Source organism: Acartia tonsa, chromosome 3, assembly GCF_053477335.1.
Source record: "Acartia tonsa isolate MP-2025a chromosome 3, ASM5347733v1, whole genome shotgun sequence".
NCBI lineage: Eukaryota > Metazoa > Arthropoda > Copepoda > Calanoida > Acartiidae > Acartia > Acartia tonsa.
Window position 1 is genome coordinate 28,057,251 of NC_137262.1, and position 110,823 is coordinate 28,168,073.

At 32.6% G+C, this 110,823-nt stretch overlaps 7 protein-coding genes and 3 long non-coding RNA genes across 15 annotated transcripts; 6 read left to right on the top strand and 4 right to left on the bottom strand.

The window, feature by feature from the left end:
* Positions 1-5,841: 5,841 nt before the first annotated feature.
* Positions 5,842-14,047, bottom strand: LOC145314813 (trichoplein keratin filament-binding protein-like). The gene is made up of 15 exons (XM_080154895.1): positions 13,895-14,047; positions 13,345-13,413; positions 12,717-12,808; positions 12,086-12,170; positions 11,729-11,883; positions 10,762-10,850; positions 10,351-10,426; positions 9,839-9,963; positions 9,369-9,454; positions 8,850-8,962; positions 8,158-8,221; positions 7,225-7,378; positions 6,602-6,765; positions 6,106-6,250; positions 5,842-5,979 (listed from the first exon to the last, which is right to left on the bottom strand). The coding sequence occupies exons 1-14, from the start codon at positions 14,045-14,047 to the stop codon at positions 6,215-6,217; spliced, it is 1,461 nt and encodes a 486-aa protein (XP_080011021.1). The 3' UTR covers positions 5,842-5,979; positions 6,106-6,214.
* A 2,199-nt stretch (positions 14,048-16,246) lies between these two features.
* On the bottom strand, positions 16,247-22,517 carry LOC145313813 (uncharacterized). 2 transcript variants are annotated; one of them, XM_080153430.1, is made up of 10 exons: positions 21,952-22,517; positions 21,506-21,756; positions 21,317-21,406; positions 20,804-20,943; positions 19,829-19,957; positions 19,243-19,355; positions 18,857-18,940; positions 18,239-18,380; positions 17,163-17,254; positions 16,247-16,797 (listed from the first exon to the last, which is right to left on the bottom strand). In XM_080153430.1, exons 1-10 carry the CDS (start codon positions 22,236-22,238, stop codon positions 16,653-16,655), a joined length of 1,473 nt encoding a protein of 490 aa, XP_080009556.1. In that variant the 5' UTR covers positions 22,239-22,517; the 3' UTR covers positions 16,247-16,652. The 2 variants fall into 2 exon arrangements, with proteins under 2 accessions (XP_080009556.1, XP_080009557.1); XM_080153431.1 differs by lacking the exons at positions 16,247-16,797; positions 17,163-17,254 and adding an exon at positions 17,746-17,912.
* Positions 22,503-27,494, bottom strand: LOC145314815 (PMS1 protein homolog 1-like). The gene is made up of 10 exons (XM_080154896.1): positions 27,398-27,494; positions 26,867-26,953; positions 26,358-26,459; positions 26,087-26,169; positions 25,651-25,735; positions 25,056-25,130; positions 23,927-24,066; positions 23,535-23,670; positions 23,172-23,374; positions 22,503-22,827 (listed from the first exon to the last, which is right to left on the bottom strand). The coding sequence occupies exons 1-10, from the start codon at positions 27,449-27,451 to the stop codon at positions 22,503-22,505; spliced, it is 1,290 nt and encodes a 429-aa protein (XP_080011022.1). The 5' UTR covers positions 27,452-27,494.
* IntS8 (integrator complex subunit 8) lies at positions 27,458-50,288 on the bottom strand. The gene is made up of 27 exons (XM_080153432.1): positions 50,156-50,288; positions 49,928-49,991; positions 49,725-49,805; positions 49,425-49,530; positions 49,167-49,248; positions 49,003-49,066; positions 48,817-48,891; positions 48,379-48,537; positions 47,685-47,838; positions 47,306-47,379; positions 46,894-47,031; positions 46,576-46,663; positions 46,144-46,383; positions 45,623-45,748; positions 44,110-44,262; positions 43,738-43,887; positions 43,071-43,188; positions 42,438-42,586; positions 41,974-42,063; positions 41,491-41,589; positions 41,026-41,103; positions 40,560-40,609; positions 40,358-40,426; positions 40,078-40,147; positions 39,682-39,795; positions 28,077-28,183; positions 27,458-27,917 (listed from the first exon to the last, which is right to left on the bottom strand). The coding sequence occupies exons 1-27, from the start codon at positions 50,217-50,219 to the stop codon at positions 27,758-27,760; spliced, it is 2,922 nt and encodes a 973-aa protein (XP_080009558.1). The 5' UTR covers positions 50,220-50,288; the 3' UTR covers positions 27,458-27,757.
* Positions 28,614-29,702, top strand: LOC145313816 (uncharacterized). Of its 3 annotated transcripts, XR_013877497.1 has the most exons (6): positions 28,614-28,736; positions 28,824-28,909; positions 28,996-29,053; positions 29,136-29,196; positions 29,334-29,397; positions 29,551-29,702. It is a non-coding gene; the product is annotated as an uncharacterized LOC145313816 (long non-coding RNA). The 3 variants fall into 3 exon arrangements; XR_013877496.1 differs by having other exon boundaries at positions 28,614-28,909; XR_013877495.1 differs by having other exon boundaries at positions 28,614-29,053.
* LOC145313815 (uncharacterized) lies at positions 37,578-39,531 on the top strand. 3 transcript variants are annotated; one of them, XR_013877494.1, is made up of 6 exons: positions 37,581-38,458; positions 38,546-38,631; positions 38,718-38,775; positions 38,858-38,918; positions 39,056-39,119; positions 39,273-39,451. It is a non-coding gene; the product is annotated as an uncharacterized LOC145313815 (long non-coding RNA). The 3 variants fall into 3 exon arrangements; XR_013877493.1 differs by having other exon boundaries at positions 37,579-38,631; positions 39,273-39,452; XR_013877492.1 differs by having other exon boundaries at positions 37,578-38,775; positions 39,273-39,531.
* Positions 50,289-51,326: 1,038 nt separating the features above from the next.
* LOC145314816 (condensin-2 complex subunit D3-L-like) lies at positions 51,327-79,503 on the top strand. The gene is made up of 41 exons (XM_080154897.1): positions 51,327-51,424; positions 55,538-55,647; positions 55,993-56,043; positions 56,206-56,252; positions 56,509-56,619; positions 57,117-57,249; positions 58,818-58,896; positions 59,268-59,342; positions 59,718-59,832; positions 60,130-60,267; positions 60,393-60,467; positions 61,290-61,428; positions 61,968-62,027; positions 62,330-62,433; positions 63,047-63,178; positions 63,620-63,686; positions 63,976-64,099; positions 64,430-64,511; positions 64,675-64,777; positions 65,817-65,883; positions 66,150-66,268; positions 66,666-66,746; positions 66,836-67,364; positions 68,415-68,529; positions 68,980-69,077; positions 69,406-69,528; positions 69,809-69,973; positions 70,330-70,470; positions 70,740-70,852; positions 71,240-71,329; positions 71,837-71,927; positions 72,272-72,427; positions 72,862-72,951; positions 75,864-75,923; positions 76,241-76,350; positions 76,800-76,901; positions 77,161-77,288; positions 77,655-77,766; positions 77,947-78,171; positions 78,785-78,927; positions 79,370-79,503. Exons 1-41 carry the CDS (start codon positions 51,347-51,349, stop codon positions 79,501-79,503), a joined length of 4,815 nt encoding a protein of 1,604 aa, XP_080011023.1. The 5' UTR covers positions 51,327-51,346.
* Positions 79,504-80,273: 770 nt separating this feature from the next.
* Positions 80,274-84,098, top strand: LOC145314817 (uncharacterized). The gene is made up of 5 exons (XM_080154898.1): positions 80,274-80,470; positions 80,834-80,901; positions 81,152-81,411; positions 82,355-82,497; positions 83,166-84,098. Exons 1-5 carry the CDS (start codon positions 80,274-80,276, stop codon positions 83,368-83,370), a joined length of 873 nt encoding a protein of 290 aa, XP_080011024.1. The 3' UTR covers positions 83,371-84,098.
* A 1,803-nt stretch (positions 84,099-85,901) lies between these two features.
* Positions 85,902-87,672, top strand: LOC145315179 (uncharacterized). Its single transcript, XR_013877971.1, has 2 exons — positions 85,902-86,040; positions 86,428-87,672. It is a non-coding gene; the product is annotated as an uncharacterized LOC145315179 (long non-coding RNA).
* Positions 87,673-100,150: 12,478 nt separating this feature from the next.
* Positions 100,151-105,602, top strand: LOC145315180 (neo-calmodulin-like). The gene is made up of 9 exons (XM_080155221.1): positions 100,151-100,247; positions 100,708-100,767; positions 102,097-102,148; positions 102,555-102,580; positions 103,692-103,761; positions 104,158-104,229; positions 104,533-104,566; positions 104,776-104,852; positions 105,441-105,602. The coding sequence occupies exons 1-9, from the start codon at positions 100,168-100,170 to the stop codon at positions 105,519-105,521; spliced, it is 552 nt and encodes a 183-aa protein (XP_080011347.1). The 5' UTR covers positions 100,151-100,167; the 3' UTR covers positions 105,522-105,602.
* Positions 105,603-110,823: the final 5,221 nt, after the last annotated feature.

Genomic DNA, 110,823 nt, shown 5'->3' on the forward strand with positions numbered 1-110,823 from the left:
TTATGCGAGCACAATCTATACGTTCTACCGCCAGCAGACTTTAAAGTTCTTAGATTTTTGGAGATAATATTGTTACCAGGAACATTTCACCGTGAACTGCACTAGATCCAAATTACCTTTTAGATTCAAGTTAGTAACAATTATTGCTGCGCTATTGTATATATGTATTTATTATTTTATCAAATTTACTAAGTCATCTCTTACCTGTAAAAAGTAAATCAAAATCAAATTACCATTTTGTTAGAGCTTTAATATTAATCTTTAAAAAATGCAATAAATGTAAATATTTGAAATGGTTTTAGCCAGAATTAAATTCTAGACAGCCAAATAATACTTTATATGTAAAATTAATTTGTAATTGGTCATGTTTTTAAATAATATTACATTAATAATAATTATGTATTTAATATTTATAATGTTGAATAAAGATTTAAAAAAAGTTTTTTCTTCTTCATGTAGTTGAAAAAAAGAAAATTGAACAAAAATGGAAAACTCCTTGGTTCATTTATTGAGGCGGATTTAAGTGGGACACTAGCCATATACAGCCCCTGAAATAGTTATAACCTTTCCATGACATAAGAATAGCTACGCAGTAAAAAAAAAGAACAGTAACGGTTTAGCAGTTAGCGAGATCCGTCGGTACAATTCGGCACAAATATACATAAGAATAGACGTACAGAAATTAATAAGGATCAACTGCAGTTGACGGTAAAATATTCCTGGTAACGAATATTTCCAAAAATCTATGAATTTTAAAGGCTGCATGCTGCCAAACGGCTGAACGTACAGATCATGCCCGCACACCGTTTTAAACGGCATAAGAAGCCCTACAAATAATCTGGAATAGCCAAGATCCAATGATGCACAGGGAAAGCTTCACTGAAGAAAAAACGCGTAAAATATGTCTTTTTCGCGCATTTCTCTGCACTGCGAGATAATTGTGCATTATTGATTTATGGCTATTCCAGATTATTTGTAGGCCTTCGTATGCCACTTAAAACGATGTGCGGGTATGATCTGTACGTTCAGCAGTTTGGCAGCTAGCAGCCTTTAAAATTAATAAATTTTTGGAAATATTCATTACAAGGAATACTTTACCGTGAACTGCAGTTCATAGACGTCCAAGGTTTTTTTATGGGGGGGGGGTAAAAAATTTTAAGGGGGGGGAGTAATTCGTATTTGGGGGGGGGTAAAATGGCGAAATTTTTTTTACCCCCCCCCCCCCCCCCATAGAGAAAAAAATAAAAGAGAGGAATCGAAGCAACTAGAAGACGAAAATAGGCAGTAGGCCTAGAGGCCTACTCAGCGCTGTTGCCGCGCTAAAATTTATTGCTATTCCACTACTTTTCAAATGGGAGGATTAAAAATTATTAAAAAATATTTTTTTACTTTTTACTATTTCCATATTTAGGGCAAGAATATTAGATTAGATATTTTCGTTTTAATTAAAAGTTACATAGAATTTTATTTTTATTTGAAAAAATTTGTTCATGAAAGATGAATCCTTCTATTTCTAAAAAGGGGGAAATTTTTTTCATAATGAACATTCAGCTGATTCTGACCGCCCACGTCTGTTTGCTAAATATCGCTTTTCTTTTTATTCACATTATTATTTATGATTGACTTACAAAAAGCCCTGGGCGGCTTTTGATTTTCGTCTGCTTCTAAATTTAGGGATGGGGAAGTAGTATTTTACCAAGAAAAGGGGGTGAGTATTCATCCTCTTATCCTTTTTCCTTATGCCCCCCCCCAAAAATTTTTACCCCGGGGGTAAAATTAGATTGGGGGGGTAATTACCCCCCCTGAAGTCTGTTGGGGGGTTAAATTTAGTTTACCCCCCCCAAAATTTACCCCCGGGGTAAAATTTTTGGGGGGGGTAATTTAAATTTTATTAAATATTTAGTATTAAAAATGCGCGCGAAGCGCGCAAAAAAATTTTTTATTAGAGATTTTTTATTTTGAGGGGGGTATTTACCCCCCCAAAATTGTTTTGGGGGGGGCCCACAGTGAGCCCAGGAATCCAACTTTGTGGAAAAAATTATTTATGCCCAAAAATCGAACTTTAGAAAATCAATTATTTTAGAATTCCATGTTGATATTCATCATATTAGGGAGGTTTGCCATTTTAAATTAATGAAAAATATAAAAATTAAAGTTTTTATGGCCTTCTGAAGTTGTTACCCTGGAATTCATGAAATTTAGATACAAAAATCTCCCAAAAAAATGATTTTTAAATTTTTTTTTGTTTTACTTACCATTTAATCAAATATTAACTTAGGACGTAATGTAATACCATTTTAGAAACGTCGTGCAATTATCTAACGCTGGATAACAAGAAACTAGATAGTTTTGTATAAAAAACCTCTTAAATTCATATTAAAGAAAGTTGGTGAAAATGCAACAAAAGAGCACGTTGAATATTTTTTTACGGTCTGATTCAAATACCTTGATCTTTTTAGCAACGAGGTGAAAACTTTTAGGATTAAGTTCTAGCATTATTTAGGCAATATATAAGAGGATCCCGTTGGTCTTATTAACTTTCACTTAGTTGCTTAGCCTCTATATATATTTTTGTAAAGGTCATACGCAACCTTATTAAGCTAAATTTAGTGTAGGAATAATCTTTATATAAAAGAAACAGAATATGTGTGTGTACCAAAGGATCTTGCTAATCACTGAACCGATATGGTTCTCCTTTAAATAGGTTCACATAAGTCCTGGAAAGGTTAATAACTATTTTGGAGGAGGGTACTACCACCCTCAAAAGAGAAATCGCCCCCCCCACCCAAAAAAAAAAAATATAGGATATGTAAATATGCAAGTTTTTTTTTTCTTTTTAAAAATAATTCTACCATCTAGCCAGCAGCTAGCCTGCCATTCCCTTTTTCCTGCCCCCTTTGGTTATACTCCATAGGCAAGATTCAACTCTTAATTTTAAACAAAATCCGCCAGCAATCAAATTGATCAACTTTAAATTTAGTAAGAAGATCTTATTTTTTTGTGGAAAATGAGACAGCCAGCCGGGCCGAAGACAAAGAATTATGGGGGAAGGGGGGGGGGGGGGGCGGATAATTTGCGGGGGAGGGAGGCAGCCCAGACCAGCCTAAATTTTCACAAAATAAATAAATAAATTAGTTCATCTATTTTAAGCTAGTTAAATCATTTAATTTTAAATTAGGGAAAAATTTGTCAAAGTATCAAAATTTAACATTTTTTTGAGGGGGGGGGGGAGAGATGTTTCCCCCCCCCCTCGTCGCCCCTGGGGATGAGGGGGGAGGGGACTTTTAGGTTATAGGAATTTATCTTATATATATCAAAGTACATTTTGTAGAAATAGATTTTAAAATAAGCGAATTAGAAGAAAAATATCTTATTTTTTCACTTTTGGGGGTGAGTTTCAACCCTTTTCCAGTAGCCCCAGTGGGGGTTTAGGGTAAATTTTGTATTTTTAATACAGAGTACTCTAAATACCTTTCAATTAAAAAAAAAAGAATTGAATTTGATGGAATAATGAGAAAGTTAGGATAAGAATTATAAATATTATACATTTTGAGGGGGATATCTTGGCCACCCAATCGTCTTGGGAGGGGGGAAGGGGGTAATTTTGTTGATTCTGTACAAGATACTATAAAAACCTTACAATTAAAAAAAAATTGTTCGATTTGGTTGAAAAATAAGGAAGTTATTAGTTTTTTCCACAAAATTGGATTCCTGGGCTCACTGTGGGGGGGGGGGGGTAAATAACACCTCCTAAATGGTTGGGGGTGCCTACGGCACCCCCAGGGTAGGGGTAAATTTTAAATGAGGGGGGTAAAATGAAAAAAATTTTGGGGGTCAAAATCGTTTGGGGGGGGGCAATCGCCCCATTACCCCCCCCCCCCCCCCTTGGACGTCTATGCTGCAGTTGATCCATAAATAATACCTAAAGCAATAATTACTTTTATTAAATGATCATATGATATTACTACACATGATAACAATATACCTAATCAACAAAATTTAGAGAATAAGAAATAAATACATAAATTTATTCACACAGATGGAAATAACAAAATTTTATCAACAATTAAAGAAAGAAGGTGTATCAACTATTTTTTTATAGCTAGCCGGTTCTTTTAGTAAGTAGTAGATGTAAAATTTTTCATAGAATTCAGATATGCAATCGGTTTTTTTGTAGACCTCTTATTTTTTAAGTAATTTAAGTTTAAAAAAAAAAATTAAGTCGATTTTAAGGTACTAAAATGCAACAAAAAAAAAGAAAGAAAATGGTCATTATGAACAAAAATAGTAAGATCTTTAATTTGACACCTTACTTTTTCAATTCTGTCAGGTAATTATTGAAAAAATCGATTTTTTTAAACCCACGAGAATAAAAACTTTGAACTTACTTTTATTATTTCACAGGTAAAAAAATATGGGTTCATATATACCTTTAGAATCAGAAAAATATTACGAATCCATTGTAAGCAAAATTGAAAAAAAAAGTTTACAATATAGTATATAAACTACAATAAAAGGAATTATATGAAAATATCATATTATATTGTACAGGCAACGTCTTAATTCTTGAATTGAGTATAAAAATGGGAAGGGGGTAAAGAGGGGGTAAAAAAGGGAAGACGATAGTGTTGCCTGAACAAAAAATATAATTGGCCACTTGTTTATTTTTTTACTTTTTTTCAATTTTGCTTACAATGGATTCGTAATATTTTTCTGATTCTAAAGGTATATATGAACCCATGTTTTTTATGTCTGTTTGAGAAAATATTTAGGTCTAAAGTTTTTATTAAACCGAGGTTAAAAAATAGATTTTTTCAATAATTACTCAACAGAATTTTAAAAGTAAGGTGTCAAATTAAAGATCTTACTATTTTTGTTCTTACTGGCCATTTTCTTCTTTTATTTTGTTGCGTTTTAGTACCTTAAAACCGACTTAATTATTTTTTTAAAAAACTTAAATTACTTAAAAAATAAGAGGTCTACAAAAAAACCGATTGCATATCTGAATTCTATGAAAAATTTTACATCTACTACTTACTAAAAGAACCGGCTAGCTATAAAAAAAAAGTTGATACACCTTCTTTACAATTAAAAATACAATATTCTATAAACACGAAATAAGTTATTAATGAGATCAGTATTATTGAAAGCGTATTTTTGAAAATTTATAAATACTTTCATAAAAATAAAGTATTCTATATTATTTCATAGGTAGGTAATATTTCTTCAATTCTATTCTTGAAAAAGAAAAGAAAGAGAAATTATAAAAAAAGTAGATTTACATTTTTCCACTTTTACTAAAAAACTAAAAGCGTCAAAGTAAAAAAAAAATTAAATTTAACCAAAATGTTAAATGATATCGCAGTTTTGAGATCAATGTTACTATTGGATGGCATAGATTAGTTGGTGAGAGGTAGAAAACAAAACTCTTAGCAGTAGGATACATATTTCAAATTTAAGTTAAATAATCGATATAATAATATTGTAGTTATATATCGCATCGTATTATAGACAGCTTTTTGCGGATAGTTAAATGAAAAGAAAAAAAATAAAATTTTGTGAAAAATTGTCTGTAATACGAAGATTAGTTCAGTGATTTATTATTTTAATATCAAACAAGATTATTTTTCATGGAAGTTTATGTCTTTTAAAATAAAAAGAGAATACTGTCATTTTGTGTGCAGACATACAAACCCTATAGAACCACGCCACGATAAGTGTGACAGATAGACAGACAGACAAACCTTTGGGAGAACTTTGTTTTGGAGATCCTTAGATCCACACAAATGACGAGAAAAAATAATGTGTTTTGTAATAGATGGATAAAATAAAAAACTAAGGTATTGTGAAACTTTTAGTCAAAAAGGCTTAAAAATTTATTAAAAGATGATATGCAATTTTAATTAGAATGTTATATGCATTTTGTCCATGCAAATGACTAATTACTGACATTTAATACTATTTTTACAGGAGCTTGATCTTTAAATCATTTTAGTGGTGATTTAAATCGGGGCGCGCCAAAATTTCAGCCAATCACAGCGCTTCATTTTCAAAATGCAGCGCTGTGATTGGCTGAAATTTTGGCGCGCCCCCGATCTAAATCACCACTAAAATGATTTAAAGATCAAGCTAGGGTGTAGGTACAAAATATAATAGGAATGTACGTATCAGAATAAACTATACAAGTACTGAAAGCCAGATCTAGAACGAATGTTTAATAAAACCATCGAACTTTTCTTCGTCGAAAATCCTGAAATATATAAAAACGTTATTTAAATAAGTTAACATTAAAATTAAACATTTAAAGAATGGTACCTTATGATAATAAAACAAAAACATAATAAAGGACATCAAGTTATTGTTAACAAGGACGTCCAGGCTATGTATTTGGTGGGATTAGGGAGGGAGGGGGTGTTTAAAACACAGATATTGGGAGTAAAATAGCAATAAAACAAAAGCGAGAAGCGGCATAATTTTTTTGAGTGGTTTCAAAGGTTTGGGGGATGGGGCTCTAAAAAGTTTGGCGTCAAATTAAAAAAAGTAATTGGACCAGAAGAACAGGCAGTAAAACTTATTGTAGAACCTCTAAGCAAAATCATACCTGAAGAGGAGGTTCTTGGCCCTGGTGCTGGTCCACCTGTATGGACTGATTTAAATATCTGGCCAGCTTCACCTCTTCTCTGATCTCCTCCTGTCTCTGTGCACTCTCCTCTGCCTGTTCCAGAAATCGTACCTGGCGCTTTTTCTCTTCAGAGAGTCTTACTCCTAAAACATTCATTTTTAAGATTTAAAAACCAACTTAGAAAAAACCATAAAGTACTATAAATAATACTAGCGGCTTCGCCTCTAACATCTTTCAACAGTAGAGAAGAAAGCATAATATAAATTTAATTATCTGAAAACTTATATCTATAAATAAAATAGAATAAAACTACCTTTGGACATATGTGAAGCTTATCTGAAATGGAGAACTTAATCGGTTCAGAAGTTATCAAAATCTTAAGCTACTACTTTATATACTAAGAAGATAAGAAATACAATTTTAAACTCCAAATCTTAAGATTTTAGTACATTAGCAATAATTGTAATTAGATGGGTCAAAGTCTTACTATTTTGTTATATCGTGGATATTATAGCATCACCCACATTTATATTTAGATTTAACGCGGCTTCTGCCAAGAAATGACCCAAAACTGCACTTTTTAATTAAAAAGTTCAATGTACCTTCATCGAAGCCTTTAACTAAGTCTTCTCTTTTCTTAACTTTCTTAGTTTCTTCCTGTTGGATGAACTGTTCCAGCTCCTTTATCCTGGCGGCCACTTCATTCCTCTCTATGGCTCCTTTCTTCTCTGCTTCCTGTGCGGATATCACACGATCCTGAAACGTGTACAATATAATTAGAAATCTTCATGATAAAATAAAACTTTAATTAGATAGATATATATCTATTCTAAACTCGGTAATACGTTACAAGTGGCTGGTAATCTATTTCAAAATATTAATGCCCAATATTAACGAGTTTAGTTTCTTAAAAATAATAACATTTCTGTCTGTTTTGTTTGTTGATAGTTTCATTTCAACACTAGCACTGTGTTTTGTACCATTAAATTTCCCAGATGATAAAATAGATTAAGTTGAGCCTTTTCAATGCCATTTTAAGGTTAATACTCTAGGAGAAAACAATATAAAAAACGCAACGTGCTTATTTGTATAAGAAACTATGGCTTATTATTCAAGCAATACCCAATTTGTAACTATCTAAATAAAAAAGATTGGTATTTTCATGTGAAATATTGTTATTTACTTTCAACAAAAAATAAACAAAATAATTAATCCTTATAATTTTCTTGACATTTTAATTTGGTAGTTAAGTTGTAATTAAATTTTGATAATGTACATTTTTTATACTGTAAAATATTATTATTTTATTATACCGATGTTATTGAAATATGACGTATTTATAACCATACTTAATTATGATTACTAGTAAAATAAGATAAATAATAATGGCATGACGAAACAATCTTAAAGCAAAGCAAAAGAATCAAGTGTTAAACTTTATTAACTATATTTATTTTTAACAAAACATCAGAATTATGTGGCAGGTGAAATGTTATTAAAGAGAAGCAATACTATCAATGGTTAAATAAACTGACCTGTATTTGTTTATTCCAAGCATCGGAAACTTCTTCCATGAGTCGTTTTCGTGCCCTGTCTTCTCTAAATATAAACATGGTAATTAGCGAAAATCCTGATGTGTCTATCAATGATTTTACTTAATTGTGAAATTAAAACTTAAACAGCTTATTTATCAACCATTCATTTTTTTATGTCTTCATTTACAAAATACTAAAAGCAATAATAATATTACTGCTGCTTTTCAAACGCCACTTCCCCCATTGTTCCTTAGATATAATATAAGGTGCATTCAATAAAATAACAATTAACACTTTAATTGCGCAATTTTCTATGAATATTAGTAGCACATGTTTCATTTCCCCATACTCTACACAACTGACATAGAAGCAGAAATGATCCATTCAAGGTTCGAATCTGTTGCCACATCAATTTGTGTGTGTTTCTTTTACCCTCAGGTATTTCTGTCCGTGATCTACACAGGGGACCAAATGGATAAGACAATGGCCGATAAATTGTCACTCAACTTTATGAACCAACTAATCAAAATTCAATAAGTGTCCCCTAAGTTGTCAAGGCAACAAATATGAAACGTAATTATAAAACTTTAGGGACTAGTGTAAAAAACAGCCCATTTCACCACCCTTCCTGAATCTACCTGATCATGAATCTAAACATCTGAAACGGAAATGTTTATTATCCATATAACTACCTGTCCCACACTTCTTGTTGTTTCTTCCACATTTTCTCCGCCTCCTCAGCAAATAAAAGATCCATCTCCTGTCTCCGCCTTTTCTCCTCATTTTTCTGGTGTTCCAGAATCTCCTGAAATATTTAAGAATTGCAAAAATAAAAACCTTAAATTCTATTTGATTTATGATCTTATTGTCATTAATGCTCTAAGTCGCACCTCGTGCTAGTGTAAAGAATATTCGGGTATAGTCCCTTTCGTGGCAACGCCTCTTAAGGAGCGTTTCGTCGTATTTTCACAGTATCTTTTAATAGGTTAGGTTAGATGATTGCCCCGCAGGGTTAGATCCCCCGCATGGGCTAGAAATAGGGGAAAAGTAACTGTAAAAATACGATGAAACGCCCCTTAAGAGGCCTTGCCACGAAAGGAACTATACCCGAAAAAAGGAATAACGTAAAATATTGAAACCATTTTACTTCATTGCATTGCTCTCAGTAACCCTCTACGATGATGAAAATTGCCAATAACAACTAACCATACCTGCATCCATTTGACTTCTTTCAAGCATTTTTCTTTCTCCCTACGCTCCCAAGAGTCTTGAATCTCAACCAGTCTTAACATCTTATCTAAATCAAAGATTTTACGTATCTTTTTATGTTAATTACGGTCATATTAAGTTTTTACCAACATATAACAGCAGAGAATGTATAGACTTCTGAGCAATATTTATTTTCAAAAGATTTACTTATTAAAAGTGTAAATTAAAGTACATTCATATTGTACATCTCCAATGACGATAAACAAAATTGCCATTATGTACAATTAGAGGTTTAAAAGATTGGACACTCAACTAAATGAACCGACCAATGAAATTTAATAAAAGTCCCTAAAGTTACTGAGCCAACGAATAAGAAAACGTTAATATAAAACTTTGTGGACTAGTGCAATGAAAAACCCAACATCCCCTCCTTTCCTGAATTAAATTGAACATGGAAATTTAATACATTTACCTATTCTCTTCCTGTCTTCTTGCAGGTTTGCTTCAACGGCTTCCGCTCTGGCTCTTAGTTGTAAGGCATGTTGGTTCTTTTGGAAATTCTTTATCTCTCGAATCTCTTCCTTTTTAACAACTTTCCTGCAAATATTATCGTATTACATAAAGTTTTTACTGTGCGCGATTTGAGGGAAGCTTCACATAGGTCCCGGGATGGCTTTAGTATTTTTTTTAGATTTAAGTCTTGGGGTAGTTATTATTCTGCGCAGTAACTAGCTCTTGAATAAATAGGTATAGGTATCAAAATTGGCAAGGCGAATATTGGCGTACAATATGTACAGGCATACTTTATGGGTGAGTTGTGAGCACTTGCTCGCAGTTACAGGTTCAACCAACAGAAATTCCTTACCGTTAACTTTATGTATCTTATTCTTATACATTATAGATTTTGGACAAAAAAAATATAGTTTTTCATTCACTATGCAAATCGAATTATACGATACTTTTTAAATTCAAGTAAAGTAATACTTGCTGTCTTCTCTCATTTTCTCTGCTTGTCTTTGTAATTCCTCTTCTTCAGCCCTCCTTCTTTCTAGCTCCATACCTTGAATTTTTGAAAAGTTATTTTTCAACTTACTAAATAATTAAATGGGATAATGATTTCTCAAACAGTGCTTATTAGGCAATTTTAAAGCCCCCTTCCCTATTTTTAAATCAATTAAAAAGAGGAGGGGCGGGGGGGGGGGGTGAGCTTTAACAAGGTACTTTGTCTTTGTGTGAAAAAGCCAAAAATATGTATAATATAAGAAGAGGCCTTAAAAAAATATTTTTTTTTCCTGTTTAGGTAAAGATTTTAAATATTTGAAAAAATTACCACTTTTTAAAACAGTTATTGCTTACAAAAACTCTTAAGGTTTTGCATAAAAAAAATTATTTTACCTTCCCTCTCCCTCATTCTAAGTTGCTCTAATTGTGAGTCCAACTCTCTTCTCCATTCCTCCAGTCTAGCACGCCTCTCTTCCTCTGCCCTATAATTATAATACGGTTTTTTATCGCATCGTATAATAGAAAGCTTTCCGCAGATATTAAAATAAAAAATTTTATGATTAAAAGAACAGTTTTGTTAGCCGCTTGAGGCCGAAGGCCCGGACTAACCAAACTGGTATTAATTTTATGATTTTTTAGTATAGCTAAGAACCGGTTCTAATCCACTGTATAGTAATCGGTTTCGAAGACAAACTGAAAAAAAATACATTGTAAAAAATCTTCCAAAATTACTAAAAGTCCTACTTATCTTCATGCAAAAAAATAAACATTTTTTTTATAGAGAAGAGTAAAGTAATATGTTTATTTACTTTACACAATGACCTTTTAGGAAGTATACAACATCCTGAAAAAATGCAAATTGTACATTTTCACTAATAAAATACTCAATATTTATTTTATTGCCTAATGGTGATATTTAATATTGATCTTAGCAATAAAATTTTACAGTATAGAATTATAAAAAGTAAATGATTAAAGATAAGAATTGTAATTATTGATTATTATTTCCTTTAAATAAAGCACTTTCTTACAGACTAGCTCTAGGAGCATTTGGAGGAAGGGGGGGGGGGGAATCGATACTTAACATTGAATTTAAACTTTAAAGTGAAAAAATAAGAATTTTTTTAGGGGGGTGATTTTTCTTGGGAGGGTGAAGGTACCCTCTATATAATATTTATAAACTTTCACTTGCCCCTTAAAGACAACCATATCGGTTGAACGGTTAGCAAAACTCTTCGCTACAAACAAAGACATCAAGTTACTATAATATAATGATTTAAAAAGTAAAGATTGAAAAGTGTTATAAAACTTTGGGTACCATAATTTAAACTCTTATGTGCTCTCCCTGCCAAAAAATTACCTAATAGCTGCTTCCTCTTCCTCCATCCTCCTTCTTTCTCTCTCCCTCTCCATTTCTTCCTCCTCCCTTCTCTTTCTCTCCTCCAGCTCTTTCCTCTCTTTGATTTGAATCTCCAGATATTTCTGGGCCAGTCTCTCATTCCTCGCGGATTCAACCTAATTTACAATCATAGATAGAATACACGTTTTATGGCAAGGTAAAAATTGTCGTCAATTTCGATTTCTAACATTGACATCTTTTATTGGTCAGTTCTTTCATCAAGAAGGAAAGGGGGGGATGTGGTAAAGGGGGTGGATGGGGAGGGTCGTTATTTTAACCTCTATTTTAAAGGAGAAATTGAAAGACTAATTCATTTACCTGTCTAATTTGAGGGTTATTAATTTTCCAATGTTGTAGCATTCTTAGCTCCGCTTCTTTGCGCTGTTCTTCCTCTTTCTCTTTTCTATAAAAAAAACATAATGAGATAAATAATATTTTTAAAAGGCCGCAATTAAAGTATACAATATATCAAAAATAAAGTTGCAGTTTTTAAAGAAGAAATCTTTTTGTACATATTGCTATCAATTCTCGATAGGTTTCTAAAAATTGTTGTTCCTTAGAAAGTGCAGGTATAAAATTGGCCAGTATATGAATACATATATTTTTTCGTAAAGAAGCAATCCTATTCCTAGGTTATTCAGGCCATAAACAAAAGTTTTACCGTACACTTGGATAATAAATGAGAGTAAGTTACTCAATTTTAAAAGGGGAGGGGGGGGGGGGGGGGTTAATGCAACCATCTCGTAATCAATGCGCAAATGGCACTTAGAAATCGAATTTCAGGATGAAATTTTGAATGAGCAATTTTTGATTTTTATTTTAGTATTTATGGAAAATTGTCTGTAATACAATGATGTACATTTTTAAGTATGGCTGAGAACCGGTTTTTATCCTACGGATATTTGTCGGTTTCGAGGCCATAATGAAACTGCCCTTATATTCTGTTTACCTGAACATTTCTCTAATTTCTCTTAGATCTTTAATATCCTGAGTTTCTCTTGGTAATAGTTTTAGCTCCGCCTCCCATTGCAACTTTTCATTCTAGTTACACAGATTATCATTATTTACCTAGGTTTAACAATAAATGTAGGAATAAGTCTAGATGTATAACCCAGACACACACCTGGTTCTAGTGGTGGGGACTTTTTTGTCTAACAAATTAATTGCTTTCTGGTTTTCTTAGAGCCTTGGCTGTGTTAATATTTCCGACGCTATTGATTGATATTCAAAGACATAAATAAAAGTCGGCACACGGTCCCTACCCCTTGATCATACAGTTATTTAACAACTCTCCCTCTATTCTTTTACTCTAACGGTTTTTTAACAACAACAATTTTTTTTACAAGTAAACAGAAAAGGTACTGTAACATAATATTTGTATAGCAAGATGGTACCTAAGATATTTTAAGGATCTCGGAAATTGCCAATTCTAATGGGTTACGCTTTCCAGCTTTTTTTGGGGGGTTTAGGCTATTACTCGTAGGTTCTAGGGGCGAAGCAATGAGCAATACAAAATCTTTAAACATATCAAGAAAATGTAGGTCATTTCTGGTCCAATGTTTATTTGATAATCTTTCCTCTAGTAAATTTCTGAGTCTATTTCTTCTGTGTTCCAGGTCTTCTCTACGCTTTGTCTCTTCGTCTTTCTGAAATAAATAGAAGATAATTTAGAAAATGTTTCTTTTTTTGTTGAACCGCCAAGAAAATGAAAAAATAGAATTCTGATAGGTTGAAACTTTTACATGTTAAAGACTATAAATCCTTAATAATATATCAACTTCTACCATATCATATTTTGATTAGGGTTGGGCCGAATATCCGGCCGAATTCCGGTCATTTTAAATATCCGGCCGGATATCCGGTCATTTTAAATATCCGGCCGGATATAAAAACTATCCGGTTACATGATATCCGGCAGCTTTTTGACGCCGGATATCCGGAAATTTGCCGAATATCGAACGTCGGCCAGATATCCGGCCGAAACCGGATATCCGGGTTTATAAATCAGCCGGATATCTGGTATCCGGTATCCGGCAAAAAAAGTATCCGGCCCAACCCTAATTTTGATTTCCAACTTTTCTTGATGCTATTCTAAATCACTTTAAAATTACAAACAAGAATTCCTACCTTGTAAAAAGCGTCTAAACTGGTCCGTTTAGATTGTTCCGACACCAGCTCATTAAACTTTGCATTCTGTTTCTCCACCCTGTCATAATATTTACATGTCCCGTTCCAATATTCCAGTCTGTCTCTTTCCTCATTTCTGATAAGACATAACATACATTTTTAGTTTACCAAATAACGAAATTGGGAATTTGGCATTAAATATTAAGCACGATTATCTTATTTAGAATTGAATAGATTAACTGAAAGGTGACTAGGTATCTATGTACATAAACCCCGAACAAACATATTATGCAAATCTGAATTTTCAAAATAGCAGCTTTATTATTCATTAAGGATGATTTTACAATAAATATGAAATTTAGATGCCTCTTTTGGTTACAAAATTCCACTGTTATTTTTTAATTAATCAGCACCAATAAAGCACAAGATCTCAAAAACAGCATTTGGGGGTAATACTGGTGAACAAATATATTATGCAAATCCAAAACAAAGCAACAAAAAAAGGTTTTTTGGCACTTTTCTCCTCTTTTAAAGATTGATTATGATAAAATAATAATTTTTTAAGGGATTTATGCATTAATTATTATGAAATATAGTATAAGGTAGAAATTAATGATTTTTCTAAATAAGAAATGATTGAAAAAAATAAATTCGATCCCTATCACTTTAGAAGACAGCTGCTGACCCCCAGTCTTATGGATGAACCTAAATACATGTTAAAGATAAAAATTACCCTGAAAATTATACAAAAATGTTTTTTGGTGTGTTGAAAAAATCTATTTTAAAATCTTGATTTTGAGGATGATGACCTTTAAGATGCCCCTATTGGTGGTGATGGTGAGCCAAATGTTATCAAAGTGCATGTCCATGATGACAACTTATATATTAAACTATGATCCAATTTTTGTAGTTATAGCATCCTCCAGCCCAGCATTATTAAAAAAGAAAAGAATTGCAATTTTATTTGCTTCAATTCATAAGGTGAATACTGTAGTTTTTAGAAGATGGTTATATTTCTTGTCGGAAGGCTCCATTGGAGGCTGCTATAACTACAAAAAATGGTACATAGGTTAATAGACAAGTTGTTGTAATGGCATGTACTTAGATAACTTTTGGCTCACCATCACCACCAACAGGAGCATCTGAAAGGTCATCATCCTCAAAATAAAGATTTTAAAATGAATTTTTTTAACACATAAAAAAACATTTTTGTATACTTTTCAGGGTAATTTTTATCTTTAACATGTATTTAGGTTCATCCATAAGACTGGGGGTCAGCAGCTGTCTTCTAAAGTGATAGGGATCGAATTTATTTTTTTCAATCATTTCTTATTTAGAAAAATCATTAATTTCTACCTTATACTATATTTCATAATAATTAATGCATAAATCCCTTAAAAAAATATTGTTTTATCATAATCAATCTTTAAAAGAGGAGAAAAGTGCCAAAAAACCTTTTTTTTGTTGCTTTGTTTTGGATTTGCATAATATATTTGTTCACCAGTATTGCCCCCAAATGCTGTTTTAGAGATCTTGTGCTTTATTGGTGCTGATTAATTAAAAAATAACAGTGGAATTTTGTAACCAAAAGAGGCATCTACATTTCATATTTATTGTAAAATCATCCTAAATGAATAATAAAGCTGCTATTTTGAAAATTCAGATTTGCATAATATGTTTGTTCGGGGTTTAATTTGAAAAATGAAGTGGTAAATAATTTCATAAGTGAATTAAAATAAATGTCTTTCCTTTTGCGGAGTAAATGTTGCTCCATATAGTCTTTTTGTGTTCTCGGTACAAATACCTAAAAATTAATAACTTATTTGTAAAATATCATATTTTGTAGAGAAATCCACGCAAATGTGTATCAAAATTTAACCCATAACGTTTTTATCATTTATGTCAAATGATTTAATTAGGTCTAAAGAACATAAATTATAATTAAGAGTTTTATTGTTTTATTATGCTTTCAGTAAATCGTAAGTATAAATAATAATTAACTAACTGACTATATTAATAGTTATTTACCGCATCATATTATAGACAGGTTTCCGCGGATATTAAAATGAAAAATTATAAGATTAAACCAGTTTTGTTAGCGCCGAGAGGCTGAACGGTAGGGCAACAAAACTGTTATTAATTTTATGATTTTTATTGTAATAATCGTAGAAAAATGTCTGTAGTTAATACGATGCTAAACATGATTTTCAGTTTAGCTAAAAACTGGTTCTAAACTATCGGATATTAATAATCGGTTTCGATGTTATAGTTGAAAACCTTACCTGTCTCCGAGGAGTATTTGTAGAATAAACTCTATTTGATAATACCATTTTTATATCTTTTATATACAAATCTGAAAAAGTAATAAAAAATTGATTAGCTTGTTTCATATCTGAGTAGGTATCACAGTTACTTAATTGTTTTTTGTGTGTTAACAAGTAGTCCGTTCACGTTTATATAAACCAGTAATATCACTATGTAAAGTCAGGTCAGCATTATAGGGCTAAGAACCCAGGAAGGAAGGGGAAAGCATGTGCTGTTTATATTACTAATCCTCAAAGTTTTATAACAATGTTTTCTTATTCGTTAACTTAACTTTTGTGACTTTTATTAATATTTGTTGTATCACTCAACTGAATTACAAAACGTTTCAACCACTATTTAATCTACTGAATGGGTAATTTTATGTTTAATGATTGGAGATAAACATACATTTATAGGCCATTATCTTATCCCTTTACATCTCTGCTAGAAATATTTAAACATCAGAGTTGATTTCTTTAAGACATGTACTGACAGGCTTCAGATGTGGACACTCCGTAACAGCTTGACTGTGTTGGTAGATCATCAAGTCTCGAAGTTCTGTTCTGGTAAAGTTGTGTCCAGATTCGGACAATATTTTCCTAGAAAAAGATTAAATTGTTAAAAATGGAAGAAGGGGCATTTCTGATTAATATTACAAATGTGATTTAAAATAGAAAAAAAAACATTTTGGGAAGTGTATTTACTCACGGACGAAGGGGACATTAGAACTTAAGTAATACGGGTACTTAAAGTTTCATAATTACGTTCTTTCATTCGTTTGGTTTAAACTTTGGGTACTTTAACTATATCATGACTGTTAGTACTAACCAGCACTGTCCATGTCAAATGATTTTAATGAAAGTGTAATTTTATCTACCAATTTATCCTTTTGTCTTTCCTTTAAGATTTATGGAATTTAATTTACAAAATTAACACTACCTACCCAAGAAATGATAAATGTTACCTAGTTCTTCCAAGAAGGTGAGATCTGACTCTTGATGGTCTAGTCTTGGCTACACTATCCTCTGAACAGTTCCCAACAAGATCCAATGTTTCCTAAATAAATAATATGAAGGTGAGATCTGACTCTTGATGGTCTAGTCTTGGCTACACTATCCTCTGAACAGTTCCCAACAAGATCCAATGTTTCCTAAATAAATAATATGAAGGTGAGATCTGACTCTTGATGGTCTAGTCTTGGCTACACTATCCTCTGAACAGTTCCCAACAAGATCCAATGTTTCCTAAATAAATAATATGAAGGTGAGATCTGACTCTTGATGGTCTAGTCTTGGCTACACTATCCTCTGAACAGTTCCCAACAAGATCCAATGTTTCCTAAATAAATAATATGAAGGTGAGATCTGACTCTTGATGGTCTAGTCTTGGCTACACTATCCTCTGAACAGTTCCCAACAAGATCCAATGTTTCCTAAATAAATAATATGAAGGTGAGATCTGACTCTTGATGGTCTAGTCTTGGCTACACTATCCTCTGAACAGTTACCAACAAGATCCAATGTTTCCTAAATAAATAATATGAAGGTGAGATCTGACTCTTGATGGTCTAGTCTTGGCTACACTATCCTCTGAACAGTTACCAACAAGATCCAATGTTTCCTAAATAAATAATATGAAGGTGAGATCTGACTCTTGATGGTCTAGTCTTGGCTACACTATCCTCTGAACAGTTACCAACAAGATCCAATGTTTCCTTGAAAAATAAGCATGAATTCCATGAAAAAAATTATCTAAACAAGTAAGTTTATTTTGTCCAATCCAATCTCTTTATAATCCAAAAAGAATTTAATTTTAAGGAAATAGATAAATGTATATTTTTTTTTAAAAAGCAAACCTTGTTAGGTAAAACCATTCCTTATATCTTAAGTCAGTTTATATATGATATTACACTTAATGCTATAGATAAAGATATATATCAAATTATTTGTACAATGAAAACAAGTAAAAACTGAAAACAAGATCTTAATCCTTAATACTAGATTATATTTCTTTGTAATATGAGAATAAATAGCCACAAACCTGTAAGTCAGCTAGGCCATAGTACTGAATATCAGTGTTTCTTCCCTCCAGCTTAACATTCATACTGTCACCAGACCCATACATCACAAGATCGAATCCATTGAAGGTCAATCGACGGTCTGTAATTCGTGCTGGACATTGTCTAAAACAATGAAGGTCCGTTACTACCAACAGGAATTTAGATGATAAAATTTCGCGGGTCAAGTCATAATGTACTTGAACGTGGAGCTTGATAGCCCTAGTGGCTATACAAAAGTGTCTCAGTCTACTCCATGACTACTTAGGTCCAAACCCTAAGAGACTATGGCTAATCAATCAAACAATCAATTTAGGTAAATAATGGCTGCAGTACTAATAATTAACCGTCCCTTGTAGTATCCATTATAATATACATTGGAGTTTCAGTATTCAAATGGGACAAAAAAGAACTAGAAAAATAGTTTAAAACCATCCCAAGACTTAAATATGAATATTATGAAATAGCCTATTAAACCGATCATGGGACCCATGTGAACCTTACCTAAAATAGAGAACCTAATCAGTTCATTAGTTATTGAGATCTTAAGACAAAAAACATTGCTACTTTATGTAATAGAATATAGCACATAACTTTTTTACCTGGTATTTACATATATAGACAACAAGGTGGAAGATTGTTTTTGTTTCAAAGGTCCTGGATGTACAACAATTGGCTCTGCCATTCTAAAACGTTTTCATTGATAAAGCATTAAAAATAAATAAAATATGCCTCTATCCTTCTATACAGTATTTATGCCTATTTACAGCTTAGAGATGCAGTCTTCTTTTTTATTCAGTGGTGATTTCTCTTGGGAGGGTGGTGGTACCCTCCCTCAAATTGTTGTAAACCTTACCATCTTACCAAGGCCTATAAAAATCTATATTGTAAAGGAGGACCATACCTTTTTAGCGGTTAGTGAGATCCTTTAGTATACACATTACACAGACAGGCATCTTGTTACTTTATTATAAGGATTTATGGCTACCTTTCAAATGGAAGGGGAAATGAGGCAATAAGACGGTCATAAATCATTCGTTCTTTGATTCTCAGCGGAAACATGGCATGCACCTCTTCATTGCTTGTTGTTAACCATATGGACTAAATATTTATTTGTGTATTAAGATCTTAGAAACAGTTTATTGTTTATATTTGAATGATTAAGAGAAAAGATATTGATAGGAAAATAATATTTTTTTTATATTTAAAAGGCTTTAAACAAGGTCGTCCAATCAAAGGGTTAGGTTGTCTAAATAAATCTAACATAACATCTGGTGATCCAAATTGAAAGATTGATAGGTATTAACAAGAAATAAGAAAAAATTAACTATGACAAACGATATATTACTACTTGGATGTTGCACAAGATTTTCATGTACTCTGTTGATGCTCGCAGCTTGCTAAAATAACGATACGGAAACCCCCATTCACCCCCTTTACACAATCCCCTCCCCTCCTAAAGGTACCTAAAGGATGAACGACCTGACAAATAAAAAAGGTCCATAAAACAAGCTAAATTGATGACAAATTTTCCCTTGTCAATATATCCATGTAAATCGATTACTATAACCTACCCCAAGTCTCTCATTGATAGCTCCAATAATCCCATCCTCAATAGTTTCTTCAGTTTCAACTTGCATTTTAATTCTATCAATGTTGAATGTTGTTTCAATGGTCTTGATTTTAGGCTTCAGGGTTAGCTCCTTAATTAATATATCAATTACTAGAGGCTTTATCCCTAACATCTAGTGGATCTGTTGTAAACCAACCTGGACCCTACGTGAAGCTTCTAAAAAATTAAGAAATCAATAGACAAAAAAACACACTACTTTAAATGGTACACCGACAAACGTCCTAATGCGACAATTCTTCCATTTTTTTAAAGAAAATTCTTCCAAAAATTATGTACCTACTAACAGTGAAACAATGTAAAAATCCAATCCAATATGGCGATAAAAAAATACACAGGGACGAAATTCAATACCGAAATTTATTTCTTGAATAACTTTGTCCACAGGGAGAAATTTAAAAATTCGTCTGACAGTTTTCCCAAAGTCTGTGTTGGCTACCCAACGACATGGTTTCGAACAACCTTGCATTAAGAAAATTTTTTTATGAGGTTTTACTTAAGAGATGTCGTATTATGAGGTTTGTTGCATTAGGACGTTTGTCGCATTTTGAGGTTTAGGACGTTTGTCGCATTAGGAGGTTTGTCGGTGTACCCTTTAAATAAAAATTACGAGACAAAAAAATATGGAAAGGAAATAAGTCTAAGATTTAAAAATATACTTTCCTTTGTCGTTTACTACAATCTGAACTTTTCTAAATTATTGTCCTAATTTAATATTTATAGATAAAACAAATTCTAAAAGTATGTCTTTACAGAAGAACTAAGTTCCCACTGTGTACCTAACTAATTAAATTATTGTTGGAAATGTACAATAATCAACCTTCCTTTTACTATAAGATAAGTTTTTTGTTTATTAAGGCTGCATTTCCTATGATATAAAAGCACTTAATTTATTAGTTTTTTTTTTAAAGCAAGATACCTTTTTCTTTTTAGCCGCCTGTTCAATAAACATATCAATCTTGGGTGTGGTTTCATCCAGCTTTCTTTTCTTTGACTGGGAGCCTGTTTTACCTAGGGGAGTGTCAGGTGCTTGGGGTAGATGCAGTCGTCCGTCTGCTCCTGTGTAATAGTTTACGTTTGTACATACCACATAGAGATCAAATACATAGAAAACCAAAAAATAGGGAAAATTGTAAAACGTGATTATAAGATAGAAACAGTTAAGAAATAAACTTAACTTTAACTTAGAAATATTTTTTTTTACCATAACTCAAAAGTGAACGGTTATTTAATAAATGATAATTCAACCTTAAATTATTTATGTGTGTGCATAATTCTGCCTTTAGTATATCTTTTATTAAAGAGACTATTAACAGCTTAACAATTATTTTATATTTTTCATTTAAACAATTATGAAGATAAAGCTGCCCTGGAAAATCTAGCCAATTATGTGCTCAATAAAAACTACCTATAGGATTAGAAAGAATGTTACCTATTCTTGGAGAATCTTCAGTGATTTTAGTGGTTTGTTGAACTAGTTGTATTGGTTCTAACCTATTACCATATTTTCCAATAATCTGACCTATAATACAATACTTTCTTATTTTAATTTCCTGTATCAATTTTACTTGTATTTTAACTTTGTACTTTAAAAAATTAAAGTAATTTTGTTTAATAATACCTTTAGCCCATGCATTTCGATCTACAACTGTTTCTACATTTTCATGATTATTTTCTTTCTCCTCAATATTAAAATCAGAATCTTCTTCGACATAACTTTGGTTGTTGTGTTTATTTTCTTTATTTTCAGATAAGCTCTCATCTTCACATTCAAATTGAATGAAAGAATTGTTGGCATATGGCTTTTCAGAGTTGATTTGTTCGTCTAAATCTTCTTCAGGTAAGACTTCAGTAAAATCTCCATCTTTTAGCCTACAAAATTTAAATTCAAAATTCAAGAAAGAAACAACGAAGAGTGAAAAAAAAATAGGAGTATAAAAATGTAAATTTATAATGCTCAAAAATCATTATTCTACTAACAAACAACCAAAATAACAGACTTGCTAACCTGACTAAATTATTAAAAAAAAAAGATTTTTTAAAGTACAACAAATATTTATTGTCTACCTGTTAAGATATACAGCGTCGCGCCCTGGCAATTCTGGGTCTACAAACATTTCCGCTCTTAATACTGGACTCCGTGACCTAACAGGTGACGCAATATTGTCTGATCTGTCTTCATCCTGATTTTCTGTAACCCTTTCTTCATCATGTTTGGCGCGAAAAAAGTTTAAGCTTGACTGAACTGTTTTCTTAACCTCATTTTTAGCAGGACGTGCAAAAAATTGAGAAAATGTATTCATTGTATCTTCTTCTTTTTCATTGGTTGGCGCATTTTGTGATTGGCCAATCATAGTGAAACATGATCTATCTTCAGAAGTTTCTTTCGGCAGTGTAGGTGAGATATCTAATGGATTAGAGGGACAATATTGCAAGAAATTTTTGTTTTTAAAAGAAAAAAAAGTCTACATTTGACTTTATCAAAATCTATGTGAAAAATTATTTTGATTCAGAGCTAAATATAAAAATATCTTTCCTATAAGAATTGCAAATTTAAGAAAAAGATAATTTCAAAAACTAATTTTTTGTTTCGATTTGGAGTGAAATGCTGTGATTAATTATAGAAAATTTGTCCCCTTTCCTGGCGAAAATAAAGATTTAGATTCTTGTAACTCTTCTGTAATATCTTTCATTTTGTTAGTAATTTCTTCATTGCTGTTTGATTCTGCATCCTTAACATAATTTGTAGCAGTGTCATTTTGAGCATTATTATCTTTTTCATATTCAAAATGCCCAGTGTCTGGTTCCTTCAGTTTATCATCGCCTTCTTTGTATTTGTTCTTGAGAAATTGGTCAGTCTTCTCCATAAGATCATTTAAACAGCCTAAACTTATTTTTTGTTTGTTTGGTTCAAGGTTTGCATCAAGGCTTTGTCTTTGACTCCTTAAAGTATTTAAATACATTTATATGATAATAGAGTGTACCAAAAAGTTAATGTAATTCCTTTTTCCTCACTGCATAGATTCTAAAGCTACTAAAGGATAAGACAATACCGATAAATTGATTTACATCCCAAATGATGATACAAAAAATTACCCCTTTTGTAGATTACAATTAGCGGTTGAATGTTTGTACACTTAACCTAATGAACCAACCAATCACAATTCGATTAAGTCCTCAAAGTTGTTAAGCCAACAAATAAGAAAACGTTATCATAAAACTTTAAGGGACTAGTGCAATTAACAGCTAAATGTCCCCTCCCTACCTGCATTCAAACAGTTTCTTACCTTCCAACAATAATTGAAACAACAGCAACAGGATTTTTCTCCACCTCTAAGCCCGCAGCCTCGCTGAAAGCTGACCGTAACACTTTTTCAACCTGTTTTAGTTCAACAGGTCGTTTGTTGACAAATGTAAAGGTCTTCTCAGTGTTAGTTCTGCCATATTCTGTCGACATCCCAAGGGTTTTCTTTGGCACCATCATGTATACCTTGACAAGGACAATTTTAATACTTAAAATGTATCCTTAATTTTCAATTGATATAAATAATTTTTCTAACAATCTACCTATAGCATAATAAAAGAATATGTAATACAATAAGATATCAAATGCTATGATTTAGTCTAAAGTACATTAATTGAAATCTTACCAAAATCTGATCATTAGAAGACTCATAATTCTCCAGAGAAATTTCCTCCACCTCGCAAGTGCTCGGATCAAAGACGAAGTAGTATTCCACCATTCCAGTTTTACAACTATGACCCAATACAGCTACACTGCTCTTACTGAAAAAGGAATCAAGTTTTTATACAAAAAGTAGCACAGCAACAAAAACCTTACACTGTTTTTGGATTTTTAGTATTTCCTATGAACTTTTAAAAAGAGAATCTTTTACACAACATAAATGGCGAGCCAAAATTTAGACAAAACTATTATTCAAGTAAGTAAATGTGGTCATTGTTTAGAAAATTATTTACAATGAAAATATCTGGCCTGTTTTTACAACATATATGAAATACATCAATTTCAAGATTTGTTTACCTTATATTATCACATGGAATCTTGCCGAAGATATTAACTTTATTATGGAACAGACTGAATCTAACTGATGGATTAATTATGGAAAAGCTTTGCACCAACTTCTCAACTTTTCTCATTTCTTCTTTTCTTCGTGAATGATCCTAAAATAAGGAATTTTTGTTTCATTAAAAAATCCACATAGTTATTATAAAATCAAAGATAAAAACAAATAAAAAGATATAACACCTTAGGAAAAACTTAAATATCCTCAACTTTTTCCCTTGCAGGTGAAAAATGAGGACACATTAAGTTCTGGATCCAGGGAGAGGGATATATTGTATATTTTCATACCAAGTTGAATTGTTTTACTTCCAACCCTCTCTGCTACTTTCCAAAATTTTAATAGTAAATAGGTCAATAGGTATATTCGTATCTCGAATTTCTTTTTGGAATTATGGAAAAAAAACACCTCTGTCTCTGTCTGTATTAGATTACAATTGATAAATGATAGGTTGAAATCAAAATATTCCGCTAATCTCAAACCACATTAAAAAAATTCAAGCAGGCAATGAAAAATATTCAAACAAATTAAGTCACTTATTTCTAAAATCAATAAAAACACTAACTCTAGCTGTGTAAAACTAAAATTTATAAATTCCAAAGAAGCCATAAATATGCAATTAACAAAGTAGTAAGCTGGCAAAAACACACGGTAAATCAATAAAGGAACACATACGACTGAGAAAAAAAGGATATTGCTTACCTAATATATCTAATGTAAATTCTCTCTTAGTAAATATTCGGTAAATTATCTCTTACCCTTTCTTCAAGTATTAGGAATAAATGTAGACTTTAACTTTTTGGGAGATTTTTCTATTACTAAAATGAGGTTGTGGGAAAAGTCAACCTTCCCCCATTTTCAATTTTAGTTTTAAAAAGAAAAGAACAATAATTCTTTTGAGGACTGATTTTTTATTTTTTTCTTGGGGTGATTTCTCTTGAGAGGGTGGTGGAACCTTCTCCCAAAATAATTATAAACCTTCCCGAGAACCATATCGGTACAGCAGTTAACGAGATCCTTTGTTACAGACATAGAAACACACACACAAATAGACAACCTTTTACTATCATAATATGATTAAAACCTTACCTTATAAAAGTTCTTTCTAACTGGAAGATTATAAAACAACTCTGTCGCAGTCACAATTGTTCCATTTTGTCCAGCCTTAAATTCAAAATTATATAAATCAACAAAAAATGGATGATAACATCCAAGAAGCGAAGCTTGAAGAAGTAGACGGTAGGACAAACAAACATAAACAGTTGTAGAGTGTCACAACTTAATACCTAAACAGAATTTAGATTTTTTAGCCAATTACCTAATTATAATACGATATTCTTAAATAAGAATATAATAATAATTTATTCAACAATGGATTGCATTTTTATACATTCTTAAGTAAAAGGATTAGCACTAATCAGCTTTACATAACAATATCGATCTACAATTTAAGATTAATTTTATTACTTTTTGATTATACGTATTTTTCCATAAAATATATCAAATTTAGCTCTTTTAGAAAAGTAACAGGATGACTATGTGTCTGTCTGTTTGTACCAACGAATCTCTCTTAAACTCAAAATATGGTTCTCTGTAGCAGGAAAGCTTCTCATATGACCTGGGAAAGTTTATAACTATTTTAGGGGAGGATACCACCACCCTCACAAGAGAAATTTTTGTTAACCTGTGATTCAATATTTTGAACGGTGTAGTCTGGTCCAAACGTAAAGGTTGAAGCTACCAAATCATTTCCAGTTTTTGTTCGGATTCTAATAAATATATTAATATTAATTTCCAGTTCCATACAACCAATTCTCAGTCATAATGAAAAATCATGTATAGCAAGGTATTAATTAGGTTGCTAACATGGACCTTAATTAATGGTCAGTTAGTCATCCAGTAGGAAGGGAAGGTATAATGAGTCGATAGAAGGCTCGTTAATTTAGTCAGCTACAAGTTTAACTTTATAAGATTACAAGATAATCTGGTGTAAGATCCATGTAATAATAAATCCATTATTTGCCTCTGTAAATGCAATCAAAATCACAGTACCAACTGCGGTCCCACTGCCGCCGCAGTGTGTAATTTTTTAAATTGTTAACATAAATCCTAAATCTTACTTTAATTTAGCAACAGAGCAAAGGGCTGCCAAAGCCTCCCCTCTGAAACCATAACTGTCCACCATTACTAAATCGCTGAACTCCCTGTTAAACAAAATCCATTATATTAACACATTTTGAGATAAAAGTTGTCACTTTTGTTAAGGTTTGTCTGGTTTAACTGAATAGTATTATATAAGGGACAAGGGTCATCTAAAAAACATGACTATCTCAAAATTTTTATAGTAATTGTTTTGTCAATGTGCACAGTTAAATAAAGATGAACCATGTTCCTGATTTTTGATGTTGTATGTGGTTGTACCATACTTGGAACCTGTGTTTTATCAACTCCATGACCGTTGTCTTTTACTTCAAGCTTGGTAAAGCCAAAATCCTAAAGCACAACATTTCAAGCATAAACTACTTAAGAATAGTATTTTATTGCACCGTATTATAGACAGCTTTCCGCGGGTATTAAAATAAAAAAATATAAGATTAAAACCAAAGCCCGGGATAACAAAACTGGTATTTTTATGATATTATTTTAATATTCGTGGGAACTTGTCTATTAAACGATGCTATACATGATTTTCAGTATGTCGGAGAACCGGTTGTAATACAGCGGATATTAATCGGTTTCGAAGCCACACTGGAAAGTGTTTATTTTTAGAAAGGTTAATATCTATATAAGAATAACTGTGACGTGTAAGACTTATATAAGATTGAAATGTAATATAGCACTACGAGTTATTTTTAACATATTAGGTATATCTTTTTATCTGCTAATAATCAAATATTTACCTCCAGTCTAATTTCAATAGAGGTAGCGCCTGCATCCAAACTGTTCTCTATTAACTCTTTAACTGCTCCACTAACTGATGAGATTACCTGAAATTTCAAGAAAAGCATTATTAAAAATTGATTGATTTATTAGCCAGTAGCCACAGTTTTTATTCAAATAAAATATAAAAGTGCTACTTTAAATTTTAAAAATAATAAAAACACGAAAGAAACATGAAAGAAAACAAAAATGATCATTGATCATGCATGACATAGCTCCCTTGAAACAGACATTCAAAGCAGTATTGAAATATATATTTACTAGCGCATACGCCACTAGAAACCATTGAGGTGTAGGAGAGAAAGACTCTCACTTCATTTCTAGCATATATTTAATGGGGGAGGATGAGGGTAGAGAAATGGTATATAGACAACCACTTTGTAATGTGAAGCTCAGCAAAGTTCAGTTTAGTGGTGTGAGCGAGATCTTATTGATCATGTCAAAAATCTTATTACTTTATATGATAGGATTAAAAAAAAATATATTGTTACCTGTCCAGATTTTAACAAGGTTACAGTACCCTGCGGTAACTCTGATATGGACATTCTAAGTCTGAAAATAAAATAAATGCTTTTAGAACCGGTAAAAACAGTAAATAAGATGAATCAGAAGGATTTAGTTCGATAATAGTTTTTTAATGCATTGTTTTATAGACACCTTTCCGCGGATATAAAAATTAAAAATTATAATTAAACCAGTTTTGTGATTTTTATTTTACTATCCGTAGAATATTGGCTGTAATACGATGCAATACAAGTTATTTCAGTATGGCAAAGAACCTGTTCTAATCCAGCGGATATTAATCGGTATCGAAGCCATACTGAATTAATCCCTTGATCCAGGTATCTGAATTATGCGGGAATTGGAAATAGCTGAGCGGCCAGAGAGCGGAAGAAGATGGATTTTCTGATGTTAGCCGCGGCCCTCTTGATCTCAATCTCGTTGTTTGTGTTGAGCTCCAGCTGCATGATGCAGGAGAGCACGTGTCTGCGTCGTGCTACCTCACCACGTCTGCAATGAGATAAAAAGTTAGAAATTTTACCCTTAAATTATAAAGCCCCACAGTCTTTCATATTAAATTGTAGCCAAAAATTAAAAAGACTTATCTCAGGCAAATGAAAAATCTGTCTAATGTTATCTGATATTTTTATATGTATACATAATACCAACCTTGTATGAAGACTCATAGAGAACTCAAGAATGGACATATCCCAAATACAAGAGAACAGGGCATCTGCCGCGTCAGCGGTTTCTCTGTCTTCTAAGTATTTGAACACCTTGATAAAATAACAAGATTAATTATTAAATATTAAAATCAAATGCATGACAAAATATTTCTAATAGGGACAATTATGTTCATTAGCATTGCAAAAGAATATTAGCATAAAGAAGTACATTTAACCAGGTATAAGGTATAACCAACAAGTAAATTAAATCTTAAATAATATTTGGGGGGCAAATGGAGAGGTCGTAAATTTTACGATATGTTGCCCCCCAACGACAGCTGAAAAACACGCATAGGTTTCGTGATTTTTTCCCGAATTAATTTCGTGTGCTGGCTAAGCCACAAACCTAAAAATTCAATGTTAAGGAAAGAAAACGAGTACCCCTCCTGGTCAACTATTCATCTGTACCTGTAATCCTGCCTGTACCATGAAGATGTTATAGTAAAATTATTTTATATATTTTCTTTCTTTGTTTAAATTACAAAAAATATTAAGCAAAATTTTAAAACTTATCAAACCATTTCAGAAAGATAATTCAATTTTTAACTCCGTGTAGCCACCTCATGTTCCATAGCTGGCTCAAGACCAAGGAGGAAAATGAAAAGTAAGCTTTCTTATAAAAAAATGTAATACAAAAATTCCTTAATTTTTAATTCAATTGATCAATTATCAAATTTTGTTATTAATTTAGAATGTGACTGCCATATGAAAGATTGTGTAGCTGCATTAAATTAATCTATCTTATTGCAAGAAGTGCTTGGTTGCATAAGAATCAAGGTAACTACCTATAGTACCTACCTAAAAGAACATTTATAAACTTTTTAATAATTTGTTACTGTGTCCTTAAAGAAATCAATATTTAGACTACAAGCTGTGTACCTGAAAAGCTGGTCAAATAATTGTTAACTGTGTACCTATTAGGTAATAATCAAACAAAAATGTATTTTTTTATCATTAATTTTATATCATTAAAATCTTAGCCTAAACATATTATTCAATTTAGATGTTTGTTGTGCTGTACCTGATATTTTATGTTGGCATAGCAGCCTTCTTACCCTTCTCTGGTAAATATTTAATAAAGAAAAATTCAAATTCAAATACCCAGAGATAGTTAAATTTTAATAAAAAAGAAAAGAAAAAATATTTAATTTTTAAAAAAAATTCTTTTTTTTTTATAACTGCATGCTCTTTTCCTTTTTAGTCATTACGAGCGCAGTGTGTTTGAGTAAAATTACCAACCCAGGCAACTTAATATACCCCCAGAGGTAAATTTATTATTGTATATGTATTTTATGTTTTAAGCTCCAAGTTTATTCCATAGTGTAATACTTTACAAACTTATTTTATCATCTATTCTTCTAAAATTTTATATTTTAATTTTTATATTATCCTTTTGCAAAACATAAATTCTTTTTTAGTTTTGTGAAAGCATAGCTGAGATGTTCTTCTTCTATTTCAAAGTTAAAATGCTGTCCACAGACTATGTCAACCATGCCTGTTCCTTGTCCATCGGAGCTGCCTGCTGAAGCAGGGCGGATGCAACCCTCCTACAAATTCCCAGGTTGCACATTCACAAAACTGAGGACTGCGGATCTACAAAACTGAAGACTGACGTCCTGAATTCAACAACGTCAAAAATTGGATCCTACGTCCCTAGATAAACAACTGGACGAGAAGCAGCAGGCCAAACGCTGCCAGAAAGGGTTTGGTAAGCCCTAGCCGCAGAAAATCCGTGAGGATCTCTGCCGCAGGATTCAGCTTCGCGGCTGTTTCCAACTCAAACATAAACTTTCACTGCATTAAAATATATTATTATATTGCTCGTATTATTATTGACAGAGAAGGACAGACTAGCCTCGGCGGGAGGCAAGACAGACTCAGGCCATAAAAGCGCCGCCCGCGGATTCGCTAGCCCCACCCAACAGAGGTGGTGCCACTTGTTATTCGGCAGTGCTAATGTCATGCCAATAAACTTAAGAAGGCTGTCGTAAGACCAACGCAATTAATATCCCGCCACTGGTGCTTGTTTACTGGCCCAGTATTGAGTAGGCCCGATTATTCAGCCAATGAAAATTACGCAGAAAGAAGTAGAGGCTTTAGGTCCGCCTGTCACACTTCCACCTCGCCGCCGTCCAGCGCCACCTTATACAATACCTCGAACCAACAGAGTTGTGCACAGCCCGCCTGGAATTACTGGCGGCAGTCGTATCCCTCGTACCCCCCCTACACAAAGGTGGTCAACGGACGTACAGCCACCTTCAGGGCCCAGGTCTGGCTTCACAGGTATAAGGGGTAGTTTCGAACACAGCACAACATCTCCCGGCAGACGTGTAAGCTTTTCCGGGGAACCGCCGCAGCCGTCACCGTCTCTAGCTGGCATAGAACCAATTCTACCAGCCCAGCAACCAATAACAAGCAGTGAGACCGGACCAAGCACGCCGTTTTCGCCGTACAGGGACGCAGTTATTGACGAGGCAGGTGCAACACCAATTACTCGCAGCTGCCACCGATTATTAGAAGAGTTGGACTTAGATTACAACCCTAACTCAACTACAGCACAAACCCACACTGTATCTGTTTTCTACCCTGCTGAAACAAACAACGTTGCAGAGATGGCGCAGCGGCTGCAGGATGCTAAGATAAGTGTTGTGGAGATGAAACTAATGGTTGAAGACTTCGAGCCAGCTGTTGGGTCTCCAGGTACACACTCTGTGGAAAGGCTAGAGGCTATTCTAAAACAGCTTGATGATGCTGCTGCCACCCTACGTTCAGCCCGAGCCGTCTTTGATGTGTATGAAGGCAATGATGGTACTGTCCAAGCCCGCAATGATGCTGCCAGGGATACACACAACCGCGTTCGTACTATGATAACTGGATTAACAGCACACCTAGCAACCCGCCGTAATGAGCAAGGTAACGATGCACAAAACCAGCCACAGAACACAGCTGCTGCAGCTGCCCCCCGCCTGAACAATGCCCAGATAAATGCAAAGAACAGACGGGTTGAAAATGCAGTCACAACACTAATCCCAAGAGCTACTGATTTGGAGTCAGAGTTGTATGCAATCACAGACAGCAACCTGACCTCTGACAGCCAGCTGCCAGATCTGATGAACCGGCTAAAGGAGTCAACAACCCGCAGTTGTGATGTCATCAAGAAATTGGAGATTGCCATCAAGGATGCAACTGACTTGGATAAGGATGATGAAGCTACACAGCTGCACAATGCACAAACAAGTTTGGAAGCTGAACTTGAGGCTGCCAAGGCACAGGTAGAGGATCAGCAGATCATCTTTGGTTTCAAGGCCCTCTGCTCAACTAGTGAACACCGCGCCAAAAGTGTCACAAAGCCCCTGTTTGATGGAACCACTGGTTTAGACATGTTCTCATTTCAGCGTGAATTCAAGGCTTATATTGGCAGTATTCCTGGATTGACAGAGGCTGAGCGGCTGAAAATATTGATTGATCAATGTCTCCAGGGTACACCTCAGACTATATGCTGCCAAGAAACATCTATTGACAGCTGTTGGAAGAAGCTGTTGACCCGATTTGGTTCTGTACCTGACATCTACAACAAGTTCCTAGATGAGCTGGATGATGTTGGACGCCAGCCATGGAAGGAACCATCACAGCAACTGGACTGGCTGTACAAAGTACAAGCTGTGCTTCTGAAGATGAAGAAGTTTGCTGCAGAGATGGATCCTAGCTGGGGTGCAGAGGAGGAGCTCTACAGATTGAATCTGCACAGAAAAGTTAGAGACATGTGTGTGAAGGCCAAATCAGATGAATTGCTGAAAAGATACATCTGCAATGCAAACAAGGTTGGTATACAGAACAGTGGCAAATGTTTTGGTATCCTGCTGGACTTCTTGGAGGAGGAGATCAACCTGAAGGCCTTCGAAGTCAGTGAGTACAATGCCACCAACGGCAACAAGAGTAAACGTACCGCCGCAGCACCACCTGACCGCCAACGACGACGCCCGGACAAAGAGAAGGAGAAAGAGGTGATATTAGCAGCTGACAAGAACAAAGGTTATGAAAAAAATACACCTGCACGTACAGACTCACGGCCCCTCACCAAGCCATTAGAGCAGAAGGGCCCAGGTACAAAACCTGCAACAAGAGAATGTACTCTCTGCTCAGCTAGCCATACTCATCTGTATATGTGCCCCAAATATATCAAGTCCAGGGTCAAGGAAAGGATGAAGGCTGCAACCATGTCCAAGAGCTGTATGAGGTGCCTGCGCATGGATGCAGGGTTTGACAGTGCAGACATGGATGGGTGGTGGTCCCAACATGCAAATGACTGCAGAACAGATCATTTCTGTAACATTGGTAAGTGTGCACGCAGCCGCCACCGAGCACAGCGACACATCCTATGCTGCCCGCTGCACATTGATGAAAACAAGAAGCGGCTTGACAACTTCAGGAAGGCCGTAGGAGAACCACTACCTGACGGGGACCTGCTGTTCAACATGGCAAGTCATGCAGAGAGTCTGTTCAAAGCTGATAGTGACGCACAGCTGCCGCCTGATGTTCACCCTGATGTTGAATCCCCCTCAATTTTTATGTTGCAAGAGTTGGAAGCGGACAGTGGAGCACCCCTGCTCCTGTTCTATGACTCGGGCTGCTCAAGTGCCTGTATCAGCACAAGAGGTGCAAAACATTTGGATGGTGTAGAGGTAAGGCCTGGACCAACTTACCTGAATGTTGCTGGTGGCCAGACCATCAGACTTGACCATGGTGACGTCATGGTATATCTCAAGCTTGCAGAGCCACATGAAGGTAAATACAGAAGAGCTGCCATCACAGGTATGATGATGAATGATGTCACCACCTCCTTTCCTGTATGGGACCTTGATGAACCTTACAGAGAGATTCAAAACAGCTACCATGGTAAGGCTGAGCTGCCTACTGTCCCTAGAAGTGTTGGCGGCGGCCAGGTAGATATTCTGCTAGGATCCAAGTATACATGGTTGTTCCCAAAGCTTGTGTTTACACTGCCAAGTGGTTTAAGTCTCTACAAGAGTATGTTTGCAAGTAAACATGGTCATAGAGGTGTACTTGGAGGTCCCCATGAAGCATGGCAACATGCTGGTGCTGCTATCCAACAGCTGGGTGCCTTTGCTTACCTGTGTAATGAAGTTAAAATGTATCAGGCTTTTACGGATACAAGGATGCTGGATGGATGGATGATTGAGAAAGGCCCAGTGGAAGATGACAGACAGGATGACTGTCCCTTTGATGATATGAAGGGAGACGCTTATCAAGCTAAGGTAGTTGAGCGCAGATACTTTGACCTGGAAAATGTTGGATCTGAAGCCCCTTACAGATGTGTTAAGTGCCGTGGCTGCCCTATATGTAAAAAAGGCGCTACTCTTGAGCACCAGAGTCTGAAGGAAGAGCGGGAGGACCAAATAATACAGCAGTCAGTGAGATTCCTACCAGAGCAACAGCGTGTTGAAGCAGACCTACCCTTTGTCATTGACCCTGAAGAAAATTTAGGCCAGAATCGTCACATTGCCATGGCAATCCTACAGAGCCAGATGAGAAAGCTACGTCAACAGCCAGAGCAAAAACAGGAGGTATTAAAGAGTCACAATAAACTAGCTGACAATGGGTACAGCTGCCGGATAGACGAGCTACCTGATGATATCAAGAAGGAGGTTGAGTCAAGTGAAACCTACTACTACCTGCCATGGAGGACAGTAACCAAGGAAGGGTCGTTGAGCACACCTACCAGATGCGTCTTTGATGCCAGCAGCGGCACACGCACAGGCAAGTCGCTGAACGATACACTTGCTAAAGGCAGCAATCGTCTTGAAAAGCTGCTCCACCTGCTTATAAATTTCCGTGCAGGACCACATGCCTTTGCCACAGATATCAAGATGGCATACAACAATGTAGCATTGACGCCTAAATGTTACAAATGGCACCGCTACCTATGGTATCCTGACTGCAATCCTGACCTGGAGGTTGAAGAAAGAGTCATGAAGACGTTGATCTATGGTGTAGTGAGCAGTGGTAATCAGACAACAGAAGCAATACAGCAGGTAGCCGAATATTGTGAAGCAAAGTTTCCTGAACACAAGGCTGGCACTGATGTCCTAAAGGAGCACACCTATGTTGATGATTCCTCTGAGTCATCTGATTCTGTTGAAGAAAGGGCTGTACAGGTTGGAGGTCTTAATTTTGCACTAAGCCTGGCAAAAATGCAAGTCAAGTCATATGTCCTGTCAGGTGAGAAGCCAGATGAGTCTGTTTCAGCAGATGGCAAGTCAGTAGGTATGCTAGGCTACAGATGGTTACCTGAGGAAGATGCCTTAACCTTGGAACCAAAACCGTTGTACTTTGGCAAGACCCGCCGGGGCAAGCGGCCAGAACCAGTGGAAGGTGATGTACGAGCTGCACTGGAGAGGAATTTCACCAAAAGAACACTCTTAAGCAAGATGGCTGCCAATTATGACCCGATTGGACTTGCAACACCAATCACAGCTCAATTCAAGCGTGACTATAGTGTGATTACTGGACTTGGAACTGATTGGGATGATGGATTGCCTGCAAGCTACTTAGATACCTGGGTAAGCCATCTGAACACAATGCAACAGCTGCCAGAAGTCAAATTTCCACGAGCAGCCGCTAATTCAGGCAAGGTTGATCTTCTTGTGTCCACTGATGCTAGCAAGGATCTTGCTGTTGCCTGTGCACATGCACGCTATACCGCCTCTGATGGATCCATTCAGGTCAGGTTAGTTGCAGCAAAATCCAAAATAGTGACTGGACTGACCATACCAAGGGCAGAGCTGCGAGCAGCCGTGCTTGGCGCCACGCTGAGCCGTTCAGTCATCAACAATTTTAAAAACAAGATTGAGAATGTGTATTTCTTCTCTGACAGCACCATTGTCCTGTTCTGGTTGAACAGTGACACCAGACCAATGAGCATTGGTGTAAGAAACAATGTGGTGGAAGTGTTAAGGTTCTCGGACAAAGCTCAGTGGAGACATGTGGAGTCCGCCAACAATTTAGCAGATACTGGAACCCGACCTGGCACAACTACCTCAGACATTGATGAGAACTCCAGCTGGCAAAATGGGATGCCATGGATGCGGCTCCCTAAATCAGACTGGCCGGCAAGAAGTGTGGAAGAGATCAAGTTATCTGGAGAGGAAGCAGCTGCAGCAAAAGCTGAGATCAAGACAGCTATGACAGCACTTGCTTTGGAAGACACCATTGCAACCAGGTACAAGTTCTCTAAGTACATTCTTGATCCGGTAAAGTATGGCTGGCGCAAATCAGTCAGATACCTGGCAATACTTCGTAGATTTGTTGTCTGGTTGGCCGCCAGAAATAGTAACAAGTTGATCTCAAACTATATACCTGGTGTAACTGTGATCACAGATGGTCTGACAACAGATGAAATTTCAGCGGCTGAAAATTATTATTTCCGTCTGGGTACAGCCGAAGCAACACAGTTTTGTAAGCCCAAGGACCTTGAGGGAGCACAAGAAATTGACAAGATCCTGCACTATACAGGCAGATTAGTTGACAGTGATGACATCCATGATCCAGGTAAAATCTTTGCTGATCTGAGCCCTGTATCCTTCTGTAAACCGATTCTGGACCGTTATTCGCCAATATCATATGCAATCATGACATATGTACATCAAGAAAAGGTACACCACCGGAATGTCAACCAGACCTTGTTGTACAGCAGAACCATGGCCTACATTGTGAAGGGGAGAGACTTGGCGAAGGAGGTGCGTGAGAAGTGCATGACCTGTAGGAGAAGAGTTGCAAAAAAGGTTCAGGTAGAAATGGGCAAAATACATGAAAGCCGGACGACTGTGGCGCCGCCATTTTACAACTGCCAAATTGACATTTGTGGCCCCTTTGACGCCCATTGCGAACACAATCACCGTGCAAAGGTCAAAGTTTGGTGCTTAGTAATTAAGGATCCAGCTACAGCTGCAGTTGCTGCACACGTCATGACAATGTACAACACAGATGCGTTCCTGACAGCTTTTATGAGATTCTGCTATCTACACTGTGTCCCAAACAAGGTCTATATTGATGCTGGCAGCCAGCTGAAGCGCGGCTGCAAGGAAATGGAGATTAGTGTTGGCGATATCACACGAACTCTTGACAGCAAATATCAGGTTGGTGTTGAACATGATGTTGCCCCCACTGGGGCACATCATTATCAAGGATGTGTTGAGCGGAGTATTGGAGAGATCAAGCGCCTGTTTCATATCACCTTCGATGGATTAAAACTGGATATCCTAAACTATGAATCTGCATTTGCTTATGTTTGCAGCGAGTTAAACAACATGCCACTGTGTCTAGCCGGACGGGCGGAGTCATTAGACAGCATTGATCTGATCACACCTGCGCGGCTGATGCACGGTCGAGCTAGCAACTGCATTCTGATGACACCCTGCACCATCTCCAAGCCGACCCGGATGTTGAAGCAGTTGGAAGCAGTCTACAATGGTTGGTGGAAGGTATGGTATAATCAGCGGCTGACCGACTACATACCAAGAGGCCGGAATCATGGGACAACTGTCAGACAGCCAATCATAGGAGACGTCATTATTTTCACCAAGGTTGAAGGAGAAAGGTTTGCAAATAACAGAGCATTCAAGCTTGGTATCATCACTGAAGTGTTTCCTTCCAAGGATGGTCATGTCAGAGCAGTTGAAGTTTCATACAGAAATTCATCAGAAGCTGTTACAAGAACAACCAGGAGAGCCGTGAAGCATATAGCTGTTATCCTCCCGGAGGACGAGTTAATGCTGACAGAGATCCTGGAGAAAGCTGCAGCTAGAGCCGATGCGATGTTCATCTACAACCAGCCGACCCTACCCATCAACATCGAGTACATAGAAGTGGTGGACACGTGCGGAAGCCAGTGACAAATGTCACAAATCACCCGCACACACACACAGGTTTTATTAGTAAAAACATTATTTGCATAAATAAACATTATATATTTGTGTTCATTACTAAAACCTATCTGAAAAATATCTTTCTTATCCAAACTATCTGAAAAATATCTATCTTTCCCAAAGTTTTATAATACGAAAAAAAAAAACTCTACAAAGTTCGTTAAAAAAAAAAAAAAAAATAATCTTGTGAAAAATATTACCAAAGCAAATTGAAAAATATTTTATCAAGTATAATTAAAGTCCCTGTGAAAAGTTTGAACAACAATAAGGCTTTCAAAAATCGCGTTTTTTTGTCTTTCATAATTCCTTATTGACATAAAAGAAATTTTTGTGAAAAGAAAAATAAACAATAGGGCGACGTTTTTTTTATTATTATTCAAATAATTTGGAAAATACCAAGTTTGCATACAAATCCGCTAAAAACAATACAAATATCAATTTTAAAAAATAAAGTGATAAATACAAATGGAAAAAAATCCGCCGGGTCTAAGTATGCTTTCTAAAAAAGTGAAAAAAAAAGTCGTTCTCGTTCTAATAACAACAAATTAAATAGCCGAACGCTATTGGTGATAAAAATAGCGAAATAAAACCATAAAATTATTATTTTTTCCATAATAATCCCGGAAAATAATTAAATTATCGTAAAATAATTATACGTGAATGTCGTCGTTGATCGTAGACGCGCGAATGCCGCGTTCAATTATGCAGTATGTAAACAAATATTTTAGTTGCAACTATACAGTGAAACATTAAACAGTTAATTACTTGAAATATGTTTAAATGCTTTTTATCAATATAGTGATGCTTTTTATCAAATTTTATAGTATATTGCCTCGAATTAAAGTGAATATTAATCGTTTGTTTTATTTTTATAAGCTTTTACCAAATACTTAAAGATTTTATTATAGTTTTTATCATTTTATGCCATAGTTATTTTATGAGCCGATAAATGTTTTAAAATAAACTTGTTATAAATAAAATTAAAATTGTATTATGGTCGAATTTGGATGATGGCCGTAAACTGTCACATCTAGACATTGCCCATACTAGTCTTGGAGCTTTCGATGGAGGAGTGCCGTTTTCATTTTTCTGCCCGGGAGTGTGCTGGCTAAGCCACAAACCTAAAAATTCAATGTTAAGGAAAGAAAACGAGTACCCCTCCTGGTCAACTATTCATCTGTACCTGTAATCCTGCCTGTACCATGAAGATGTTATAGTAAAATTATTTTATATATTTTCTTTCTTTCTGTTTAAATTACAAAAAATATTAAGCAAAATTTTAAAACTTATCAAACCATTTCAGAAAGATAATTCAATTTTTAACTCCGTGTAGCCACCTCATGTTCCATAGCTGGCTCAAGACCAAGGAGGAAAATGAAAAGTAAGCTTTCTTATAAAAAAATGTAATACAAAAATTCCTTAATTTTTAATTCAATTGATCAATTATCAAATTTTGTTATTAATTTAGAATGTGACTGCCATATGAAAGATTGTGTAGCTGCATTAAATTAATCTATCTTATTGCAAGAAGTGCTTGGTTGCATAAGAATCAAGGTAACTACCTATAGTACCTACCTAAAAGAACATTTATAAACTTTTTAATAATTTGTTACTGTGTCCTTAAAGAAATCAATATTTAGACTACAAGCTGTGTACCTGAAAAGCTGGTCAAATAATTGTTAACTGTGTACCTATTAGGTAATAATCAAACAAAAATGTATTTTTTTATCATTAATTTTATATCATTAAAATCTTAGCCTAAACATATTATTCAATTTAGATGTTTGTTGTGCTGTACCTGATATTTTATGTTGGCATAGCAGCCTTCTTACCCTTCTCTGGTAAATATTTAATAAAGAAAAATTCAAATTCAAATACCCAGAGATAGTTAAATTTTAATAAAAAAGAAAAGAAAAAATATTTAATTTTTAAAAAAAATTCTTTTTTTTTTATAACTGCATGCTCTTTTCCTTTTTAGTCATTACGAGCGCAGTGTGTTTGAGTAAAATTACCAACCCAGGCAACTTAATATACCCCCAGAGGTAAATTTATTATTGTATATGTATTTTATGTTTTAAGCTCCAAGTTTATTCCATAGTGTAATACTTTACAAACTTATTTTATCATCTATTCTTCTAAAATTTTATATTTTAATTTTTATATTATCCTTTTGCAAAACATAAATTCTTTTTTAGTTTTGTGAAAGCATAGCTGAGATGTTCTTCTTCTATTTCAAAGTTAAAATGCTGTCCACAGACTATGTCAACCATGCCTGTTCCTTGTCCATCGGAGCTGCCTGCTGAAGCAGGGCGGATGCAACCCTCCTACAAATTCCCAGGTTGCACATTTCGTTAGTAGTATAGCTTGACATTTAACTTCAATTCTAAAATCTAAAATTAAATTAAATGAATAGATATATTGTTAAAGTAAAAATTAGTCAAGTAATAGCATATTTTTGTGTACTATAATCAAATCATGCATAAGCAAGCAAATTCTACACATATTGCTCTTGAAAATTTACTCTAATCTTGATTGTTCTATTAAATATAGATATGCATGCAACATTGTATATACTTTTTGTCAACAACTTAATCCTATTCCTACCTGGGCATAATTGGGTTCCAAACAGAACTGACTGAGCACAACTGCCTGGGTCAACCTTCCCATTTCAGAACAACATCTGATCATCCTGTTCACATATGCATCTGGCAATATACCCTAGACAAGAAATTATTTTTTTTAAACTAAAAGGATTTGGATTATTCTATAAAGTAATAAAAACTTATTCTGATATCTGATGGAATACCTTTTTTTTATACCTAACTAAACTAAAACTAAAACAAAAAAATTTCAGTTAAGCAGCTTTCAATGAAAAAAAAACTAAAATTCTTACATATAATATACTGGTTTAGTTCAGTCATCAAAATTACAATAAAAAAGCTTATTTCTCTAATTATAAGCTATAAATGGAATGGGTTAGCATATTTAAAGAGATTGAACCTGTTCAATAGGATGATCAAAGAAATCAGTTTTGATAGCAACAGCCTCCACATACAAAGCCAGGGCAGACCTGAAATATTAACTTGCTATTGACTTTTCTTCCATTAACAAATATATTGATTTTTAATTAAATTTCAAACTCGGAAATCTTTTTAAGTAAGAAATCTATAAATAAAGTAGAAAGGATTTTTGTTTGACGCACAAGATCTTAAAAATTGTTTGTACTGTCAAGGGAAGACAAACAAGAAGTTTATATATATGAATTAAATTAAAATCTAACCTGTAGTTACTATTGGCAAAGTTGAGGTCTGCATAAGTTAGAATGATGTGAGAATCCTTAGGGAACTTCCTAAACAAACAAAATATGATTTTCTATATATTAAAGTTAGAATCTTAAGTAGGTAGATAAATTTATTTTTATTAATAGAAAAAAAATTTAAAACACAAATGTCTATTTGTTTCAATATATATATATCAAATACCTTATATAAGAATGAAGAATCGGCTGTAAGAAACTCTCAACCAGTCCAACCTTTATAAACATTATTTCATTTAAACTTTTTAAAAAATAAACACTCATCAGTAAATTAGAACTAAATAATTGTGTAACTATCTATTTAATTCAGAGATCGCAAGGGATAAAGTAAAGTGATAAATCTAATTGCTGTACATCCAAAATGATCATAAACAAATTACCCCTTTACAGATTGAAATGAATGATTGAAAATTTGGTCACTACTAGTTTGATAAACCAATCAAAATTCAATTAAGGTATCCTTCAAGTTTTTAGCCGACGAATAAGATAACGTGGTTATAAAAACTTGGGTTTAATGTCTGCAAATTATCTAATTGACTAATTTTGAATGTTGCATTTACCATCCAAATGGGGAATTCAACACGTCTTTATAGGTGTATGCTGTATAATAATGTTCCGTATCTGTTTCGTACCTGGATAGCTGTATTGGCAGACAGACCAGTTGGCCACAGCGTAGCATACACAGATACTAGTTCTGTACTGGGGTCGTCCTAAACATTTATTGATGTTATCATTCTAATAAAGCTGAATCAAAAGTGAAACAAGGATAAAATATTAAGCTTGGTATTTTTTAGTAGCGAAGCTACCGATAATTAAATTTTTCTGTCTATCTGTCCGTAACGCTATGGAAGAAATGTCGATTTCTCGGCTGCTATTCAAGATAGACAGCTGAAATTTTTGGTGATGGTTCCCTTTACAAATGAGCATTCAGAAAATAATTACTTAGTTCGTCTGTCTGTCTTTTTAAGACAAAGATACTTAATTTTATAAAGGTTGAAAGATTCTATCGTATATTCTCTCATTCTTCTTTATTATACAACTGCTCTATAACTTAGATCCTTAGTTTTTTGAAAAGTGCAATAGTGAATTCTATTTACCTTAGCCACGTTGTAGAGGGAGGACAAAAGAGAAAGGACCAGCAAAGCAAGTTCCAGGTTTGATACACGCTCAAGAAATCTTTGCATTTGATTTCTTTCCTAAAAATTGTAAATACCCTTATATAAAAGTAACAGGATGTCTATCTGTCTGTTCTGAAGGATATCGTTATAATCTGAACCTATATGGTCCTTCTTTACAGTGAAGTTTCCTAAAGGTACAGCTATTTGGGGAAGGGTATCTCTACCCTTCAAAGAAAAAAAATCCCCCATCCCCAAATTTTTTTTCTTTTTAAACTAAAACTTCCTTTCAGCGTCTAAGGGCGTAGCACTTGGGTTTTAAATTTCAATATAAGAAAATACAAATTGATTAGGTATACCTCATTAAAAAAAACTTGATTGCATAGCTATTTTTTCTACTAATGAAAGAAAACTGCCAAATTTTTTTGCCAAAATTTCCATACTAATATTTTATAACAGATTTACCTTCATTGGGTCATTTTGACCCATATCCTTGCGCTTGTTACCGGATGGTGTCATGAAAGGAAGAACTGATTCCCAAACATCACGTGCAAACTAAATATCATTGGATTCTTAGTTGACTAACTATCTAACTATGTTACTATCTTAAAATCTAATCACTTAGTAACCATCTAAAAATATTTCCGTAGGTATTTAGCAAACACTGAGTGAGTATACTACTTGGCTATTCCTAGGGATCATAAGAAATAAGACAATGGATGATAAATTAATATACATCCAAAAATTACCCTTTCTGTTGATATAAGGATGTCGTTGAAAAGTTTTTACACCACTAATTTGAAATCATGACATGAAAGGTTTTAAACCAACGAATAAGATTACGCAATTATAAAACTTTGCGTATCTTCCATGGCTATTCCTATTATCTTTTAAACATTAAAAAAGTCAACAACAAAAGTTACGATTACCTTTTTCATGAGAATAGCATTATTTGACTTAATATTAAGCATAAGAGCATTCATATCCCTTGTCATCGCGGCCAGGGGTCCATTTGGCAGCTGACTCTGCGAAATAGATTCCCAGTCACCACTGTGTAGCAGGATATTTAAACACAATTCTGAAAACAAAGAAAATTACTTCAAGGACAATGAACAAAAATTAATCTTATTCTAGTTGCTTCGCCACAAGCCTTTAGGAAGGTCATGAAAATCGCCTAAAACCATCCTAAGACATTTATAAAGCTTTTCTGTAAAGTACAACCTAATCTGACCATCAATTTAAGAGATTTTAAATTTCATACAAAAAAAACGGGTATTGTCCCTTTCGTGACATCGCCCCTTAAAAGGGCGTTTATTTTATATAGCCCCTTCAAAGGGTGATGTCATCATTAAATAAACGCCCCTAAGAGGTGATGTCACGAATGGAACTATACCCAAAGAACCTTACTTCTTTAAATAATAGGATGTGAAAAGCAGCCTTTCATAGCTTGTAATTATTAAGATTTAAGAGAAATGAAAGGTTGTAGAATTAGATGACCTTAAGCCTTCTTTCTCTTCATGTTTTACTTTGCCACTTACGATCTTAAGAACTAGTGAAGGTACCTTGTAGAAGGTTGATATCATTATCTCCTCTAGCCAGAGTTGTATGTGCCTGGGCCTGTATTTCTGGAGAATATTCTTGATATCCAACAAAGTCTCCTGCCTCTAGCTTCTCATTCTCCTTAATAAATCATAAATATGTTGTTCGTATATGACAAGGTTACAATATTTTCGATGAGCAATTTCCAGCAGATTTCTACAGGAAGTTTTTTGTAGTGAAGCTACTCTATATTATACTTTTTCTGTCCAGCAGTCAGTGACATGGGGCAATATAATTTGTTTGGGTACTATTGAACATAGACAACTAAAATTTTCAGTTAAGATTCTTATGACATATAAGCATCTAGTCTAGGTATACAATGTGTATGTCATTTTGTCTCTAATAAACCCTATTTTAAAAAGGTTTCATGATTTGCATATTCTCTATCTTTCCTTTGTTATGACAACTGAACATCTGCACACTTTGTCCGTTTGTCCATTCCATGAATTTTTTTGTGATCTGCTACTTATGAATGTTGTCATCATTGTTTTTCTTAAAAGGCTAGAAGCAAAGTAAATAGCATCATTTAGATTAAAATTTTGTAAACAAAAAAGATAACTTAAACTTTTCATTACCCCGCTAATTTCAAAATCAAATACCTATAGGTATCATCATAAGATTTTTACCTACCTTTAAGATATTAATACAGAATTTCTCCGAAGGAAGAATATTCGTCAAATTCTGGATACTTTTATCCATACTTGTAGTGAGGCTGGATATTAATTGAGTCAGGATGTTTGTAGCTTCGTCCCAACGACCCATCTTTTTCAACTGGTTTACCTAAAAAAAAACAATTTAGGTGGACTTTTTAGAAGCATAACCTTGATGGATTGGCAGGCAAAATGGTAGCTGGTGCGAAGTTTGATAGCCTGTTTGAAACAAAAAAATGTATGAATAACATGTTTTTGTAAGGCCTTAAAATTTTCTCTTTTCATTGTTTCAATCAAAATGAACAGCATTTAAACGAAAAACAACCAATTAAGTTTGATATGTTAGAAGTACCTTTGACAACATGATAATAATTTCATCCAGGTTCTTAATGTTCATTGATCTATTGATAATTTTTCCAGAGTAATGATCCTCCATATGCCATCTTTGAGATATCTGGGAGGCGGATGGTCCGATGTTAGCTGCCAGTCCGCTTAGCATAGGAACCTTTAAATAGTAATATTGAAAAATAATAACTCAAACACGTAAAATGTTTTCTTTTAAAGTACATAAGAAATTTTTTTTACATTTATCCTAGGTAAATCATGTTTATGTAAAAAAGGCCGTGACTTTATCTACATTCAAGAAGAGACTTGATAGTCATATTCAGACTTTGGCCTAGATATTCAGAATTGGGTTCTTATGAGTATACAAACAATAAACAATAATCTCTAAAAGTACATGAAAGAATAAAAAATGGGTACTGTTTGAAAGTAGAAAAATGATAAAAGATATAAGGTGATAACAGAGAAAAATGTTGTAAAACATAATCAATGTAAATTTTACTTTGTATTTATTAAAGGGGGGGGGGGGAGGGGGAATGTGGTGACTAGTGCCACGACATACCCTTAGTTTTAGAGATAATTGGGTAAAATCTTTTGGACTGGGTCACTAATTACTCCAAGTTTTGGTATCTTTCAAAAAAACGGTGGAAGGACCAAAGCTCCCGCCGTTCACCGCCATTTTCCGCCGCCGCAAAAAAATTATTGCATTTCTCGCCGAATTAGGCAATTTGGAATCATTTGAGACCATGTTATTTTTTATATAAAATTTTCCCCTTACAAGCAACCCTGCGGCGGAAAATAGCGGTGGGCGGCGGGAGCGGTGGTACCGCCGCCATTTTTTATTCAGTGCCTCTCCTGTGCTTTTAAGATATTGAAAAAAATTTTTTAGGTAGGTCATTAAAAAATATTTAAATAAAAAATGGCGGCGGTACCGCCGCTCCCGCCGTCCACCGCCGTTTTCCGCAGCCAAAAAAAATTTAGACCATGTTATTTTTTCAAAAAATTTTCCCCTTACAAGCAATCCTGCGGCGGAAAATAGCGGTGGACGGCGGGAGCGGCGGTACCGCCGCTATTTTTTATTCAAATATTTTTTACTGACCTACCTAAAAAAAAAAATTTTTCAATATCGTAAAAGCACAGGAGAGGCACTGAATTTAAGATATACCTTGAGAAACGAGAATTTGAAAAAAATGACTAGGGTTGCTTGTAAGGGGAAAATTTAAAAAAAAATGGCGGCGGCAAAAAATGGCGATGAACGGCGGAAGCGGCGGTCCCGCCGCCGTTTTTTTTGGAAAGATACCAAAACTTGGGGTAATTATTAATTAGTGACCCAGCCCAAAAGATTTTACCCAATTATCTCTAAAACTAAGGGAGTAGCACCTAAAATAAAATTGCCCCCCCCCCCCCTCCTTTATTTGGAATGTTTTTATTCATCTAGGTTTATTTCTTAAAAAATCTGACGAGGCATTTATGCTTTTTAGGAAAGCTTCCCTATTTAAACACATATAAATAAATATAGTTACCTGAAATGTTGCAAGAAGCTGAACAGCCGCATTGTATTTACAAATCTTCTTCAGGTTAAAAGTCTCGCTTAAAGAAGGATTTGTCTTAAGACTGATAGGATCAACTTCCAGACACGACAGGCTTACCTGAATGAAATTGCATCTTGAGTAATGGTAGGTATGTATTTGAAAAAAATATTTATCTGTGGATATCATTCTTACTTAAGAAAATGATCACTTTTTATCAGTGAAACTGCTCCTCAACTTTGTGGAATGTCCTTTCAATAGTGCCTCTTTAAAGTTAATCTTTTGTTTTTATTCAAACTAGCGGGTACGCCCCTGACATCTAGGGATGTTTTCAATTAGAAAAAAAAAGATAGAAACCTGCCCGAGACTTATATAAAGCTTTTTTGAAATGGAGAACGCGCTTAAATAAGTGGTGAGAAAAACACAAAAAATACAGTTCAGTAGATATTTAAATCTTAAGCTTTAGACAGAAAACCTTACTACTTTATATACAAGAATAGGTTAATTAAATTCACCTGATCCTTGAAGCTGGCCACCAGAGTGTGATTAACCGGCAGCACATTAAAGAAAACCAGGCGTTGTATCAGATTCTTGATCAACCTTTTATCCCTACTGGTGCCATGGCATTGTATCTTTAATATTTGCTGTTGAAGGATCAGTAATCCAGGGGCGCCCAAATTCTGTAGCTGTTCAATATTTCTGCCTGTTAGGGGGAGGCCTTTCAGGATTCTTCGCACCAGAGAATATATTTGTAGTCCTGCATTACAAAAGATATAGGGATATGTTGTTATAGCTATTAATTTTGCGGATTTTTTACTTCTTCTTCACATTAAATCGTACATAGTTTGTTTTTAATATAATTTAATGTAACTATGAATTTGTCGAGCAAAGATTTTTTATTACAACAGCATGTCAAATCGTCTCCATTTAATATCCATATATATATTTCCTGTAACAAGATTAGATTTATCTCCAGTTATGGGCCGCTCCTCTGGACGCCCGTTTCTTGTTCCGTACTGAGAACTTGTATCGTACCTGAAATATTTCACATTCTGATTGTAAATTTTTTGTAATATCTACTCTTTTAACAGAGAATGTTAAAAAATGTTAGAAATAAATTTTAAATAAGAGAGAGTAATTCTCGTTTTTCTCTTTATGTCAGGTCAGGTTATATTGGGCAAAGGGTAGCCCCGCAGGTATACAACCTAAAGGATTTAGCTCAAACAAAAATTGGAGGGGAAGGTGCTTTAGTGCTTTTTTTTTACCTGCGAAGAATTTCCAGCTCAGCTGAGTCAAGCTCCACTTCAGAGATGTTAAAATGCAGAGTATCAGCATCCAAGGATTTAAGAATCTGATCTGCAGCCTCGGGACTTTCATCCAACTTTTGGACACTTTCAATAAACCTTTAAAATACATGGTTTAATGTTATTAAGTAACAGATTGTTTGTCTATCTGTCCATAAATGTGCAATTATGAAACGCTCAGGCCATAAATTCCCTCATCATAGGATCTCACCTTTTTTAAGTTCAAACTTTTAAAAAGACACTAATAGTTGTACCTACAAAATTTGTAAGAGGACTAAAAAGTTAGTCGTCCAATCATTTACCTATTACTAATAAGAAATAAAGTAGTAAAAAAGGATAAAAAAAAAGATGAAAAGTTAAGAAGTATACTTACAAAATGTTGTGAGGTTTGTTTTGAGTAGGTGCAGAAAGTCCAAGACAAAGTAAATATCCATTTAGCTTTTCTTGCTGAAATTTACAAACAAGGATTAATGAGCTTTAAACATAAAAAAATGTTAAAAATTGGACCATATGAGACTAGCAATTGCAGTTTATGTACTTTAGTTCTTGAAGTGGATTTATGGCAGGTAAAATCAATAAAATGCTAAATATCACATGTGTGATATAAGCAACAAAGTTTATAGGTAAACATTAAATAAGAACTTTGACTTATAGAGAGGTGTAGAACAAAAACAAGGCATATGAAGAAGCGCTACGTAAAGTATCTTAAAATAGATGATTAATAAAAAAGGGAAAATAGAATTAAAGCTTACATTGATATCTGAGAGAGGAAAGTTGGAGAGATTGGAAGAATATTTGAAATAAAGATTGAAACACTCTGTCGACTCTACGTATTCCTCGTTGAAGAAAAATAAACTGCCAAGATCGTAGGCAATCAAACTTAGCACTGAATCTGTCTCGCAAGGCCTGCAAAAAAAGGAATAAATAATTTATTTGTTTATGGTTGTGACGAAATTATAGTTGTTAAAATTCTAAAGAAGTGATTTCATAAGGCAAGGATTTTAATGATTTCAACTTAATGGAACATTGGAACAATAATCCCACAAAAGATATGAAGAAAATAAAATTTAAAAATTTGAACCAAAACATGTTCTGATCATTAAAGTGATTTTAAGGTCAACTCCAAATTACAGAGACTAAATGAATCTCATTTTATTAAAGCTGTCACATTCCTATTAATAAATATATTTTACAACTTCACAGATTTGTAGTTGAAAGGCTTCATATTTACAAATGCAGTTTCTTTCATCAAATATATTCATGACCTAATCGTTTTAAGTTGAACTATATACTAACTATATATAATTCTACGTAATTTAATTTAAATAAATTTAAAAGCAAGGAATTCATATACCTTTTAAGATAATAAACATATTGATATGATTAATATTTAAGCGAAGGTTTCGTATATACCTACCAACTCTGAGTAAGTATATAAAAACTTACTTTAAATTAACCCACTCTGTTGCTGTGAACCTCTGCATAAGACTGTTGAACGTCCTTGTTGAAGGGACAGCCGCAGGTCCAATTCCTGAGCTGAGCACTAGCTGCAGGAAGCGCACTGAGGTTGGGTACATTGCCATCACAAAGTTGTTGGTTTGATCTCTGTATAAGTAAATTATGTTATTTCATATATCTGTAATTTTGTAAGATGTCATTTTGTTTTAATTCTAATTATTTTTCATGCGTTATTTCAGATGAATCCGTAAATAGTCAGTTGAAATTTAAATCTATAAATTCAAGATCATGTCGTGATATTAAAACAAATAAGACTTATTGTAAATATATACAACAAAAATTTTGCTAGAAATGGTATTATTTAGAAGATATTTCAACAAAGAATTTTTGTTTATAAACTAACGTAGCTAAAAATTAATTACTGACCTGTAAATCAAAGCTGGATCTCTTTTAACACCGGGTACCATAACATTTGAGGCTCTGTCTATCCTCTGAGGAGTTCTAAAATTGAATAGGTATTTTAAAGGAACATCAGCACTTAATGATAAAATAATAACCACACTCCAAAATCTTTAATGATAACAATTTTCTGTAATTATTATGCATAAGTACCTGCATTGCATATAGGATCTGAGTACCCAGCGATGGAACATAATTAAGCTGTGTAGACAGGGCCCTGAGACAAGATTGATCAGAAGTATTTTAATTTTAGAAATTTAATATATTAACTATTTACAGATTAATACTACGTAAATTAAAATAAAAAAAATCAATACCAGGATCTTTAAGTTCTGCAATATTTAGCTGGGTATGTGTTCCAACCTTGCTCAAATCCATTCCAGGAAGCAATGGTTGCATCTAAAAAAGTACAGTTAGCAAAATTTCGAACATATGTCATGATCCTATCCAAAAAATAATATTATTTTGATGTTTTGTTTTGTTTTCAAAGCACAAAAAAGTTTTTTTTTTCTAAATAATCAGGCAAGCCACATAAGAACAAATCCACGAAAAAAAACAGCATAAAAATGTCTAACCTGAATATAACACTGAAGTACATACAGAAGCAGAGGTGGAGGTAATAATTTCTCCAAAGTTCCAAGCTTCCAATCCATACTGGCAGCTAACTGCAGGCAGAGTCCTCTTTAAAAAAATATCCAATTAAACATGATTCACGGGTAAGAAATTGGTTTTTATTTAGAAAATCTGAAATTAGATGTACATAGGTATTTATATTTAACAGTAATAAAGTAGCAATTGTTTTCTCTCCAGGATTAGGTTACAATTTCCTTTAGAATAAAGGCGCAGTCGCTACTTTTACAAAAAGTCATGTTTACCTCATAACTGGGACCTTTTTCTCCTTAGTTTCACAAAACCAGAGCTCATACGGAGTATCAGAGAAAAAGCCCTGATTTTGACTGAAAAAAATAAAATATAAATATATTTGATTTATACATTTCATACGAAAATTTACTTTTCGATTTGAAGATAAGTTGTACGTTGTTAAAAATATTAACAATATTAAATTAGTTATAAATACCTGTTCAGTAGGTTGATAAGCAACTCTTTCATAAGAAAATGCTGGTCCTCATTGCTTATAGTTCCTAAATTAAAATTGTGAATGTGTATTTGGAAACCCCATCAGGCCCGAAAACGTTCGAACCCCGCAAAAAAATTAGGCAAAAGAAATTAAACTACCATTCCCCTAATATTATTTATAAAACTGCGGGCCGCGAGGGAGAAGCATATTTTTCTTCAATAATTTTACCTTCATCTAGTTGTTGAACTAAAAGTTCTGGGTTTAAAATATAATCAAACCAATGCACACTCATCTTGACTCTAAAAATATATCAAATATGTATATAAAATAATAGATTTTGCTTTAAATAAGCCGGTCTATCTTTAATTAAAAATAATTCAGAAAATACAGACTTAACACTTAAAAAGCATTATTTAAAATAATTTTTATAAATGCATCTACAACCGAAAAACATAATCTAATGTAAGAATTAATTTTTTTTCATATTTGTTTACAATTCAAAATATTATTGTTGATGGAATTTGCGCATTTGCCGCGTAATTCTTTATAAACAGCGATACCAAATTTACTTTTCAATTTGATTCCTTTTTATTTAATAGTCAATCTGGACGACAATGTAAATCTTATATTTTATTTTTCAATTACATAAAGACAGAATATAAATTATGATTTTTCATAAAGTAGTTGATTTGTCATAATACCCCTTGGGCCCGGGCTTTATTTGGTAAAGTATAGTTTGGTATTTCAAACTTTTTGAAGCAACTTTAAAAAAAAAAATAATTATATTTACGATCTTATCTTGTTGGAGAACATTTTCTTGTTTTTCATACGCAAATTATCAAAAAAAAAGTCATTTAACTATATAATTAATATTCATCAGAATTAGGGCACACGATGTATTCTAGCTTTTTTGTGATATTTCAAATAATATGCATTCATATTTCATTACATTTTGTATAATATCTTTTTAGCTTGATGCCTATTGTCATGTTTTTTCAATTAATTTTGTTGTTCGATTTGAAATTAATTATTTTTGTATTTAATTTTGAAGTTGGCGTCTCTTTGCGCAATTTAAAAAGAACACCGCGTAGCTTTATAAACATTTGTAAATAAGAACAAGAAGGCGCTAAAATATTTTTTCTTTAAAGAAAAAAGTATAAACATGAATTTCTATACACAAAAAAAACATTATTAATACACTAACCAAAGTCAAGCAACTTTTAAAGTCGTTACACATGATAGTTTAAGAAAGGTACATGAATTTCATTTTAAAATGAAATTTTTTTTAATATATTCCTCACATTAATAGTCCTTAATGAAAATAATATATAACTAGCTGGAACATGCACTAAAATTTGTTGAAATGCATTTTATGATTGGAACCACTCGATTTCTTTGCACTTTAAATTTCAGAACAAAATGACGACTCTAAAGGATAGATTGATACAAAATTGTTTGGAGTTAATAAATTCTTTAGATTTGCACAAATTAGACCAGGTAGGCTTTTTTATTCTAAACATGAGAAATATTCTGGCTGTAAAGTGTCAATTTTCTTATTTTTAATTTTATTTTAGATTAAGGTAGGTATTTTATTCCCTATCACATTTCTAAGCCCACTTTTCTTACAGAGTACGTATGCTCATGCCTATATTTTATTATTAAGAAATATTTTGTTATATCTTATGTATAAAAACTCGAAGTCTCATTTTTGGACCTCAAAAAGTTGAGGCCAACTATACTGATAACTCTGTAATATTAAATGCTTGCTGATATAATATTAACTAGCCTACAGCTCACGTTGTTCGCTGGTCTGTAATGCTCTTGAGAATATTAAATATCCGTACTGGAAAGGTAGAAGGCTAATGCAATTATTAAGGTATAAAATCTGATCAGTTAAGAATTTGTAGGGGGCCCGATCTTTCAGGGTTTAGACAAAAGACTTATTTTATGTTTGCTGACCAATGCACCTCTACTCTAAGAATAATATTGTCTGTCGGTCTATCGGTAATGCTCTTAAATAATTTTTCCAGCTTTTATCAAAGATCTTTTTTGTGTAAAGATTCACTATGCATCATTACTTTATATGTCTGTATGTTGTGCACCCTTTTTGCTTTTATTTGCTTTGCCTTTTGTTTTTTTTTAAATTCAAGAGCTTCTATAGTTATGGACAGTCCCCATGAAAACACTTCTGATATACTCTCCTTAAGACTACCTGTTCAGGGATACATCAATTACTAAAATCAGTCAATAAATAAGGAAATTATGCCCCAAAACATGAATATCTCGTAATAAGGTTTCCCCTCTGGCATACTGGATTTACTTGATTTACCTCACTCAACTTTCTGGCGTGTTGTACAGTGAAAAAACTACCCCCCCCCCCCCCCCTTATTTTTGATTTTCTTCAAAATTAAGGGGGGGTGAAGTCTTTGCCTTGCCGTGCTTTTTTCCTCCTTGCCGTTTTCCAGACATTAAAAAACTACCCCCCCCTTATTTTTGATTTTTGTCAAAACTAAGTGGGGGGGGGGGGGGGAGGTTTTCGGTGCTCCAGTCTACCACATGTAAGCAAGTACCCAATTTATCGTCCTCGAAGGGTTGAAATGTTTAGTTTAATATCTGACCACATTACGGGAGTGTCGCATGAATCATTTCATTTTAAAACTAAGTTTTCTTAGATTTACTATATTATAAATTTAAGTTTTCTGTTTTATGAATAGAAATCAAATACTTCAATGTTATTTAAATAGCAACATGAATTAAAAAACTGAATTTATGATGCTAAAAGTAGAATAATGGGTCTTAACGTTCTGGTCAATGTTAATTTAATACGGATTATTGGAGCACTATGAGTTTTATACACCATAAGCTTGAAAGATTCGAGCTCGATTACAGACGTTTATTTCCTATATAGATCTGTCATGGATCTTGATGCAATTCCGCAGGCCGTTTTGTACATGTTAAAAATTGGAAGATTTCATCAAATAAATATAATCGCAAATATACTTAGTAAATGATAAATATGTAAATGTTTTGGTCAAAAGTTTGGGGGAAATATCGACATGCATGATAGTTTTTCATGCATCTTTCATTATTATATTTTCAGGGTGACCACCATGTACGTTATGTTCAATATGTTCATATTGAACACCACTTTTAGGTTTTTTGGTACGTTTTTGTTCGTTATTGATTTTTGTGTACAATATGAACATTTCAGCATACGTTATTGTACGTTTTTCTATAATGTATGATTAGTATTAGTAATCATTAATGTATTTGTATTTCATAAAAACTACAAAAAAAATTCTCCGCGCTTCGCGCGCAATTTTACCAATTTATCCTGGGATTTATGAAGTCACAGTGAAGCTTTCTTAAAATAAAGTAACTCAACTCAATCAAGCATTTCAGTAAATATAAAAAAAAATCCTCTAAACCAATCACAAGCCTTATCAGGACATATGCGAAGTTAAACTTTAAAAGAGTATAATATTTGTTCATGAATTAGCAAGATTATTTTTAGTTGATATTTATGTTTTCTTGTACTTATAGGAAATGAGATACTACTTTCTATAATACAAAGTAGAACGATGTCTGTCTATCTATCGTCTTTCTTAAGCTTAAGATCTTGGTAACCGCTGAACCAATTGGGTTCTCTTCAGGTAATAGTCTTCTATAGGATGCGGAAGGAGTAACACGCACCATGTGTCGTGCTCTAACCGCTACACGCGCTATATGTGTCAATATTCTTTGTTATATGTACGATAACAAAATCTTCTCAGTTTTCCGATAGATGCTTTGAAGAAAATGTTGGTAATCGACCACAGACGATTTCTGCCATAACTGGAGAAGAAGAAACAGTATTTTTTTCTGTCTGCCTGAATCTATTTTTCCTGCTTCATCGATTCAAGATTTTTTTTTGAGATCCTTTGTTACTTTCTTGAAACATTGTTTGGTAATATAACACCAAGCCAAGCCAAGTTAACCGGCCAGATGTCCACCTCCTCACCAACCTCCCCCCACCCACACTTCCATCACCCCTTCTATACACCTGTGTTAATCATGTGCTTTTCCCGCGCGCCTGGAATTGTTTGTTATCCAATTATAATCTATATAGGGTGTGAAAAAGGGAAATGTTACCCTTTTATTCTGTTGGAGACTCCCCCAAAAATGGGGTACCCGTTACCTGCCTGTGCCAAGGAGCAGGGATCACTTATTGTGAATTTTAAGAAATCTTTGGCAAGAACCTTTGTAGTCTTTTTATTTTAAGACTGCCTTACAATTTTGACTTTTCCTCAATTTTGTAAGTCCCCAAAAGAGCCCAGTAAGCTGAAACTGGAAACCCACCAACACCATTAACCTACTCCTGCCCAAAATGCTTGCTATCAATCAAACCAATCAACTCTAACAAACTGAAACTTAAACATCAAACCAAATGAAACATTAATATTTTAATTGTGTAGTTAGTTTAATATGTTAGTTATTAATATTTTATCACTTTTTTCATATTTTACTTATTATTTCATGTATGATTTTTTTCTGTAAAACGAATAAATCATTTCAAATACAAACAAACAACTCTTCAGGTAATATACCTACTGGTCCTGTTGTGGTTTTAGGCAAAGAATCCCCCCCTCCAAAAAAAAATTCTTTTTCTTTTTGTAAAATATAACAAGTGAGGTGGAGAAACTCTCTTTAAAAAAACAACTTTACAAAACCTCTTTTGGCGATGCCCCTAGAGGCTAGGAGCGAAGATGCTGGAATATTTTTAATCGTACCTAAATAAATGAATATAAACCTCATTATTAGTTGGTACTATTTACATGATTAAATTGGGGTAATTTTTTTTAGGGGAGGTAATTAAGGGGGGGTAGTTAACACCCAAAGCAGATTTCAGGGGGGTAGAAAAAATTTCCGGCGCGCTTCGCGCGCCATTTAAAGATTTAATATAATTTATATAAAAATATACATAGAATATGATGTTGATATTTTATAGTAAAAGGGTTTTTTCCTTAATTTGAATCCAAAAGTTGACAGACAGACAAACATCCTGTTACTTTAGTATAAGGACTAGTGGAAAGACATCGTTCTACTTTGTATTATAGATATACTAGCGGCTTCGCCCCTAGCCTCTAGGGGCTTTGCCCCAAGAGGTTTTATCAAGAGGTGTTATTTAGATTTATAAAGAAAAAGTAAAAAAAATTTGGGGGAGGAAATTTTTTTTTTGGGAGGGGGGGGGGGTGGTGGGGTTGTCGAACTTTCCTTTTTTTATTTCAGTTTTAAAAAGAAATTTGTTTTGGGGGGGTATTTCTCATTTTTGGGGTTGGGGGTGTCCCACCCCCCAAGAAAATAGCTTAAAACCATTCCAGGACCAGTAGGTATATTTCCTGAAGCGTAGGGTCCAATCGGTTCAGTGGTTACTGAGATCTTAAGCTTCAGACAGACAGACATTGTACTTCTTTGTATTATAGTTGTATATGTGTTTTATGGTACGTTATTGTACGTTATTTTTTCATAAAATGTACGTTATTATGTTCATTGTAATTTTTTTGTAGTACGTTATTTTCAATATTAATATCAAAAAGGCGGTGGTCGCTCTGTATTTTCACCTATGTTTAGGAATGGATAAATCAAACTTCAGACAATGAGTACACAGAAAAATTTGACCTACCCCTTCATTATCAAGACGACGTTTTAGAAGATATTGATATAAATAAAATATTTTTAAAGTAAGTTAGTTTTTATATTTCCAATAAGATCGATTTTCATGTATATAACAATAATCTGAAGTACAAAGTATTATTATATAGTAGAAAGTTTTTTGTGTGTCATTTATGATCTCGCTAACAACATATTACTGATTGCTTTTTCCTATTTAGGAAAGCTTAATCTAAGCCCTGATTTGGTTAAAGGTTTTTTTTGGCCCTCTGTTCCCCTTCAGATACAAGAGCCCTTAGAAAATTGTGGCTAGGATAGAAGAAGATTGAAGCACAATGCAATGAAAATAAAAACATCTCTATTATTATTAGATAACTATTATTTAGAATTTACTTCAGATTGATTATAATATTTAGATTGACACAATCTGCCAGAGAATTCCTACAGTGCGAAGATGAAGTCTTATCAGGAACTTTAAACATCATTTAAGATATCAATTAATTAGAAACTATATTTTTTGAGATTACGAGCAGGTACCTACCTGTTAAAATACCTAAGGGTTTTTTTTTAAACAAAACTTTTTATCTTTAATAAATTGGATGATGGAATTACTGTATAGATTCTCCCGAAGAAAGTATGGCGATTAATCAAAAGTCATTTTGGTCTCACCTTTCAGGTATGTAGTCAGTGGCGTGCATGAAGGATTGGGGGGGGGGGGTGGTGTTGTGTGAGAGTATCACCCATCAAGGCTTATCCATCATATGGCTAACAGCTGTGCGTGTAGATTTTAGACCTAAAATTAGATTAACTGTTTATTATCCAGTTTTATATGTTTAATGATTGAAGTCGGAGAAGTAACCTAATTTAACATAAAATCTCTTTCCATAGATCGTGTATTGACTCTTCTAATCAAAATATCTTTCTTTGTTCAGAACAAGGAGTAAAGAATGTGAACCTCATAGCCCTAATATCCTACTTCATTCACTCTGGCCTGGAGATAGCATCTTCTTGTAATAACATTATCACATCTTTAATTTCATCAGGTGATAAAACAAAAACAAAACCATTTACAAGTGTATTTTTTTTGTACCTAAGTATATTAATTCTGCATTTTAACTTGTAATAATACCTTCTATTCAAATTGTTTTATTCAAGTAATAGTTCTAAATAGATCATCGAACATATGTTTAGAGAAGCCAAAACATCATACACTTGTGATAGGATGTGAAACTCTAACGCCCAGTATAGAATATTATGTTAAGTACATCCAACAGACAACCAACTTTTTGATTGCACGACCTTTATCTGGAAGTTCTGACTGTGCTTGGTAATCAGTTGCGCCTGTTTAAAAGCCAAGGCATTCTCATACTCTTACAATTGTTGTCATGTGCTAAAAATAGCAGCTGTAACGCAAAATTTAACGTCTTTAGTATGATGCGGCGTGAACTAGACTCGAACCTTTCAACAAGTAGGCACACTATAATTTACGCTTATACTGCAGGTTTAATGTAAAGTTATGGTGTATCAATAATTATTTTAGGTTTATATTTCTCCCTGGTTGCACTGCCTGGAAGTGGACCTTACAAAATATTCCACCCGATTTTGTATGCAAAAGCGTTAGACACCTTGGGCATGGTAAAGAAACTACCTATGCTTCAATACAATTCCAAAAGGTGAATTATATTTTATATAGATTGTACTTGGCGTTTTATCTTTGATTTGATTTAAATAAAGAGATTTAAAGAAGGCGTCTTAACTTTTTTGCTTTTTATTTAGAATAGCTAGCCGGTGCTTTTAGTACGTAGTAGATGTAAAATTTTCCATAGAATTCAGATATGCAATCGTTTTTTTTTGTAGACCTCTTATTTTTGAAGTAATTTCAGTTTTTTTTTTAAATAATTAAGTCGGTTTTAAGGTACTAAAACGCAACAAAATAAAAGAAGAAAATTGCAAGTATGAACAAAAATAGTAAGATCTTTAATTTGACACCTTACTTTTAAAATTCTGTTGAATAATTATTGAAAAAATCAATTTTTTTAACCTCGGTTTAATCAAAACTTTAAACCTAATTATTTTCTCACACAGGCATAAAAAATATGTGTTTATATATGATTTTAGAATGAGAAAAATATTACGAATCCATTCTAAGCAAAATTGAAAAAGTTTTATAAAACTATAATAAAAAATATAAGTTTATTTTAAGAATGTACATACACTGTAACAGATATTTTTTAAACACAAGAAACAATAATGCATTTTTAACTGCATTGTTTTGAAGTTTATAAACAGACTGAAGCATATTTGTTCATAATTTTTCATTCTTTATATGTTATGTAATTATCACTATTTTTATTGTAGTATCTATTGTATATATTGTATGAACATTATCCTTTTTTTTTTGTCAATTCTATTGGTTAAGTTTTGAGGTGAAGCTTCTTGATTTGTCAATTTTTAAGATTTTTGATTGGCTAGTTTAATAGTTACAATTAAGTGTTGCCTGTAAAAATATACCTAATATTTTAGGCCATTTCTATTTTTTAAAGTTTTTACTTTTTTTCAATTTTGCTTAGAATGGATTCGTATTATTTTTCTGATTCTAAAGTCATATATAAACACATATTTTTTATGCCTGTGTAAGAAACTAATTAGGTTTAAAGTTTTAATTAAACCGAGGTTAAAAAAATTGATTTTTTCAATAATTACTCAACAGACTTTTAAAAGTAAGGTGTCAAATTAAAGATCTTACTATTTTTGTTCATACTGGCAATTTTCTTCTTTTATTTTGTTGCGTTTTAGTACCTTAAAACCGACTTAATTATTTTTTTTTAAACTTAAATTACTTCAAAAATAAGAGGTCTACAAAAAAACCGATTGCATATTTGAATTCTATGGAAAATTTTACATCTACTACGTACTAAAAGCACCGGCTAGCTATTCTAAATAAAAAGCAAAAAAGTTAAGACGCCTTCTTTAGAAAAAACGACTCTTCTTATTAAGGTTAGTACATTTAGAAATATCTGTCTTGGTGCTTTTCTTCTAAGTGCCTGTCGAGCATTGAACCAACCCCTCCTTGATTTTTAAACAATAGAAATTAAGGAGATGCTATTTTTTTAAATGCCTAACCCCCTACTTCATATCACGTATTTTACGGGATCTCTAAATAGTCCCACCCCTCTTTTTTTTCTCAAATCACATTGCATAAATTGTAAGACCCAAGTTCTCATTTGTTGAACATTTTAAGGAAGCAAGCAAGTAAAAGTCAACAATCTCAGCAAAGAAAAAGACAGAAAGGCTCCTCTCAATCACAACGAAACACTCAGGTCAGTCTTGTTTTCCCATGTAATATTAAGGTATTTGTATGTCTACACGATAGTATAATACTTAATTTTTTTTCGTGTCAAGAAGACACCAATTTTTCATCAAAACTAATCTTGTTCTTAACAAATTTTTAGTAAAGGACTTTCCAATAGAAAACAAAGGACAAATGTTGGGCACTTACTCATAAACAATAATTGCAGGCACTGAAAGATTTTAAGTAATACAGAAGGTCAAAGTTATTTTTTTTTAAGAATTACCTACAGACTTTAAAATAATGAAATTATTAAAGGTTATCTCAAATTTTTTACCTAGTTAAAAAATTTGTATTTTTACATAAAAAATATTGTACTCTCAGTCCTTATTTGTATTTTAGCCTGTAGAGGAAGATGAAGAAAGTACAGACTTATCAGAAGAGGATCAAGAAGAAATATCAAATATGTTAATCAAGGTTAGTCCATTGTGTTTTCAGGGCCACCGCTGTTTAATTAGTTTTTCTTTACAGTTTGATAGCTGTTATTTTTCATTTAAATATTGTCAATTTATCATTGTTTGAGTTTTTAATTTTTTATTATTTGAGTTTTTAATTTATCATTGTTTGAGTTCTTAATTTATCATTGTTTGAGTTTTTATGTATTTTATTTTATCAAGTCCCCTCCTTTAAAAAGCCTCTATTGGCACTTAAGTAAAAAGGGGGGGGGGGAGTCGACCCTCTACTTCAAATTTTAGTTATAAAAATAAAATGTAATAAATATTTTATGGGGCAATTTCTCATTGAAGGGTTACCATTCACAACTGAAGACCATACAATATATACTTTTTGTAGGCGATGCAATGTCTTCGTGACTTTTTAAAGTTCTCCAGTTTGAAAGGGAGTATGGAATCAATACAACCAACTGTAGAGGCTATCATACCAATACTTAAATTAGAAACATCAACAGGTTAATAATATAGTTGAATTATATTCGACCACGGAACCCTCCTCCAATTTATTAAATTAAGCGTTATTCTGTTCCTTTGCCTAACCCCTGCTGGGCTACCCTGTACCCATAATAACCTAACCTTTCCCAACCTTAAATAAAAGCAAACAAAAAAAAAACAATTTTCATGATAATTGGGAATGGTTTTTTTATGCTTGACTAGGAACTTTTTGTTAAAAATTCTATGAAATGATTAAGAAACTGTATAAAAAAAAAAATGTTAAAGATGCTAAACGTTAAATTAACTCACTTTTTTAGTCATAGAACAGTCTGAAGGAGGAAGACATCAGAGATTTCCCATAGAGAATCTTGCATTTTCTTCTATCAAATGTTTGCAGTATATTTCAAATTCTAACCATGGAGATTTGGCCATCTGCACTGGATTTGTTTTTAAAGGTTAGCATATGAAACTTTTCCTGTTCTTTTAAAAAAGAATTATAACTTGTAAACATCAAGAATTTGTTAGAAAAACTTATAAATAAGACCAATTAGAAAGTTTCGTATTATATATTTAATTTTAGAGTTGATACCCTTGATTTTAATGATACCAGATGAATCAAGTCATGTTACAAGCGCTGGACTTTTAGTTATCAAAAGTAAGTATTTTATCATTAAATCTGAATGCAAGATTGTTCGTTTAAGGATAATTAAGTAAAAAGTTCAACTTATTAGATTTGTAGTCCTTCTTAAAACCTCTCTATATATGATTTATTTTAGGCTGAATTTTCGTGACCTTTACAAAGCAAGTGATAAAAATGGCCATTTATTAACTCCCTTCAGGAGTGGTTTTATGAAGAACTTTATAAAAGCAAAGTTGTTAAAAATTTAAAATAAATAATATTTGCTTTTCTTGTCATGATTATGCGGCAACTCCTAGGGGGTGAAAATTGAACTTGAAATTTTCAAATCTAATTTTCTCAAAAAGCCCCCGCTGAAATATTTTGGTTTTACCTGGAATAATCTTGGTTTTTTGTCTATTTTCACCATACATAGGTCCCAGGGCTCGGCACTTACTTTTGTCTTGATTCAATTCTAGACCACAGTGCCACCAAAGTGTTAATTTTGGCTTAAAGGTTTAAGTAGCAAAGTTAATCCATAATTTACTTGGCCTATTTGCCAGGAAGTTCGAACACAAGCAATGCAATGGAAGAAATGTGCTTTTAATAGCTGCTATTGGAAGATGGACTGTTGAATTTTTTGTAACATTTGTGCATCTGGTCTATACATTGTTTTTTCCCCGTTAATCTGTCGGTCATGATTTGGTGTGACTGAACATATGCTCTATAATTCACTTTGTCGTTCGTCAATTCTATTAATTTTTTATACTTCGCTATTTATGGATGTTTTTATTTATGTCTTCCTAGTTATTTTTACACCGAAACCAAAAGTCTCAAATAACTTATATTTACTTATTTCAGAAAACTGTCTTGGATTATTGACCCACATAGTCAGTACCAATTGTTCTGCTGGCGATGCCAATAAGGAAGTCATGAGTACGTCCATCCTTGTTTTAATTCAACATCTGGCCGCTAGGACACCTGATAAAACAGAATACAGGTTATTAATAGCTATTTATCGCATAGTAGATAACATATTAAAATTAAATATTATAAGATTAAGTCCCGTGCAACCAAAACTGGTAGGTATTAGTTTTATAATTTTTATTTTAATATTCGTGGAAATTTTTTTTCTAATACGTATACAATGCTATACGAGTTTTCAGTATAGCTGAGAGTGAGAACCGGTTCTCTAATCCAGCGTTTATTAATGGTTTTGAAGCCATACTTGAAAATATTTTATGTAAATGGAAAATTTTTACAAAGGGATTTTATAGGTCTGATAAAACAATATATGCAGATAAGATAATGTACACCCTAAATTATGGCATACAAAATTATCCCTCCTAGAATTAATACCTATAGGTTGAAAAGTCTAAATGCTGCTAGTTTGATCTAACTTAATAATATTTAATAAAATTGTTGAATCCAACCTATGAGAGTTCGCGTTTATTAATTTTTGGTGACCGAGATAATTTACCAGGGAGGGACTGTAATTTTGACATGTACCAAAAAATTTTTATAAGGTTTCTATTTCAGGCGAGAGGCTTCTTTGACAATAGTGAACCTTTTTGGTCTACTAGAACCAAAACAGTATGAGTAAGTGTTCGCTTTTGATTTGTTAAGATTATTTTCTTAAATACTAATTGCAAGTTAGAATTTAATTTTGTAGCAAGGATACTCTATAACTTAATTGCATTTGTCTGATAAATAAGTAAGAAGTATGATGTGTTTACATAGCATTTGAGTTAAAAACCTTCCCTGGACCGTAAAGGAGAACCATGGATAGTGAAACTCTTTGATCAGACACTCGAACTGACATACACACACACACACATAGACATCCTGTTACTTAATTGGTATAGATGATCTAAGTTTTCAAATTTATCTTTAATTTTTAGTATGGGAATTCGATGGTTAATGAAATACGCCTTTATATCTAAGACGTCCTCTAGAGTTATGGCCGTTGAAATTCTAGGATGTCTGCTTACTACCAGTAACTCAGGTATTACAATTTTGTGGGGAATTAATAAAAGAGGTGATATTGGATTATTCAACAACAAAAAAGTGTCGATGATTCAGCTATGGTAGCCAGCTCACCAAAATTATTTTTAAAAAATGAATAGGTATTCCATTCTCGTAGTTAATATCCCCAAAAATTGGATAAAATCTTATGTTAGTAACCATTTTAGGATGATTGAAAAGTTTTCTTTAGATTTATAGATTAAGTACAAAATAAATTTGGTGATCTGGCTACCATAGTCGATCCAGCGATACGTGTTCTTGTTTGTGCCTCTTTATGATTAAATATAAATCGCTCAAACCAGGAATTGATCAATGTAAGTAAGTAAATCTTCCTTTCTGTTCATTTATGTGTATATTTTAAGTTGCAAATCATGTCTGTTTGTTTGTCAATCTTTTATTCAAACTCATCTTTCTTTATTTCTTCTAGTTCATTCTCTATCTATTTTTTCCCTATGCTTAGTCTACTGTTTCAAAAGGTAACTCTTTCTTTAATCATCGTTTATTGTTTAGATAATATGCTCAGCTTATTGCTTCAATAAACAACCATTTTTTAAAGTTAAGTTCATTGTTTCAAATTAAACGTCTTTTTTTAGACGAGGAAACAGAAAATTCTGCAAGAAAAAAGGAGATTTTAAACAAATATTCATCAGCTATGTTTGCTATTATCTATGAAAAAACTAATGATGTTGCTAACACAGTTACAACGCAAGCTTTAAAAGTTTTGGGTAAGATTTAATATTATAAAGAAATAATATATAGTCAGATAGTCTAGATGTAACGCAGCAATAGCAATCTAATCAGAATTTAGATTTAAAATAATAGTTAATTTAAGTACTGATTGTTTGTAGTTGTTACTTAAAAATTTGTTGGATATTGATAATGTGAATTGAGAAGTTTATATTCTTAGCGGTCTATGATTAACAGACCGCTGGGTGAATGAACTAGCGGACGTACTCTTAATAGTAGGGAGTTGCGTTACTAAAAAGAAAAATCAGATCAGAAATGAGGAATGTTCTAATAATAATTGGGGTGCTTTTCTCAAAATGCCTAGCAAATTATACAAGTTGTAGTTGTGGGATTTATCTGATCGACGAGGAACTTTTGGGGAAACTGCAAAAATAAGAAAAAAGTCATGTAACAATACTTATATAATTATTTGAATTAAGGTGAAATAACATCCTGTGAAAATGCTGCTATTAAAGAAATGCTGCGCAAAGCTCAAAATAATACCAGGTAAATTTTAATTTGCATTTAAATGATCAATATCATAATAGTCATTTCATAACAGCTGCGCCCATAGTATCTAGGGGCCTATTATTCAAAATGGTTGGAAGGGGACTGAAGAATAGTTTAAAACCATTTCTGGAACTGCGTGAAGCTTCACTTATAAAGAAAACTCAATCTTTTCAGTAGTTATTGAACTCATATGCCTCAGACAATAACTTTCTAGGTACTTTATATTATGGGATGGATGTTAAAGTTTAAGCAAAAAATCCTTTAAAAAAACACTATATTACTTTAGTGAAAACGAAGTAGATTGGCCAGAAATCCTGGAAAATCCTGTAGAAGAAAATATTGATGAACTTGTGAAGGATGTAAACCCGTTACCCCCGTGGCCTATTTTTATCAATCAAAATAAAGCAAAGGCAAGTTTTTATAGATTTTTTTTGCATATTAATGAGCAAAAGGAAATATTGTGCTGTATATTGCACTAGCCCCCAAACGTTTAAAATAACATTTTTTTATTCCATGGCTTAACATTATTTGAATTTTGATTGTTTGGTTTATAAAATTGAGTGTCCGAATGTTTCAACCACTTATTATATTTTACAGAAAGGGTGATTTTGTGCATCATAATTGGGGAAAGTACATCAATTTATTGGCTCTTTAGATTCTTGATTCTAGATTTCTTTTTAAAAATCTTTCAATGATTCATATTTGAATTGTCCTTGTTTTATGTTCAATTCCTTTTTTAGGTTCTTGATATCTCTGTGTTTGTAAGAAAGTCTGGCCTCACTGTCATTGAAAATATTCTCAGAAACAGTGGAAACATTTCAGGTAAGCATTTTCTTAACAGCAAGGATTGTAAAAAAAAGTTAACATACGCAAACAAGTTTTTACGCAACGTTGTTAAAATAATATTATTTAACACTATTAAAACCTTTAGATTACACCTTTTAAGAACCTCTTTTACTTTTAGGTTCAAATATTTTCTTTTTAGGAGATATGTTAAGTATCCTTGTGAAACACTGTGCGGACCCGAGTGTGGCCATTAGGAAACAGCTTGCTTGTGTTCTAACCGATCTTGTTCTAGAAAATCCAAGGTACTTCAATCTTTGATCCTCTTATCCTAGGCAAATTTTAATTGCTTTAGTACTAGGGTTTTGTTCGAATTAAGGAACAGAAAAATAGCTTAAGACCAACCCAAGACCTAAATCAATAATAAAATAGCCTAGAGCCATTCCGTGACCTAAGTTTAGCTTCCCTGAAATGTATAACTTAATGAATAAAGTTAAAAACAAATAAATCCTAATGGTATTAGAATTTATCAAACACTCTGCTAAAGTCTAAAGAACATATACTATAGAATTGAATTAAAATGCCAAGGTTTTTAAAAGATTAAATCAGTAAAGTGCTTAGGGTTTGCTGGGGGGTGTAAACCTTAGATGGAGAGAAGAAAAGGGGGAAGAGAGGCCTACCAAAGGGGACTATCCACGAACAAGAGCAAGTGATTCTAAGCGCCTTCCAGCATTGATCCATAGCATTTTTGTAGTGAATATACTAGGTTTATGTTTAATATTTGGTTTATCGACTAAAAAGTTAGGTTTTACCATAGTATTACATTGAAAAAAAAGCATTTTTTTAGTGCAATATCATCAAATGTTTTGATGAGTTCAAACTGTTGTTTAAAAGCTTTGACACAAAAGTATATTATTTTGATTAAAAATGTATATTTAGAAAAAGGGTTGGTAGCTTGTAATATTTTAAACAGTTTAATTAATGTACTTTTACATTTACAATTTACAACATTTTTTGCTTTTATTTTATTTTGTCCTTTGAACTCAACAAAGCATTTGAAGACATTGCATCAAAAAATTATTTACATTTCAAAGTTTTTTTTTTCATATAAAATCATGGTGAAGCAAAACTTTCTAGTCGAAAAACTAAATATTAAACATAGACCTAGTAAATATATTCACAAAAAAATACTATGGATCAATGCTGGAAGGTGCTTAGAATCACTTGCTCTTGTTCGTGGATAATCCTCTTTCAGTATTAAGATGGGTGTTGACACTTTCTACACGTTCGGATTAAATACTATTTCGTGTCAAAGTCAAAACGCTCCATTCATTCAATATTTAGGGATGTAAAGCTGGTTGATGCTTGGGTCATGGGCATCATGCCAATGGTTAAAGATGTAGAATCAAAGGTGAGAAAATGCTTATTTTTTAATGCCTTTGTGATAAAAAGAAATATGGTTTTTACTTCTTCCACTAATATTTTTAATGCTTTCTCGTCATTTGTATACCCAATTGGACCTCCAAAACAGTAATCTCCAAAAAGTTTATATGTGTTTGTTCGTTTGTGTGCCACAAATTGACTTGTCATTTCGAGGATTTTTAGGTTAAAGTTAATAGAATAAGTATTTTTATTTACGGTATAAAATGATTCTATTAAACTGTTCTGTAAATTTAGGTAGCTGAAAAAGCTTGCGAGTCAATCTTTAGTGTCATCATGAGTAACCTGGTACCAGAGGCTAAATCTGAAACTGACCTACATAACCTGCCTTGGCTGGCTCTTCATTCAGTGGACAGGTAGGATTTAGTACATGAGGATAAATAAAATATTAAGTAGATAACACGACAGCCATACATTTTAAACTTAGACTTTTCTTCTTATTTCTTTTACCCCCTTATGATATTACTAGTTGTTTCGCATCCATGGGAGGGTAGGGGAGGTTAGAAAAATCGCTTAAAACCACCCAAGGACATATAATACCTTCTCTAAAGAGTACAACCTATTCGGTCCAGCAATATCAGAGATCTTAAACACATACAAAAAAAACTATAAATTACTTTGTAGTACAGGATTAATACAAAATATTTATAAAATTGTTGTGCACACAATTGGTAATTACTTAACAAGTGGATATCTGCATACATTTATCCTTGAGTTTAGATACTAGCAAATTCATAATTTTTTTTGTTGTAGGTTGAAAATGGTACTCTATCTATCCCAAGCAGTTGCCTCTTGGGCTAAAGAGAAGATGATCACAAAGAATCACATAGCTAGGTGAATTTTTATTACTTTGAAAACTCTTTTTTTCATATATACATAACAATTAGAAGTAATCTTACTTATGATATCCATTCTTTCTTCAGTTTGTTGAGTTATATTGAGTCGGACAGATGTACAGAATCCTGGCTGTTTTTGGGTGTTTTAACTCCCTACGTTCCATGCACAGATGCACATTTTGTTCTCCAGCAGTTTAACAAGGCCCTGCAGGAGCCACAGTGCAATTTAGCGCCAACCCAGCGCCCAGAAGGCTACAGCCAATCACAATACAGCCAGGCAAGCCAAAGCCAATCGCAGACCAGCCCCAGTAGATCACACATAAGTAACAACAGCCAATCGCAGGACGGGATGTCCACAATTAGCCAATCAGAGTCAGCTGTGTCCAGCCAAACTAGCTCTCGCCTATCCATGCAAACTCCTGGCAATTTAGACACTTTGCTGAATATTGCCAAAGTATTGTTAGCCAGCGTTGCCAACTTGGACGAAGATGAACAGGACACGCTGAAGGAAACTCTGCAAATAAAGCTGGAACAGTTTCAACTGCCTGTGGAGATTATTGCAACATCACTGGATATTTGTACGGTCATTATAAGGAAAAGAAATGAAACTTTAAAAGTAAGTTTTTTTTATTTGAAAAGTAAGGATTTTTCATCCTATCCTTATACTAAAGTAACAGGATGCTTGTCTATTTGTTTGTCTCTGTGTCTGTACCGAAGGATCTCGCTAACCGCTGAACCGATCGGGTTCTCCTTAACAGGGTAGATTCTCATGGGTTCTGGGAAGGTTTATAACTATTTTGGGGGAGGGTACAACCACCCTCCCAAGAGAAATGACAAAAAAATCGAAAATTTTAAAAATATACCTATGGGAGACTTCAACGTAACATAAAGAGGTATCGTAACATAAAGAAGTAACGTAGAGACTTTAAGAAACAAAACCATCTAAAGTGCCACTAGAGGCCTCTAAAGTTTTCTGTTTGTAGGTTTAGATATCAATGACTAGGTATTAAACCCATTGAGTTGTCCATTCAAGGGAAACTTCACATATGCATTGGGATGGTTTTAGACTATTTATAATTTAGATGTAGGTCTTAGAGTGGTTTTAGGTTTTTATTTCTCACCCCTTTTATTCGCCTTCGAACACAAAGCCCCTTTTTGCTAGGGACATAGCCGCAAGTATTAAATAAACATTACGATTGTCCACAATTATCGTAGCTATGACAAGCTAATACTCATATTGTTTAAATGTCAACTAATCAAATGGGCTATATAATAAATAGCTTTTCTATTGACGCTTATTTGTTTATTATTATTCTTGTTTTTGTCTGCTCCGTTGAATTTTTCTGCATAGACTGTATTGTTATTGATCTTCCAGTATGGTTTCGAATCGATTAATATCCCCTTGATTAGAACCAGTTCTCAGCCTACTGAAAAAGATGTAATTGTAAAGCATCGTATTAAAAACAATTTTCCACGAATAATAAAATAAAAATTGCAAATTTAATCCTTTTTTATATTAATTTCTGCAGAAAGCTGCCCAGAATACGATGCGATAAATATATATTCTGTGACAGAATTACAGATGGACGGTCCTACGTTCATAAGCTGAACAAAGTAAATGCTGTAGTACAGCAGCTGTACTCTAAAAAAAATTGTATAATTTTAGGCTTATCATTCAGCTTTAGAAGCATGGACAGTCGGAGTTATCCACAAAATTGAAGATTTTCTCAACAGACAAATTCTTGGTGTCCCAAGCCATAAGAGATCAGATAGAAGCATTTCTAGGCATAGTTGTTAGATAAATAATAAACATTAATTGCTGAATTATTATAAAAATAATTTTGTATGATAAATCATTATTCAAAAGTAACAGGATGTCTTCTGTCTGTGTTTACTTTGTAGTTGATTGATTGATTGATTTGTAGTGATGCTGCTAGGCCGGTATGGTTCACATTTACAGTGAATCTTCTTATTTGTAAGTCTAGGGGAAAACCTACCCAAGAGAAAACGTCCCTAGAAAAAAATAATCCTTTAGGTTTCTATGGGAGTACTACCCGTCAGTATAGAAAATGGAATTTTAAAAATCAGAGAAATTGTCTCAATTTAAACTTATTTTCCAGGTCTAGAAAGAAATTATTGTAGATTAATTGAAGGGTCGTTTGTTGGAGCATTTTGGTTTTAGTCATTTTTTCTCTTGTTTGGTTTCAAACTATTGATAAACAACTTTGTACTTAGATATGTGTTTACCCTTGGTGAACTAGCACAGATATCCTATACAAGACTATCAAAAAGACTGTTTCTTCTTATACAGAGCATTGTTTTCTTCAAGGTTGGTTATTTTTGTATTAGCTCTAAAATACTTGTGCTCAAATAACTGTTACTTAAAAATGATTAAGAATTATTAGACAAAAGCTAGATGTAGATAAAGTATGGACAAAGTTTCATGAAAATGAGTGTAAAAAGAGTCTTGCTAATTCACTTATTATATATTTACTAGGTAATAACTTTGAATTGCCAGCAAAGTATTTTATAGGAGGATTTAAACTAACTTTTTGGAAATTTAATCTTTGAAATATCTTACAATTTATATTCTATGTTGCTAAACAAAATAGGAGATAAACTTTATAGAACTACCCGTTTTAATCATCATTATTAAGGACGAAGGAATGGATCACGATGACCAGGCGCCTGTGTTCAGTCAAGAGTTTCAGTGCAGGTTTATTCCCTCCAGTCAGCTGAGAGCTGTGGCCGTTGGCACTCTCGGCAAAATGTGCCTTCAGGTCAAGTACAAAGTTTTACCCACTCCCCCAAAGTAGTTATGTATAAACCTTGAGTGAAAATGTATAGAGAACAAGGACATATGTTACTTTTGTTGATACATTAAGAAATAAAGGCATACCCTAAAAAATACCTATTTGTGGTTCTTAATGTACAGAAAAATATATTTTGCATAGAACCTGTATTCTTAAATAAGATTCAAGGACGGACCTATGGGCATAAACTATTTATAGAGTAGTTGTGCTACAAAAAAATCAAACCTAATATAATTTTAATTAACAGAATGAGGATAATGCCAAGAAGATTATCCCTGCGTTTGGACAAATACTGGACAAAACTAGTGACGCAGCAATGAAGACAAATATTATGTATGTGCTGTCAGATATGTGCGTCAGATACGCATCTCTTGTGGATCCCTTGATACCTCAGATGGCCGCGTGTTTAAAGGTAAACACATTTTTAATTTTTGTAGCTACTAGCTGGGGACTGAGCATTGTTTGCAAGAATCTTAAAGTTTCTTGTCTCTGTGTTTATTACCTACAAAGAGTAGAAAGTTTTATTTGTCTGTGTAGCTAAAGATCTTGGAAAATGCCGGTTTGAATTGGATAAACTTTGCACTGAAGTGGTTTTAGGCTATTTTCGTGACCACCAAACCTCCTGAAGAGGCTATGGTTGAAGTGACTATTTAGTATTAATGTAGGTTTGAATTTATCAGTACACTGACACTTTGGCTTTTGAAGTCTTTAACAAAGGAAAGCAAACATTAGTTCCTTTTCCCCCAACATTTGATTTTTATATTATAGGACGAGTCCATTATGGTGCGACGCACAACCTTAGTTCAACTGGTCCATCTACTTCAAGAGGATTATCTTAAAATTAGAGGAAAATCAAAATTCTTTCTGCACTTTCTTCAAGCTTTGCTCGACCCTTCCAGAGAAATAAAGGTAAACACTCAACAAGTTGGTATTCTAACTTATATAAAAATAACAGGTTGTCTGTCTGTCAGTCTGTGTGTAATAATTTACAATACAGTACGATACATGATTTTTGTAATGCTCAGAACCAGTTTTAATCCAGTTGAAATTAAATAAATTTTTTTTCTCAAAAATGAAGAAATCAGAATAACCATTTTTCTAAATCTGAGAATAGCCAAATTAAATATATGCTTTTAAAAAAGCCTAAACTATTATACTAATATAGAAATATTATTTAGAGCTTGTCCGAGTTCTTCATAGAGCAGAGATTGTTGAAAAGAAATCCTAACATCATGTATTCAAGTTTTTTAGAAGCTGTCTTTTACTATAATAACTTCAAAGGTCATGACAGGTAAGATGTATAAACTGTTGAAAAATGCTATCATACCTATTCATATCACTGTTGAAAAGATAATTTAACAATCGATATATTATTACTTGTAGATTTTCATGTACTAACTCTAATTAAATGATGCTCGCAGATGGCTATTATAACAAAAAACCTCATAAACCCCCTTTACCCCATCCCCTCCCTTCCTACTGGACGTACAAACAGACCAACAAATAAGGTTCTTTTTAGCAAGCTCAATTGACGACAAATTTTATAATATAGTATATACATTGATCTAACAGTTTTTAGCGACCACATAACCCTTCCCTTCATTTACTAATTTACTGTCAAACCTCTCCTAAATGCTTGGGGGCGCAGTCAATAGTACGAAAATTTATCTTTGTTCAGGTACAATAAGTTTGAACAGACAGACAAAGAAAAGGCATGCTTCAGCCTTAGTGGATCTCAAAACAGAGATAACAGATTCAAATTGTTTAGGTATGATTATCTTTAATACAAAGTAGAACGATGTCTGTGTTTCTGTCCGTCCATCTGAAGCTTAAGATCTTGGTAACCACTAAACCGGTTGGGCTCTTTACTTCTGGGAATATAGCTTTTATAGGTCATGGGATGGTTTTGGCTTTTTAATTTTTATGCTTAAGTCGTAGGATAGATTTTGACTACTTTTCTCTCCTGTCAAGCATTTGTTTGGTAGATAGAATAGGTTTCTGATAAATATTTTTGCATCAACAAAATAAATTTATTACTACCATTAATTAAGTGTGAATAAAAAAGTTAAAACATTTGATACTTTTCGACAAAATCACTAGTTACCTATTTGTTATTTTTCTTTCCTCTCATAAAACCGCAGCCGTTTTTCATGCATTTTACCATAGTTAAAAGAAAGAAGTATATTCAACCTGAAAATACTTAACACCATTTGCTTACGTACGTGCTGCATAGTCCCTTTTAATACCCATTTCCCATTTATATTTTTATATAAAGGTACATGTTACTACATATGACAGATGAAGAAAAGTTTCGGACAGTTTTCTTTATGAATCAAGAAATATTGCAAGGAGTCTCAGATCAAAAGGTTTGTAATAGTTTCAATTTTTAACGCAATAAAAAGTACATGGTAGTAATTGAGTTTTGTTTTGTTTAAGTTGTACGTGTCAGAAAATAATTCTTGTTGACTTAAAAAATAAAAAAAAACTTTTTACTGCAAAATTACTAAGATCTCTTATGTTTTAACTTTTAAGGGAAAGTTAGGCGTCATTTTAACTTGCTAATATGGACCTCATTTATTGGTCAGTTCGTTCATACAGTAGGAGGTGAGGGGATCGGGGATATCGTTATTGTAGCCAGCCTTGAATATCACTTTATTAGAGTACATGAAAATTTGGTGCAACATCCAAGTAATAATATTTTAATCTTTAGATCCAACTTGAATCTGCCACCGAGCTGTTGAAAGATACTTTCCGTTGCCTGCTTTCAGATGAAATTAAGCTGACCTGCCTGAAGAAGCAGCCGGCGACGGCTGACGATGCTGAGATGATGGGCAGCCAAGAAGCGCCGGCTAACGCTGAGGCACAGGTCAGTATTTATGTAGAATTTATGCAGATACAGAGCACTGTCAGTCAACTAGAAAGATTGATAAGAAATTGGCACTGACACTGGTCATTAAAGAAATACAAACACTTTAAAGATCAGTAAAGAAAACTAACTGAATTATCAATGTATTAACATAATGGAAACAAACAATAAAACTATATTCATTAGACAGACATTTAGAAAAATATCTCGTTCACGACAGACTGTGCTCACTCTGCATGACCACATGACTCCGACACAACACCTCTTTGACTATCCCAACAACCTAACTGATCTAAAAACTTTGGACTACAAAAAGAATAAGACTGTTGGAAAGTAAAGCAGATATTAAGAGTAAATAAGTAATAACAGAAGAAGAAAAAACAGTAACAGACAACAAATAATTCATTTCACAGATGATTTTATTATTACATTAGGTGAGAGAGGCATTGACAAGAGCTGTGTTCACCAAACAGTGGACCAAGAACATCGTTGAGATCATCATTCCAATCATCATCGAATTAAAGGCAGGATTAAAGGGATACGTAAATTGACAGAATTTTTTTTTTTATAAGGGGGGGGGGCGTAATGACATAAGCTCTTAATCCGTGAGCAAAATGAACTAAATATTTAGCTAGACCCTTCAAACTTGGTATATAAGCCTAGTCCTATAGGTATTACATCTAAATGGCAAAAAAATCCAAAAATTTTTATTTTAAGGTTAGGTTAGGTAAGAAAAACCCTGCGGAAATGGGGTTTTTAGGCTTTTTTTGGTCTATTTTGATGTGGAAACTTACCTTAAATTGTTTTTTCTTAGGGTTTTAACTTAAATACACTGTGTCTATTCATAAAAACATTATTTAAGATGATTCAGCAAGTCGGGGACCGACCCCAGGGGGCTAGGTGGGTGGCCCGCAGGGGTTAAGTGCATTTTTCCATTATATATGTTGTGATACATCAAATTATAGGTTTTTTAGGTCAAGGAACTCAAATTCAGAGCTGAAATAAGCATTAGACTAATCTGAAGCTAGCCCCAGCGGGCTAGGCTGTTGGCCCGCAGGGGTTAAGTGCATTTTTTCTTATAAATATCTTGTTATATATCAAAATATAGGTTTTTTAGGTCAAGAAACTCAAATTCTGAGCGAAAATTAGCATTAGACTAACCTTAACCTAACCTCCCCCCCCCCGGGCTAGGTGGGTGGCCTGCAGGGCTTAAGAGCATTTACCTAACCTTACCTAGAAACCTATTTTTTTTTCAGGTTTTTTTTCTTGAATAAACGGTGTCTATTAATGAGGACTTTATTTAAGATGATCCAGCAAGTCGGGGACTGACCCCAGCGTGCTAGGTGGGTGGCCCGCAGGGGTTAAGTGCATTTTTCTCAATATATATGTTGTGATACATCAAATTATAGGTTTTTTAGATCAAGGAACTCAAATTTAGAGCTAAAATAAGCATTAGACTAATCTGAAGCTAGCCCCAGCGGGCTAGGTTGTTGTCCGTAGGGGTTAAGTGAATTATTTTCCAATATATATCTTGTTATATATCAAAATATAGGGTTTTAAGGTCAAGAAACTCAAATTCAGAGCTAAAATTGTCATAATGCAGTACATACTTTTGAAAAATTTTAATTAACCCCCTGCAGGCCTTACTTCTAGCCTCCTTGGGTCAGCCTCCTGTATGAAGAATCTTTTAAATGATGGCTTTAGGAATGAACTCTGTGTATCAAAGTAAAACATAGCCCGCCTGGGTCAGTCCCCGACTTGCTGGATTATCTTAAATAATGTTCTCATGAATAGACACAGTTTATTCAATTAAAAAACCTTTAAAAAAGTAAGATTTTAGGTTAGGTTTGGTAAAATGAATTTAAGCCTTGCAGGCAACCCACCTAGCCCGCAGGGGCTAGCTTCAGATTAGTCTGATTCTATTATTAGCTCTAAATTTGAATTTCTGGACCTAAAAAACCTATAATTTTGTGTATGACAACGCATACTTTTTAAAAATGCACTAAACCCCTGCGGGCCACCCACCTAGCCTGCTGTGTTCAGTCCCCGACTTGCTTGATCATCTTAAATAATGTTCTCATAATTAGACACAGCTTATTCCAGAAAAAAAAACCTAAAAAAACAAGTAAGGTTCTAGGTTAAGTTAGGTAAAATGCACTTAAGACTTGCAGAAAACCCACCTAGCCCACTGGGGTTACCTTCAGATTAGTCTAATGCTTTTATTAGCTGTAAATTTGAGTTTCTTGACCTAAAAAAACCTATAATTTGATATATGACAACACATATTTTAGAAAAAAATGCACTTTACCCCTGCAGGCCACCCACCTAGCCCGCTGGGGTCGGTCTTTGACTTGCTGGATCATCTGAAATAATGTCCTCATGAATGGACAGTTTATTTGAGAAAAAAAAAAACCAAAAAAAATATTAAATGTAAGTTTTTAGGTTAGGTTAGGTTAAATGCACTTAAGCTCTGTGGGCAACCCACCTAGCCCGCCTGGGTTAGCTTCAGATTAGTCTAATGCTTATTTCAGCTCTGAATTTGAGTTCTTTGACCTAAAAAACCTATAATTTGATGTATCACAACATATATATTGGGAAAATGCACTTAACCCCTGCAGGCCACCCACCTAGCCCGCTGGGGTCGGTCTTCGACTTGTTGGATTATCTGAAATAAGGTCCTTATGAATGGACAGTTTATTTGAGAAAAAAACCTTAAAAAAAATATTAAATGTAAGTTTTTAGGTTAGGTTAGGTAAAATGCACTTAAGCCCTGTGGGCAACCCACCTAGCCCGCTGGGGTTAGCTTCAGATTATTCTAGTGCTTATTTCAGCTCTGAATTTGAGTTCTTTGACCTAAAAAACCTATAATTTGATGTATCACAACATATATATTGGGGAAAATGCACTTAACCCCTGCGGGCCACCCACCTAGCCCCCTGGGGTCGGTCCCCGACTTGCTGAATCATCTTAAATAATGATTTTATGAATAGACACATTGTATTTAAGTTAAAACCCTAAGAAAAAACAATTTAAGGTAAGTTTCCATATCAAAATAGACCAAAAAAAGCCTAAAAACCCCATTTCCGCAGGGTTTTTCTTACCTAACCTAACCTTAAAATAAAAAATTTTGGATTTTTTTGCCATTTAGATGTAATATCTATAGGACTAGGCTTATATACCAAGTTTGAAGGGTCTAGCTAAATATTTAGACCATTTTGCTCACGGATTAAGAGCTTATGTCATTACGCCCCCCCCCCCCCCCCCTTTATAGATTTGTATTTATTTGACTTCTTCTTAAGTTATGCTATCTTATGTAAAAATTACACGGATTTTCAACTAAGTTTGCTTGCTATTGCTTATCATGGGCTTTGTTCACTTGATTACATTGCGGTTAATTTAATCTTTTCTTTGCTTATCCCTCTATCCCTGACTAAAGGCAACCCTAGAAGCTAAGAAGTCTCCATTCCTCAAGGATCTCTTCGACTATTTAAAGAAGGTAAGGGTATATTTATATAATAAAAAATAATTTTCAGTCATCGTATATGCAGAAATTCGATGTCTTTCTGCCAAAGTAGTAAGATTTTTGTTTGTCCGTCTATATGTTATTTTGTGTACATCGTTTATTTTCTTCGGATTTTTAGTTTTTAAAATAAAATAATTACCTACTAGACGTCAATGGGGAATGGATTATATGTTTGTACACAAAAGGACAGAAATCTTTGAATTGACAATATCTTTTAGAATTTACTTTTTTATCTTTGTAGCTTATTTGTGCCACTGATTGACTTATTTAGATTTTTCTTGTTGTTATAGTTGATGGAAGATTACAAAGAGCAAGTGACAGAAATTCTGTCAGCTGATCCTCAGCTGGCCAAAGAAATACAGTATGAAATCAAGAAATTTGACGAACAAGAAGAAAAAAGGTGACTTTCCTTGCATTTTTATTCACAGAAATAGATTGTTAGAATGGATGGATAGGTATAGAATTTACGTGGAGATTATGACATGGAAAAATTTGTCCTTTGTTTAGTTTTCTAACATGGACATCAGAACTTAATTGTCACTTTTTTCATTTTAGCCAGCTACAAGATTATATGCTAATCTAGTGAAAGTAATAATAAAATCCATTATGTTTGTAATATATAATGGAAACGAATCAGAAAAAGGTCCGACTTAAGAATGTCTAGTAAAATATACAACATATAATATGTAAATAAGAGCGAAAAAAATCAACACAAACACAATTAAATTTTTTTTTCACATTTTACATTTTGTTACAAAGATATAGTTTTCACATTCACTTAATTTATTAATTTTTGCTGTATGTTGGATGAATTACCATTTCTTTTACAATCTTCTATTATTTGTATAGAAAAGAGGAGGAGAGGTTGGCAGCTGAAAGAGAGGCCATGAGATTTGCACCTGGCCTTAGACGGAGCATAAGTAATCCTTCATCCAGACCTACCACTCCCAGGTATGATGGATAGATAGATAGTAAGATGGATAGGCAGCTGAAATTTTCTGTGAAGATCTGATTCCTATGATATATTTACATATAGTATATACTTAGTTTTGTATGTTGATCATGCTTCTAGAGATAATAACAATTTAATATTTTTAAAGGTTTTGTGATTTTATTTTGCATAGGTATTCTCTCTTTTTCTATGATTTTTTGTGCGTTGCTAATTTTGGATGTTGTCAACTTGTCATCCTGATCCTTGTTAACTTTCTAGGCCTGGTGGTGGAAGTAATCCAAATTCCCGACCTACAACTCCCCGGCCAGGGGGTGGTGGTAGTAATCCATCCTCCAGACCTGGCAGTCCTGCTCCAGGTGGACCTGCTCCTGCCATAGAAACTCCAGGTATAACTTAATTGCGACCCCAGCTTCTATAGACATTCTATACTTAAATTTTTGTGGCTGCTAATTTTTTCATATTAGTGTGTAGTTAAAGGAGTTGGGTTGTTAATTACACTAGTCCCCAAAGTTTTACAATAACGTTTTCTTATTCGCTAGATTACCAATTATTATTTTGGGGACTCTAATGAATTTTGTTCGTCTGGTTCATTAAGTTATGGTCAAAGCGTAATTATTGTAGATTTACATCAAATTTTCGGCCATTGTCTTATCCCTTTAGATCCCTGAGTCAATAGTTAGGTATATTTTATAGCGTCTGAGGGTTAAATATAAAAAGCCTGTATATAATGATGTCTATTAAATATTATTAAGGAGGAACATTATTAAGATCAGATTCTACTCCTGCCAGATTACTCCAGAAAAAATCTAAGGATAAGATCCTGCAACAGCTGATGATGGCAAACACACCACAGAGTAACAACAGGTAGAGTCTAGTTTACATATTTGTATGTATTTCTGCTAATGTAGCAATAATTTACGGTTTAGAAATTTTTTGAATTAGCACAGATCCTGTTGCGAAATTATAAGGATGTATTGGTATCGTGTGAAGTCCTGCCCTCAAACACCAAACTTAGTTGTTTTTTTTTTAAAGAAAAATATTTAGGAGAAGAACCATAAACGTAGTACAGCATGACGTTGCCGATACATCCATAGATGATAACTCATCCAGAGCTGCCAATAAATCCGCTAATCCTACTCTAAATACTTCTACTTCCTCTGAAGCTAATACCATCTCCAATACTAAATCCAATGTTGATGCGTCTACGAGTAATGAAGATGGAAATGAAAATTCTACCACTACACCTGAGACAAATAATGACAAGGAGAGGTAAGGATTTTATTCACAATTGGCTCGTATTTTACTGTTTGACGGTCAATCGGAATTTTTTTAGGTTCAGAATTTTTTTTTTTTTGCATGGAACTTAAGATGATAAACGGCAAATTTATAATTCTCAATATTAATTATCAAAATCATCCCTTCTTTAGATCTAAATTATTTGTTACCAATTAAAATTCGCTAGATTTACTCAAAGTTTTGAGCTAACGAAAAATAAAATGTATTCTCAAAACTTTGGGTACTAGTTTAATTTACTAATGTCCCCTCTCTCAATATTGTTTTAAAACTATTCCATTTCCCGAAACAAACATTATTTTAGCCATACTATGTACAAAGTAGTATCATGTCTGTCTGACTTGTTTGAAGCTTGAGATCTTAGTAACCGCTGGACCGACAAACTCAGGGAATATGTATAGATACTAGTCCTGCGGTGGGTTGTAAGTTTTCCTTTCATTCCACAAAAAAATACCCCCCTTTTTTTTGTAAACAAAAACAAATATGGGATAGCATGTGTTGCAACCTTATTGGATTTCTCCTCTCTTAGATCTAGGGGCAGAGTCGCTAGTTTATTATATACCCATTAATTTTTGTTTAATCTGTTTAGAGTGACAGAAATGGAAGTAGAACAAGGACAAGATGTTGAGAAGGAGAAACAGCAAGAAAAAGAAAATATAGACATAAGTAATCTTAGCCTAGAGGATCAGGAAAATATGAATGACGAGAATAGTGAACCAGCAAAGAATAATAAGGGATGGTGGATAGTCATATACTTAGATTCCTGGTTAATTAAGAATATGACGTAATTACATAAGTAGCACTGAAACAATTTTACAATTTTTAGATGATAAGAAGAACAATAGGTTTAAAAAACTAAGCAAGTTTAGGTATTTGGTTATACTTTTAGTTTGTTTGAAAATTTGGATGCATTTGCATAAGTAGTGATAAGTAATATTGCGTAATTTACATCAGTCATCAACCCCCCCCCCCCCCCCCCCCCTACCAAACCCTTCCTACCGACCAGTGGAAGTTGTGTAATTGTATTCCGACTGAGAAATGCAAGTGCCACATGGAGACTTGATCTCGAACTTTCACCACTTTACATAAATGATAGAACAATCTTCAGGTAGATATTTTAAGAAAAAATAATCTGGCAAAACTTATGTATATTACTATCCATACATACACTCATAGGACAAGAGTAAGAGATCAACAGAAGTAAATACTGTTCACGAGAGTATAGAAGATGTGACCAACAAGCGTCCGTCAAGGCAGCAGGGTGCCAGGGGCAGGTCTTCATCGGAGCGGCCTTCAGGTATGTTTTGATCAAGATGTAGGTGTTTTTATATTGTAAAAGAAAAAAAAACGTTTCTTTAAATCCCTCATATACCTACTATAAAAGGATGAAAATATTACCTTTTGAATGAATATTAAAGAGACCATGATTTAGATTATTTAGATACGTTTTATATGTTAATTTAGTTAGGTTATAATAATCATTAAGTTTGCTAACAATTGTATATTAACTTTAGCTAATTCGACATTAAGATTGTTCTAAAAGAATGCTTTAAGGTGTCTGAAAATATTAAAAGTCAGTCATAATTAAATCAAACAATCCTTAAAAGCATAAATCACAATGTAAATTATTAATCACAATAAGAACAACATATTTATAATCATTACAATTCAGCTATAGACCTTTCACATTGGAACTCAGATGTCAATTGAATGTACGTCAATGTAAACAAAGATCAGCTGATGGAAAAATGTGGTGTGCATACATAAATGTGAAGTAAAATGTCGTCTTTTGTGTTGGAATAACATTATAATAAATTGATAACTTAAACAAATATAATTTTGTTACACCCACTATCTAGGTAGATAATATTTTGGTCAAGATTAATTTATCTCTACTGTCCCATCCCTATATCTCTTGATAAGCAAATGTTTAATTATACTAAACAAGGATGACAATGCCCATAAAAGCGTATTTCGAAAAGCTTTGCTTAGAAAATTGTAGTCAAAATGTTTAAAATGGACTTTCTGGTATCGATTAAAGAGTTGCACTCTTTACAGGAGTCTTCATGCTTTTGATAATGTTATACATAATACAAATATTTCTATGTGAAAAAACTGGACAGAAGCGTAGCTCAACCAGCAAACAAGCGCCTAGTTCCAAGCGCTCCAAGAGTTCTGTAGGAAGTCTGCATACTATACCGGAGCGTGGAGAGAATGCTGCTGATAAGACTGCTGAAAATATCCATCCAGAAAATGGCGGAGATGAAGTTTTCAGGTATAATTTATTATTGCTAAAATGTAGTTTAAATACTCGGCTTTTCCCTAGAGACGAGTTATTTTTTCCAGGGGTGATTTCTCTACAGAGGGTGTTGGTATTCTCCCTCAAAAACGTTATAAACCACCTCTAGAACTATTAGAAACTGCATTGTTAAGGAGAACCATATCGGTTTAGACAGATATGCTTTGGTACGCACAGAAAGTCTGACTAACTTTCTGTTACTTTTATACAAGAATTTGGGTTTCTTGTTGACTTCAAATTGATTCTTTTTGTGGTATTCAGTGTACAATGTACATTTAGATCTTAAATGATAAGTCGAAGTAATATAAAAGTGGAGTGTAAATTTTGATTATGTTTCAGAACGCCAGCTCCTGCTCCCGCATTGGCCAGAAGACCTACTTCTAAGACTCCTGTTGGTATAACTTCAGGTATAAATAGCATTTTATTTAATAACCATCGGTTTCGCAACTAGAGGCATCTAAGGGATTTTTTGGGGGGTGGGGGAAATGTCGAACCTCTACTTTTTGTTTAAGAAGAAAGAGTAAAAATTTATTCTTGGGATGGGTTAATTCAGAGGCGATTTCTCCTGGGAGGGTGAAGGTTGACGTAAGTTATTGTTGCTTGAATTCATTCAAATCAGTGTAATTGATTCTAATGTTTATTGTTGTATGGTTGCAGGTGGCCAGGACAAGGACCTGGATCAGTCCCGGAGGATATCTGGACAGGGTATGGAGCGGCCACAGAATAGGGCAGTACAACCAGAGATGGACCAGTCCCGCAGGATATCTGGACAGGGCATGGAGCGGCCACAGAATAGGGCAGTACAACCAGAGATGGACCAGTCCCGCAGGATATCTGGACAGGGCATGGAGCGGCCACAATTTAAAACTCCACGGACACGTAAAATTAATGAGTATCGAGCTGTTTCAACACCACAGGTATAGATTAACTTCTTTCTTTAGTGACGGATTTTAAAGATTAATAACTTTATTTAAGTAATCCAACTAATAATCATCTACAATACCTATTTTTAATGATACTTTCTGATGAATTTTTGTCTTTTACTTTCTTTGATACTAGCGGCTACGCCCCCAAGAAGATTTTTTTCTAGGGGCGATTTCTCATGGGAGGACGGTGGTACCCTCCCTCAAAAACATATAACAATAAGGAATCGGATTGATACCATACTGCATAGTGCATAATGGATTTAATCGTCCTTGTTTTATTTAATCATTTTTTATCTAATACTTTATAATCTTCTTCCTTACCTACTTTTCTCTTAGTCAATGTAAATAGTCAATGCAAAGAGGACTATCCACGAACGAGAGCACATGATTCTAAGTACCTTCCAGCATTGATCCTAAGTATTTTCTTTCAGAATATAATTGGTCACCATATATCATTAATGTATTGACGAGAAAATTTATGTTTCACCATATTTTTTTAGGTATTTTAATTGATTTTGAAAACTTTTATGAAGCTAATTCTTTTAATAAAATGGATATTTGATGATACATATGCGAATACTCGTGTTATATAGATTGTAAATTAATCCATACTAGCATTAATTTAAACATACATATGATATATAGTAAATGTGCTTTTAACTTTTTTTTAATTTTATCATTTGACAACATGGACAATTAAAGACACCCCGAACTCAACAAAATGTTTGATAGAATTTTGACTAAAAAACCTGAACATTTTTTTACTTTTCTTCAACTTGAAGTGGTGAAACATAAATTTTCTCGTCAATATATTAATTATTAGTGGTGACCTATTATATTCTGAAAGAAAATACTTAGGATCAATGCTGGAAGGTACTTAGAATCACGTGCTCTTGTTCGTGGATAGTCCTCTTTAGATAAAATGTTTGTTAAGGTGAATCAGACACGCATAGCACAAGATGCCAGCTTCATAAATGACTCCCTGGATGTGTCCAGCATTACAGTCCTGTCCCCTCCAAGTACTATTGTACAGAGTAGCAAGGAACAACTTAGTTCCTCATCTAACAGCACATTCAGGTACTGAAGAATACAAGCGATGATGTTCTATAACAGTTTTTTTTATACTAGTTTCTATAATACATTAAAAATAACATTTTTACTATTGTTCATTATTTCTTATTTAAACTCTTTCTGAGTTCTTCTATTTCCAAGATTACCCTTGTTTAAGTGTTCAAATTGTCTAGATAAATCTAGTTTCTAAGAATAAGAATGATTTTATCCCTAATAACCTATCCTCTCAGTCCAAAGATAAAGTCTATACTCACTGTTTACGCAAATGTGTCAAAACTCCCCCCCCCCCCCCTTGTCCATTGACCAGTATATATCCCTTTATTAGAACTCCTAGGGGGGTGTGGGGGTGTAAAAATTGATGTTTACCCTCACCAAACTTTAAAACCCCTTAGTTTTACCCCTTTCACAAATAAAGCTTGGACAATACATCCTTAATTCATGTAGCAATAAAATTTACTTTTGCTAATGGATGTATTTTACTTGGATCTTAAATAAGATTTTGCATTTAATTAAATTTAAATTTGCAGCGGGCTAAAATAACGATAATTCCATCCAACCCATACCCTCCCCTCCTACTCGATGAACAAACTGACCAATAAGTGAGTTCCATGGTAACAACAATTTTTCCTCTGTAATAATATCCAGATCCACGTATATTCTATATCCATTTTTAGACTGAACTCTCGAGATAAAGACTCCTTTGACGCAGTAGTCAACAGTGGGAAAAATTCCCGCGCTTCTAATGCTAAGAACACAAGTGGGTCCAGTGGTACCTCCAGCGGTGTATCAGGACCTGTCCCACCCAGAAATGGCAACCTGAATACATCATCTGACACAACTTTGAATGCGAGTAAAAACCGGTTTCGTTTAGCTAAATGACTCCCTTGAAGCATTTAATCAAAAATCAATATTTTTTTATATTTAATGTATGAATTAAATTGAAGTATTTTTTAACCAGTTGACTTTATGTATATGTTTCTAGTATACCTAGTGACTTTATCCAAAAGATATTAAATAGTTTTTCTTATTTTTTTTACTTGAACTTGAATCTTATATAAACACAATCTTACTTTTATCTTATTGAAATCTGTGAATCTTTATAAATTATTATGATGATATTTTAAAACAATTTTAAGTGAGCTATGCACGAACGATAACAAGTGATACAAGTTACGTTACTAAGTATTCAAAATAGATAAATGAAGGAAATTTTCACTTCTGAAGGTTTCTCGTAAAAAAAATATGTAAACCTTGTACGTCACAAAATCATCAAAAGCTTATACATGAAAAAATACTCATGTGATTGTTTTAAAAATTTCAGCAGATAAGGTAACTTGAGAGTAAACAATAAATTAAATCATGGAATTTTTTGTGATACATTTAAGTCAACAAAGCATTTGATTAATTTTTCACAAACTTTTTTAAAGTCTTTTTTTAAAATTGAGATAAACCTGAAATTTTACTTAAGTACGTAGAACACATGCACTCGTTTGTGCATCGCATATGCATAGTCCTCTATATTTAGTAATTATTTAAATGATGTACTAACTATAAAACTTTGTATTCTTATAACCAAATGAAGTATGAAATATATTTAGAGAATATAATTTGCTTGTATTTTTAACAGTGAAACTACTCTATTAACCTTTAAGCATGTCCGTCCGTCAGTCTATGATATCCTGCTATTTTGGTTAGGCTGCTGATTTTTTTATGAAGATATCCCTTACTAAAGAGCAACAGGTCAAAGGGTTATATAATTGAACTTTACAGACAATCTAGCTCTGGCGACTGAAATTAGCAAGTTGGTCGGTGTTATTGCGCGCGGTTAGTGAGTATGTATACTTTGTAATACATTTCATAATTTTAAACTAATACCATTATGCATTATTTTACCTTGTCTGACTGCATAATTTTTATAGTACTGGTCACTGTTATATAAGATGGGTTTAATAGGCCTTTATATCCCTATACGAAAGTAACAGGATGGCTATGTGCCCCCCCCCAAAAAAAAAAAAATCACTTTTTCTTTTAAAATCTAAAATAAGAAATTGGGTTATCAAATTTGACTCTCCCCTCCTCAAGTGCCCCTAGAGGCCTCAAGGGGGCGTAGCCGCTATTATGATAATTCATTGAAATAAATTTATATGCTAAAACACCAAAAGGCTATGCCTTGTTAAATACCAATATTCTAGTTTAATATACCGTAAAGATTAATGCTTTGTAATGTCATTTTGATATTCTAATAAATAAATTAAGTTGTCTGTCTTCGTTAAGATTGTTGATTACTGAAGATAGATCGAATTTCTCTAATTATTAGTAAGTTTAAGTTTATCATGATCAGTAGCTGCGCCTCCAGACGATTGGCTGCGACTAAGTGCCTACTGCAAGTGGCTGTATGCAAGGCTGTGGCTGAATTAAAAGCTAATAGCTTTGGCTGACTGCTTTCTTTCCCATATCCGTGCGGTTATATTGGGCTGCAACTTCAGTTTCAGTCTAAGCTGCCTTGTTGTGTATTTCAGCGGGTCCAGCTGCTAAAGAGCAGCTCTTAATGGACGTACGAACAGACTAAGATATGAAATAGTTGTGCTCCTTAAGAAATATACTTTCTTGTTTTTTTTTGCTAAACCGCTAGGCCCTGTGGTTAGGCCTGGGTCATAAAATACACAAAAACTTTCACCACGAGATTTTTTAGGTTGTGCATGCATGCTCGTTGCGCGATAGAAGATATGATAGCAGGTAGTTAATACGCGCGCACACATCATAAATAAGCACATTTTTACGCACACGCAAGCCATGGAATTCTTAGTTTTATATAAACAGATGTCAAAACTAACTTCATGAAATCATAAGAATAAAAAACAGTGTAAAAACAATAGTTTTGCTAACTTAAAGAACTTTTTAAAGTTGGAAAAAAATGTATTTTTGTGAAAACTTGAGAAACTTTTTTCTAGAAGTGTTAATTCCAACTTTAGACTTTGTTACTGATATAATTGTGACAGTCAACTTTTTGACAGAACAACAATATGAATACTTCGCATTTTCAGGAAATGAATTTTTATTGATATGAAATAAATTTTTTTGATAGAAGGCCAAAAAAAATTAATAAGATTCCCAATACCAATAAGTATCTAGTATGTAAAGTACTTTGTCCAATAGTCTGTCGATAATGGTACAAATTACATAAAAAAAATGATTTATTCTATATACAGGTTTTCTATTCATTCCATGTTATTTCTCTATTTTTCTCACTCTCTTTCTTATTACCACGGAACATTTGCTCTATAACTCACTGTCCATTCATAATTATTTTGTGCTTTGCTACTTTAGATGCTACATCCTAAAATTAAAATCTCAATAAAAATATTATTTTGTGTAGTTGGAACTATTGTTCTGCCGGCCATATTAACCCTTGTATCAGCTGTCAACTATAATAATAAGATAGACATGAAATGGGCCCTGCTAAACCCTTTCTATGTTATAATTTCTGGATGGAAAGTATTTAAACATCCACAAAGTGAAGAAAAGAAACAAGATCATTGGCAATATAAGGTAATTATAAAAAGTAGTAAGGTTTTTATATAAAGCTTAAGATTTAAATGAGTCCTCCCTTTATAGAAGTAAACATGTGTCTAGATGATTTTAGGCTATTTGATTTTTAGATTTAATACTTTGGATGGTTTTAGGCTTTTTTGCCTTCCTCTTACCTCTAGATGATAGGTAGTATATAAAACTAGTAAGGTGTATAAAGATATAATTGTTTGATATTTTTTGCTTTTTTTATCGCAGCTACTCTATAACTATGTTATGTCCGTATATCACCACGTAAAATACATTAGCGTAGGTACATAGTTTGCGAAATTTTTATTTTTAGTAAACTTAAATCATATAAAATTTTCTCATTTTTACCAATTATTGAAATGAAATTCTATTTTTCAGATTAACGAGGTGGTAGGAGGATCCTGGCTGCAAGCATCCCTGCAGATTTACATCCTGTTGGTTCATCAATTACCTCACAATTTATCTTGGCGCATTTTTAGATTTATTTCATTGGCCTTCTCTTTACTCAATTTAACATATTCAATTTTTACGTATAAATTACGGTTTATACTTCATAGGGATCCAAATTTAAAAGAAATATTGAAGTTAGCAATTAGAGAATTGCCAGATTTTTGTATTGTGTTTATTTTTCCCATTATGGCCTTTTTAGCTAATCAGTTGGTTTTTGGAATATTTTATACTATTATGTATTTTATAATGTTAACTATAAGTATAATATTGTTTTGTAAAAGAGCCACAAATGATCAATTTAATTTACATTTTTTAATCTACCTTCCAAATGCAGTATATTTTCTAAATAAAATGAATAAAGATACTCTAACCCACAGTTTAATATTTATGATCCTGTATGATTCTTGTGTGATTATTTTTGATGCTTTCGTTTTCTTTTCAAATACTATTGAAAATTACTTTGTAACAACTTTTATATTGTCCCTTCTTTCTTTAAATTTATCCATTTTGGAGCTTTACTTTAGATATCGGTCCAAGAAATCCTGCCTTGATTGGGCATTCAGAGAGTCTTTAGATCCGGATAAAAGGACAATTGGTAGACAGTCCAGTAGAAACTTTAATGTTAATCTAATCACAACTTCTTCTCGGGGGGGTGCTGAAAGGGGCCTACTCCCCACCCTCAAGAAATATAACAGAAACGGCTGTAGTACCTGTCCTTTATTAGTTACTGATACACCTACAACCACAAGTACAAATAATCCTGGTATATCAGTACCTTTAAATTTTATTGCCTCTTGTGATACAACCTCTGTAATATATTGTATAACATGCTCTAAATGTAAAATTCAATATATAGGTGAAACAGGAAGAAAATTAAAAGAAAGAATAAGTGAACATGTCGGCTATACAAACTTGAATAATTCAAACCATTCAACAGGAGTGCATTTTAAACAGCAAGGACATGATATGAAAGTTAGTATTCTAGAAGTTTTTAGTCCAAAAGAAGGAGATCAAGCAACGAGGCAGAAGAAAGAACAATTTTATATTAAAATTTTTGATACATTGAATAATGGACTTAATCAAAGAATTTAAGGTTAAAAATATGCATGGTTGTTTTTTTTATCTATAAGTATAATTTTTAAACTATTTTTTAAAAATTAAATAAATTGCTTCTTTATTTGTATCTTTTAAGTTTTTATTCTACTTATCAAGTTTTGACACTCTACAAGTGTTAATGTTCGTTTGTTTTGCCGTCTGATATGAAAGCTTCGCTTTTATAGATATTGTTATCCTCTTTTTTCTAATGAATTATGATACAAGCAACAAACAATGGTAATATCAGAGGTTTATTTATTATTCATTGACACTGCTTTCTTGGGCTAATTTGGCTTTATTTATACGTTCATTCAAAATGCCTGAAAAATATAAACAGCAAAAACGAGACTCAATTTGTATCATGCATATTAAATTAAATGTTTTGACAAACTATCATTTTAGTATTTTACAAATAAGGTATCTAAAGGGATAAGCCAATGGACGAAAAATTTAAGCACATCCTTAATGATGATTCACAAAATAACCCCTTTTGTAGATTGCAATTAGTGGTTGAAATACTTAGCTTAGACACTCACCAATTAAAGTTCAAGAAAAGTCATCAAAGTTGTTAATAAGAAAACGTTATTATAAAACTTTGGGTACTAGTGTTCTCAATGTCCTCTCCCTCCCTTGGTGTAATGAATCAGATTTTGCTAATTTTGATATTTGCTGTGTTGCAAGCTTTCCTATGCATTGGTTTGTTAGTAATTATTGATGAGCATATATTTGGTTAATAGGAGCCTCTGACATTTTAACTTTATTATACTTTATAAGTTTTTTTGCAACAAGGATGACATCATCTATAAAAGCGAAGCTCTGAACAGAAAGACAAACGAACACTAACACTTGTATAGTGTCAGAACTGAATAATCATAATATATATGTATAAAAGTCGAACGAAACAAAATGGTAAGTAAATCTGTTGAAAAACTTATATATTTAGGACTTGATTATAGAGATGCTTCGCTTATAATAATGTACTTTGTTGTCCTAGGAATCGTATTCCAATAATCAGACCAATCGGATAATTGTATGACAAAAAAATTTGATGCTAAAAAGTTAAAAAGCAACATGTTTAAATTTAAAATGAACGTACAGTTTTTCTGGTAACAATTATAGAGTTGCTTCGCTTTTTCTAACTCGTACCTAACTTCTATAGGAATCATCATGCTAAGTTTGAAATCGATAGGACAACTCTAACATGCCTAAATTAACGAAAAGAGCAATCTGTTACGTACGGACCCTAATTATATTATTTCATATAAAATCATGACAAGAAAAGCAGAGATTATTTATTTAAAATTTTGAACAAGTTTGCTTTTATAAAGTTCTTCATAAAACCACTCCTAAAGAGAGTTAATTAATGGCCATTTTTATCAGTTGCTTTGCTAAGGTCACGGGAATTCAGCCTTAAATAAATCATATATAGAGAGGTTTTATGAAAGACTTCATAAAAGCAAAGTTGTTTAAAATGTTAAATAAGTAATCTTTGCTTTTCTTATCATGATTATACGGCAACTCCTAGAGGGTAAAAATTGAACCTGAAATTTTCAAATCTAATTTTCTCAAAAAGATCCCGCTGAAATATTTTGGTTTTACCTGATATCATCATAGTTTTATGTCTAATTTCACCATACATAGGTCCCAGAGCTCGGCACTTACTTTTGTCTTGATTCAATTGTAGCCTAGCGTGAAGAGTGTGATGGTTACACTTTTCTTATAAATATGTTTGAAAGTCGAAAAAATACTTATTTGTTCTAAAATCTAAAACTAAAAAATAGACTTTCCATTTAAAGGTGTACAACATATAGATGGATAGATAGTTAGTAAAGGTGTAAACAATAACTTAATTTATACTTTATTATTGTTTAAAGTTAGTATTTATTTCATATTGATGCAGCTACTATTTAAACAGGGTTTGTCCATTTGGTTAATTCTTTATTATTGTTTAACGTTAGTATCATAGTGGCGCAGCTACTATACTGCAAGGGTTTGTTCATTTAGTTTATACTTTATTATTAGGTATTTAAAGTTAGTATTCATATCATAGTGATGCAGCTACTATTTAACTAGGGTTTGTTCATTTAGTTTATACTTTATAATTAGGTATTTAAAGTTAGTATTCATATCATAGTGATGCAGCTACTATTTAACTAGGGTTTGTCCATTTAGTTTATACTTTATTATTGTTTAACGTTAGTATTCATATCTTAGTGGTGTAGCTACTATTTAACCAGGGTTTGTCCATTTGGTTAATTCTTTATTATTGTTTAACGTTAGTATTCATATCATAGTAGCGCAGCTACTATTCAGCACGGGTTTGTTCATTTAGTTTATACTTTATTATTGTTTAAAGTTAGTATTCATATCATAGTTATGCAGCTACTATTTAAACAGGGGTTGTCCATTTGGTTAATTCTTTATTATTGTTTAACGTTAGTATTCATATCATAGTGGCGCAGCTAATATTCAGCAAGGGTTTGTCCATATGGTTTATACTTTATTATTGTTGTTTAAAGTTAGTATTCATTTCATAGTTATGCAGCTACTATTTAAACAGGGTTTGTCCATTTGGTTAATTCTTTATTATTGTTTAATGTTAGTACTCATATCTTAGTGGTACAGCTACTATTCAGCAAGGGTTTGTTCATTTAGTTTATACTTTATTATTAGGTATTTAAAGTTAGTATTCATATCATAGTGGCGCAGCTACTATTCAGCAAGGGTTTGTTCATTTAGTTTATACTTTATTATCAGGTATTTAAAGTTAGTATTCATATCATAGTGGCGCAGCTACTATTCAGCAAGGGTTTGTTCATTTAGTTTATACTTTATTATCAGGTATTTAAAGTTAGTATTCATATCATAGTCATGCAGCTACTATTTAACTAGGGTTTGTTCATTTACACAAATTCAATAGAGCTAATCACAAATGGTTTATTAGGGACCCTTTAAAAATAAGGGTATCTTAAGCTTTACTTTAGTTTGGGGGAGATAGGCTACCCTTAAATTTAGTAATGTCAAGCTTAAGTAAAGATTTTGATAGGCATACTTTAGCCTTACATAAACCTCTCATAAACAAGTGTACATAAGCCTGTACTAAACCTTCCTTATTACATCAACTTGCAATAAAAAATAGGAATATTTTAAAATCTTTCTTAACTTATCCTTTATGTATTTGTTTATGTAAAATAAAGTGGATTTAAAAAAAAGTATTTCATAAATAAATTACAGTTCTCTTTGCATTATTTGTAAGAATAGAATTGTAGAAATGAACTCTTTGTATGATTAAAAGTTCATAAAGGCAAAGAGAAAAAAGTAAAAGAGGGGAATCAAGGGAATTTAAGAATGGACAAAATCAGTAGGCCTGGCCATTTTTGCTGTGCTAAACCATATTGTTGTTGCACCTCTTTCCAAACTAAAAGAATTTAAAGAAGATTAATTAACTTTTGTTATAAAATTTTGATATTAAATTGTTAAAAAAATATTTTAAACCTTTTTCTACTAATATCGTGGATTTAAAAGATTTTTATTAGCAAAGTTACTATATAGTATGAATTTATGTCTGTCCATCTGAACATTTAGGGGAAATTTAATATTTGAGAAAGCCATTTTGGTTCAATTGCTTTTAATAGAAAAGGTTTTGATTGATTTGAAAACAATTTATTTTATCTTTTATCTTCATTTTAATTTCAACATTAAATGAAAATATGCTTAAAAATGATATTGGAAAAGATGTTGCCTTAACTCTTATTAGTTTTCCTCATGACATTATAAGGCTGCACCACCAATGTATTTTTCCCCTCTCTCTTTTACTTTACTTACTGCTTCTCTTTTCCCCCCAATTGTTTATATCTACCCTTTTCAACCGATTCCCACCAATAAGTGTACCTTAATTTTGTGTTAACACTCACTAGGCTAATCCTCCCCCCCACCTCCCCCCCCCCTTAGTGTTCTTCATTTTGGGTTTAAAAGTTATCATGATTGAGGCTGTACATTTGTATCTTACGTTTTTTTTCCTTTTTTCCCATTAATCTTAATCTAGTTTTTGCTACTTTAAAGATAGCATTTTATTTCTTTTCTCCCTTAATCTTGTTTTTAATACTTTAAAGATAACATTTGTTTAGCTGATTTATAAAAACTCTTCCTATCTTTTCTGTGAAAGATAGGATACCCTAAGAATAAATAAGGCTTTCCTTATTTTATTTAAATAATAATGAATGAAATTCTTTCTTAGCTAGACAATTTGATACATTTTTTTAACAAAACATATTGTAGATTAAATTTAACTTTACTACAACAGAAAAAAATTAACAATCTATTTGCATGAATTTGTCTATTGGATGTACTCTTTGCATTTTTCCTTTCTTATTAGAGAGTTGCTAAACAAGAATGACAACATCAATAAAAGCGAAGCTCTAAATTTGTAAACAATTATAATGTAAAATTGATTAAATGCAGGATAATGACATACACACATTTTTTAGGAATCATTATTTCAAATATAAGATCAAGATGAATAGGATAACTAAATAATTAAAGTTTTTATAAAAAAAATTTTAAAAATCAGTATGTTTAAAATGAACATGTGGGCATTTGGATAACGATTATAGAGTTGCTAAATCGTATCTAACTATTACAGGAAACATTATTTGAAATTGATAGGATAATTCTTATATGCCTAAATTAATAATATGAGCTATCAGATACAGATGGACGGACTTACCCTTATTATAGAAAAGCTTCGCTTTTAAAAAGAGAAGTACAAAGTTGCATTCTCTCAATTAAATTTGTTATGTAATTACATTTATGTTCCCAATCTTATTAGTATTGTTATTTTTAAAATTTTAGATTTTAGGAACCTGCCTTAATTGAATAGATATAGGACATTTAGATACACATTTTCTAATGCAGCCAATAGGAAAACAATGTAGCAATAATTCGGCCATATTATTGGTTAAAAATTGTGCAGATTTTTGTACAAAAGTGAGGACGTCAAAATATGTGGGGAAGGGAGGGGGGGAGGGATGGTTGTTTATCTTCCTAAAAATTCTTTGAAAAAAAAAAAATTTTATTACCCTCACAATAAAATCTTTACCAACATTTGATGAAGGGGTAAATAATTTTTAGTAGTGAAGCTACTCTTTAGATCCAAATGTTTGTCTATCGGTCAGTTTGTCCTTCAAAGACAAAAATGTAGAGAATATGATTATCTCATCTCCTATTCAAGATATACAGCAGTAACTTTTTGTCAACACTCTCATATTAAGAAGTATAATTATCTATTAACCCTTACAGATCAGGGGGGGGGGTCATATTGACCCCCCCCCCCTCTATTTTTTTCAATGTCATTTTTTTGTAGGTAAGATAGAGAGTTGTGACTTCATGACTTTTTAAGTTTAGTAATTATATGTCGGCAAGAGTTGATCTTATAAGGATATCTAGTCTGTGTCGGTCATGGCATCCGGTCAAAGTCGGTTAGGTGGCACCAAAGAAGGTGTATTTACTTTTATTTTTATAGCTAGCCGGTGCTTTTAGTAAGTAGTAGATGTAAATTTTTCCATAGAATTCAGATATGCAATCGGTTTTTTTGTAGACCTCTTATTTTTAAAGTAATGTAAGTTTTTTTTAAAAAAATTAAGTTGATTTTAAGGTACTAAAATGCAACAAAAAAAAGAAAGAAAATGGCCATTATGAACAAAAATGGTAAAATCTTTAATTTGACACCTTACTTTTTAAATTCTGTCAGGTAATTATTGAAAAAATCGATTTTTTTTAACCCACAAGAATAAAAACTTTGAACTTAATTTTATCATTACCCAGGCATAAGAAATAGGCGTTATATATACTGTTAGAATGAGAAAAATATTACAAATCCATTCTAAGCAAAATTGAAATAAAAAGTTTACACTATAGTATATAAACTACAATAAAAGGAATTATATAAAAATATTATGTTATATTATACAGGCAACCATCTTATTTCTAATTTTGAGAATAAAAATGGGAAGGGGGTAAAGAGGGGGTAAAGAGGGGATGAAGAAAGTGTTGCTTGTACAAAATAATATATTAGGCCATTTTTTATTTTTTTACTTTTTTTCAATTTTGTTTACAATGGATTCGTGATATTTTTCTGATTCTAAAGGTATATATGAACCCATATTTTTTATACCTGTGTAATGATAAAATTAAGTTCAAAGTTTTTATTCTCGTGGGTTTAAAAAAATCAATTTTTTCAATAATTACCTGACAAAATTCAAAAAGTAAGGTGTCAAATTAAAGATCTTACTATTTTTGTTCATAATGCCCATTTTCTTCCTTTTTTTTGTTGCGTTTTGGTACCTTAAGATCGACTTAATTTTAAAAAAACAAACTTAATTATTTTAAAAATTGCATAACTGAATTCTATGAAAAATTTTACATCTACTACTTAATAAAAGCACTGGCTTATATAAAAATGTATAATTACTAAACTTAAAAAGTCATGATGTATTGAAGGCAAGTGACATTGAAAAAACTAGAGGGGGGCGGCTAATTTAGCCCCCCCAATCTGTAAGGGTTAATTTCTTATTGCTCTAAGGGAAACATCCATGGTAATTGGAGTGCTTTTTAGCAGGTTTTTGGCTATAGGACTACTTCCTAGAGTATTTAAAGCTAAAGAATCAGGAAAAAATATATCATCTAAAAATTTTGTTGCCCAAATTATTGAATTTAAACAAATACGTCTAAATAATCAAAAGCATTTCAGAAATTTATATCATCTAAACATTTTGTTGCTGAAATTATCAAAATGAAACTTATACAGTTACAAATAAACAAAAGGGTTTGTCTTACACCTCTATATGTATGACAGAATTTGGTGCCAGATAGACCATCTAGATCTTATATATCTATTCATTGGATGTCAAAGCTCTTCCCACCTCTACCTGCTTTCTTTTGAATTAAGAACCCTTAGGCATCGCTAACTTTAATGTAAGCCTACCTTAAAGTTGTACTAAAAAAGCTTACATAAATTTGAAAGTAACCTTTATCAACCCCCCCCCCCCCCCCCCACCACCACCCTTCCCTATTAATTTCTACCTGCTTTCTTTGCAAAGAAAGGTTTAGGAATCCCTAACTATTTATGTAAAGGTAGCTTAATCCCCTCCCTATTTTTGATGCCCCTACCTTATATGAATCATCCCTTTTGATCCACTTCTCCATCAAAAATCCTAGGGTATCTTATCAAAAAAAGGTACCTTAACTAATTTTAAAAATAATAAGAAATAAAATTCTTTCTTAGGATGACAATTTGATGTTTTTTCAACAAAACTTTGTGTGGATTATTTTTAATTTTACTATAATAGAAAAACAAACTATAAGGATAGATCATATAGAACTAAAAGCTACTCTTTGTAATAAACATATAAAATTTGTTAACATGTGGCTCTTTGTAGATTTTAATTTTAACATCTATATAGATGTTCATACATTTTAACAAAAAAGTATCATAGGTTCAACACTTGCCTATTTCTAATATTTGATTATATGTCATGTGTTTTACCTATATTTTACATGGTGCCTTTACCAAGCTAAGAAATCACTCTCTACAAAACGTTTTTTTTAACCTTTCTTTATAAATCTAACAACTTTAAAGCTTAGAGGGGTTGTAGCTATTAAGTATAACACAGACAGGACTTGAATAGAAACTACTTAAAAACTAATGAAATCTATATAATTTTTATGATTTTTTAGCTAAAAGAACAGTTAGCTGTTTTAAATAATAACCTTTAAAAAAATATTCTACCAAGAAAGTACAAAAGTATAGTATAATGAACCAATAGATATAGTAGATCTAGATGGTAAATCGGGCCCAATAAGTTGTGAAACTTAATAAGAAATATCCAAAGAGGTAACTTTATCCCAAGAAAGTTAACTATTTAAAGATGACTTCTTATATATGTTATGTCATATATGCTTTAAATCATGCGAGGGAAGAAATTTTTTAACCATATGACCAAAGCAAAGGCTTATCCTATGAAAGACTATTTATAGATGATTCATTTTGCGAGTGATATCAAAGGATAATTGCTCTTTCTAACCAAATTTTGTTTACTTTCTAACCAATACATGGTAGATTGATCCTCCCCTGTATTCCTATTGGCTGAATTTGGGAGTATGTATCTAGATTATACCTTTTAATAATTCTTACTTGATAATTTCTTTATTGGTGTTCCTTTATTTCTTCAAATCTTGAATGACAGCTTTAAATGACTTATTTTTGATTACATTTTTTTACGGCAATGCTTCGCCTATCTATTATGAAGTGTTGATTTAGGGAAAACACTGAAAACATTTTTTACTGTGCTAAGAAAATTGCTAATAAAACATCACATGTTTTATTTTAATAGAGAAAGAGGGGACAATGGGCTATTTATTACCAGCTTATACCAATAACGAAATTAATTTGAAAAAATCACAAACATTAACACTTATATAGTGTCAGAACTGAATAATCAGAATATAAATGTATACGAGTCGAAGCAAAATTGTAAGTAAATTTGTTGAAAAACTGCTTGATACAGAACAATGTTTATGGACATACTTACATTTTAAGGACTTGATAGAGTTGCTTTGCTTATAATATTGTTCTTTGTTGTACCAGGAATCAATATACCAAAAAGCAGATCAAAGGGATAATTAGATAACATAAAAAATTGTTGTTAAAAAAGTAGAAAAATCAACATGTTTAAAATGGACGTACGGACATTCTGGTGATGATTATAGAGTTGCTATGCTTTCTAAATCGTACCTAACTACTACAGGAATCATCATGCAAAGTTTGAAATCAATAGGACAATTCTAACATGCCTAAATTAACGAATAAAAGCTATCTATCTTGGACGGACCGACCCTAATTATAGAAAAGCCTCGCTTTTAAAAATCATCCTGTACAAAACATTTTGAAGCAATTCATATAAATCTAATATCTTTAGAGGGGTAGCCAAAAGATATGGTGTATGTCTGTCTGTGTGTGTAGGACTGGACTAAGAACTACGCATGAAAACAGTTTTTAGTATCTTTAAAAGTTTTTTAAAGCAAGAATAAGTTTCCTTTTTTTAAAATATAACTAATGGCATATAAGAAGCTTCCATGATAAGAAACCTATTCATTCCAGAAGCTAGTAAGATATTTTAAACATCCTTGATTATATCTCTTTTTTTATGACCATTGTATTTACCTTCACTTTTACTTTATTTCTAAAATAGCAGCTACGCCCCTAGAGGCCTCTAGTGGCACTTTAGATGTTTTTATTTGTTAAAGTCTCTACATTACTTCTTTATTTTACGATAATTCTCTTTATGTTATGGGAGGTTGGTTGTACCCTCTCCCAAAATAGTCATAAACCTTCCCAGAAACCATTAGAATCTACATATTAAGGAGAACCCGATCGGTTCAGCGTTTAGCGAGATCCTTTGGTACAGACACACAGACAGACACACAGACAAACAAACATCCTGCTACTTTAGTATACGGATTTTAGCGCATATGAAGGAACACAAATGAATATATCAATCAGTTAAATGTAGATGAAATCAGGGATCTAAAGGGATAAGACAATAGTAGATAAATTGAGACCCCGCCCAAATTGAATTTTGGGATGCCTAGGCAAAATTGGAAATTTTTGAATTTTGATCTACCTCCCCCCCATATAAAAAAGGCTTGGACGTCCTTGTACTGTACAATTAGTGGTTGAAACGGCTGGATATTAAGATTAATGAACATACCAATTAAATTTCGAAAAAAAGTCCCAAAAGTTATTAAGCTATTGAATAAGAAAACGTTATAATACAAATTTGGGGACTAATGTAATATTTTAGAAAGCCCAATGACCCCTCCCTCCCTGGATTGAATGAGAATTTGTACTTGCTTTCTACCTGACTTATCTAGATAAGATACCTTTTATATGTTAAGTATACCTAAGTAATTTTATGTAACCCTAATTAAATAATTAAAAAATAAAATTAAAAAATATGAAAGATAAGTCTTAATTAGAGTAAAGTTTTTTTCGTCTACATAAATAGAAAAAAAGAAACATTATAAATAACTAAAAGTGTACTCATTGTAATAAAATTTGAATTATAGCTCTTTAAATGTAGAATCAAATAATTACATCTATTTTGTTGTTCATTCATTTTAACGAAAAAAAATAATTTGCAAATGTTTAGCACACCTGCCCATTTCCAATATTTGAATATGATTTGTGTTTTTTATATATATTGGGGAGGTTAATTTACCATATTTTCTACTAAAAAAAAAACCCTATAAAAAATATTTTTAAGTAACCATTCTTTATAATTATGAAAATAAAAAAATATCTTTAAAGAGGCCTTAGATGGTTAATTGCTATTATGTATAACACAGATAGGATGTATGTGGCAGAATTTACAAGGAACCGTGCTCAAAAACTTAAAATAGATAGAAATATTTTTAAAAAATCTTTAGTTAGAAAAACAATTGGCTGTTTTAAGACATAACCAAAAAGGTACTCGTGTATCAAACCTGATTTTTCTTGACCTAACTTAATGTAACTAAGAACAAAATAGGAACCCCTAGTAAACTTCATAAGGTACATTAAAGCTTCCCTAAGTCTTACTTAACATTACTACATTTAGGAATACTTAACAATAACTTAGAAACTTCATAGGGATACTTAACTAAAAGCTTACATAAGCCTGACATAAGAAAATACCATTAGGAACACTTATCTTCGTTCGTGATTCTCACTAATATCATTATAAAAAGACATTAAAAAATTAATACATGTTTAATAATGAAACAAATGACGTTTGGACTATCAAATCGAACCGGTCAGCCATACTGAAAAATCATGCATAGCTTCGAGTTACAGACAATTTTTCACGAATATAAAAAAAAATAATATAAGCTTTCTTAGCTCCCCTCAGGGCTAACAGAACCGGTTTTAATCTTTTAATATCCGCAAAAAAGCTGTTTATAATACGATGCGAAAAATAACTATTTTATAACTTTTTACAATAATATTTTACACAGCCTTTCAAAACGCCTCCTGAAAGATTGAATTAACAATAATAATAAATTGTAGATCACGTAAAAAAAGTTGAATAGTAGTACAAACGTAAAACCTAAATTATAGAAAATCTACACTTTTGAAGGCTTTATAACCTAAAATTATTGTCTGCAAACAAAACTTTAAAAGTATTATAATGCTTTGTATTTCATACGAGTTTATAGTTTTTAACTTGGAGTAAAAGTTACCAAGTAAAAAAGGGAAGATGGATTTAGGGGAACAGGAACATTTTTCCGGAAAATAACTTGAGCAAAACTAATTCTATTTTATGATTCTTTATTGCTTTTTTTCTAAGGTGCAAATTACAAAATAGGGTGATATCCCCTTTTTGCATATGGACCACAAAAAAGAGCTTTTAAAAATATTTTTAAATTTATTTTTTATATTAGGTTGGGTCAAAGTAAGAAAAGTCTCAACGAATCCCATATGATAAGGTCCCTGCAGGTTTAGAGCTCATCAGAGGTTCCATAAATATATATTTTCCAAAGTTAAAAATTTGAGGGAGGGTTGAGGATCGGTAGACAAAAAATAGGTTTCTTGTGATTTATTGACAATGTCTACAAAAGTTGGCTTGACTCTTCTTGTTTTCCTATTAATAGCCCCTCTCCTAAATATAACAGATTAATTAGTATGTATCTACCGCATTAAAAACTTCTCTTCCCGCATTATGCTTTTTTGGGGTACCTCCATTCTTAATTTACTATTTTCATGTTTCCCTTAACTAGCATAAAACCTTCCTAGGTTAAACAGGAAGCTTCCCTGTGAAGCATATAATAATTATGCTAATATGTAATATATATAAAAAGATCAGAAATAATAAGCTAACAACATTTTGGTGAAATAAGTGGAAATAAGAAATTTTAGTATAAATTTAGTCATACAAGTATTGATAATCAAGCACATTAAACCTTAGGTAAATATTGTTAATAAATCACTGATTATGACAGTTTCTTCCAATCATCCATAAAATCCGTCAATAAATACAATAATTGATCTACCCTGTCGACAGAGAAACATACCATAGTTTTAGGGTAGCTTTGCTACAAAAGACTCTTTAACAAAATAGTAAAGTCTACTGATGTCCAACTATTTACTATTGCTTACTTTTACTAATTTTACACTGTTTTTATTTAGTAGCTTACTACATTACCTTTTGATACCATTGTTTCTACGTGTGTTAGTGTTTTTAATAAAGAGTTAATTAAGTGGCTGCACCTATTATTACATCTAGGGGCTTAAAAATAGCATAAATAGTATAACATAACCTAAGTGAAGCTTCCTATAAAACAAGTTATTGAAATTTAAAATGCCCTGTATCAGCAATTTTGCAAAAATTCTGTATACAATAATGTTTTCATAAGTTCTGACACTCTAAAAGTGTTATTGTTGGTTTGTCCTATCTTCTGATTTTTGAGCTGCGGCGTATTTATGGATTTTTCATTTACGTTGCTTATTAAATAGTTCCTTCTTTGTTCAGATAAAAAATGAGTGACGACAGTTATACAAATCTGAGCTCCTCTAAACTTCTCAACTCTGATGATGAGCTAGAATTCATGAAAGCAAGGTAAAAAATATTTCCAGTGTGGCTTAGAAACGATTAAAAGCGGTTCTCAGTCATAATATAATTTTAAAGCATGTATTGCAGACAATTTGCCACAAATATTAATATAAAAATCATAAAATTAATAACAGTTTTGTTAGCCTGGGCCTTCGGTTCCTTGGGGGGTAACAAAACTGGTGTTATTATTTTTATTGTGATATCCGCGGAAAGCTGTCTATAAAATAGAACGATACGATAAATAACTTAAATCTTACACGAAATACATTGAACTTAAATAAGTGAAATTAGCATTTTAACCTATTCCAAAAGATCATACGCATTTTTAAAACATATAAGTGAAAGAATTAACAATATCATATTTTTTCTAGAAACTATTCTAGAAACTTTTTTCTAGAGTATCCTTTTCTGAAAAATTAAGAATTAATTTGAACCAATCTTAACATGTATTTATTATCTAATATAGAATGAGTTTAAGTGGTGAATCAAGTACAATATTGTCAGAACAAGAAATAGAACTTTATAAGTAAGAAATTTAAATAAACAGCATAACCATGGCCGTAATTCCGTCCGTCTGGTATCAGGTGGTTTAGGCCTTTTGTGCAGATTACCATAACCAATATATATTCTTAAATGGTACTTTCCCTAAAAGTGCCTAGCAATCAATGAACCCTCCCTCCAGGGGCGTCCAAGCTTTTTTTTTTGAGGGGGGGGGGGGGGGGGGTGAAATGTCGCCCAAAATTTTTTTTACCACCCCCAAAATTTTTACCCCGGGGGTAAAATTTGCTGGGGGGGGGGGGGGGTAATTACCCACCCTGAAATCTGAAATTTTTTTTGTTAGATATTTTTATTTTTTGGGGGGGTATTTACCTACGGCACCCCCAGGGTAGGGGTAAATTTTAAATGGGGGGGAGGGGTAAAATGAACAAAATTTTTTTGGGGGGGTAATCCCCACTTTACCCTTCCCCCCCCTTGGACGTCTATGCCTCCCTAACCTTTTAGTGCCTTTATGCTATAGGACAAACCTGTATCCAACATAATCTAACCAAAGTAAAACCAGATGAAAAACTCCCCCTTACTTATTATTTTTTTTTTGAGCTGGGCACTTTGAGGGAAACTACCGTTTTAAACAAAATATACCAATAATCATTAAAAGGTTTCGTGATTTCATGTTTAATTTCCAAATGATTAAACACATTTGCTTGGAACATTTGGTAATGATAATAATCATATTTATTTTAATGAAAGTCATATTCTGATGGTTCCGATATAATCATGCACTATTTATTACACTTGTCCCCAAATTTTTATGATTAAGTTTTCTTATTCGTTGTCTGAACAGTTTTGGAAACATTTATTGATTGCTGATTATTGCCTCCTGCTAAAAAATCCCTTTCAGTTTACTTTTAACATCCAACTAAACTCAAGGTTGATCATATTATTTTCTTCTTTTTTTAGCAACAATTTCTGCCTTTATAGTTCTACAAATTTCTTTACTTTTACCTATCTTTTAATATGTAAATTAAATTAATATGATTTATGTCATTTAGACCGAAGAGGGTGCAATGTCCACCGAAATATATTTCAATAAAAAATAACTAAGAAGTATCAAAGACTTTTTCACTCAGTGAATTTATCATTTGATTTATAGATTCATTAAGTTGAGTGTCCAAACGATTCAATCACTAGTTGTAATCTACAGAAAGGGTAATTTTGTATATCATCATTGGAGAAGTACATCAATTTATCGGCCAATGTCTTATCCCCTTCGAGTTTAGATACCTTTACTTTTTTACATCTAAGTTTTTTATTTGCTTATCCCTGTATAATAAATTTTCATACACGTTACCATTAGGCAGGCGTTTGATGACTTTGATGAAGATAAAGATGGAGCCATTTCCACAGTTGTAAGTATCTTTCCAGTATTGCGTTAAATCTGATTATTATCCGCTGGATTAGAACCGGCTTTCAGCCACACTAAAAAAATATGCATAGTATCGTAAGTATTATATTCGGTTTTCTACGAAAATGAAATGTACAATCATAGGTTTAGAACAAGTTTTGTTAGCCCGTGCTTTCAGCATCTCGGGGCTGACAAACTGATTTCAATCTTATAATTGTATATTTTTAAATCTGCGGAAAGCTGTTTATAATACGATACGTTAAACAACTATTGCCCTATGCGATCTTTTATTATTCTTTTTAAAGTGACTCATTTAATAATTTAAAACAGTGCTGAACACCAATAAAAATATAATTTATCATGAAGTAAATATTGATATTCATGATATAAATATATTTTTTTTATTTTAGGAGCTAGCAAATGCCTTCAGAAGAGCGTAAGTATTTTGTACAAGTATAACCCCAACCCCCACCACAAAAAAATATATACAGGGTGATTCAGAATAAATTAACTGAGTTTTCCGATTTTCTGATACAACCAGAAGGAATACAGAAACAATAATTATATATTCTTGTTCTCTGTAAAAAAATACATAAAACTTAGAAATGGTCTTTTTAAATATCTCTGAAAATAATAGCGCATTTTAAAGCATAGATATTTCAAAAGTTGCGTATGATGCTTTTGTGCTTTAAGGTTGTTTTTTAAAATTTATTTACTTGAAAATAACATCTAAACACGGTAAATAAAATATTCTACCAATTTCACAAAAAAAATTCCTTCATTGAAAACAAATATTCAATTTTTCTGTTTGTATACTTAATAAACATAACCTTAAAAATTGCTCATGTTTGCTAATCCCCACCCCTCAATTATTTCTATAATCCTTTAATCTAATTGACAGATTAAGATATAAGCTCATAAATATAATTTATCTATAATTTGTAATTAAATGGTTTTTTTGTCTTTAGAGATTTTTTTGTCAAATAAAAAGGTTTTTTTCCTTTGTACTATAAGCTACGTTATTATAAAATATTCTTTTACTAGGAATGCATCACAATCAAGAAATGTGAAAAATGACAAATTGCAGTTTATTAAAAATGCGTTTTTGGATAGCTAAAAAGCATTTCACCTTTAAAACTCATTAAGGTACTTTCCTTAGACATTTTTCTAAATTAAAATTGAAATTTTAAGATTTTTTTATACAAAAAAAGAAGAGTTATCTTAATTTTTCTTGCAGAACATTTTTCACATAAAGCATTTTTTTAAAACTATGTACCTATCATAGAGGCCGCATTTTTAGAGATATTAAAAGAACCTTTTACAAATTTGATGTACTTTTTTATAGAGAACAAGGACATTTAATTATTTTTTTCTGAATTCCTTCCGGTTAAGTCAGAAAAACGGAAAACGCAGTTTTTTTTTCTGAATCACCGTGTATATATCGGAAAGAACTATTTTTCCCTTTTTTTCACCCCTTCAAGGTTTTTTTATCTTCCCTGTATGTCCAGTTTTGAAATTTATTTGACACAATAATTATACAATTACAGAGGTCACAATCCAACAGAAGGAGAGATACAAGATATGATCAACGAAACCGACACGAATAACTCTGGTCAGGTATCCAGAATAAGTGAATTATAGAGTGGCAGCCTTGTAATTTTTTATCTATACTTATATAAAAGTAACAGGATGTATTTCTGTCGGTGTGTTCGTAAAGAAAGGTCTCGCTAACTGCTGAACCGATATGGTTCTCTTTACAGTAAAGGTCTCCAGGGAAGGTTCATTACTATGCAGGGTATGGTTCCTTTTTAAAACTAAAATGTAAAGTGGATTGTCAACCCCCCTCCCTTCCCTTAAGAGGCCTCTAGGGGCATATCTTCTATTAATACAAATTGCAATAAAGCATCTGAATATGTATATCTATTTATCGCTAAAAAAAGTTTTTCCATGTATATTATTAATTCGTGGTTTTCTTACATTAGATTTTTTCTAAATGATTTATAATTTATTTAGATAGAATTTGATGAATTTATAGATCTTGTAAAAAAGAAACTAAAGGAAAGAGAAGACGAACAAGATTTTAAGGTACTAATAAACTTAATTAGTGTACTTGTAATATGTACTTGTGGATTTCCTCCAAAGGATTCAGAAAAAAAATAGCCTAAATCTTCCAGGAAACTAAAAGGATAACCAATTCTCGGTTGTTTCTCAGACCAAAATCATTACTTTTACTTTCTTTAAAAGGATTTATGATACTAAGGACGATAATTGTTAAAGTTGTAAATTGTTTTTTTTTCTTCTTCTCACTAGTATAGACGAATAAATCAAATGAAGATAAATCTTTTGTTAGTCCAGATAATAAAAGGTAGATGTAAACTGTTTTTTTAGGAGACGTTTCGTGTATTCAGCAAAGATGACCAAGGTACAAATTAAGATACTGTCCACGTTCATGATTCAAACGACATAAACCTTACATTTTAAAGGTTTAAAAATTTTCTTTTCAATCCTCTCTCTTTCTTTTCTATGTTATGATAACTGAACATCTGCTCCATTAATCACTTTTTTCGTTTGTCCATTACATGACTTTTTGTGCTTCACTACTTATGAATGTTGTTATTTTTGTTTTCCTAGGTTGTGTTACAATGGAAGAAATGAAATTTGTCCTGTGTCATATTTGTTCACCTGAGGAGGCTAAACAAATGATTCAGGTATCTATCTATCTATCTTTCTATCTATCTATCTATCTATCTATCTATCTATCTATCTATCTATCTATCTATCTATCTATCTATCTATCTATCTATCTATCTATCTATCTATCTATCTATCTATCTATCTATCTATCTATCTATCTATCTATCTATCTATCTATCTATCTATCTATCTATCTATCTATCTATCTATCTATCTATCTATCTATCTATCTATCTATCTATCTATCTATCTATCTATCTATCTATCTATCTATCTATCTATCTATCTATCTATCTATCTATCTATCTATCTATCTATCTATCTATCTATCTATCTATCTATCTATCTATCTATCTATCTATCTATCTATCTATCTATCTATCTATCTATCTATCTATCTATCTATCTATCTATCTATCTATCTATCTATCTATCTATCTATCTATCTATCTATCTATCTATCTATCTATCTATCTATCTATCTATCTATCTATCTATCTATCTATCTATCTATCTATCTATCTATCTATCTATCTATCTATCTATCTATCTATCTATCTATCTATCTATCTATCTATCTATCTATCTATCTATCTATGTAGGTTGTTGATCGTAATGGAGATGGGAAGATAAGTTTCTCAGAGTTCAGATGTATGCTTGGTGCTAATCCTATTCTATTGTAATTATTATATGCATATTTTTATTTTTCATTTTTTATTCACTTTTTGCTCATGATTCTAATAATAAATTTTTCTTCAAATGTTTTTGTTTTGTTTAATCAGATTTACTATGACAAGGATGATACCCATAAGTAGCGAAGCATAAGAAAAATATGGATGTTTGGTTGTCACAAAAAAAGAGAAAGAAATTAGGCGATGAATCAATGAAATCACGAAACCTGTATATCAAAAGTATTAATGTATTTTAAAGGATGATCAACAAACCCAGAAACCACGTAAATTATATACTGGATGATCAATGACACAGGGAATTTTAATAATTTTTTAGCTATCTATTTTATACAGCAGTCAATAAAATTACATTTACCCCCTTGCGTTTAGAATGGACGATAAATAGAGTACTGTTCATAATTTGAGGGATAAACTTAAGAACAAACGGTAAGGTTTTGAATATAGAGGAGCTGCGCAGAAAAAAATCTTTGCAACTTACATTTATCAAATTATCATGATAGGATTGTTTACAAATACATGCATACACAAATAAATATATAATCATAGATGTATATTCCAGATAACTACATCCCCCCATCTATTAAGGACCCTTGTGCAAGAGGCAAAAAATAATTTCATTATACTTTTTTAATTAAGCATTTATGTGTAATTTTCATTGTTAAGGTTATTTTAGAGTAAAAGTGGTTGCAAATTATCTATGATCAATTGGGTTTTTCATAGTTATGATTCCAGAAACTTGAAGTTTTACTTTTTCTGCCATAAGCTGATTTTCAAAGATCCAATACAAAATCAGAAAAGGGGTCTTGCCTTGTAGGGAAAGTTACATATGTCTTGGCCCCTCTATTCTTTTACTTTTATCATACATATAATCATAAAAACCACAGAGGGAGAGGACATAAATTTAAATTTTAATTAGGTGGATCATCAAGTTGAGTGTCCAAACGTTTTAATCACAATTTTAATCCACAGAAGGGACAATTTTTTGGTATCATCATCAACTTATCGTCCATTGTCTTGTCCCTTTAGATCCCTGCATAAAACACACAAAACATGAATACAGATAGTTAAGATTAATGAAAATGCGCCAGTATCTATTATTTATTTGTTCTATGCAACCATCTATTTATCTATCTATTATTCATCTATGATTGATTATAAACTTTTATACAATCTTTATACAATGGATTTGATGAAAATGGAGAGAAAGTTTTAAAATTTTATCAGAAAAAATAGGAACTTTTATCTTTTTAGCTTTTGAAAAAATCTTTGGATCATGGAAAGAAAAAGTTGTGGATTTCGTCGTATTTTCACAGTAGCTTTTCACCTATTTCTAGCCACTGCGGGGGACTCTCGCCCTGCGGGGCAATCATTAACATTTATTTAACCTAACCTAACCTAAAATAACCTTACAAAAGCTACTGTGAAAATACGATGAAACCCGCAATTTCGTTTTCTTTTCATGACCCAAATCTTTTGTTCAGGGTCTATAACATTCATACAATGCCTTTAACATTCATAAAACAAGGATGACAACATCCATAAACACGAAGCCAAACAATCCTAAGAAGTAGGTAAACGAAAATCATATAAAATTAATAAAAATAACAATTTTCTTTATGGGGCATTTATCGAAAATTTATAAAACTTAAGATTTTTATATAGAAAAAGCTTTGTTTAAAAATAGTATTTTACATTAAAAAAATGTTCTCAAAATCTTTAATTTACCTAAATATAAGATTATTAATAGTATTGATATATTATGTTATGTCCATGAGTGATTAATCATCTGTTTATGCAGATTATATCTCTCTTGTTCTATTGATAAAGATATGCGGTACTTTGCAGTAGTGAATCTTCTTTATATATGATTTTTTTGTCTGTATATTTGCTCCACTTTTGCTTATTATCCCAAGTATTAAATTTTTCTTTAGTGGGGGGAGGGGGGTAGTAATTCCCCTCATGCGAATTTTACCCCCAGAGAAAAAATTTAATAGTAGGTAAAAGAATTCGGCATTTTACCCCCAAAAAACTGTAAGTAACCTCGTATTGAGATTTTGTACCCCACTTAAAATAAAAAGCTTGTATTAGTTTTTGAGGTTTTGGCTTGGTTTTTTACATTAAAAAAAAACCTTAGAATGGTTAAATTGATCAAATTGATTGATTTTTTTCTTTTTACTATTGAAGATGGTTTTCCCTGTCACCCTATTATGCTTCCTTTGCAGTTAAAAATAACTACAAATTAACAAATAAAACAAAATAAACTATAAATTATATGAGCAACATTTTAGCGCCTAAAAAGTCCTTTTATTAAAGTCCAATTATAAAGTTGTTTGCTTATAGAAAAAATCTTAAACAATTTCGTAATAATATTTGACAAAAAAGATTTAATCAGAAAGGCAAACGGTCAGTAACGCCTGACCCTAATTATAGATAGTTCTTATTGTTTAATATTATTTCTTTATTTATGGTACACATTTAAATATCATAATAATAAGGAAAGCTAATAATTGTGTACACTCTCCCTCCCTATCCCCCCTCTGATATAAAAATAGCAAGGACTATAATGTCCATAAACAAAGTATCAATATCCGTCTGACGTCGGCATTTATGATGAAAAAAACAGCAGTTTGCCGTTATTTAAAAGAAACAAAAGTAACAAAATTTGTGTCTATATGTGAGTAGCTCAATACTTTGCTAACCGATGGACCGATTTGGCTCTCATATACAGTAGAGCTTTCTAAAGATTCAGGGAGGTTGAAACTAATTATGGGGAGGGTGCTCTTACACCATCCCGAGAGAAATAACCACAGGGATTTTTTTCTTTTTAAACTGAAATTGAAAGTGGAGGGTTTACTTAGAAACACCTTATCTCAAGTACCCTATGAGGCCTCTAGGGACCTAGTTGCTTGTCGAAACAGTAAAACAATAGTTTTGACAGGTATTTTCAATAGTTTGTCTTTTTTACCCTTAAAAGTTTAAATTAAAGAATTTTAACATTTATAGAAAAAGTCAAAACTCACATTTTATAGTCAATCATAAGCAATAACATGACGTTATGGCAATTAAAAAAAACTCTAGGTACAGAGTAGCAGCGCTCCTTTGAATTAAATATGTATGCCTTATTTCTCTAATTAGAATTATTAATAGCTGTTTCACTATTGCTATAGTTCACTATGAGTTGAAGTAGTACAAAAATTATATCAATAGGGATATTACTACCATAGGGATAAGCAATTAATAAATTTTAATTGGGGTTTTACAGTTAACAATAGGGGAAATTTAGTTTATTGTCATTGGGTGGTAGATTCATTTTACCACAAAATTTCTTGATTTACCGATTAGCCAAAGCAGCTTATAGGTCCAAGTAAAAAATGACGTTTTATTATACAAATGACCAATGATAGGCCAGTATACATTTTGACATTGGTCAATTAAAATGTATGCTGGCCTATCCTTAGTCATTTGTATTGTAAATATGACGTCTGTTTTTATTCTGCACTAAAAGCTACCTACGATTAGCCTTACTAGTCAAACACTCATTGAAAGTCAAACAAACAAATATTAATTAAATTTAGACCAATGTGATTTATAAAATTTTCTATAATAATAATGAGTAAATAATTGTAATAACTGCAAGTACTAATGTTTTTGCTAATGATTAATAACATATTTAATAATAATATAATGGTTTTATAGTTGCATTTCATTAAATAAATTAATTTTTAGTTTAGTATTAAATAAACTAGGGGTGACTAAACATTAAATATAATAGTTATTTTTATCATTTTATTAGCAAAAAATATGACTTTAAAAGTAGATCAAAAGTTTTATATGTATAAATTTATATGAAGCGAAGCTGGTCTGGAGATGCGATCCTCAATTTTCAAATTCTTTGAACGTACATATAAGACTTTTACAGAAATGCTTCGCATCCAGACTATCTATCTATGTCTGATATAAAGTTAACACTATATAGAGTAGAATCTAAATATTTGATTGATGTGCCCCTGTAATTATCAAGTAGCAGTCAGGCACGAGACACAATTACTTTAGCTAGGCCCAAGGCATTATTTGTATCCTTTTATGCATTCATAGGCCTACCTTTACCAATATAACACCATATATGGGTACTGCTAGCCTATTCATGGTAATTTATATGTGATTCGTTAATATTATATGTTTATTAAAGACATTATGTTTATTGTTAAAGTAACCATGTAACCAATCAGTACAAGTATGTATGCCTACAACCATGTCTGATTTACGTCACAAATTAACATACAGACACTTTATTGCACAGACAAACACTAAGATCCTTGTTCTAAGCTGATGTTATAGCATGTACCTCTTAAAATAAGTTAGTTATTTATTGACTCTCCTACCATCAAGTTCTCTTCTGGCTTTAAAAAGGTAATGACTTAGTTGTTTGGCATGCATTGTAGTTTAAATTTAGGACCCTTAGTACTTAGCATGAATTGAGCTTAGGCCTTATGTTAGAATTCTAACACTTAGCACAATTCACTGCTTGGGACTTAGGGCACTTTTCTGTCCTACACTACTTATGATTTTAACACTTATCCTGTAAATATTTTCATACTTAACTTATTCACTTGTAATATAAATACACTTTATAAAAACATCTTCCTTCCTTAATACTTAATACACTTATATAATTCCGATCGAATATCAAAACCAACCATTTATTCTTAGATTAAAGCAATATAATACTTCGCGTGGGTCTTTTGTTGAGCTTCCACCAGCTCAACCAAATTCGTATTATACTTGTGGGAATAGAGGGATAAGCATTCTAAATAGACGAACCGACGATGAGAATGTCTATGTGTATTGCAGTAAAAGTAGGTTTTTAGTAGTACTCATAGAAGAGCGGTCTCCATACCATATTATTGGACAAACGCCCCATTCGCACTACCAGGTCTACTAATCACCTGTGGCCTTAGTTATGTAAAATTTTGTCAAATAGATAGATTGTCATCATATCTAATCAAACAAAATAGTAAGGTTTATTCCTACAGTCCATTAAGATTTCGCTAAAGACTAAACGGATTCAGTTCTTTATTTTATGGAAGTTTCACATTGATCCAGGGATTGTTTAGACTACTATCTAATAAAGAGTTAGTTTCTTCTTATCCACTCTGATTTAAATAATTCCTTTTGTTTTGCTTAAGGCAAAAAGTCTTCTTGCTAATATAAGTCGTAATAATCCTTTTTGATATTAAAATAATAGTATTGAATCCAATTACATACGCTTCTTTTTAAAGCTGAAAATAGGAGC

Coding starts and splice junctions, on each gene's coding strand:
- LOC145314813 (XM_080154895.1), bottom strand. CDS start 14,047: ATGTTATGTCTTATCAGAAATGAGGAAAGAGACAGACTGGAATATTGG. Junction 12,809..13,344: donor GACTCAGAAATTTACTAGAG/GAAAGATTATCA, acceptor CTGTGTAACTAG/AATGAAAAGTTGCAATGGGA. Junction 9,964..10,350: donor AAAATGAGAGAAGACAGCAA/GTATTACTTTAC, acceptor TAATATTTGCAG/GAAAGTTGTTAAAAAGGAAG.
- LOC145314817 (XM_080154898.1), top strand. CDS start 80,274: ATGTTATACATAATACAAATATTTCTATGTGAAAAAACTGGACAGAAG. Junction 81,412..82,354: donor GAGCTGTTTCAACACCACAG/GTATAGATTAAC, acceptor ATGTTTGTTAAG/GTGAATCAGACACGCATAGC. Junction 82,498..83,165: donor TCATCTAACAGCACATTCAG/GTACTGAAGAAT, acceptor ATCCATTTTTAG/ACTGAACTCTCGAGATAAAG.
- LOC145315180 (XM_080155221.1), top strand. CDS start 100,168: ATGAGTGACGACAGTTATACAAATCTGAGCTCCTCTAAACTTCTCAAC. Junction 100,768..102,096: donor CAAGAAATAGAACTTTATAA/GTAAGAAATTTA, acceptor CGTTACCATTAG/GCAGGCGTTTGATGACTTTG. Junction 104,567..104,775: donor ATTCAGCAAAGATGACCAAG/GTACAAATTAAG, acceptor TTGTTTTCCTAG/GTTGTGTTACAATGGAAGAA.
- LOC145314816 (XM_080154897.1), top strand. CDS start 51,347: ATGACGACTCTAAAGGATAGATTGATACAAAATTGTTTGGAGTTAATA. Junction 58,897..59,267: donor AATCACAACGAAACACTCAG/GTCAGTCTTGTT, acceptor TTTGTATTTTAG/CCTGTAGAGGAAGATGAAGA. Junction 59,343..59,717: donor TATCAAATATGTTAATCAAG/GTTAGTCCATTG, acceptor TACTTTTTGTAG/GCGATGCAATGTCTTCGTGA.
- LOC145314815 (XM_080154896.1), bottom strand. CDS start 27,451: ATGTCCATATCAGAGTTACCGCAGGGTACTGTAACCTTGTTAAAATCT. Junction 26,460..26,866: donor CTATTGAAATTAGACTGGAG/GTAAATATTTGA, acceptor GTTGTGCTTTAG/GATTTTGGCTTTACCAAGCT. Junction 24,067..25,055: donor TTAGAAAGAACTTTTATAAG/GTAAGGTTTTAA, acceptor TCCTTATTTTAG/GATCATTCACGAAGAAAAGA.
- LOC145313813 (XM_080153430.1), bottom strand. CDS start 22,238: ATGATTGGCCAATCACAAAATGCGCCAACCAATGAAAAAGAAGAAGAT. Junction 21,757..21,951: donor GACGCTGTATATCTTAACAG/GTAGACAATAAA, acceptor TAAATTTTGTAG/GCTAAAAGATGGAGATTTTA. Junction 20,944..21,316: donor TGAAGATTCTCCAAGAATAG/GTAACATTCTTT, acceptor ACTATTACACAG/GAGCAGACGGACGACTGCAT.
- IntS8 (XM_080153432.1), bottom strand. CDS start 50,219: ATGAGTGTGCATTGGTTTGATTATATTTTAAACCCAGAACTTTTAGTT. Junction 49,249..49,424: donor TACTTCAGTGTTATATTCAG/GTTAGACATTTT, acceptor GTACTTTTTTAG/ATGCAACCATTGCTTCCTGG. Junction 46,664..46,893: donor GAGCTGGAAATTCTTCGCAG/GTAAAAAAAAAG, acceptor GAAATATTTCAG/GTACGATACAAGTTCTCAGT.